Raw genomic sequence first — 144,179 nt, forward strand, 5'->3', positions numbered from 1 at the left:
CAGAGTCGGTCGCAAGCTGCCACTCGGTCGTGCGCATCCGATGTTTCCAAACAACGCATGCGTACGGTTAGCTGTGAGCATGTGCGTACGAGACCTTGCGATCCAAAATGCTGTCGATCGTACGGCTTACGAGCAGGAAGTGGCTCCCGAAAGTGGATTGACATGAAAGGCCGTTTGTGGGTGTTGACGGGGGTGGTGGTCTAAAAATGCAGGCGTTCCTCACCATTTTCAGGGCGTTTTAGGGGCGTATATAAATTTCCTGCTACAACCGACATAGAAGGCCGGAAGTAGTAAAACGTCACTCTGCGAGCAGGTTAGAGGCCTGGCTGATCATACAGCTTGAGGTTGGGTATGTGCTCTCTCAAGCACCAGAAACCAATCGATACTATCGAATGTGACTGATGTTATGTTTGATGTTTCTATTTTGTGCCACACAATGTAAGCAGCTAATAATCGTTTGTTGTTGCTAATAACACTGCTAATTGGCTTGTAATTGATTCAGTTGCATTTGCATTAGAGAATAATAAGAATAAATATATTTCATGGGGATGGCTTATTCTATGTGTTTTTTTGTTAATTTTTTATGTAATTTGCACACAACACAAGCGGCCAGAACCATCAGAAGAAAATTAACATACAGCGACTGGCACGACTGACAACGATCGACTCGATCGCTAGCTGCTATCACTCGTTAGCTAGAGGAGGTGCTTTGTTCATGTATGGGTGTCACTTTGGTTGCGATTGCCCGGCCGCGCGATTGTTTTTTTGTCTGATTCTCGATCGTTAGATGTACGACCGAGCGGCCGCTTATGACCGACTCTGAATGAGGTCCTGTGTCTCTACTTACAAACAAATCCTGAGATGGTGCAATCACTTCTGCAGCCTCCTGGTCTCCCTCTCGCTCAGCCATCAGGACCACTGACTGGCATTGTGGCTCTTGTTCACTTATAAAACTTATATGCATTGCAATCAGTTTTTTTTCCAGGAATGTACTGTGTTTTTATATGTATTTTAATCTGTTTTTTTTCCCCAGGAATGTTCTGTTTTTTATATGTATTGTAATCAGTTTTTTTTCCAGGAATGTTATGTGTTTTTATATGTTTTTTAATATGTTGTATTTTTGTTGTTGCAATGTATTTGTTTATGTTGTTGACATACATTTGTTTATGGTGGTATATTCAAACATCATAAGCTAATGTACGACAGCAATAAAAACAAATTTTATATATGTATCGGTGTTGTTGTAATTGGTTAATAATTGTTGTTAAACTACATTTTTTTTTAATCAATTTATAAAACTTTTGAGTGATTTTTTAAGGTGAGGTTATTTTATAGGTGTCACGTGACATTGGTGGGTAGGTGGGTGGGACACATTGGTGGGCAGTGGGAGGTTAATGCATGACCCAGCCACCGCCCACCTCATTCCGGTGGGCGGTGGCTGGGCCATGCATTTACAAATGGTTGGCACATATTGGTGGGCAGTGGGAGGTAAATGCATGGCCCAGCCACATCCCGCCTCATTCCGGCGGGCGGTGGCTGGGCCATGTATTTATAAATGGATGGTGCACATTGGTGGGTGGGTGGCACACATTGGTGGGCAGTAGGAGGTTAATGCATGGCCCAGCGACCGCCCACCTCATTCCGGCGGGCGGTGGCTGGGTCATGCATTTATAAGTGGCTGGCACACATTGGTGGGTAGGTGGCTGGTACACATTGGTGGGTAGATGGGTGGCACACATTGGTGGGCAGTGGGAGGATAATGCGTGGCCCAGACACCGCCCGCCTCATTCCGGCAGGCGGTGGCTGAGTCATGCATTTAGAAGTGGCTGGCACACATTGGCGGTCAGTGGGGTTGCATTAAAATACAGTACCAATACTCCCCAAACTGCGGTAATCCTGCAGGCTCTATCGTGCTTTCCTTTTCCACTCTCCACGATGCTGCACAAGATGGTGATTGGGTGTGTACAGGGTCCTGTCAGTCAAATTCCCCAAAGTACGATGAATCGTGAGTTTTGGATCAAATCGTGTCCCAGATTGGCAAATCTGGCCTACAGCATGCTAGATTTGAAGATGCGAGGTGCGACGAGCGGGGACGCGCTTCGGGATCGTGATCATGAGTAGAACTTCACGATTTGGCCATATTTTTTAAACGAATTGTCCTCATGATTCGTCGAAATAATCCAAATCGGGTAAAAAATTGCCATGTGTGTGGCCAGCTTTATAGGGATGCCTCAGGTTGGTGGTCCGGCACCAAATCAAATTATTTATGGACAATGTAATGTGGACAAACAGCAGCTCAAACCTGTCCACCACCACATAACCGAGCCTAAGGATGACAGGTAAGCAAAATTTACTTCACTTTACTACTTTACTACATTTTTTTCAGAATTTCTCAATAACAAATGTTTGGCTTAGGGGGGCCGTGAAAATAATGCTGATACTCTAGGGCGCCACGATTCAAAAAAGTTTGGGAACCACTGACCTAAACTATGAATCTAAATATATTATAAACAGTACCTGTTGGATCTGTACCTGCCTATGCCTTCCCTTCCGTGCCTGCTCACTCTGCCTCTGTAACCTATATGAAATTAATGAGTACTGAAATATGTGTTCTCAAGCCGTGCTGCCTCAGAGCTAGTTAGCTCTCATAATGCTAATGTACAGATACATCATAGTACCTTTTGTGATGATTTCATAGATAAATTAAAGGTCAGGCGTCTGCAGGCATATTTGCCTCAACTCTATTAGTATTCTTATAAGGCATATAGCTGAGCCCGATTTCACCCATTTTTATTTACCTAGATGATAGCTCGTAAAGCGCACATCCACTAGGCAATGGGGTAACGACAGTACGATTACAACATTGTAATCGTACAGTCGTTCCCCATCCTCTGTAGTGCCTACACAGAACAATTTGTCGTTCAGTGCAGGCACATTCCCTCATCCCTGAACATGGCCAATCTGTCGTTATCGGCAGATTGACCGGTATGTTCGGGGGATGACTGATGTCGGAAATGACAAGTGAGAGCGAACATCGCTGGTCGTTTCCGACATTATAGTGCAGGATTTCTGCATGATTAATGAGCGATTGAACGATTACGATGTCATAATAGTTCAATCACTCATTAAAATTGCCTAGTGGATGTGCCCCTTTAGATCTCTGATAACATAAAAGTATTTTCCTGTCACTTAACTGAACTTCCTTCAACTCTTGGGCCTGATACAGTACTGGATGGAATTGCAAAGCTGCAAGCAAGCATGTTATAATTCTGAGCAATAGATTAGGGATCTACAGTAAAGCTTAAATACATAGATCAATTCATGAACCAAAACCCCAGTGTGCATTATAATTATTAGTTATTATGGTGAGTGAGAGCCTTTGTGATTTCTATTTAAACGTGGTTACATGCCATGTTGCACCCCAAATCTAGGAAGGGTGAGGGCCGTGGACTAGTGATTATATATATATATATATATATATATATTATATATATATATATATATTAGGGTTTAGATTTCTGAAATCCCAACGCCCCCGAGCCCCCCTGATCCGAGTCGGATCCGAGTCAGGCTCGAGTTTTCCCACCTAACTCGGATCTGAAATCGAGGCAAAACATCATCATCCCACTGTCGATCTCGCGGGTTTTGGATTCTATAAAAAGATCCCCGCGTCGGCACCATTTTTCACTCCGGCTGTGGACAGTGAAGAGGGAGGGTGGGAGTTAGGGCTTGCTGGGCTGTGTTGTGTTGTGCTGTGCTGCTGTTGTCCATAGGGGCTGTGTCCACTCCTCCAAAGTCCATAGGGGCTGGCTGGGCTGTGTTGTCCTGCTGTTGTCCATATGGGCTGGCTGGGCTGTGTTGTGCTGCTGTTGTCCATAGGGGCTGGCTGGGCTGTGTTGTGCAGTCAGTTGTCCATAGGGGCTGTGTCCACTCCAAAGTCTATAGGGGCTGGCTGGGCTGTGTTGTGCAGTGTCCCATAAAGGCTGTAGTCCTAAAGGGGTGCTGTAGTGTTGTCCAGGGGGTGATCTATCCATCAGGGGTGCTCCCCCAAGTGCAAAAAAAACAATTATTTTTTTCTATGTTTGTGAATTGTGTGCGCTGTAGCCGCCAATCGTGCGCCTGTGTCATAAATCAAGGGCCAGCTGGCTCGTCTGTAAAGGGTGCTATAACCCCCAAAGTGCACTCAAAAAAAAATAAAAAAATATTTTTTTCTGTGTTTGTGAATTGTGTGCGCTGTAGCCGCACGTGCATCAACAAAGTAGCGCCAAGCGTGTGTCTGTGTCATAAATCAAGGGCCGGCTGGCTCGTCTGTTAAAGGGTGCTGTAACCCCCAAAGTGCACTCCAAAAAAAAAAAATATTTTATGTGTTTGTTAATTGTGTGCGCAGTAGCCGCATGTGCATCAACAAAGAGCAGCGCCAAGTAAAGGGCCGGCTGGCTCATCTCTTAAAGGGTGGTGTAACCCCCAAAGTGCACTCCAAATTAAAATGAAAAATTCTTCTTTTCTGTGTTTGTGAATTGTTTCAATCAGGCTCTGGGGGGAGACAATTGTTGTCCGTGGATGAAAAAGCCCATCACGGTCATGCAGGCAGAAGACCAAACATTCCACTTCTTTGGTCTGGCAATATTTCTATCTAAATCCGGACAACAACTGTCTTGCCATATGTACCATATGTAAAGGTGAAATAAGTAGGGGTAGGGACGTTAACCACCTAGGAACATCCTCCCTTATACGTCAGCTACAGCACGTTCATAAAAAGTTACTGTCAAGTTCAGAAACTTTGGCTAAGACCGTAAGCAGTCCAGGGACACCTAAATCCCTTTGTCCTGTTATATCCAAGTGCCTGCAAACCACACAGTCAACTCCCTCCTCGCCAATTTCTTCCTTAGTCAGGATTGGAAGTAGTCCTGCAGGCCATGTCACTGGCATGACTGACTCTCCTATCCGGAGGATCCTGCATTGCTACGCCAGCTGCTGCTGCTGCTGTTGCTGCTGGGAGTCATTCATCATCCCAGAGAGGAAGTAGGAACACCACTACTTTTAATAAACAATTGACCCTCCAACAGTCCTTAACGAGGAGGATGAAGTACCACAGCAGTCATCCTGAAGCAAAACGGATAACTGAGGCCTTGACTGCTATGTTGGTGTTAGACGTGCATCTGGTATCCGCCATTGGTGCAGTGGGATTTAGACAATTGATGGAGGTAGTGTGTCCCCGTTACCAAATCCCGTCTAGATTCCACTTCACTAGGCAGGTGATTCTGAGACTGCACAGAGACGTCAGAAAAAGTGTCCTCAGTGTCCTAAAAAATGCGGTTGTACCCACTGTCCACTTAACGGACTTATGGACAAGTGGAACAGGGCAGACTAAGGACTGTATGACTGTGACAGCCCACTGGGTAGATGTATCACCTTATGCAGCAACAACAGCAGCGTCACCACTAGCAGCAGCTCAGAAACGCCAGCTCGTTCCAAGGCAGGCTACGCTGTGTATCACCGGTTTCAGTAAGAGGCACACCGCCGACAACCTCTAAGAGAAACTGAGGGAAATCATCGCCCAGTGGCTTACCCCACTTAGACTCTCCTTGGGATTTGTGATATCTGACAATGCCACAAATATTGTGCGGGAATTACATCTCAGCAAATTCCAGCACATCCCATGTTTTGCTCACACAATAAATTTGGTGGTGCAAAATTTTCTGAAAGACGACAGGGGCGTGCAGGAGACGCTTCGGGTGGCCCGAAAAATTTCTGCCCACTTTCGCCATTCAGTGACTGCGTGCCGAAGACTGGAGCGCCAGCAAACACTCTTGAACCTGCCCCACCATCACCTGAAGCAAGAGGTTGTGGAACTCAACCCTCTATATGCTTCAGAGGCTGGAGGAGCAGCAAAAGGCCATTCAAGCCTATACATCCACCTATGACATAGGCAAAGGAGGGCGTATGCACCTGACTCAAGCGCAGTGGAGAATGATTTCCGTGTTGTGCAAGGTTCTCCAGCCCTTCAAACTTGCCACACGTGAAGTCAGTTCAGACACTGCCAGCTTGAGTCAGGTCGTTCCCCTCATCAGGCTTTTGCAGAAGCAGCTGGAGAAATTGAAGGAGGAGCTAAGATGGAGCGATTCTGCGCTGCATGTGGGACTTCTGGATGAAGCCCTTCATTCGCTTTGCGAGGATTCCAGGGTGGTCAATCTGTTGAAATCAGACCACTACATTTTGGCCACCGTGCTCAATCCTAGGTTTAAAGCCTATGTGGTGTCTCTCTTTCTGGCCGACACAAGCCTGCAGAGGTGCAAAGACCTGCTGGTGAAAACACTGTCAGCTGAAGCGGAACGTGACACGTCAACAGCTCCTTCTTCGTTTTCTCTCGCAACTGGGGCTGCCAGGAAACAACTTAGGTATCCTAAGCAACCCGCTGGCGGTGATGCATGGCAGGCAGGACCAAGTTTGGACATCTGGTCCGGACTGAAGGACCTGTCAACAATTTCTGACATGTCTACTGTCACTGCATATTATGCTGTCACCATTGACAGAATGGTGGAGGATTACATCGGTGACAGCATCCAAGTAGGCATGTCAGACAGTCCGTACCTGTACTGGCAGGAAAAAGAGGCAATTTGGAGGCCCCTGTACAAACTGGCTCTATTATACCTGAGTTGCCCCCCCCCCAGTGTGTACTCCGAAAGAGTGTTTAGTGCAGCCGGGAACTTGTCAGAAAGGCGTAGTAGGCTGCTTCCACAAAATGTGGAGAAGATGATGTTCATCAAAATTAATTATCAATTCTTCCAGGGAGACCAGCCTCCAGAACGTACAGAGGGACCTGTGGTGGTGGATTCCAGCGGGGACAAATTAATACTCTGTGAGGATGAGGATGTACACAACACTGAAGAGGGTGAGGAATCGGTGATGAGGACGACATCTTGCCTCCGTAGAGCCAGTTTGTGCAGCGACAGATTAATTGCCAGCTTGTTTTGTGGGGGCCCAAACGAACCAATCATTTCAGCCACAGTCGTGTGGCAGATCCTGGCATTGAAATGATTGGTTTGTTAAAGTGTGCATGTCCTGTTTATACAACATAAGGGTGGGTGGGAGGGCCCAAGGACAATTCCATCTTGCACCTCTTTTTTTCTTTGCATTTGCATTATGCACATTTTGGGGCCTAGTTTTTCAAACTGCCATCCTGTCTGCCACTGCAGTGTCTCTCCTAGATGGGTCACGTGTTTGTGCCGCCCACTTGTGTCGCTTAGCATAGTCATCCAGCTACCTCGGTGCAACCTTCTGGCCTAAAAACACTATTGTGAGGTGTAAGGTGTTAAGAATAGACTGGAAATGAGTGGAAATTGATATTATTGAGGTTAATAATAGCTTAGGAGCAGAAAAACACAAAACACAAAACCAAGAACCCAAAACACGGAAGGGTGCTTTTGGCAAAACCAATCCAGATCCAAAACACGAAGAAAGATCCAAAACCAAAGCACAAAACACGAAAAGTGGCCAGTGCACACCCCTAATAAATATATATATATATATATATATTACAGTTTCAAAGCAATAGGACCTGGTGCCTTCTTTGATTCATTAATAATTATAATTGATAACAAAGAAGAAAAAGGTTCACTACTGTCTTACTTTTTTTTTTCACTGAGTCTCTGTGAAGATGACCCCCCTATGATAGTGATAGTGACACAGAAGAGAAGCTGCAGCCTGCATGCCAGCCAGTTACTGAGAGCAACTTCTTATCCCACTGGACAGCTGCTGGTTGCCTACAGCGCCGTCAGCAGGGGTTAAATTGGGCCAGAATGGGGCGGAACTGCGTTCCATCACTTCTATTTGGATACGAAACCGACACACCTCAGCCCGGCGCCGCAGAGGTTCCATTTGCCCGGCACCCGCTGAGATTTGTTAACAGCGGGCCCCCGACTCCCTCCCTGCAGCGCCAGAGGCAGCCGGAGGCTGGAGCTCTCTCTTCAGCTCCGGCTCCTGCAGTGTGTAGTGCACTATGGGAGAGATGTCATGAGGTCTCTCCCATTGTTTAGAGGAGCAGCCAGGTGGACCAGACGGCACTGGACGCAGGAGCGGGGCTTAAGGTAAGTATTAGGTTTTTTTTTGTGTTAGCAGCTTCACTATATGGGGCACTACTACAGGGGGCACTATTACTGGGAGCATTACTCGGGGGCATTACTATTGGGAGCATTACTCAGGGGACATTACGCAGGGGGTACTGCTACTGGGGGCATTACTCAGGGGACATTACTATTGGAGGCATTACTCAGGGGGCACTACTACTGGGGCATTACTATTGGGGCCACTACTGGGGGCAGTACTATTGGGGGCATTACTCAGGCAGCACTACTACTGAGGGCATTGCTATTGGTGGCATTACTATTGGGGGCAGTACTATTGGGGGCATTACTCAGACAGCACTACTACTGAGGGCATTGCTATTGGTGGCATTACTATTGGGGGCACTCCTATTGGAAGCACTACTACAGGGGCATTATTACTAGGGGCACTACTATTGGGGGCACTATTACAGGTGGATTACTAATGGGGGCATTGCATAGGGGGCACTGCACAAGGGGCACCACTCCTTGGGGCACTGCACAAGGGGGGCTCTGCATAAGGGGTACCACTACTGTGGGCTTTGCATAAGGGGCACTACCACTGTGGGCATGGCATAAGGGGCACTACCACTACTGGGGGAACTGCATAAGGGGCACCACTACAGTGGGCATTTTGTGTAAGGTGTAATTTGAATTAGAAATACTATTGTGTGACCACGACCCCTTCTCCTGGGACCACGCCCCCTTTCCGACGCATGTCTGTGTGCACGTTGTCCCTTTATTGAGAAACCACTGAGGGGGCGCGGTGAGTTCCACCACTTCTCTAGGACCACTCACAGAGGGGTGCCTGAGGCACTTGCCTCTGGTGGCCCCCTTTCTTTAACCGAGCCCTGGCTATGTCAGTGAAAGCCCAGCTGGCTTCAGTCACATTCCATGCAACCAGGAGCAGAACTATGGGAGACAATGGAGGCGCCTGCCGCCGGGCTCCAGCACTGAAGGGGCATCTCCTCCATTGCCCACAATATATTCACCACACTTAAAACTATTTCATATAAGTGTTTTTGGGCATATGTGCTAGATATGTACCATATATATTTTCTCTATTTTTTAGGGGGGGGGTCACCAAATTATAACTTGCCTCCGGGCGTCTCGGATGAACTTACACCACTGCATGCAACCACACCAGGTTAGTAGTTAAAAAGTACAGTAGTTTCCATGACAGTCCGTTAGAAACTAACATCTTTAGGACAGTGTTTGACTGGAATCTGATGCAGGTGAGAAACTGATCTGTAAGTAATTTGTGCAGCTATGAATAGTTTGAAAGTTTGCCAGTCATTCTCTGTTTACTTAGAGAAGCATCTCCCTCGAATCACGGCAACTAGTGGTAGACGAATAAATGGAATAATGTATAAACACCAGGGGTTTATTTACTAAAGGTCGATTTAAATAGAATTGAATAGAAGGAATCCTTTAAAAAAAATAATACAATAAAAACAAATGTCATTGTTGAATTATGTTTAATTTTGCACAACATATAAAAAAAGCATATTTTGGTAATAAGTATCCATTGGGGCATTTCAAGAGAGGAGGGGGCCCGTGTGCAGACTCTGTCTTGGGTTCTCTCCTTTCTCTCCGGCAGCCAGCAGCGCACTGAGCGCAGCGCTGCAGCGGTAGACTCTGGGTACTAGTCTGTGCCTACAGTCTACAGCACATGCACAGATCACCAGGAAAATGGCATGGCAGCCATTTTCCCTGTGTTTTCCCTACTGCGCATGCACAAAACACATTTCTGATACCGGCTCTGACGTGGGACACCGGAGGCGGAGTGGTAAGTATTAAAAATATGGGTGTAAGGTATGCGGTGAAGGCCTCCCCGGCCCAGGGGCCTGTGTGCCCCGCACACCATACACCCATTATAGATACGCCACTGGTATTCATATAATCTTTGGTAAACCGTTTTCTCCATATCTAATGTCATAAAGTGATTATAAAGAATAATTAACTTATTCATAGAAGAACATATTTTAATTTTATTACATACTGTATGTCTACAAACATGTTTTTCTCAGTATCACCAGGAGAAGCATTTTATGACAGCTCAGGAGATAGGTCACTGAACATAAAAGTAACAAGAGAAGAGTCTGAGCACTACATGAATAAAGCTGAATGATGTGTGTACCCAGCGATGCAACAGACACCCACCCCCCTCCAGCCAGTGGGCAGACATATCGGTCAGCCAGTACACACTGGACAATCTGGGGCCCGACCACCCGATATGTCGACCCCTGCCACGTCCAGCTGCATAAAAAATAAAGTCAGATCATTAATTTTTTTTTTTCTTAAAAAATGGTCTGAGTGGAGTCTGCAATCAACTACATGCAAGTTTAAAACACATATCAGGGCCAAGTTATACAGTAGTGAATTAGTCTTCCAATATTATTATTTGGCACGTGGAAGAAAAAAAGATCACCTGGAGAAAACCCATAGATAAATAGGATCTTGGTCTCAGTTGAACTGAAGGCCCCAGCCCTGCAACCATTAAGCTACCGTAACATCAAATACAGTGATAATGTGGATTACTGAAAAATACTTGGCTCAGCACAAAATAACATAATCATCAATTTTTCAAAATTCATGATCAAAGAACTCATCGAATGTAGGGATTTTCTCAGTTCGTGTCCGGATTAAGGCTGGTCGCCGGCTTTTGGCATCTTTTCTGATCCAGCTGTCTAGTGAGTCACAGCTTGAGCTGTCATAATTTGACTCACTTCTATCTTGTTGGGGTTGAAACCACATCTTCAACTTGCTCTCCTGCAGGTGACAATCTGGGGTAGAACCAGTGTCACTAATTATCCAATTCCATGTTTTGCCTTAAACACAAGAAAATGTAAAAAGTAAGGAAACGTGTACAACATTTAGGAATATGGCCAAACACCATGACATACTTTCTCAATTGGTTGGGCTGGTTGCTAATCAAACCACAAATTGCTCATCATGTTTGGGATAGTTATTTGGGCTAACTCAAGAGGAAGGTAAGTAAAGGCCCCCATACACCCACCGATAGGTTGTGCGATCCTGCAATCGGAATGGAACACTAAGCTGCCAGCGGAAATGCAGACTGCCAGCCATCGATGTTCCGCGATCCTTCGTAGGATCGGTGAAATTCTCCATGGTAAATTTCACCAATTTGCAAATCACGATCATATTTTGATCGTGAACGGCAAATCAGTGAAATCCAACATGCTGGATTTCACTGATCCTGAGATGCCAGGTTGCAGGATCGCCGGAACTTACTATATAAAGAGTTCACAATATAAAGTAGGTGGAGCAGGGGGAGAAAAAAAGCTAAATTCAGCAGCAGTAGAAATCTGACTTTGATAGCTTTCTCGAAAGTAAATTGCATTTTACATCATTTATCTGTCCGTCATTACATTGTATGCATTAATTTATCCCTCCCCTTTATATTCTCCAAAGGTTCTGGGTTCTTCTCACATCTTCTAAAAGCCAGGCCTTGAGAAACTTCAGAGGAGTTTTCTGAGTGTGTAGACTAATCAGAAGTCATAATTACTGACACTGAGGCTTCTTATTGGTCCTCCTGCATGCCCTCTTTTTCCATTTTAAAGTGTCTATGTAAATGTACTACCAATTCGATAATAGGTTCCCTTTAAGAATAAATACTGTATAAGAGAAATAAATGGGGGTGAGAGAGAGATATGAGGGGGCAGAGCCGTAACTAGACTTTTTGGTGCCCTGTGCCAGAAAGAGCATTGGCGCCCCCCTCATTTTTCAAGGGACATTTTACACCCAAAAAAGGGCCCTTGGCCTCATGGGGAAGTGCCAGTGAAGAGTTAGGGGAGGCCAGGAGATGCTGGGGATGAAATAAGAGGAAGCTACAAGCAAGAATGATAATAAACAGAAATTTGACAGGCCCAAACAGCGCCCCCTGACCTGTGGTGCCCTGTGCGATGGCACCGACTGCACTACCCTAGCTACGGCCCTGTGAGGGGGAGAGAGAAATAAAAAAGTGGGGGATAGACCAAAGGGGAGATGTTCTAAACTCTGGAAAGTGATAAATTGGAAAATGATAAACTACCAGCCACTCAGCTCCTAACTGTCATCTTACAGGCTGTGTTTGAAAAATGACAGTTAGGATCTGATTGGTTGGTAGATTATAATTTTAAAATGTATCACTTTCCAAAGCTTAATATATCTGCCCCCATGGGCGGGATGTACTAAGCATCGCATCCGAGATGCAGTACACCCCGCCTCTCTTCTGGTACATACTGCATGCTTGCCTACCCTCCCTATTTCTGCGGGAGCCTCCCGAATTAAGATGGGAACTCCCGCTACCCCGCAATGTATATGCAATCCCCCGCTTTCCCCACTGCCCTGCTGGAAATCCTACCTGCGCATGCGCGATGGGGCTCAGGCTTGTATACAGGAAGACGCAGGGGCAGGGAGTCTGTCTGCTATGGAGCCCAGAGATGCCTCCCAGGTCCGCCCCCTGCACAGCTGACAGTCACATGGACCACACACTGACTGCTGGGAGAGACTGATGCTCCCAGCATTCCCTGGCCAGCCCAGACTTCCCAGCCATAACGAAGGACAGACAGCTGGGGGAGGAGCCTACGCTGAACTGACTGAGGAGCTGTGTGACTGATCAGAGCTCACTGTAGCTTGAGCAAGAACCATGAATGTCAGTGGTGCTGCAGGAGAGGACAGGTGAGGGGATGAGAGAGAGAGAGTGTGGGTGTGGGTGTCTATTACTGTGTGTGTGTGTGTGTGTGTGTGTGTGTGTGTGTGTGTGTGTGTGTGTGTGTGTGTGTGTGTGTGTGTGTGTGTGTGTGTGTCAGTGGGGGGACCATTAATGTGAGTCTGTGTGGTGGGGTCCTATTACTGTGTGTGTCAGTGGGGGGCTCATTAATGTGAGCCCGTGTGGGGGGTCCTATTACTGTGTGTGTGTCAGTGGGGGGACCATTAACATGAGTCTGTGTGGGGGGGTCCTATTACTGTGTGTGTGTGTGTCAGTGGGGGGACCATTAATGTGAGTCTGTGTGGGGGGGTCCTATTACTGTGTGTGTGTGTGTGTGGGGGGGGGTCCTATTACTGTGTGTGTGTGGGGGGGGGGGTCCTATATTGTGTGTGTGTGTGGGGGGGGGTCCTATTACTGTGTGTGTGTGTGTGGGGTCCTATTACTGTGTGTGTGTGTGTGGGGGGGGGGGTCCTATTACTGTGTGTGTGTGTGTGTCAGTGGGGGGACCCAGTGGCGGAACTCCCGGAGACAATGGAGTCATTTGCCGCCGGGCTCCAGCCCTTAAGGGGGCACCTGGCTCCATTGTCCCCCGGGCCGTTCCGGTCACTACCATGGAGATGGAGCGCCGCTGATCGGCGCTCCACCTCCAGCGGCATCAATACGGGGGTGCAGTCGCACCCCCTATTTGCCGGGCGCCCGCTGAGTGTATTACCGGGCGCTGGACCGGGCGCCCGGTTCCTTCGTTCTCCACTGCGGTAGCCGGAGGAACGGAGCTCAGTGTGAGCTCCGCTTCCGGGTCCCGCAATGCACTATGGGAGTGACGTCATGACGTCACTCCCATAGTTCCGAGGAGCGGGCGCCGGGGACGGAAGGTAGCAGGACTGGAGCGAGGTTCAAGGTAAGTATTTTTTTTTTTTTGTATGTGTGTGCGCTCGCGGGGGGGGGCTCACTACAGGGGGCATTGTTGGGGGCTCACTACAGGGGGCATTACTGGGGGCTCACTACAGGGGGCATTACTGGAGGCTCACTACAGGGGGCATTACGGGGGTGTACTACACGGGGCATTACAGGGGGCTTACTACAGGGGGCATTACTGGGGGCTTACTGCAGGGGGCATTACTGGGGGCTTTCTACAGGGGGCTTACTACAGGGGGCATTACGGGGGCTTACTACTGGGGGCTTTCTACAGGGGGCATTACTGGGGGCTTACTACTGGGGCACTACAGGGAGTTTACTACTGGGGGTTTACTACAGGGGGCTTACTACTGGGAGCACTACAGGGGCCCTTAGTACTGGGGCACTGCAAAGGGGGACCACTACTGGAGGTACTGCATAGGGGGACCATTACTGGGGGGCACTACATAGGCGTCACTGCATAGGGGGACCTCTACAGAGGGCACTGCACAGGGGGACCACTACTGGGGGAACTGCATAGGGGGGCGGCAGCTGGGGCTGGCATAGGTGCTGGGGGGGTGGTACATTTTAATTTGGGGGGGGGGGGCACCAACATTTATCTTGCCTCCGGGCACCTGGGATGAAGTTACGCCACTGGGGGGACCATTAATTTGAGTCTGTGTGGGGGGGTCCTATTATTGTGTGTGTGTGGGGGGTCCTATTACTGTGTGTGTGTGTGTGTGTGGGGGGGTCCTATTACTGTGTGTGTGTGTGTATGTGTGTGTGTGGGGGGTCCTATTACTGTGTGTGTGGGGGTCCTATTACTGTGTGTGTGTGTGTGGGGTCCTATTACTGTGTGTGTGTGTGTGGGGGGTCCTATTACTGTGTGTGTGTGTGTGTGTGTGTGGGCGCGTGGTAATAGATACACCAATAGATGGATCTAGACATGCCTTTTGGGCGGTGCTGGCCACGCCCTCCAACACCGCGTGTGCCGTTTGCTACTTCCGTAAATGATCTCCCTCAAACTACTTTTCAAAAGTAGGCAAGTATGACATACTGTGGTTGATTACTGCGGTTTGTACTTAGAAGATCACAAAGGACACCTCTCCCGATAAGAGCTGTCCTTTACAATGTCCCCGGCTAGAGGTACTCCCGTGTTTAATACCCAGAAGTCCCTCTGGCATCCCTCTAAGGGGGAGCATCCCGAATAGAAGCCCATAGACTTCTATTGGGTAACGCAACTTGAAGATGGTATTACCCATCGGGACGAAGCGATGCATTCCAATGCTTAGTACATATGAGGTAAAAACCGCATTTTCGGGGGTTTTACCACATTTTCCCCTTTACTACATCTTAAAGAGAGAAAAAGAAAAAGTAAAAGGATGGGAGGGATGTGGGAGGGTAGGAGAAAACCCCAGTAATCCCGAGCACGAAAGCTGGTGACCCAGCAAATGACAGGTCTAAAATACTTGAATGCTTATAATATGGTTATACCTAATATTGGACATTGCCATAAAATCATAATATGATGCAGGCAGCTGCAGCCCACAGACAGAGCAGAAGTCAAAGGCCTTGAGGATACTAAGCTTAAAGCACAGTACAGATATTAAGGGGCCTATATATCAAATAGTATTTGTGGCATACCCCCCCGCTCCCCACATCTAAAGATGGCATTAGCCGCTGTAACCTATGGGATATAATTTGCCAAATTACTGGGAGAGGGTTCCTCACCGCGCAAGCTCAGTAGTGTGCAGGGGGTCCCGATATAGTAGTGAAGTGACGGTTAATGCGATCACTTCACTACTAACACACTGCGAGGATGGGTTCCTTTCAGAGTCATTTGGGCGGTAAATAATTTCTTATTATCGCAAATAGCGGCGATAAGAAATGACAATTATCGGGTCTAAAGCCCGATAATTGATAAATATGCCCCTAAATATTCTCAGCGCTAATGTAAGTGTTAAGATGTGTTGTTGAATAAAGTAAAGCGATTTGTTTCAAAAATATATATTGTCAAGATATAGGGGTCCATTCATCATCGGGGGACGGCCCCTGATGGTTAAGCATCAACCTCGTTGCAGGGGATACTTAACAATTCAGCATTGCTCCTGTGTGTGGACAGCTGCTCTGCTCTTATTGCAGCTGTCCCTGCAATAAGTAACACTGCTACTTTACTATCAGCGTTACTTACCTCCCCCGTGTCTGGCTTCTGCGCATGTGTGACCTGAGCTCACACATGCGCAGGGCCGCTGGTCACACAGTGAGGAGGCAGCAGAAGGATCCACTGGGATCCCTCTTCGCATCTCCAGAACTCCTTCCCATAGGAAGGAGTGGGGTTCCGAGAACAAGCATCATCTGAAGATGGCGTTTATTCTCACAAGTTTTCAGAATTGACTGAATATGAGGTGGTCCGATCAGACCCCTGATGATGAATGGTCCGTTGCCTAAAATATTTCCGTTATATGTATTGGGCCATTAAGTGATGATGAGTGGACCCTTAAACATGTATAATAACAAATAAATATTTCTCAGCATTTGTTCCAAATGGATGTACATAATAATATCAACAATAAATACAGCAGAATTGCATATAAGAATTCTCAATTGCCTGCTTGGAATCACAAATCAAGAGTTTTGACATGCACTAAATAGCAAAACAGCCCAAAATTATACATTGCGTCGTCAATTCTAATTTCAATAATAATTTCAATGAGTAGGAAGAATATGAAAATGGAATATTTGTATGTGCCAGGCAGGTCTTAAATGTTTCCTTAGTCCCCAGCTCTGCCTGCGTCTATCCTGTTCCTTCCGCCTTCTTCGGGCTCCACCCACCCGCGTCCTATGATGTTGCTGCACGGTATAATTTATTGAAGATGCGCACAGTAGTCAAACACACAAGTCAGGAACTTCAAGCGCTTCAGAGACATCATCGACTGCCGCTGATTCTGTGCTCTGTTTAGCACAAATGCATACTTTGTGGGCAGCGGGCGTGTGGGCAGCGTTGGCAACCTGGGCTCTGAAATAGTGGGGCCCACCGGGGGTCACCCCAGCCCCCAACTGTGCCAGTATGTGTGTGCATGTATATCTATCTATCTAGTTATATACACACATACATATATATAATTATATATATATATATATATATATATAATCACAGCAGGAACGGGATGGCACTCAGTGAGACTCCAATAAAAATAAAGAACGCAGCACTACTTTGCTTTAAGTCGTCAACGTTTCAGTGTTTGCACACTTTTATCAAGACATACAAACCAACAAAAGTACATACCTTATAAAGACTTCACCCCATGCTCCACCACCATGTCACTTCCCATCGGGAGTTCGATGACGTCACATGTGGCGCCCTGACGCCGGCGTCACCGTCATCCCAGGTTTGTCATTTGTGCCCTCGCACACGTCACATACATTTAAAAATAAAGTAGATTTATACAAATTCACTAGAAAAGTGAGACTCCGTGAACACTACGGGGATCAGGACTTCTTGTCAACCTCAGTGCCTGCGTATTTAAAAAAAACTAAATTTGACCCAATATCTAATAATTCGGCTATCAAATATTTCCATAACATCATGGAACAGTACATAGAAGAGAATTCAGTGATGGACTACAAAATTCCACATGGTAACGGCACCTCTAATTTATCGGGTGCTGAAAGAAAAGCGCTTAAAAACCTCAGTACATATAAAGACATCGTGATACGCTCGGCAGACAAAGGAGGAGGGATCGTCGTGCAGGATATAGGTGACTATAAACAGGAGATTTACAACCAACTTTCAGATCCTCTTGTATATCAACAACTTAAAGGTGACCCGACATCCATCTTCAAGAAGGAGCAGGATGACATCTTGACAGAAGCCCTTACAAGTGGTGTTATTTCAAAGAAAATTTTTGACAGTTTGATATATGACTGGCCTAAGGTTCCTATCTTATATACTATCTCCAAGCTGCATAAGGATGCTGTTAAACCTCCTGGTAGGCCAATCATTGCAGCCAGGGAGTCCCTTTTCTATGCAGTATCACAATATCTGGATTTTATCCTACAGCCTATTGTACAGGCACAATCTACAGTATTGCGAGACACTACTTCCTTTATTTTACATATGCAACAATGTTCACCACTACCGACCAAACAGCTAATGTGTGTAGTGGATGTAGTCAGCCTATATACCTCTATACCACATCAAAGGGGCCTTGAAGCTGTGAAACGTATTCTTACTGGCCACCCAGCATATTCGGGACCTGACCTTAAGTTCGTTTTGACATTGTTGGAGCTGACACTCACAAGGAACTATTTCCTGTTTGACAGTAAATTTTATTTACAGAGGTCTGGCTGTGCAATGGGGTCCTGTGTAGCCCAGAGCTTTGCCAATTTATTTATGTGTGAGGTGGAGAAGGATTTGTTTTTCACCAATGAGGCTACACAGGGCTCCATTGCATCTTACCACAGATACATAGATGATATATTCATCTTATGGAGGGGCACCGAACAATCATTCATTGAAACTATGGCGGAGATTAATTGTATGGATCCAGCTATCAAGTTCACAATTGAATGTAGCTTTAGTTCAACTCATATTCTAGATGTGGCGCTTAAAATAGACGCACAACTTAACATCAATACTTCAGTGTTTTTCCAAACCACTGACCAGAACACTTTTTTGAGAGCTGAGAGCTTTCATCCACCTGCCCTCACCAGGGGTCTGCCGTATTCGCAGTTTCTCAGGATCATACGTATCTGTAGTGATCCTGAGGATGCCTGTACACAGATAGACAACATGATCTTGAAGTTCTTAGCAAGGGGGTACAACCCTAAAACACTAAGGAAAGCCAAGAATAAGGCACTTACAGTGTCTAGAGAAGTGGCTTTGAGTTCAAAACGTAAAGACCAGGACACTAAAAATCAAATACTGTGGTCCCTGGAATTTTCTGATACATCAAAGGACATTGTTACAAAAGCTAAGCAATTGTGGCCCATTGTGGCAGATGATTATGCTTTAAAAATGCTCAAAGGGTCTAGAATCATACCTGCCTATAAGAGGGGCCGGAACATAAAGGACTGGATAGCACATAATGATGTATCACTCCATAAAGAATTAGCACCAATACATTTTCTAACAAAAAGACCGGGTAATTACAGGTGTACAGGCTGTATTACGTGCAGCCACCTTGAGGTTGTAGATGGTTTTGTACATCCTCATTCAGGCCAGAAATTCTCTATAAAGCATGCATTAACTTGCACTAGTCGCTATGTAGTGTACTATATTAGGTGTCCTTGCGGACTCCTATATATAGGCAAAACGACACGCCAGCTGAAAGAGCGGATGGCGCTTCATCGCTCCAGCATTAGGGCTGCCCTTGATGGTAAACCCGTGGACCAGCCGGTGGCCAAACATTTTCGGGATTTGAAACATGGTTTAGCTACCTTACGATGCAAAATGATAGACTGGATCCCCCCCAGCAGTAGGGGTGGAGATAGGGGTCGGATCTTGCTCCAACATGAAGCTAGATGGATCCATAACTTGCGGACACTCAAACCCTTTGGATTGAATGAAATGAACTAATTTTCTTGTTTCTTATGATACTAATACAGACACATGCGTGCTTTTATGTATAGTTGGTCTTCGACTGTATAATAGTATTTAGGGCTTTGGCATTTGTACCGCTGACGCACTTTAGTTAGTAGATGTTATATGTATCTTTGCATTTTGATAGTTCTTTTGATATACTTGTTGTCATGCTTTACAGTCTATGCTATGGCCGTGTATTTGGTTGCCATGGTGATGGTTCAATGCACTGGGTGGACACACCCCCTGTGATGACGGTGACGCCGGCGTCAGGGCGCCACATGTGACGTCATCGAACTCCCGATGGGACGTGACATGGTGGTGGAGCACGGGGTGAAGTCTTTATAAGATATGTACTTTTTGTTGGTTTGTATGTCTTGATAAAAGTGTGCAAACACTGAAACATTGACGACTTAAAGCGAAGTAGTGCACCAGAGCAATCTAACTGGAGAGAGAGTGCCGGCCCCTCGTGCATTTGTGTGTATATATATATATATATATATATATAATACATATATATATATATATATATATACACACATACACATTAGGGGTGTGCACCGGCCACTTTTCGTGTTTTGGTTTTGGATCTGGATCTTTCTTCGTGTTTTGGATCTGGATTGGTTTTGCCAAAACCACCCTTCGGTGTTTTGGGTTCTGGATTTTGTGTTTTGGATCTGTATTTTTTTTTAAAAAAGCATAAAAACAGCTAAATCGCAGAATGTGTTGATTTTCCTGCTCCTATGGTATTATTAACCTCAAAAACCTTAATTTCCACTCATTTCCAGTCTATTCTGAACACCTCACACCTCACAATAGTGTTTTTATGTCCAAAAGGTTGCACCGAGGTAGCTGGATGACTATGCTAAGCGACACGAGTGGGCGGTACAAACACGTGGCCCATCTAGGAGTGACACTGCAGTGGCAGACAGGATGGCAGTTTGAAAAACTAGGCCCCAAACAGTACATAATGCAAAGAAAAAAAAGAGATGCAAGATGGAATTGTCCTTGGGCCCTCCCACCCACCCTTATGTTGTATAAACAGGACATGCACACTTTAACAAACCAATCATTTCCACGCCAGGGTCTGCCACACGACTGTGGCTGAAATGATTGGTTCGTTTGGACCCCACAAAACAAGCTGGCAATTAATCTGGCCCTGCACAAACTGGCTCTACGGAGGCAAGATGTCGTCTTCATCCTCCTCATCCACCGATTCCTCACCCTCTTCAGTGTTGTGCACATCCTCATCCTCACAGAGTATTAATTTGTCCCCACTGGAATCCACCACCACAGGTCCCTCTGTACGTTCTGGAGGCTGGTCTCCCTGGAAGAGTTGATAATTCATTTTTATGAACATCATCTTCTCCACATTTTGTGGAAGCAACCTCCTACGCCTTTTGCTGACAAGGTTCCCGGCTGCACTAAACACTCTTTCGGAGTACACACTGGAGGGGGGGCAACTCAGGTAAAATAGAGCCAGTTTGTACAGGGGCCTCCAAATTGCCTCTTTTTCCTGCCAGTACATGTACGGACTGTCTGACATGCGTACTTGGATGCTGTCACCGATGTAATCCTTTAACAGACAGACGCACGCTTGTCGCTGCTGCTTTGAGGATGCAGGTGCGGCTACAGCCCACACAATTCACAAAGACAGGAAAAAAAAGAATTTTTTATTTTTTGTGGAGCGCACTTTGAGGGTTACACCACCCTTTAACAGACAGACTGTCAAAACCGGATAATTGGCGAAGACAGAATCTGTTTGCAATTGGAATCTGCGCAATGCTATCTTGTAAAGGGCGACAAGACTCCATCTTAGAAATAAAATCTCACAGCACTATTTTTTTTAAAAAAGGTACATAGTCAGCCTTCCTCAAACACAGGCAGACAGTGTTTAACACAAACACTAACTTATTAGCATTTGGAACCCTATACAAAGCCCATATTCAACCCAAAACAGGCAGAATAAACAGGGAGGCTCCGACAGCACAGCTGGAAGCCTCCTTCCTGTATGAGAATTAAATTCACTGTATAAACACATTTTGCAATTGCAGTTTAAAAACATCACAAAAATACATGTGTGCTTATGTATATATATATATATATATATTAGGGGTGTGCATCGGCCACTTTTCGTGTTTTGGTTTTGGATCTGGATCTTTCTTCGTGTTTTGGATCTGGATTGGTTTTGCCAAAACCACCCTTCTGTGTTTTGGGTTCTGGGTTTTGTGTTTTGGATCTGTATTTTTTTGAAAAAAAGCATAAAAACAGCTAAAATCACAGAATTTGTGGGTTTTTCTGCTCCTATGCTATTATTAACCTCAATAACCTTAATTTCCACTCATTTCCAGTCTATTCTGAACACCTCACACCTCACAATAGTGTTTTTATGTCCAAAAGGTTGCACCGAGGTAGCTGGATGACTATGCTAAGAGATACGAGTGGGCGGCACAAACACGTGGTCCATCTAGGAGTGACACTGCAGTGGCAGACAGGATGGCAGTTTGAAAAACTAGGCCCCAAACTATACATAATGCAAAGAAAAAAAAGAGGTGCAAGATGGAATTGTCCTTGGGCCCTCCCACCCACCCTTATGTTGTATAAACAGGACATGCACACTTTAACAAACCAAACATTTCAGCGCCAGGGTCTGCCACACGACTGTGGCTGAAATGATTGGTTCGTTTGGGCCCCCACAAAACAAGCTGGCAATTAATCTGTCCCTGCACAAACTGGCTCTACGGAGGCAAGATGTCGTCCTCATCCTCCTCATCCACCGATTCCTCACCCTCTTCTGTGTTGTGTACATTCTCATCCTCACAGAGTATTAATTCGTCCCCGCTGGAATCCACAACCACAGGTCCCTCTGTACGTTCTGGAGGCTGGTCTCCCTGGAAGAGTTGATAATTCATTTTATGAACATCATCTTCTCCACATTTTGTGGAAGCAACCTCCTACGCCTTTCGCTGACAAGGTTCCCGGCTGCACTAAACACTCTTTCGGAGTACACACTGGAGGGGGGGCAACTCAGGTAAAATAGAGCCAGTTTGTACAGGGACCTCCAAATTGCTTCTTTTTCCTGCCAGTACAGGTACGGACTGTCTGACATGCCTACTTGGATGCTGTCACCGATGTAATCCTTTAACAGACAGACGCACGCTTGTCGCTGCTGCTTTGAGGATGCAAGTGCGGCTACAGCCCACACAATTCACAAAGACAGAAAAAAAAAGAAGAATATTTTTATTGTTTGTGTAGCACACTTTGAGGGTGTCACCACCCTTTAACAGACAGACGCACGCTTGTCGCTGCTGCTTTGAGGACAGTATCATATGCAGTGACAGTAGACTTGTCAGAAATTGTTGGCACGTCCTTCAGTCTGCACCAGATGTCCAAACCAGCCCTTGACTTATGACACAGGCGCACGCTTGGCGCTGCTACTATGTTGATGCACGTGCGGCTACATCGCACACAAGTCACAAACACATAAAAAAATTAGTTTTTTATTTTTTGGAGCACTTTGAGGGTTACACCACCCTTTAACAGACAGACGCACGCTTGTCGCTGCTGCTTTGAGGATGCAGGTGCGGCTACAGCCCACACAATTCACAAAGACAGGAAAAAAAAGAATTTTTTATTTTTTGTGGAGCGCACTTTGAGGGTTACACCACCCTTTAACAGACAGACTGTCAAAACCGGATAATTGGCGAAGACAGAATCTGTTTGCAATTGGAATCTGCGCAATGCTATCTTGTAAAGGGCGACAAGACTCCATCTTAGAAATAAAATCTCACAGCACTATTTTTTTTAAAAAAGGTACATAGTCAGCCTTCCTCAAACACAGGCAGACAGTGTTTAACACAAACACTAACTTATTAGCATTTGGAACCCTATACAAAGCCCATATTCAACCCAAAACAGGCAGAATAAACAGGGAGGCTCCGACAGCACAGCTGGAAGCCTCCTTCCTGTATGAGAATTAAATTCACTGTATAAACACATTTTGCAATTGCAGTTTAAAAACATCACAAAAATACATGTGTGCTTATGTATATATATATATATATATATTAGGGGTGTGCATCGGCCACTTTTCGTGTTTTGGTTTTGGATCTGGATCTTTCTTCGTGTTTTGGATCTGGATTGGTTTTGCCAAAACCACCCTTCTGTGTTTTGGGTTCTGGGTTTTGTGTTTTGGATCTGTATTTTTTTGAAAAAAAGCATAAAAACAGCTAAAATCACAGAATTTGTGGGTTTTTCTGCTCCTATGCTATTATTAACCTCAATAACCTTAATTTCCACTCATTTCCAGTCTATTCTGAACACCTCACACCTCACAATAGTGTTTTTATGTCCAAAAGGTTGCACCGAGGTAGCTGGATGACTATGCTAAGAGATACGAGTGGGCGGCACAAACACGTGGTCCATCTAGGAGTGACACTGCAGTGGCAGACAGGATGGCAGTTTGAAAAACTAGGCCCCAAACTATACATAATGCAAAGAAAAAAAAGAGGTGCAAGATGGAATTGTCCTTGGGCCCTCCCACCCACCCTTATGTTGTATAAACAGGACATGCACACTTTAACAAACCAAACATTTCAGCGCCAGGGTCTGCCACACGACTGTGGCTGAAATGATTGGTTCGTTTGGGCCCCCACAAAACAAGCTGGCAATTAATCTGTCCCTGCACAAACTGGCTCTACGGAGGCAAGATGTCGTCCTCATCCTCCTCATCCACCGATTCCTCACCCTCTTCTGTGTTGTGTACATTCTCATCCTCACAGAGTATTAATTCGTCCCCGCTGGAATCCACAACCACAGGTCCCTCTGTACGTTCTGGAGGCTGGTCTCCCTGGAAGAGTTGATAATTCATTTTATGAACATCATCTTCTCCACATTTTGTGGAAGCAACCTCCTACGCCTTTCGCTGACAAGGTTCCCGGCTGCACTAAACACTCTTTCGGAGTACACACTGGAGGGGGGGCAACTCAGGTAAAATAGAGCCAGTTTGTACAGGGACCTCCAAATTGCTTCTTTTTCCTGCCAGTACAGGTACGGACTGTCTGACATGCCTACTTGGATGCTGTCACCGATGTAATCCTTTAACAGACAGACGCACGCTTGTCGCTGCTGCTTTGAGGATGCAAGTGCGGCTACAGCCCACACAATTCACAAAGACAGAAAAAAAAAGAAGAATATTTTTATTGTTTGTGTAGCACACTTTGAGGGTGTCACCACCCTTTAACAGACAGACGCACGCTTGTCGCTGCTGCTTTGAGGACAGTATCATATGCAGTGACAGTAGACTTGTCAGAAATTGTTGGCACGTCCTTCAGTCTGCACCAGATGTCCAAACCAGCCCTTGACTTATGACACAGGCGCACGCTTGGCGCTGCTACTATGTTGATGCACGTGCGGCTACATCGCACACAAGTCACAAACACATAAAAAAATTAGTTTTTTATTTTTTGGAGCACTTTGAGGGTTACACCACCCTTTAACAGACAGACGCACGCTTGTCGCTGCTGCTTTGAGGATGCAAGTGCGGCTACAGCCCACACAATTCACAAAGACAGAAAAAAAAGAATATTTTTATTGTTTGTGGAGCGCACTTTGAGGGTTACACCACCCTTTAACAGACAGACGCACGCTTGTCGCTGCTGCTTTAAGGATGCAGGTGTGGCTACAGCCCACACATTTCACAAAGACAGAAAAAAGAAGAAGAATATTTTTATTGTTTGTGTAGCACACTTTGAGGGTGTCACCACCCTTTAACAGACAGACGCACGCTTGTCGCTGCTGCTTTGAGGATGCAGGTGGAATCTAGACGGGATTTGGAACCGGGGACACACTACCTCCATCAATTGTCTAAATCCCACTGCACTAATGGCGGATACCGGACCCACGTCTAACACCAACATAGCAGTCAAGACCTCAGTTATACGTTTTGCTTCAGGATGACTGCTGTCGTACTTCATCCTCATCGCTAGGGACTGTTGGAGGGTCAATTGTTTAGTAAAAGTAGTGATGTTCCTACTTCCTCTCTGGGATGATGAACAACTCCCAGCAGCAGCAACAGCACTAGGAGGAAGTGGTTCTTGATCTTTCCCTATTTTATTTTTATCTGAGAAAGTTTGGTCCTCCATTTATGTTATATTGATATATACGTGCTGCTAAAGCGCACACAAACACAGAAAATATTTTTTTATTTTTGCTGGAGAGTAGTGCACTTTGTGGGTTACACCACCCTTTAAGAAATGAGCCAGCCGGCTCTTTACTTATGGGACACAGGCGCACGCTTGGCGCTGCTCCTTTGTTGATGCACGTGCAGCCACAGTGCACACAAGTCACAAACACAGAAAATATTTTTTTTTTTGGTTTGGACTGGAGTGTACTTTGGGGGTTACAGCACCCTTTAACGGTCAAGCCAGCCGGCCCTTTACTTATGACACAGGCGCACGCTTGGCACTACTTTGTTGATGCACGTGCGGCTACTGCGCACACAATTCATAAACACAGAAAATTATTTTTTTTTTGGTTTGGAGTGTACTTTGGGGGTTACAGCACCCTTTAACGGTCAAGCCAGCCGGCCCTTTACTTATGACACAGGCGCACGCTTGGCACTACTTTGTTGATGCACGTGCAGCTACTGCGCACACAATTCACACACACAGAAAATATTTTTTTTGGTTTGGAGTGTACTTTGGGGGTTACAGCACCCTTTAATGGTCAAGCCAGCCGGCCCTTTACTTATGACACAGGCGCACGCTTGGCACTACTTTGTTGATGCACGTGCGGCTACTGCGCACACAATTCACAAACACAGAAAATATTTTTATTTGGTTTGGACTGGAGTGTACTTTGGGGGTTACAGCACCCTTTAACGGTCAAGCCAGCCGGCCCTTTACTTATGACACAGGCGCACGCTTGGCACTACTTTGTTGATGCATGTGCGGCTACTGCGCACACAATTCACAAACACAGAAAATATTTTTTTATTTTGTTTGGAGTGTACTTTGGGGGTTACAGCACCCTTTAACGGTCAAGCCAGCCGGCCCTTTACTTATGACACAGGCGCATGCTTGGCACTACTTTGTTGATGCACGTGCGGCTACTGCGCACACAATTCACAAACACACAAAAAATATAATTTTTTTAGCACTTGGGGGGAGCACCCCTGATGGACAGAGCACCCCCTGGACAACACTACAGCACCCCTTTAGGACTGGGACACTGCTCAGGACTTTGGAGTGGACACAGCCCCTATGGAGAACTGACTGCACAACACAGTCCAGCCAGCCCCTATGGACTTTGAAGTAGTGGACACAGCCCCTATTAACAACAGCAGCACAGCACAACACAGCCAGCCCATATGGACTTTGAAGTAGTGGACAACAGCAGCACAGCGCAGCACAGCACAGCACAACACTACTCTGCACTACACTACACTACACTACACAGCCCAGCCAGCCCTAACTCCCACCCTCCTGTCACGACCAGCCGGCCGATTCTCCAGATACCTCAATCTGAGAATCGCCAACTGTGACTTATGGTTACCTCAGCACGTGCGGTTACTCTAACACTGTTCTGCCACCACCAACGAAGTTAACGGGAGTCGTTAGGTTCTCCCCTTAAATCTCAATATGCACACTCACTTACATATAGGTACGTAGCTTTGACCTCACAGGCTCGTGAATTCGACAAGAACACGGAGAATACACTGGATTAAGAATGTTTAATCCGAAAAATATTTCCAAGGTTATTGATTACAGAAAAAGGTAGTACAAATATGGACAATACAAATATATCACAAATAGGTTTCAGAAAGTAAAAGGAATTAAAAATTAAAAAGAACCCAGAGTCTTTACATCTAGACTCAGTCGTGAAGGAGACACAGGAGCATTGGATTCTGGCCAGTCGTCAGCACTCTCCTTGGGCACAAGAACACTTATCACTGAGGGAGATGCATAGTTATACCCTCACAGCTGCACTAGCCCCCACCTTTGGGTTTTTCACTCTTTCATTGCTGTACACTGGGCATTAAGAAATCGGCCACACCCTTCCATATTGTCTATAGGAAGTAGGGGGTCTTGAAACAGTGTGAAGGGGTCTTTAGAAACCAATAATCAGGTAACATACCCTACATTCTTGTCATCTCCCTTCTAAAGGATTTTATATCCCATGACTTGGCTTGACCAGGTCTGACCATCTGCATTAAGGATGTATCTCTCCCCAAACTTTATGGCCTGTTGAGAGAAGAGATGGTTATCTAGATGCCTGGTTCCAGGAAGACAAATCTCCTCCAAGCTTTGTATTCCTACAGGTCAAATACAGGACACTGCCTAGAAACCATGTTGATACACACATTTATATATATATACATTTACATGACATCATTCCTGGCGATTATTCTTGAGATAAACGCCACACCTCCCCCTGAAGATGGGCACAGGAGGGACTGAGACACACGTCACAGCCTTACCTGTGTACCACTGTCTGCCTCTTCACTCTGCCGGGAGAGTCCATCAGCATTGCTGTGCTCTGCACCCTTTCTGTGCTGGATGGTGAAGGTGTATTGTTGCAGGGTAAGGCTCCATCGGAGAAGTTTACCATTATCCCCAGAGACTCTATTAAGCCATACGAGTGGGTTGTGGTCTTTATTATGGTAAAGTCTCTCCCATACAGATATGGCTGCAGTTTTTGGAGAGACCATACAATCGCCAAACACTCTTTTTCAATGGTGGCATAGGCCACTTCACGGGGCAGCAGTTTTTTACTTAGGAAAATGACAGGATGCTCTTCCCCTTGCTCATTGACCTGACTGAGCACAGCACCTAAACCATAATTAGAGGCATCAGTCTGTACAATGAACCTCTTTTTGAAATCTGGGGCCTGCAGCACAGGGGACTGAGCTAAAGCAGACTTTAGGGCTAGAAAGGCCCTCTCACAGTCCTCAGTCCAATTGACCACCTGTGGCAACTTCTTTTTTGTCAAGTTTGTTAAGGGCTTGGCTAGGGTGCTGTAGTGGGGTACAAATTTTCGGTAGTACCCTGCAGTTCCTAGAAAGGACATCACCTGTTTTTTAGTCTTAGGGGTAGGCCATGCAGCAATAGCCTCCACATTGTCTGGTTCTGGGCGGAGAGTACCTCCCCCTACACGGTGCCCTAGATATTGTACCTCTCCCATGCCAAGCTGGCACTTCTCGGGTTTGATCGTCAAACCTGCCCCAGTGATTCGGCCTAACACACTATTCAGATGGATCAGGTGTTCCTCCCAGGTCTGGCTGAACACTGCGATGTCATCCAGGTAGGCAACTGCATATCCCTCCTGGCCTTCCAGCAGGTCATTAACCAGGCGCTGAAAGGACGCAGGGGCATTCTTCATCCCAAAGGGCATGACCAGAAATTCGAACAGCCCAAATGGGGTGATGAATGCGGACCGCTCACGGGCCTCGGGTGACAGTGGGATCTGCCAGTACCCCCTACTGAGATCCATGATAGTGATGTAACGTGCCGGGGCAAGCTTATCTAGTAGTTCATCTATCCTGGGCATGGGATAGGCATCAAATACAGTGGCATCATTTAACCTCCTGTAGTCCACACAAAATCTTGTACCTCCACATTTTTTTGGGACCAGTACCACTGGGGCAGCCCATGAACTGTGAGACCTTTGTATCACCCCTAGCTGCAGCATCTCATCAATTTCCCTTTTCATTGCCTCCAGCACTTCTTGGGAAGTACGATATGCTGGCTGTCTGAGGGGGGTCTGATTACCTGTGTTTACGTGATGTGTAACCAAGTGTGTCTTTCCTGGCTTTCCTGTGAAATGGGACTGAAAGGGCTGTACGGTGTTAGCTAGCTGTTCTAGCTGCATCTCAGACAGCTCAGTGCTGTAGTGGGCATCTGCAAGTGACCCCCCCTCTTTTGCAGCAGCTGCCAGATCTAGTAAGGGGTCGGGTTCCTGATCACTCTCAGGCAAGCTACACACAGCTAACACACATGTCCCTCTGTCATGGTACTTTTTGAGCATATTGATGTGGTACATCTTCTGTCTCTTACGTCCATCCCCCTTTTCTACTACATAATTAACATCCTGGATGCGCTGCACTATGGTGTAGGGGCCTTCCCAGGCAGCCTGTAGCTTGTTCTGCCTCATAGGGATCAGAACTAGGACCTTATCCCCCACCTCAAATATGCGTTCCCTAGCGCTGCGGTCATACCAGAGTTTTTGTTTTGCTTGTGCAGCCTTCAGTTTGCTCTGTGCCATTCCCATTAAAGACTGCATCTTCTCCCTGAACTGTACTACATAGTGTACCACAGACTGTTCAGGAGTGACCAGCTTACCTTCCCATTCTTCCCTGATCAAATCTAGAGGGCCTCGCACGCGACGCCCATATAGGAGTTCAAAGGGTGAGAATCCAGTGGACTCCTGCGGCACCTCGCGGTATGCAAAGAGGAGGTGCGGCAGGAACCTCTCCCAGTCTCTTCCCTGGGACTCCACAAAAGTCCTCAACATTTGTTTCAGGGTGCTATTAAAACGTTCGACCAACCCATTGGTAGCCGGATGGTATGGGGATGTAATCAGATGATTCACCTGCATCCTCTGACAGAGACTCTGCATGAGGCGGGACATGAACTGGGTACCCTGATCAGTTAACATCTCCTTGGGAAACCCCACCCAAGAAAAAATGGTGATAAGCGCATCTGCTACCTTGTCTGTGCGAATGGATGAAAGCGCTACAGCTTCTGGGTACCTTGTAGCATAATCCACTACAGTCAGAATGTACTGTTTTCCTGAGCTGCTGGGGATGGCTAGGGGCCCCACAATATCAACCGCAACCCTCTCAAAGGGCTCAGATATGATGGGAAGGGAAATGAGAGGAGCGCGCCCCACATCACCGGACTTCCCAACTATCTGGCACGCATGGCATGAGCGACAGTAATCGTCTGCCTCCTTTCCCATGCCAGGCCAGTAGAACTTATGTTTCAACCGGTCTCTGGTTCGTTTCACCCCCAAATGTCCTGCTAAGGGGATCTCGTGTGCTATTTTCAGGAGCTCAGTTCTGTAGATCTGAGGGATTACAAGCTGCCTTTCAGCACCCTCAGCTGTGACCCATTCTCTATATAAGAGTCCATTTTCCATAAAAATTCTCTCTGATTTATCCTCCAGACCTGCATCGCTGATTCTACCCCGCAGAGGTTCCAAACTGGGGTCTGTCTGCTGTTCTGCTTTGAAAGCAGCACTTCTCATTAGTTGATCAGGGTGAGGAGACAAAATGTGATTTCTGTCCTCCCCTATCCCAGACTCTGTGCTGACAGCTTCAGCAGGAGAGGAGAAGGGGGGCTGAGGGGGATGAATCTCTAGTGACACACTCTCCCCAGGTGCAGGGGTTACCTCACAGTTACTCTGGGCTGTGGCTGTCCTGGTCATTACTGCTAATACAGGGATGGCATCGTTACCTACAGTATTCACTCCAAACCCTGATGATGGTACATTTGCAATATCATCTGCTAACAGTACATTACACAGTTTTTCATTAGGGTACACTGTTAGACCCATTTCTGACTGACCAGACTCTGGCCTGTGGAACTGCAAAGGGTTATCTGCTAGAACAGCACTTTGTACATCACTGATACAATCACATTCATTTGTACTGTTGCTGGGTCGGTCAGCAGGGGTCACCTGGGGAAAAACTGGGTTAGATTGTACCTTTGCATCATTTACAACATAATTCTCAGTTACATATTTCGTTTGCATTTTCCCCAAATCACACCCCAACAGTACTGTAGCAGGTAAATTGTCCAGCACCCCAACATCCCGGATACCTCTCCCAACTCCCCAGTCCAGATACACACGAGCCATAGGCACCTCTGGGTGCACCCCACCCACTCCCCGCACTGTAATTGTCTTCCCTGGAATAATATCCTCGGGACCCACTAAGGCTGGGTGGATGAGAGTCAGGTCTGAGCCAGAGTCTAATAGCCCAAGTGCAACTTGGTGTCCTACCTGGACCGCTTGTAGATTGTCCCAGTGGTGTCCTTGGGGCCCTTCCACACACAGGATGGCTGGCACAGGTTTCCCTGCCGGGCCACTCACAGGAGAGGGTGTTGATCTTTTCTTCTTGGGGCAATCAACACTGATGTGCCCCAGCTCATTGCATGTAAAACACCTGCGGCCAGTTGCCAAAACAGGTTTTCCCCCCGCCCCCCCAAAAGGTGCAGCAACAGCTGGCTTTGCAGGGTACCGCGGGGGTGATCCTCCAGGTCGTCTCTCTCTCCATGCTGCTTGTCCTGGCATCCCCCAGCTCTTCTTCACCACAGAAGCCCGAGTGCTGGTGTACTTGTCTGCCAGGCTGGCAGCCTCCTGAGACATTTTGGGATCCCGATCCAGGACCCACTCTTTGACCTCCGCTGGACACAGTGTGAGGAACTGTTCCTGGAGAATAAGGTCCTTTAGTTTGTCAAAGTCCGTCACCTGCAATCCATCAACCCACTGATGCAACAGGGTTGACAATTGCGCTAACAGTCCCGCATAGGTATCAGAGGGACTGCGCTTTGAGTCTCTGAACTTTTGTCGATAAGCCTCAGGGGTGATGTTGAAACGCTGTAACAAGGCTTTTTTAATCGCAGCATAATCACCATCCAGTTCCTGGGGGAGATCTGCAAACGCCTCCAAAGCTTTTCCTCTTAGCCCAGGGGTTAAATAACTCGCCCATTCACTGTGGTCCAGTGCAAACTGTCGGCAAGTCTTTTCAAACCCCCTCAGGAACGTATCGAGGTCACCATCCTTCTCCAATACAGGAAATTGATTGTGCCGGGGCTTTTTCCTACCCGGTTCACAGGTAGCATTCTGTCCGCGGAGTCTGGCCATCTCCAGCTGGAACACGCGCTCAGCCTGGCGCTCCTCAGCTGCAGCCTGGCGCTCTGCAGCCTCAGCCTCTCGGACTGCCTTCCGCTCGGCAGCTTCTGCTTCCTGGTCAGCTCGGCGTCCAGCAGCTTCCCTGTCCGCAGACGTTTGGAACTGCTGCATCAGCTGCAGAGTTGTGGCAGCAGAGTCCCTGTCCTTCATATGCCTGGCAGCAGTTTGAAGGAAACTCTCTAGTGCAGACTCACTTGACCCAGCAGAGGTGTCCGACCCCCGCTGTGCATCTGTTGTAAGGTCCAGTACAGACTGCGCCTCTGCAGCAGGGTTGTCCATTGTCTGGCCACCTTCAGCAACAAGATTCTGATCCGCCACTTGGAGTAATTGGGCCAGTTGATCCTTGTTCTGGCCCTTCCAGGCAATGTTTCTCTCCATACACATGGCCACAAGGTCATCTCTTTTCTGTTGCAGGTACTCTGTGGTCATTCTGGACCTCAAACTAATTGCCAAATAAAATAGAAAAGAAAAACAAGAGAGGGGGGGGGGACAGAAACTATTTGCTATGTATGTCCGTTTAAAATCTAAACCTTGAGCGTAATTCTCCGGTGAATTTATGATGTAGTTTCTCTCAAGAATCACACACCATTAATTCACTTAAGTTCTTGTGATAAAAACAACAATTATCATCATCCCACCGCTTGCCACCAATTTGTCACGACCAGCCGGCCGATTCTCCAGATACCTCAATCTGATAATCGCCAACTGTGACTTATGGTTACCTCAGCACGTGCGGTTACTCTAACACTGTTCTGCCACCACCAACGAAGTTAACGGGAGTCGTTAGGTTCTCCCCTTAAATCTCAATATGCACACTCACTTACATATAGGTACGTAGCTTTGACCTCACAGGCTCGTGAATTCGACAAGAACACGGAGAATACACTGGATTAAGAATGTTTAATCCGAAAAATATTTCCAAGGTTATTGATTACAGAAAAAGGTAGTACAAATATGGACAATACAAATATATCACAAATAGGTTTCAGAAAGTAAAAGGAATTAAAAATTAAAAAGAACCCAGAGTCTTTACATCTAGACTCAGTCGTGAAGGAGACACAGGAGCATTGGATTCTGGCCAGTCGTCAGCACTCTCCTTGGGCACAAGAACACTTATCACTGAGGGAGATGCATAGTTATACCCTCACAGCTGCACTAGCCCCCACCTTTGGGTTTTTCACTCTTTCATTGCTGTACACTGGGCATTAAGAAATCGGCCACACCCTTCCATATTGTCTATAGGAAGTAGGGGGTCTTGAAACAGTGTGAAGGGGTCTTTAGAAACCAATAATCAGGTAACATACCCTACATTCTTGTCATCTCCCTTCTAAAGGATTTTATATCCCATGACCTGGCTTGACCAGGTCTGACCATCTGCATTAAGGATGTATCTCTCCCCAAACTTTATGGCCTGTTGAGAGAAGAGATGGTTATCTAGATGCCTGGTTCCAAGAAGACAAATCTCCTCCAAGCTTTGTATTCCTACAGGTCAAATACAGGACACTGCCTAGAAACCATGTTGATACACACATTTATATATATATACATTTACATGACATCATTCCTGGCGATTATTCTTGAGATAAACGCCACACCTCCCTCTTCACTGTCCACAGCCGAGTGAGAAAATGGCGCCGACGCGGGTACCTTATATAGGATCCAAAACCCGCGAGACTCGGAAGGCGGGATGATGACGTTTTGCCTCGATTTCAGATCCGAGTCAGGCGGGAAAAGTCGAGCCTGACTCGGATCGGCCTCGGATCGGGGGGGTTCGGATTTCAGAAATCCGAACCCGCTCACCCCTAATATATATATATATATATATATATATGTATGTATGTATGTGTGTACATGTGGCCCATCATGCATGGACATATGTGTATAATATCACACACAGACTTATATTTGAAAAGTAGCAAAATTCCCTGCAACTCATACACACAATGTTAAACAGAACACAGTCAGCTTTTTAGTGATCCTTCCCAAAATCATACTGGCATGGCCACATACACACATAGATGCCCTTCCAGCTTAGTGCTGCTCGCTGAGTGCCCCACCGACCCTCAGACGCACAACGCAATTCAGTGCTGTTTCTCCCCGCATACATACATTTAAAAGCAATGGTCCCGTAACGCAAAAAGGATAATTATTACTTGGTTTAAACGCAATGTCAGTATATAAAGAAATGAATGGTTTCTGTAACAATGGCTTAGTAAATGACAATTGGACTGTGTTTGGTACCGTACTGATCTACTCTGTTCCCACAGCGTTCCGGTGGCATCGGTAAGAAGATCAGAACATGCGGCTATGAAATATGAATGTTAGAGAGAATAACTTCTTGAAATGTTGTATGCCATAGTTTAGACTAGATTTATTATGCAGCGGGAAAGTGGACACAATCAGGTTGTTGGAGGCTGGGTTGTGTCTTTGCTCTGACCTATGCATTGTACCGTAACGGAAGAAGCAAGAAGAGGAACCAATGAGAACCTGCCAATGTATTCTATTGTATTGCTTATCCCAGTACGGGTATATATGTGAGTGCTCTGAAACAAGATGCCAGTCTGCAGTGTTCCTGTTATGCTGTTTGACGGAGGTCTCATTATTGATGCCGATAAGAGGTCCCAGAGCGCACGCGTATGTATTGACTGTACCTTATGACCTAATGTTTGTACAATTTATTTTGCGCTCAATGTTAGATCATAGCGTGGTAACATCTGTACTTTTACCTGAATGATAATCTTTAGCACGTTGGACCGCTATTCGACTGTCTTAGGGTTTTATTAATGGTATAATCAAACACAGCGCTAATTAGCGACATCTTGTGGTTTTAGAAGGTATAGGCAGGTTTTGTCTTAGAGGTTCTAGGCAGGTGAATCTTAGAGGTTTATAGGCAGGAATGTACTAAAGGTTTATTTACGATTCAACAAGACGCACGCTTGTCGCTGCTGCTTTGAGAATGCAGGTGCGGCTACTGCGCATACATTTCACACAAACACAGAAAAAAAGAAGATTATTTTATTTTTTGTGGAGCGCACTTTGGGGGTTACTCCACCCTTTGACAGACAGACGCACGCTTGTCGCTGCTGCTTTGTTGATGCACATGTGGCTACTGCGCACACAATTCACAAACAGAAAATTATTTTTTTTTTGGTTTGGACCGGAGTGTACTTTGGGGGTTACAGCACCCTTTAACGGTCAAGCCAGCCGGCCCTTTACTTATGACACAGGCGCACGCTTGGCACTACTTTGTTGATGCATGTGCGGCTACTGCGCACACAATTCACAAACACAGAAAATATATTTTTTTTTGGTTTGGAGTGTACTTTGGGGGTTACAGCACCCTTTAACGGTCAAGCCAGCCGGCCCTTTACTTATGACACAGGCGCACGCTTGGCACTACTTTGTTGATGCACGTGCGGCTACTGCGCACACAATTCACAAACACACAAAAAATATTATTTTTTTAGCACTTGGGGGGAGCACCCCTGATGGACAGAGCACCCCCTGGACAACACTACAGCACCCCTTTAGGACTGGGACACTGCACAGGACTTTGGAGTGGACACAGCCCCTATGGACAACTGACTGCACAACACAGTCCAGCCAGCCCCTATGGACTTTGAAGTAGTGGACACAGCCCCTATTAACAACAGCAGCACAGCACAACACAGCCAGCCCCTATGGACTTTGAAGTAGTGGACAACAGCAGCACAGCGCAGCACAGCACAACACTACTCTGCACTATACTACACTACACAGCCCAGCCAGCCCTAACTCCCACCCTCCCTCTTCACTGTCCACAGCCGAGTGAGAAAATGGCGCCGACGCGGGTACCTTATATAGGATCCAAAACCCGCGAGACTCGGAAGGCGGGATGATGACGTTTTGCCTCGATTTCAGATCCGAGTCAGGCGGGAAAAGTCGAGCCTGACTCGGATCGGCCTCGGATCGGGGGGGTTCGGATTTCAGAAATCCGAACCCGCTCACCCCTAATATATATATATATATATATATATATATATATGTATGTATGTGTGTACATGTGGCCCATCATGCATGGACATATGTGTATAATATCACACACAGACTTATATTTGAAAAGTAGCAAAATTCCCTGCAACTCATACACACAATGTTAAACAGAACACAGTCAGCTTTTTAGTGATCCTTCCCAAAATCATACTGGCATGGCCACACACACACATAGATGCCCTTCCAGCTTAGTGCTGCTCGCTGAGTGCCCCACCGACCCTCAGACGCACAACGCAATTCAGTGCTGTTTCTCCCCGCATACATACATTTAAAAGCAATGGTCCCGTAACGCAAAAAGGATAATTATTACTTGGTTTAAACGCAATGTTAGTATATAAAGAAATGAATGGTTTCTGTAACAATGGCTTAGTAAATGACAATTGGACTGTGTTTGGTACCGTACTGATCTACTCTGTTCCCACAGCGTTCCGGTGGCATCGGTAAGAAGATCAGAACATGCAGCTATGAAATATGAATGTTAGAGAGAATAACTTCTTGAAATGTTGTATGCCATAGTTTAGACTAGATTTATTATGCAGCGGGAAAGTGGACACAATCAGGTTGTTGGAGGCTGGGTTGTGTCTTTGCACTGACCTATGCATTGTACCGTAACGGAAGAAGCAAGAAGAGGAACCAATGAGAACCTGCCAATGTATTCTATTGTATTGTTTATCCCAGTACGGGTATATATGTGAGTGCTCTGAAACAAGATGCCAGTCTGCAGTGTTCCTGTTATGCTGTTTGACGGAGGTCTCATTATTGATGCCGATAAGAGGTCCCAGAGCGCACGCGTATGTATTGACTGTACCTTATGACCTAATGTTTGTACAATTTATTTTGCGCTCAATGTTAGATCATAGCGTGGTAACATCTGTACTTTTACCTGAATGATAATCTTTAGCACGTTGGACCGCTATTCGACTGTCTTAGGGTTTTATTAATGGTATAATCAAACACAGCGCTAATTAGCGACATCTTGTGGTTTTAGAAGGTATAGGCAGGTTTTGTCTTAGAGGTTCTAGGCAGGTGAATCTTAGAGGTTTATAGGCAGGAATGTACTAAAGGTTTATTTACGATTCAACAAGATGCACGCTTGTCGCTGCTGCTTTGAGAATGCAGGTGCGGCTACTGCGCATACATTTCACACAAACACAGAAAAAAAGATTATTTTATTTTTTGTGGAGCGCACTTTGGGGGTTACTCCACCCTTTGACAGACAGACGCACGCTAGTCGCTGCTGCTTTGAGGATGCTGGTGCGGCTACAGCCCACACAATTCACAAAGACAGAAAAAAAAAAGAAGAATTTTTTTATTGTTTGTGGACCGCACTTTGAGGGTTACACCACCCTTTAACAGACAGACGCACGCTTGTCGCTGCTGCTTTAAGGATGCAGGTGCGGCTACAGCCCACACAATTCACAAAGACAGAAAAAAAAGAAGAATTTTTTTATTGTTTGTGGAGCGCACTTTGAGGGTTACCCCACCCTTTAACAGACAGACGCACGCTTGTCGCTGCTGCTTTGAGGATGCAGGTGGAATCTAGACGGGATTTGGAACCGGGGACACACTACCTCCATCAATTGTCTAAATCCCACTGCACTAATGGTGGATACCGGACGCACGTCTAACACCAACATAGCAGTCAAGGCCTCAGTTATACATTTTGCTTCAGGATGACTGCTGTCGTACTTCATCCTCCTCGCTAGGGACTGTTGGAGGGTCAATTGTTTAGTAAAAGTAGTGGTGTTCCTACTTCCTCTCTGGGATGATGAACAACTCCCAGCAGCAGCAACAGCACTAGGAGGAAGTGATTCTTGATCTTTCCCTATTTTATTTTTATCGGAGAAAGTTTGGTCCTCCATTTATGTTATATTGATATATACGTGCGGCTAAGGCGCACACAAACACAGAAAATATTTTTTTATTTTTGCTGGAGAGTAGTGCACTTTGTGGGTTACACCACCCTTTAAGAAATGAGCCAGCCGGCTCTTTACTTATGGGACACAGGCGCACGGTTGGCGCTGCTCCTTTGTTGATGCACGTGCAGCCACAGTGCACACAATTCACAAACACAGAAAATATTTTTTTTATTTTGTTTGGAGGATACTTTGGGGGTTACAGCACCCTTTAACGGACAAGCCAGCCGGCCCTTTACTAATGGGACACAGGTGCACGCTTGGTGCTGCTCCTTTGTTCATGCACGTGCAGCCACAGTGCGCACAATTCACAAACACAGAAAATATTTTTTTATTTTGTTTGGAGTGTACTTTGGGGGTTACAGCACCCTTTAACAGTCAAGCCAGCCGGCCCTTTACTTACGACACAGGCGCACGCTTGGCACTACTTTGTTGATGCACGTGCAGCCACAGTGCACACAATTCACAAACACAGAAAAAAAAAAATTTTTTTGCACTTGGGGGGAGCACCCCTGATGGACAGACCACCCCCTGGACAACACTACAGCACCCCTTTAGGACTGGGACACTGCACAGGACTTTGGAGTGTGCCCCTATGGACAACTGACTGCACAACACAGTCCAGCCAGCCCCTATGGACTTTGAAGGAGTGGACACAGCCCCTATGGACAACAGCAGCACAGCACAACACTGCACTACACTACACAGCCCAGCCAGCCCTAACTCCCACCCTCCCTCTTCACTGTCCACAGCCGAGTGAGAAAATGGTGCCGACGCGGGTACCTTATATAGGTTCCAAAACCCGAGAGACCCGGAAGGCGGGATGATGACGCTTTGCCTCGATTTCAGATCCGAGTCAGGCGGGAAAAGTTGAGCCTGACTCGGATCAGCCTCGGATCGGGGGGGGGTTCGGATTTCAGAAATCCGAACCCGCTCACCCCTAATACACATGCATGTATGTGTAAATATATCACACTCACACAGAGCTTCACCAGATATTACACTGATCTGTGGGATGCTTGCACTGACGGTGACAGCTGCCCTGCATCCATATAATCCTCTGCTCGGTATTTCCTCTGCCATACTTCTGTAGGCAGCTTAGCCTCTGTGACTCCACTTAATTATAGTGCCTACTCCACTCTCCAACTGCTAGCTCATTTGCTGATGGAGGATTGTGAGGGGTGAATGGTCCTTACTTTGGCTACCTGCTAGTGGGCAGAGCTTCAGCTAACCGCGAGTCAGCAGATACCTACGAGTGGGTGGAGCTTTGGCCGACCATTGGTGGGTGGAGCTTCATTAGCTACGGACGGGCTTCAGACGGCCAGGGGTTGAATGGGCAGGGGTAAGGAGTCAGGACAAACGGTGGGCAGGGCTTTGGATGTCCAAAGGCAAATAGATGGGGCTTCACAATACCGCTGGTGGTGGTGACAGGATTTTATTTTTCAACACTGTCTAGATAGATTACAGACAGTGGGTCCTGTGGGTCTATTTTTATTGGGGGCCTGGAGCTGCAGGTCCAAATGCCCCATTGTTAATCCGGCCCATTTTATACACAGGAGAGACCCTGCATATTCTACTTTGTCACCACCGCTATATGTCAGTGGGTGCATACTCCACTGTCACCTCTATTTGTGCATGAACAGGTGTGTGCTTCCCATTATATGCACACCATCTGCATTACCTCTAACGTTCCTGGCTGGACCTATTGCATTCATTACAGACTGTCATTCACCGTGTACCTGCTGTACATACCAGTATTACACCTGTGCTTTCCTGCAACCTATTCTGCCTGGTTAAATAAACCAAAGACCTGGTTAAATTATTAATGATGTGGACTGACTTCCATCACGCACCACTTCCAATAAAGACTCCCCCTATTTCTATGAGAGAATATACTCAGGTAACACCTTGCCCCACTGTCCTGACACTGAAGTCTTTTATACAGTATCTTCTACAGTTAGGACGTATGTCCTGATCAGCACTGTTCTGAGTACCAGGGCAGTGGTGATTGGGTGCCATGTGATTTGCCACTGGTACGTGGGTGTTCTATTTCTCCTGCAGCCGGGTCATTTACCGATTCTGCCAGCATTCTCTGTCACTAATTCCTGGCCTGCTATACTACATACAACATCAGAGCCTGCTCCTGCTCTAGAGTATTGCAATGACAAGTTTCGATCACTTGGCTGTAGCGGCCAATTGAGTGACAGTTTGAACCTTCCCATACCACCTGACTCTGCTCAGGGGTACATCTCCCAGCTGCTGGCTCTACCAAATCACCAGTACAATGTCTAACCTCAGTCTCTACTGAGTAAGCTATGCTGTGTTCCTATTGCATTCCTGGATTTCTGTTGCTGCAGTTTTGTTCCTGTTTGCTGCACGGATTCCTGCAAGTGTTCTACACCTGTGGCAGCTATTCCACTGGCTGCACAGGTAATCTCAGCCTGTTCCAGTTACCTGAACCAGTACCACAACTGTGTTATATATCATCTATGCTGCACAGTGAGTTTCTGCCTGCTCCATTGGTGCCGTCCTTGTTTCACTATCCACTACCCATTCCGGTGTCTGGTCTGCATCCGGTCCTGCTACCATCTGAGTGCTCCTGGATCCTGGACTACAGCGACAACCCAGTTCAAGCCTGGTAAATAAGTTGCCAAGATCTACCACTCCAGCATTCCGGTTTACAGATATGTAAGTAAGAAAAGTGTTATTATATATTATCTATAGTAACAACCTGGTACCAGCCTGGTCAATCTACTGCTACACTCTTCTCTGCTATACATACCAACATGTCTCCAACACCGAAGTCCCCGGTGGTCTAATGGGTACGATCTGGCACCTCTCCGTCGATACCCGGGTTTGAATCCCGGTCAGGGAAGTGTTCTCTACCTCATGAGGAGGTCTCCTCAGGCCTGCCAGCTTTCTCTACACACCTCCAGACACCCATACAGACTTTTCTCAGACACCGGGTCCACAGACAAATACAAGTCTGCCAGTGGGACAATGTGGGTGTTTTTAGGGGAGAGGAGCTTGGCTAGGGACAGTGTAGTGCTTTAGAAGTGCTAATCATGCTCCTGGGGACATGGAACACCCTAATGTGACATGGCCATTCCCCCACTGTAACCCTCTCACTTCCCGCAGGGATGACAGTAAAATACTGGGAGGTCTATCTATTTGCTTCTTATAATACAGGTTTTGTAGCTTTCCTTCACTTACTACTAAATACTAAACAACATCATAATATCACATCTAGCCACTTATTGCTAATAAGATCACTGGTTCTGGTTTATAACAATATGAGTTACACTGCTAGATCATTAAATCAGCATAGATATTACTCATGTACTGTTCGCATTACACCGGAGCTATAAGAATTGGGAACAGTATATATGTCTCTCTTTTCTGTGCTGATCTAAAACTGTTCTTAATCTTACTTTTCCAATATATTTAGGTCGTAAATCTCACTATGATCCATATTAAAGGTTTCATCATGTTCCACAGGCAGGAAATCTCCATCTTCATGACATCTCATTGCATTTCCTCTCACTCTCTTAGCCTTGATTTCCCTCATTTTCTGTTTATTGATCTTGGCCTCCCTGTGGATGTTCCTCTTTGTTTCTGCCTGTGAGCACAAAGGATTAATATGTGCAAGTCGCAGAAACTAATGGATGTTTTTACATGAGACACTGCAGCACAAGTTAGAGCTGGCATCTGTGGCACATGGATGTATAGTGTGGAGCAGGGCCGGACTGGCCATCGGGCACTTCTGGCAAATGCCAGAAGGGCCGATGGGCCGATGTGGCTGATGCTGAGCGCAGGCTTACCCGGCCAGCACCTCAGTGATCAGCATTTCCCCTGTTAATGCCATGCGCGGCGGCTGCATCATTGCGTAATGATGTCATGACACGATAGCGTCATGACGTCATTACGCGGACGGCGGACGTGTGAATGTGGGTAGATTTAGCAGCTCCTGAGAGCTGGCAACTAGCTGGGATGCGGGCGGCGTTATGTGCTGTGGGTGATGCGCGACGGGGGCGTGGCCCAGGGCAAACAGCTCCATTAGCTCCTGCCTCCTGTGAGCTAACTGTAAGGGGGCCGACTGGTGCGCGAGCAGCTCAACACCCACTGGAGTGTCACGTGCGGCCGCCGCCGCGGTGTTGTCATGACGCGGCTGGCCCAGCTCAGGGATAAAAAAGCGCGGCGTGGGCGTGAACCTGAGGGGACTGGACGCCATCTTTAGACCTCATGAGCTGCTGACACAGACGCCAGCTGAGACTGCAGTGGCCAGTACTATATAAGTAAGTCAGTTGGTGTGGTGGGTGCCTAGTAATGTGGTGTGGGGAGGTAGTAAGTATATGATGTAGTGTTGGGAGATAGTATAGTGATATTGTGTGGGGAGATAGTATAGTGATGTATTGTGGGGAGGTAGTAAGTATATGATGTAGTGTTGGGAGATAGTATAGTGATATTGTGTGGGGAGATAGTATAGTGATGTAGTGTGGGGAGGTAGTAAGTATATGATGTAGTGTTGGGAGATAGTATAGTGATATTGTGTGGGGAGATAGTATAGTGATGTAGTGTGGGGAGGTAGTAAGTATATGATGTAGTGTTGGGAGATAGTATAGTGATATTGTGTGGGGAGATAGTATAGTGATGTAGTAAGTGTATGAGGTAGTGTGGGGAGGTAGTGAGTGTATGATGTAGTGTGGAGAGGTAGTGGAGATGTTCTGTGTGACGGCATTGTAGTTATATTATAAATTTCAGCTTCAAAACCATGTGGACCTTAATCTGGCACTGCCCCTCAGTGTCCTCGTCCTCACCCTCCCTGTAACCCCCTCTCAGTGTTCCAGCCCTCACCCTCCCTGTAACAGCCCTCAGTGACCCAGCCCTCACCCTCCCTGTAACAGCCCTCAGTGACCCAGCCCTCATCCACCCTGTAACTCCCCCTTTGTGTCCTCATCCTCACCTACCCAGTAACCCCCATTCACCCTCCCCGTAACTCCCCTTCCGGCATGTCTGACCAATCGATATTTTCTGATCAGCCGCGTGCAAACACTGTACAATTATCTGGCCAATCAGTTGATACTGAGTGGATCGGCCAGATAATTGTATAGTAAATGCTCAGCGTAAGTAACACCATCACCCTCAGTTTTCTCCATCACACAAACAAATAAGAAAGATGGGCAGAATGGAAACTAAAACTTAGACTTAGAAGGACGGTAGGCTGTATTTCCCCTTCGTGCTAGGGACCTGGAAGTGACGTGAGTGAGGGCGGAAGTGCATTTCCTGCCCATGACAGCCAGCTAAAGAAGTACTTTGTCCCCACTTAAAGAAGTTTGTTATCCCTTCGCGGGCTCGCTGCGCTCGCCACGCTTCAGGCACGGTGGCTCACTACGCTCGCCACATGGTTATATTCCCCCTCTATGCCCACTTGGATGGTAGTGAATGACGCTGGACACTGGCTGATGACGTCAGGGTCCTCTCCGTGAAGGGGATTTAGACATTACCTTAGAAGGACAGGAGAGTGACAGGAAAAAAAAGCAAGACAAGGGGTGTAAGAGGCAAAGAAGCGGGATCAGAGAAAGAGGGTGAAGAATATCTTTGGGTGTGATCTACACCAATGTAGTGCCAGCTTTACCTAACAGAATCAACCGAATATCAAATGTTTGACTATGGCACATGTATGAATACCCTGCAGGATGTGCTCTTTTGTGTGTATTTTAATACAGAGTATAATGTACACTTTTATGTTGTTCTAATATTAATTATATGTGTAAGAGCATAGACTAAGCAGTGGGAGGAGTTGGGGATAGTAAAGGGAGCAGTCTGTGCCAGGAAACAAATGCTGACACGGAGGTGGGCCTGTGTGCTTTAAAATGCCAGGGCCTATTTTTAGTCCCAGTCCGGCCCTGGTGTGGAGTGTGGCCACAATGACGAGATCATGCAGCTACACCCCCCCCCCTGCACAGTCCACCTATGCCGCACCCCCACTCCCCCTTGCTGTGCAGACCTGGTTGCCCTCTCCCGGTGAGGGCAGCCAGAATGTCGGCAAGTATGTCTATAGCTGGATTTTGCAGCCTAATGTCAAGAGCAACAAGCCAAACCCAATTCTTAGCAGCAAGTAACAAGTATCCTCTAATTGTTTAATGTGAAGATTATATTTGGTTTGCAGATCATCTGGGACATCAAAAGCATCTTGACCACAGACACTTAAGCTAGGTACACACTAGAAGACTTACAAACAATGCAATGTCGTCAACGATTCCCTTGAACTTTCGGACTGTAGTGCATACACACTGTGAAATCGACCAAACGACCAAACGATATATCTTGCATCGTTTGGTAGTTAGATCGTTAACTATATAATGTAACCATATCGCCCCGGTCGTCCGCTAGTGTGTACACACTGCACGATCTGAGGGGAATCATTTATCGAGATTGACAGATCTTCCTGCATGTAGAGAAGATGCAACGGATGACGCCACGGGAGTGCGCATAGAGCATACACACTTGACAATTTAATGATTTGTTGTTCCGATGTGTTGGAATCGGCCATACCGTTCAAAATACCATGTAGTGTATGGGGGCCTTTAGGATACAAACCTCTCTGGTGACTGAAGGGTAAAATGAAACAGGGCTACCAATTCTTCTGCAGGTAGTTTTGTCAGCTAGTATAATAGTAAATTTATGCAAAGACATATAAACTACTATTGGAAATAAATATAATATTTCACTTTCACTTATTGTTTCTCACCTCGTCTTGCTTGCATTTTATTTCCTGCATTTGCATCTTGTGAATATGCTGACTCCTTGCTGAAGAGTGTTTGGCTGCAGCCACTTTATTTTCCAACTCCTGTTGTAGAGAGGAAAGAATGTTACTATATTTAATCTACAATAAAGCTGTCATCAATGATCATGCATCCCACCATTCAGAAGCAAAACTACCTATGCAGGTATGGCAGATGCAAAATGTGCAGAGAGATTTAAGGCCCCCATACACCTACTGATCGGTCATGTGATCATGTGATCAGATCGGAAACACTGCTCCGCTGGTCAGAAATGCCGACCGGCGACCACGATGTTCCATGATCCGTCGATAGTAGACAAAACCAGACATATAAATGAGATGGTTTAGAAACCAATGAAAAAATGCAGACAAAACCGGACAAATAAATGAGGTTTGACAGGTGATATGGCTCTAAAAGCATTCTATTGAAGCTGGTCAACCATAAGCAGAGGAATCACAATTCACTTATAATGAAGGCAATTATTATATATTAAATAAAGAGGCAAATACTGTTTTACAGTGATAATTCTTTTATAGGGAAATATTTGATTAATATATTAGTGGGAAAATTATAGTTTAATTTTAATGAGTGCAATATTATTTATTAATTATATTAAATGGATAAAATTAATTAATTGTTAATCATTGTTTAAAAAAGATTTAATGGCAATAGTAGCATTTAATATTTTATGATGTGGGTACCCTTTATAAAGCCATAAAATATTAAATGATTACCTTGTCATTAAAATCTTTTTTTAAACACCAATTAAGAATTAATTCATTTTGCCCCCTTTATATAATTAATAATTAATATTGCTCTCTTAATTAAACTAAACGGTAACACTAGTATATTAATAAAATAGTATTTCTCTATAAGATAATTACACTGGGGAACAGTCAATCTGTTGCCAGGGATTTAGGAGTCGATTTCGATTAATTTTGTGCTCCTGATTATGAATATGCCATGCTTATTTTTCTATTGGCTCTAGGTTTTGAGATATGCATGTCTTTAATATTAATTAAAATTTTAATTAAACAATGTTAAAAATAGTTCAAAATATATTTTTTTATTATTCTGATTAAATTTGATTCGTAAAATGCTACAAAAACGCACAGGATAATTACATACATAAGTGATAGAAAGCTATGAGAACCGTTTTTTTGTAGGATTTTCTTTTGCATTCTTGTTGCGGGCAGTCCCTCTCTAGAAGACTCCAAGGGTAATCGGCCATCCCACCTTCCTTGATATCTTTCTTCCATTACCTGAATATTCTGGTGGAACCGTTCACCCTGTTCTTCGCTTAAATCTCCTAGATTGGATGGGAATTGAGCTAAATGGCTGTACAAAAAATGTACTTTAATACTCATGTTGGCACCTACTTTCTCAAAACATTTTAGCATGTTGTGGACTAATTCATGATAGTTGTCTGCCTTGTGATTGCCTAAAAAATTTTGAATAACAGACACATAACTCAGCCATGCTTCAGATTCGGTTTCAGTCACAGATGTGGTAAAATTTGGATCCTTCAACAGTTTTCGTATCTGTGGGCTGTCAAAAATTCCTGCCTTTACTTTTGCAATACTAAGAGATGGAAATGTACGTGAAACAATCGCCTGACTTGTCCAATGCTTTTACAAATTGTTTCATTAAACCCAGTTTGATATGGAGAGGCGGCAGTATGATTTTTTTCCTATCAATTAAGGGCTCATGAATGATGTTGGCTTCTCCTACAGTTATAACTTCTCTTGGAGGCCATACGGTTTGCTGCCAGTGCTTTTGTTTTGCACGACTATCCCATAAGCATATGTGACAAGGATACTTAGTATATCCACTTTGCTGCCCAAGAAGAAAATTTACCATTTTTAAATCAACACAAACAGACCACTGATACTGAGAATAAAATTTTTTTCTAAGACTAACTTGATATTTTCATACTGTTCTTTAAGTTTTGTTGAATGACCGATAGGAATCGACGCAAATTTATTCCCATTGTGCAGTAATACGCATTTTAAGCTCCTTTTATAACTATCCAAAAAGAGCCGCCAGTCTTCTGCTCGATATTCTGGTAAACCCATCATCTGGAGAAGTTCCGGAATATTGTTGCAATACACAAGATTGTTATCTTGGCTAAAGAACGGCAGTATGGCTTGCTCTCTGTTTCAATACGACGTTATAGTAACATACTGTTCAAGACAGTGCTTTTCTTTAAGTCTGGATGCTAAAAGCTCAGCTCCTTTTTTTGATAAATTCAAGTCACAAATTAAATTGTTTAGTTCCTTTTGAGAAAATTTGTTTGGAGTAGAGGAATTTTCATCCATGTTGTCACTTGCACTGGATGAAATTAACATTTCCACATCCTCATATTCAACTTCGCACAAAGGCCCTGATTCAGACCCACTCGCAAGTGGGCGTACGTACGTTCGGCGTACGTAAAAAAATATTTCAATTCAAGCACTCGCTCGTATTTTCGTACGCAGCAAAAAATCCGCCCAAAACTCAGGCGACCCCTCCTCTAACTAACGAGCGTGCCAAATAGCGAGCGTACATCCCCGAAATGGCTTGAAGGGAACGCACGCACAAGTACAAACCGGAAGTGGGCCTGTCAGATTCCGATTACCTGCTCGTTTTTTCTGCCTACCTCCCTCAATCGTATCATGCCAATCAATGTATCAATTAGCTTAATTGTTTTTTTTTTTCAACACAATGCAATAAACTTTAATCTTGTCCGTGTTTGTGTTTACTCGCAGAATACGTACGGCTGAAACCTTCGCTTTTATTGTTCAAAAGACATGTTAGCCCCAATTAAACAATTGTTCTATTTGTTTGTATCCCCACAAATTTTCTGTGGTTCATTTCTTTATTTAAATTTGCTTACGCATGTCACTGCATCAAGCCTATCATAACTCTCAAGAGATTTGTGGCCCTGTCGAACACATGACTCATACACTAACCAATAGAATTTGTCCTGTTAATTTCCCAAATACATTAGCCAATCAAATTTTATGCAAACAAACAGAAGATGGTGCAAGAATTAATATCAAAAAAGATGAACGGCAAAAAACCGTAACACACTGGGTATACACACTGTTGTTTGGTCAATAATTACCTAAAATATCGGGCCACCACATCATCGCGTATGGCCCCCCCACATACTGACCTCCGACCAACCTCGGGGGGGCCATCCTCAGGTAAGGCATCCTCTGGCTGCATTGGAACACCACTCCTTATGGCGATGTTGTGAAAGATCCCACACAGGACCACAATTTTCGAAACCATATCCGGCAAATACATGAGCTCGCCACCAGAGCGGTGGAGGCATCTGAATCGGCCTTTTAAAAGGCCGATACAGCACTCCACCACTTGCCTGGTGGCTGTAAGTGCGGTATTAAACTCACTTTGTGGGCCTGGTGTGGGAGCCAAATAAGGAGTGAGCAGCCAGGGCATGCAAGGTTATCCACTGTCTCCTGTGAAAAAGAATAGACAACATCAGGATCACTGTGTATCAAGCTTAACATTGTTATGTACTAAAGGTCTCCACTTACCCAGAAGCCACACATCACCAGCTTGTAGGTTGTTTAATTTGTGCCATATCCCTGATTGCCGGATGACGAAGGAGTCATGTGCACTTCCTGGTAATTTTGCATTCAGGGACAGGATCTGGAGGGAGGCATCACATACCACCATTACATTCAGGGAGTGATAGTGTTTACGGTTGCGAAATATGGCCTCCAGCCGTGCTGGAGGCTGAAGTGGTATGTGAGTACCATCCACAACCCCTATGATGTGTGGGAAGCCAGCTATTTGGTAAAAATTGGCCTTGGCCACACTAAGGGCACCCATATCCAAAGGCATTTTAATAAAATGGAGGTGCTTGAAAAGTGCCTCCATCACTGCCCTCAGGATCCTTGTTTGAAACGATCCTGAGGCACAGAAATGTAACACCTCCATAAATTGCGTAAGTGGTGGTATTGCTGTTGGACTCAATTTGCCGCTCAAGATCACTCTCTATTAATGAGAGAGTGTCTATGATGATTTTGGGAGGAAGACGGTAGCGTCTTAAAACCTCATCATCGGGCATTCCAAAAAGGGTGACACGTGTTCGAAATATCTGGGGCCTTGCACGCCTACGATGCCTACGCCTGGGACGAGATTGAGGTTGGTCGGCTTCCGGGAGCATGGCCAGAACAATCCGCCCAAGATCAACCTGAAATGGCAAGATTTGAATGTAAGGCTTTGGACCCACCCCAAAAGAAAATTAAGAACAACTTAGCTTGATGATACCATCCATTGCTGCTTACATGCCGGGGTATTGTCATGATACGTCCAAACTGAAAATAATCCCAATATTAATTTGTAAAAGTTTAGTCTGTGCATTTATGTTTCTAAATTTTGTGCTAGACAAAACAAAAAATAGGCGAAACACATTTGGGCAAAGAGCAAAACGACATTGCACACAGTACATCAAAATGGGTTGAAATGTAAGGCAAAAATGCTAAAGGGCAACCACAAACAATTTTACAGGATTAATAAGCATTTAAAAATGCGCTAATTAGTTCGCCAATACAAGTTAATAAACAAACAGAGAAAATTGCGCTAATTAGTTCGCAAATACAAGTCACTATACAAACAGAGAAAAATGCGCTAATTAGTTCGCAAATACAAGTTAATAAACAAACAGAAAAATGCGCAAATTAGTTCGCAAATACAAGTCACTATACAAACATAGAAAAATGCGCTAATTAGTTCGCAAATACAAGTTAATAAACAAACATAGAAAAATGCGCAAATTAGTTCGCAAATACAAGTCACTATACAAACAGAGAAAAATGCGCTAATTAGTTCGCAAATACAAGTTAAAAAATGGACTTACCAAGAGCAAATATCTAAGATTCCCAATCAAAAGGTCTTTGGGTCCGAAATAAAAAAAAACCTAAAAGAGATGAAATTATGGATCAAAAAATTAAAAACAAGAAGAAACACAATGAGACACCAATTGAACCAAAGTTAGACTTCACAAAACTTACCAAATCAAGAAACGAGCCCAAAAAAAAAACCAAAAAAAAGCGAACGGAAAAAAAAAACGCTAATCTAGCAAACAAAATAAACTCCAAACGCCAACTCCTGAATCCGCAAACAAGAAACTCCAACCAAAGTAACCTCCAACAATCCAAAAACGCCACCTCGACTCGAGACACACCAAGCCATAAATAGTGTTTCGTTTCCCGCACAAATTAAGGAGGGATCATAGGAACGCACAATCAATGATCCGGCCGCAAAATAAGGACGCATGTATAAATACGTCACGAAACAACATTTAAATTCTGGTGTATTTCTTGTTTGGACCTCAGACATGGCTACAGACCAGGGAAACAATGGACAAGAGTCAGGCGGTAAGTCTTTCATGCATTTTGTCTCAATGATTAATTAGAAACATAAGAAACATAAGATTGGGCAAGTTGTGAATTTGAGAAATCTGAATATTTACACAAATAGGTGAGGAGGATGACATGGAAGAGGCTGCTGGGCCCAGTATTCCGGCCAAAGCTGCCAAAAAAAAAAGGCAGCTACATTTCACAAGAAAGGAGTTGGAGGTTTTGATTCAGAAGTGTGTGGACATCCTGCCACAGGCAGACAGGAATATGAGTACAAGCCAGAAGTGGAGAATGTGGGAAGAGGTAGCCGTTGCTGTCAATAGGGTGGGTGATTATGTCCGTCTAGCCCGGGATGTCAAATGGCGGTAAGTAAACACTTGCCCCCCCTATAAACAAACCCCATTTTAAACAAAAGGATAATGCTCCCCATTTTATCCCACAGATGGGGCGACTTCAAATATCGCCTAAAGCAAAAACTCGCGGACAGGGCTAGGCATGCAAGGGGGACAGGTGGGGGTCCCACCCCTGTGTCATTGGAGTTGACGGATTTAGAAGAGCTGGCACAGGGGTGTGTGCAGCCTGTGGAGGTGTTTGGCGCGTCCAACATGGATACGGACATGCCAGACTTTGCGGCTCCTCATGTTGTCCCTGGTAAATCTTGTGATGTCACCAACTCTGAAATGTTATTGGGCCAATATGTAGATTCTAATGTGAGTCTTTTCTCATTTTTCCTAACAGAGACACAGGCGGATGAGTCTGCTCCAGAGGGGAGCCTTGGCCGCCGAATTTCTGCTGGCTCTGCAGGGGAGGAACCAGTACATCCGGCTGAGGACCCTGCAGAAGCCAGTCCAGGGCAATCCCCCTAGCAGGCAGTGGCCCTCCTCACAGAACTCAATTTCAAATCGGATTCCCATACGGAGATTCTGCAGAGGATGGACGCCAGTCTGCTACGGGTGGCTGAGGCCCTGGAGCAAAATGCTGCAGCCAACGTGACCATTGGTCAGGCCCTGGCGGAAAATACCAGGGCCAACATCCGCATCGCCAATGCCCTGGAGCAGCTCGTTCGCCAGCACATGGTGGAGCCGACCTCCCTTCCTGCCGGAACATCAGGATCCTCCACCTCTGGCACAACATCAGCCAATCCTCCAAATGTGCCTAGCCCTGTGCCTAGTCCAGAGGCCACAACATCTGCCTCTGGACAGGCAAGCCCGATGATATCCCGGACCCGGTCTGGCGCCCTCCGTCCCCCAGCCAAACGGGTGAAAAAACGGTGACAGCAATGGCGACTTTTCCCACACTCCTTCTGTGCTTGGCTCATATTCCTTTCTGGTCAAACCTTCCCTCTCCTTTCTTGTGAATTGTTTTTAATTTTGTGTTCTACATTTCATAAATCTTTTATGTTGGCCCAATTATTGTAACTTTGGGAATGAACCCTGCAAAAAAACTTTGCCACAAATTGTTTTTTTTTTTAATTTTTTGTTTGAGCAATAAAAAAAATGTAAAAAACTGACATGGTATTCTCACATTATTGTCAAAATGGATTACATTTAATCCTGGGCCAAAAGGCACAAACTGGCAAAAACCACATTTTACATGGCCAAAAAAAAAAAGGGCTCTTTAAGGAACGTTTCAAATTTAACATAACGATGCAAATTCAACAGGCCAAAAGAAAAAGGTAAAAATAAAAAAAACATGATGACATTATTGTTACAATAGGCCCTAACCAACAAATTGAGGCCAAAAGAAACAACCACAAATGTACGTAAATTGATTGTGTAATCATCACATTAGCAGCTATGATTTCCACCTGCGTACGCTTTTGTGCAAACACAAAAAACTACTTTCAAAACACATACCAAGCCGGTTTTCAATCCACCACTAATTGCTGTTCAGACCACCCGCGATTAATCGCAGCAACATCGAGGAGTGCCGGGATGGAGGAGAAGGCCATCGCCAATGTGGTCGAGTAATCCAGACCCTAAGCTGTGCGAGCATTTTGAAGGGAAAGAGGATCATCCAGTGACGTATGAGTCGGTCCGTACACATTTTACGCTCGCATCTGCTAATGTATGTACGCCCCAAAAACGCCTCGCCACGCCTGCGTTTTTCCATCTCCACCCCCGTCAACACCCAAAAACGCCCTGTTCTGTCAATCACATTTGACATGTCACTTCCTGTACGCTATTTGACGAACGAGACCAAAAAAACTCGCAATCTGCCGTACGCACATGCGCAGTGTGACACCGACGCAGGCGCGGTTAGTCAACATCGGAACGCAACGAGCGTACTGCTGTTTGCGTACGGCTCTGAATGAGGGCCAAAGAACTGAAAGATGGTAGAAGTAAATCTTTGCTATGTGGTATCGGTTGTTTTGCAGAATTCATACTTGGGTATTCCCATTTGCGTTTCTTAAATCGATTCATACCCTTCACATTTACAGCACAAAAATAGCAGTCACTAAAGTGATCTTTTGGTTCACACCACATGAAATGAAGTCCTTTTCGATCACCGAAATTAAGCCCTTTTCGATCACCAATTGCGGAGCGATTCCACGCTGGTTTTACAAACTTTGTGAGGCATCCAAATCTTGTCTTGCTGGCTTATGTGACGTCCAAAATAAGCCTGATACGCTTGTTTTGCGAATACAGTTATATTTTTTTCTTTCTATTGCAACACTATATTTGCCACAAATATAACAAAAAACATCATGGTTGTTAGTGCACCGTCTCTGAGAAGAACTCAATTTTACGGCAAAAAACATTTTGTTTCACACATTCAGTGCTAACTGCCAACAAAAGCCGAACACGTACTGAACAAAACAAGCGCAGATGGCGGGAATTTGGTTGTGGTGGGACAGAGAGAGGGACGAACAAAGGAACAGGAGGTGTGCCAACTATGTCAGGGCCGTAGCTAGGGTAGTGCTGCTGGTGCCATCGCACAGGGCAGCACAGGTCAGGGGGCGCTGTTTGGGCCTATCAAATTTCTGTTTATTGTCATTCTTGCTTGCAGCTTCCTCTTATTTAATTCCCAACATCTCCTGGCCTCTCCTATCTCTTCCCTGGCCCTTCCCCATGAAGCCACGGCCCTTTTTTTGCTCTTTCTGGCACAGGGCACCAAAAAGTCTAGTTACGGCTCTGAACTGTGTCACTTTGTTCTCTCCATTGCTCCTCTCTGTATGCTGGGAGGAGGCGTGGCTGTGGTCTGAGGATGTCCCAGCAGGCTCAGCGGTGCACTGCCACGCCTCCTCCCAGCGTTAGTGAGGGGATTTGAATCTGTTATGTGTCTTAAACGTGACTACCAGCTACGTTATCACAAATAAAACAAATTTTTGTTATTACTGAAAGAGGGTAGTTGTTAAAAAGCAAAACTAAGTCAATTCTGTTAAGTAAAGCAGGCCTAGACTAGTAGGGTACTTCAAATGGAGAAAATAATTGAATTTTTTCCATTAATTTGAAAACTGGGACCAACTCAGCTATAGCGAAGATCTAATGCGAAAATAGGACCTGCGAGTACTCTCAAACCGATCTTAAATCCTTGGCAAGGAAAAAAAAAATTTTATTCCCCAGTGTTATCTATGTAAAACATTAACTGCCACTATTTCTATACATATTAATTGCCTTCATTATAAGGCTTGGTACACATAGGAACGATGTGTTCCCGGACGATCTGCCGACCTAGTGGCCGACATATGGCACCATGCGTACACACTGCACGATGCAGCGGTACGACGGCCATGTACAATGACATGCTGCATTTAGCAGTATGGCATTGTATGCAATATCTTCTAATTGACTGTGCAGCACCGCCAACGTCCCACGGGAGCTCACAATTGCTCGTACACACCACACTGAACAATCTTCACGATTTGTCATTCCAATTTGCCTGGAAACGACAAATCGTGATGATATCGCTCTAGTGTGTACCCGGCCTAAGTGTAACAAGGTTTTCTGTGGCGTTGGAGTGGTAATTTAAAGCTATAGGGGTGATTCAGAAGTGGATGTAGGTAAAGCAACAGGTGCAAGCGCCCAATGTTTTACAGTGTGACCACTGTGTATGGGTCCCAATGTTTGCGCTGGGAGACACAGATCGAAATTGCATGGGGATCCTTTCAATTTCAATGAGTGTTCTTGGAAAATAACTGGGTGAGAGAGTGGCTAATATTCGCGGGCATGTCGGTGTCTAAAGACATAGTTGCTGTGACACTGGCAGTCATGGTCACTTGGACATTCTGTGCCTGCCAGCTGATGGCGAGTCTTTGTATGCACATCGGCGGATTTGCGCCGGAACCGGTGAGCAGCTTATCGGCCGTGGATTTGAATTGAAGACATGGGGTCTATTTACTAAGCAGTGTTAGGAGACAGAGTGAAAAGTGATAAGGTGCCAGCCAATCAGCTCCTAACTGTCATCTCACAGGCTGTGTTTGAAAAATTACAGTTGGGAGCTGATTGGCTGGCACCTAATCACTTTTCTTTTTTTTTTATTAACTCTTTTTATTGAGCAAATCACATAAGAACAGTACATTCCCAAAAACAAAAATAAAATACAGCACATAACATATATATATATATAATAGGAACTGTACTATTTCAGAACAATAATATAATATAATAGTAGATTTTCTCAGTATAGTAAAAGTAGGAATATAGAAGCAAGAAAAGTATCGTGCTGCAACGGTGTGGCAATCCGTTTAAAAATAGAAGAGAAACAAAAAAGAATAAAGAGATAAAAGGAAAAGAAAAAACTTTAAGAAAGACAAAGGAGAATAAGAGGAGAGAAGGATGGGTGGACTCTATATAGGATTACTCTCTTTTAATCTAGTTATAGTAGAAAAAAAAAAGAAAACCATAAATGGAAAATTTAATTGTTGAATGGAGAGGAATTATTTTGGTATGTCAGCCAAGGGGACCATGTTTTATCTAAAGTTTTGGATGTATTATGTAATAAAGCGGTCATGTATTCCATCCTGTATATATACCAAATACTTGATAATATTGCCTGCATTGGAGAGGGATGAGGGTTTTTCCAGTCCGCTGCAATTTGGCAGGTCATAGCAGATACTATATGTCGGAATAGCTTATTCTGAAATCGGGATAGAGAGGGTAAATTTAAGGGAAGTAGAAAATGCTGAGGATCAGAGGGGATCGTGATCTCAAAGAGGCGCGAGAGGAGATCGAAAACCTCCTGCCATATACTAGCCAGTTTGGGACAAGTCCACCAGATGTGCAAAAAATTGCCCTGGCCACCACAACCCCTTCAGCATCTATCTGAAGCATCGGGAAACAATACTTGTAGCCGCGATGGTACATAGTACCATCTATATAGCAATTTATAGATATTTTCCTTGATTTTGACGCAAATAGAACTGGCGGCAGCGTTGTCCCAGATCTCCGTCCAATCCTCAGCATCTATAGAGTGCCCCAAATCTCGTTCCCACGCCAACTCATGAGAATCCCGATTGGAGCTTACTTCATCCCCTAGTAAGGAATAAATAGTAGAAATAAGACCCTTAGTGGAGGGTCGTCTCCAACATATAGACTCAAAAGAAGTCAAAGGTCTGCTAATCAAAATCGAGCTAATTTTGGAGTGGAAGTGCCTAATTTGTAAGAACCGGAAAAAATCTTTGGGTGGAATTGCTACTCTATCCCGGATTTCAGAAAATTGTGGGAAATTAGTATCTATAGTTATATCATTTACATAATAGATATTACCCGATGCCCAGGCAGTAAAAGATGATTTGCATAAACCAGGAGGAAAAGATGGATTGTGAAGTAATGGTATCAAAGGGGACGGGGCTGGAGCTAATTTAAAACATCTATTGGTTAAATCCCAAATTGCTAAAGAACGGGAAATTACAGGGTGGGAAGAAACTGTCCGGGGGCAATGAAAATTCGGTAACCATAAGAGGGGGGATACAGTAGCCAGTCCCAGCTCCTCGGCCTCGATAGCAACCCAGACCTTCCCCGCATTGAAGTTACACCACTGAGCACAATCAGAGAGCTGCGCAGCATAGTAATATTTTTTAAACTCAGGAATACCCAAACCCCCACCCCTGGAGGGCCGCTGAAGCAACTTTAGTCTGGTCTGCGGGCGTTTCCGGTTCCATAAGAAATATGAGGTTTGGTACTGAAGAAATTTGAACACGTATGGAGGGATGTAAATCGGAAGGGTCTGAAATAGATACAAGAGCCGAGGGAGAACGCTCATCTTAACTGAATGTATTCTACCTATCCAAGAAATAAAATAATTGGACCATTCATGCAAATCAGACCTAATACAATCTAGAAGGCGGGGAAAATTTGCCTGAAACAGCTGATGATGATGATGATGAGTTAAAAAAACACCAAGATATTTGATCTTTTTTTTATGCCAAGTACAAGGAAGCATGGTCTCTAGGGTTTGCTTTAGGGTAGCAGGGATATAGAAATCGAGAACTTCAGTCTTGGTAACATTAATTTTTTAACCCGAGTGTTGGGAATATGAATTTATTTCCTCTAAAAGTGAATTTAGGGATTGGGCTGGATCAGTGAGGGAAACTAAAATATCGTCGGCATATAATGCGATTTTATATTCAGAGGGGCCAGTGGATACTCCCGAGATAGCTCTATTACAACGGATCCTTGCCGCCAGGGGCTCCATAATAAGAGCAAATATTAAGGGGGAGAGGGGACAACCCTGCCGAGTACCGTTAGTGATCCCAAAACTGGAGGAGTAAACACCATTAACCGAAACCCGTGCTGTGGGGGAACGGTAAAGTGCCACAACGCCATCTAAATATTTGCCTGAAAATCCCATTTTGTCTAGGACAGCAAATATAAAGGGCCAGGAAATACGGTCGAAGGCTTTCTCCGCGTCTAGAGCTAAAATCAGGGAAGGAAGTTTCCTTTTATGAATAGAATGTATCAGATCAATGGCGCGTCTGGTGTTGTCCGATGCCTGACGTCCAGGTATAAACCCGACCTGATCCGGATGTATCAAATAAGAAAGCAAAGGAGCTAACCGAGTCGCTAGGATTTTAGCATAAATTTTCAGGTCGATGTTTAATAATGAAATCGGTCTATAGTTAATACAATGAGTAGAATCACGATCAGGTGTAGAGATCACCACAATGTCGGCCCGAGTTGTATCAGGAACAAAAGAAGCGCCTTCCAAGATATCATTAAATAAAGATGTAAGATGTGGGGCAAGTTCTTTTGTAAACAGTTTATAATATTGGGCTGTAAACCCATCGGGGCCCGGGGCGGCAGAGGAACACATTGATCTAATAGCAGCTATTGTCTCTTCATCTGAAATACGGTCATTGAGAGTAGATAATTGGGATTCTGAGAGACTGGGTAGGGAAGTAGAGGACAAATATGAGCGCACTCCCTCGGCTCCAGCAGAAGTGGGGTAGGAAGAGTCTGATAAATTATAAAGGGAACTATAAAAGGTCCGAAATTCCTCAGCCATAACTGCAGGGTCATAGGTAAGAGAACCAGAGGACGGAGAGTGTAATTTGTCTATCGCACCTGATGCTTGTCTGTGACGCAGTTTATTGGCTAATAAAGAATCGATTTTGTCAGATTTATCATAAAAGCGTTGACTAAGTTTTTGCAAGATAAGTGCAGCGCGGCGAGACAGAAGGGCATTAAGCTGACCTCGTAGTTTCTCAATTTGGGTTAGCACAGAGACGCTAGGGGATGCCTTATGTTGAATCAATAGCACTGAAATTTGTGACTCAAGGGAATGGATTTCCTGTGCAGCCGCTTTCCTAACCGCTGAGGTTTTAGAAATGAGAAAACCCCGTATCGTAGCCTTATAGGCTTCCCAGAGGATACCAGAGGTAATATCAGGAGAGGTATTCTCCTCAAAGTAGCGGGTCACCGCTAATTTTATTTCTAGCAGAGCGGAGGGATGTTGTAAAAGGGAGTCATCAAGACGCCAGTTACGCTTCCCACGAGGAGAACTCTGTACATCTAAAAGAATATAGACACCTGCATGATCTGTCCATGTAAAGGGGGAAATACCTGCTTCCGTAACCATAGAGGTGATAGCGGAGGAAATGTGGATCATATCTATCCTGGAATAATGTTGGTGTGGAGCTGAAAAATGAGTAAAGTCCTTAATGTGAGGATGTTTAAGATGCCAGGAATCACAAAGGCCATAGTGTTTAAGGGAAGCCAGGAGAGTACGAGAAGCTCTAGGAAGAGACATCCCGGAGGAGTGTGAAGGTGTGTTAGATCTATCTAACAGGGGGTCAATAATGGTATTGAAATCCCCACACAAAATAATATGGCCCTGCGCAACTCTGCTGATACGCCTGAACAAAGAATCAAAAAATTGGGGCTGGTCTTGATTAGGAGCGTACACAGACACCAGAGTGAAAATCTCAGTACGGAAGGTACCGATCACTATAAGAAATCGACCCTCTGGGTCTGTCACAGTTTTAATGTGGACAAAAGGGATATTACGCCTAATTAAAATGGCTACCCCACGTTTTTTACAATTCGCTGAAGCAAAGAAGGTCTGGGCAAACCACCTACCTCGAAGCTGGGAATGCGGGCCCGTAAGATGAGTCTCTTGTACAAATGCAACATCGGCTTTCTCCCTCCTGCAAGCCCCCAAGAAAACGGTACGTTTCTTAGGAGAGTTAAGACCGTTTACATTAATGGATAACAATTTAAGAGACATGGAAAAATATATAGTACTACAGACATAACACACAAATATAATAATTCAAAAATTTGGCCCAAGTAGAGCCACCCATGGGGACAGAAAGGAAAGAAATGGGGAAGAAAAGCATAATAGAGCCACAGAGAAAGAAAAGCACACGAAAAAAAGAAAGAAACAGAGAACCCATTTGGGTAACAAACCTGGTAAGTTGGGTCCCAAACAAGGACCGCAATAATATCAATCAGCATAACATTATTCAAATATATTAAAGGGAGCATGGGGGGTAGTGGAATGACCGTCCAATAGAATCAGGACTGCCTGGACCCTTAAATACAAGATCGGCTATAACCAAATCAAACAAAAATCCCTGTAGTACAGGGATCATAAACCTGTGTCAATATATAGAAACAAAACAAACAAAAAGGGGGGGGAGGGAGGGGGGAGAATGGGAAAGACAAGGGACAGAGAGAAATACTATCTAAACATCGTAATATTCATGAAAATAATAACTATATATGTCGCAAAGAACCAAGAGGGGAGGACTGTTCCTCCTAGCAAACTTCAAAAAGAACATTGTAGGGAGCTTTAAACCCTATTATAAAGAGAATAAACATCAGGGAGTGACCGAACAGTTCAAGTGGGGTCACCGTCCTTAACATGGTGACGGGACACCCTGGTCCAGTCCGGTGAAGGAGGTTGGGAGCGTTGAGGTTTGGGAGAGGCTGCAGCAGTCACCGGATCAGAAGTCGGCGTCGGAAGAAGATTAAGCTTGGCTAATAAATCTTGACCTTGAGTGAGAGTCTTGACACTATGCACAGTGTTGTTTGCTGAAACATGAAGCATAAAGGGGAATCCCCAGCGATATCGGATTTGATGCTGCCGTAGAATCTTAGTGACTGGCTGAAGATCCCGCCGTTTCTGAATAGTAGAAGGGGCCAGGTCCTGGAAGATTTGTAACTGCATATCTTGGAATGGTATCACTGGAGAATCCCGAGTAGCTAACAAAATCTGTTCCTTTGAACGAAAATAGTGCAGGCGAACTATAACGTCCCTAGGAGGTTGAGTAGGAGAAGGCTTCGATCGGAGTGCTCTATGGGCTCTATCACATAAACAATCTTCATTGGTAAGAGCTGGAACTAAGTGTTGAAAAAAGTCTTTTAGAAATGACGGTAAGGAGGAGCTAAGGACTGATTCTGCTATATTACAGATGCGTAAGTTGTTGCGACGAGAGCGATTCTCTTGGTCCTCTTGTCTTTCTTTGAGTGCCTCCACCTCGTCACGAAGTCTAGAGAGTTCTTTATCAAGACGATTTTGGGAACGGCATAAGTCGTCCGATTTAGATTCCAGTGCGTCCGTTCTGTTGCCGAGAGTTGTCAATTCTGATTTAAATTCTGTTATAGCTTTTGACAGTTCTTGCTTGAATGCGGATTGAACTCCCTCCAACAAACCAGTCATAACCGCTTGAATTTGGGGATCAATGCCAGCTTCAGATAAGCAAGGGGAGGGGGGGATTCTGGGAGTAATGACGACCTCTGAGAGCCCTTGGATTTAGATCCGAAGAAATTTGCAAAAGATGGTGGAGGTTTCTTACCTCTCTGCGACATAGTGAAATGATAAAAATAGAGAGAAAAACAAAACAAAAAAATACCACGGTATAAAAAGTGAGACACAGGGCTCTACAATAATAATCCAGGCAAGCTGGGTGATAATATTAAGCGAACATCTTTAATTCCAGAGATGCACCATCTAGGAGATACTTATATGCTTGATGCAATTTTCACAAAAGACCACAAGAGGGGGCCAGTGCTGAGTAAATGGCAAATATCCACCAGCACAAAAGTAAAAAATGTCAGGGCAAGAGTAAGCAAAGTAGCTGGGAAAAGTTAATCCTGTTAGGCTAGTGAAAGAAAAACTGGGTATGTGCAGATTGTTACACAGGAATTCCAGACACAGAGAAAAGGGCCAACAGGTCACGTGACAGTGGAGCAGGTAAAGCAGTGGTATGTGGAGATGCAGTATAATCTCCCCTCAGGGACTCACCACCCTCCACTTACTCCAGGGAGTCACATGCGGCCGATGTTCCTGTCAGCAAGCGGGGCTCACAGCTAACAGCCCGGCTGAGATGATCAGCAGCAGCGTGTGGGCAGATTTAAAGATGGCCGCCGGAGGCTTCAGGACGCTGGGGCTTCCGCCCAGAGTTGTCTCCCGGGAGTCCCCAGGAGCAGGAACACCATCCCTGACACAGCAGCGGGGCAGCCGAAGCTAGAGGGCCGGAGAGAGGTCACGCGGAGTGCGGCAGGGAGGACTCCGTCGGGCGCCCACCATGGAGATGTCGCCGCCTGAAGTCCGCGGCCGCCAGTCCGAGCACTCCACCAGTCCGAGCAAAGGGCAGCAGGCCAGCTGCAACCTGCGGAAGCGCCTATTTCGCTTCCCGATTCCGCAGCTCTCACCCGCTGGACCGGAGGCAAGCAAGGGGGGGTAAGTAGGTGTCTGGAGGTCTCTGCTGCCCGGGATGGGGCTATAGAGGCTGGTTTCACGCTAAGCTGGCCCGGAGCTCCGATGAGACACAGCTTCCTCCATTAGCGGTCAGGCCCTGCCCCCTACCTTATCACTTTTCATTCTGTCTCCTAACACTGCTTAGTAAATAGACCCCAAAGTAGCGACTGTATAGTATGTTAGAACCTAACAACTACTATCTTTGTGCTTGCTTTGACCACCTGTGTTGTTGCAAGTCCAATGGGTCAGTACCAGCTGACCCCAAGACAGGAAAACTCACAAATATAGTATATGCAATGGGCTGCGCTACTGGTGTGAAAAATTGTATAACTATAATTATAGATATATTATAGTATTATTTGACTGAGAATGAATAGCCAAACAAGGCTTCTCTCAATAAAAATAAATATTTAATATCAACTCATATCACACTAACAACTCACTAAACATTACAATAGTATGAATGTAAAAGTTATCCTGATAAAAACAATTGTAAATAAGTATTAATACCACTTGTGATTCAATGTTTTCTATATGGAATATTAGTCCTATTGGTCCAAGGAACCTTAAATGTTTGTTTATAATAGAACAGAAGTGTCTCACAACCAGAGATATAGATGTACAAATATTTCCATACTATTGTAATGTTTGGTGCGCTGTAAGTGTGATATGTGTTGATATTAAATATTTATTTTTTATTGAGAGAAGCCTTGCTATGGATATATCAAATAATACATCTATAATTATATTTATACAATTTTTCACACCGGTAGCGCAGTCCAATACATATACTATATAATAGCGGCTGTGATTAAATTCACAGCTGCTACTACAACTGCGTCCACCTCTGAGAAATTGTGTCTGTGATACATATGTGAATGGTGGAACAGAGGGCCTGATTCAGAGCTGGACGCTCTGACCAGAGCGCTCGCTCTGAATCAGGGCCCTCCTACATGAAAATGGAGCGGCCTTATGGACGCTCGCATAGCTGTGGGTTACCACCCACAGCTTATGCGAGCATCCATGATGATGGTCACGATGGTCAAGACCATCGCGACCATCGGGCTTGCGGCGGAGACCCTGCGGTAGGGTCTCGCTGCCGCAAGCCCTGGAGTGATTTTGGCTCTATCAGAGCCAAAATCACTCCCACTGACATCACTACTGATGTCAGTGGGGCCGGCTTCAGACGGTAGGTGTTCCCATGGGAACGCCTCCGTCTGGCAGCCACGCCCCCGACACGCCCACCAAAGGGGGCGTGCTGTCAATCAACATCGACAGCACGCCCCCTTTGGTGCGAGACCCGGAGTGACGGAGAGCCCGTCGCTATCCGGGTCTCGCGCATGTGTACGACGGAGCTCCCTCCGTCGTGCGCATGCGCAGTGGGGCAACATCGACCCGCTTGCGAGCGTCCTGCGCTCGCGAGCGGGTCTGAATGACCCCCAGATTTTTTACTCACCAATTTGATGAGCTATATAACTGAGGACTGGTTGACACTGACCAATAAATAGTCTACAGATGAATGTGTGGTGGAACCAATACCATTAGTCACCAGTAAGGTGAGCTATATATAAACAGGAAATGGCCAACAACAATTTATGTTAACAAATAAATGATTATTTGTAGTATAGTGCAATTTCAAAGATACAAAACCATGATATAATGGAGAGATAAATTAAAAGGCCTAAAACTGTTCCCACTCTTATTGACATGGAAATACATATAAAAGCAATTACATGAAATAAAATTTAATAAAAGATAAAAGTTAATAAAAAATATTTTTAAATCACAGTATCACATGAAAAATAAACCATAGAGTCAATAAAAAGGTAGCACGGTATTTCTACAATGCATTTCATGACTCCTGGCCGTTTCTTCAAGCAGGAAATCGTTCAATTTAAATTACCCTTCCAAATTTAACCTAAGATTTAAATTACTCTTCCAGCACCAGATAAAACCTTGTTCTTATAGTATCCCCCTCAGGGGTCAATTTGGGAAACCTCTATTCACCTTTAGCTGCAGGTTTGGGTATTCCTTTGGCGCCATCCATAAATTGCAATTTGACTAGTTCATTATAAATAGGCTTACCATATCATCACTTTAAACCGGGAAAATCATGGATTACTTCTGTGGCTCATTAAAAGCAGGTGAAATCCAGGCTTGAAGTCAGCCATTGTGGATATCCCCAAAGGGATAGTATGCTAAGCCTAATTATAAGTATATTGTAATGCCTCTGCCTCTGACTGGCCAGATAGATGAATTGGTTTTTCATCGGTTTTATAGCGGTTTGGTCAAAATCCCTTTATAAAAACCCCTACAAAACCGACCTAAAACATATGTACATTGATAGTGGTTTACAAAACCGCAGCAAAACTGAAGCTTAGTAAATGTACCCCTAGGTGTCTGCATTGTAACTGCAACAGAGATTTGTGGATCTGCTGTATAACATCAGCAGAGACATGTGTTTATATTGCCAACAAAGTTTTGAGGGATTGTATAGCCACCAAAGATTTGGAGGTGTGCATTAAATTAGGCATCCTCAGGAAAGCCCAAGATACATCAGTATTTATATTTGTAAGAATACCCACATATATAAAATTTAAACTTAACCAATCAGAAAGAAGCACACAGCGTACAATATTATATCTTATCATCATACTCAGCTGTCTGCATATTTTGCTGCCCTTGATGTGCTTCATATATTGTTATGCTGCACTGTTTGCACTGTGCGTAGGTTGATAATGTTGTATAAATAGAGACATACATATAACCTTGATACATAGTTATGTGCATAATTATACTATGACTGTCAAGTTTATTAAAAGAGGCAAATCCATTAAGCATAGCGTTTCATACATTACACACTGTTCACTGAGAGGAATCTAAGCAGTAAATATTCATTTATTAATGCAATTTACAGCCATGTGTTTGTGTGCATAGGTGTCTGTGTTTGCCTTCGGGTGTATATAAGAAAGATTGCAGAGAGTAGGTGAGATGCGTTCTTGCACCCTTAGCTGAGGTAACATGTAATAAGTGTAATATACTGTAATATGAAAATGGAGGTCAGTGTGTATTAATAATTTGTTTGTTGTATAAAATGTGGTCTGTAATCCAATAAAATGGCAACTTCCCATCTTGCAGAGACGTATTGTTAGTTTGGAGCAGTATGTACTGTATGAATGTATAATACCTACTTTTACGTTTCTTGTGGCTGCAGCGTCTTGCATGCTCAAAATCCTCTCAGCAGACAATATTGATGGCAGCACCACCGGTTCTAATTTCTGCAGATTAATAATTTGGGATTAAAAAAAAATCGACGGGACAGATTTTAACTAATTAAAGATTACATTTCTATAATATTTCAATATAGCTAAAGGGCATTAACACTAAAAGCACAGTGGGTTATTCAGTAACACTGAACACAGAAAAAAGAAAACTGCCCCCCAGCACACTGCAGATAAATCAAAAATACTTGAATCCTACATAATAATAGAAATTCAGAGGTATTGGTTTACATACATTTGCAAATATATGAATAAGCGCTGGGCCAACGTCAAGGCTCCTCTATACCAGCGTCCCTAACATTAAAGGGTTCACGTCCGAGAAGCAAGGCACCCCAAAAAATTCCAGCCAAGGTCCATCCCCAGGGCATCACACGAAAAGGGGAAAAAAGGTGATAGTGAAGTGTAAAAAGGATAGATGTGTAAAGATAAATCAATAAGTGTAAATGAAATGTAAAATAATTAAAATTACATAAATAATACACAAACGTATAGAGAAGTGAAAAAATATTCTATGTGAATTAAGTGGTGATGCCATGAGCAAGGTCCAGCCAGAACAGCCCCGGGGGCCCCACTCCCAAACGCTCACCCCAAAATAATTATTGCTACATAATAGTAGCACCCACTCTGGGTCATATATTTACAAATTGATGTACTGCATGATAACAGTACATGTATGAGCTGAGAGCTAACTTACCTTGGAGGTACCCCAAAAAACCTCCACATGGCACTATAAGGATCAGCACCTCCTCCTAATGCTGCCTCCTTTCATGCCTCCAGACTGCAAGCAAAAAATATGGTAGTTGCTCAATCAGCTTAATAATATACTACAGGTGCTTGTAAAGGGTGGGGTTTACACTGAACACAGAAAAAAGAAAACTGCCCCCCAGCACACTGCAGATAAATCAAAAATACTTGAATCCTACATAATAGAAATTCAGAGGTATTGGTTTACATACATTTGCAAATATATGAATAAGCGCTGGGCCAACGTCAAGGCTTCTCTATACCAGCGTCCCTAACAGCAATAGCAATAATTATTTTGGGGTGAGCGTTTGGGAGTGGGGCCGCCGGGGCTGTTCTGGCTGGACCTTGCTCATGGCATCACCACTTAATTCACATAGAATATTTTTTCACTTTTCTATTCGTTTGTGTATTATTTATGTCATTTTAATTATTTTACATTTCATTTACACTTATTGATTTATCTTTACACATCTATCCTTTTTACACTTCACTATCACCTTTTTCCCCCTTTTCGTGTGATGCCCTGAGGATGGTCCTTGGCTGGAATTTTTTGGGGTGCCTTGCTTCTCGGATGTGAACCCCTTAATGTTAGGGACGCTGGTATAGAGGAGCCTTGACGTTGGCCCAGCGCTTATTCATATATTTGCAAATGTATGTAAACCAATACCTCTGAATTTATATTATTATGTAGGATTCAAGTATTTTTGATTTATCTGCAGTGTGCTGGGGGGCAGTTTTCTGTTTTTTTTTTCTGTGTTCAGTGTAAACCCCGCCATTTACAAGCACCTGTAGTATATTATTAAGCTGATTGAGCAACTACCATATTTTTGTATTCAGTAACACTGTTATTTTTTATATTTTGAATACTATTTTAGTATAAAATGTAAATCAAATGATTGAACTACAAACAAAATGTTTTTTGTTTTTTTTTACCAGAAAGAGGCACAGTGCACTGCTGGGCAATAATTTTGTTTTGGTTCTATGTCATCATCGTGTTTTTGTTTTGGCAAAAACACGATGATGACAGAGATTTCTTTGAAAATTTATAAAAACAGATAAAATCATATAACTTGGACCTGATTTGAATGCAATCCAAAATATGCGAGATCCGGTTTTTAGATCTGAGTTCTTGGCAAGAAAACCTGAGTTGGGAGTTGGTACTCTGTTCTACTTGGAACTCCAAAGTGATCCAAGCCGGGACTCGGTTCAACTCAGAACCCCATAGTCAGTGGCATATCTATAATGGGTGCAGTGTGCGCGGGGCACACGGGCCCCCGGGTCCAGGGCGGCCCCGCACCGCACACACTGCACCCATATTTTTTTTAAACTTACCTGTCCGAGGTCCCGCGTCGGGTGTCACTGCTGCTCAGAACACTGGAAAAATGGCCACACTCTAGTGCCCGGAGTCTACTAATGCTCTGGTGGCTAGCCAGCCACGTCAGCGGCTGCCAGCCACCCGGGAGAGAGGAGGGGGCCCCGCACGAGGAGTGCACATGGGCCCCCTCCTCTCTTAAAATGTCCCTGCCCATAGTTCAGGTGTGTTCAGCGAAATCGAAACGCACATCTCTAGCAGTTATATTACAATATCAGGCAAAGTGTGTGGTTTAGGGATTTGTTGATAAAATTAATGCTAATGTGACAGCTAGCTTGTCTAAACGTTGCTGAAATGGATAACATATCTGGGAACCAAACACAAGGGGAGCTATGAAGCATGATTTGGAAAGGCCTCAGGGAGAGTCACACAGGATCAAAAGATAACAGTCTTCAATCAAGGTTCTGAACATACTCCTACTATAATGGATTCCACACTCTCACAAACTTCACATATATAGCCTAAGATATGCTAATCAACCTCTCATTCACTATGCATTCATTCATTCATTCAATCTACCTTTCGTCTCTGAGAGGGCTTTAAGTATGGTTTGCTTAGCTGTCTCAAAAGTAAAGCTTAGGGACCAAAAACCTTCCACCTATTTATACATACTGGGCTCTTTTGGGTCTTTTTTGTGGTTCCTATAAAATCGAAAAACAAGATTTGATAGACTCAAGACAAGAATCTCCACACCTTTCTGCAGGTCCATCATATGTGCATCACATTGCCCCCGCCAATGCAAACGCTAAAACAGAGCACTGGTGTTACATGGGATAAAATATTCTTCCCATGAGGGATGGCCATTGACCATGGATGGTTTGCAACCATTAATAGTCTGTGGTCCCAATGATGCACATAGGTGCCGAAGGACTAATTTTGGAGGTGTGCGCATGCATGGCTGTGTTCTGTGCATGCACAATACCCAAACATCAGTGGTTTCCTACTGATGGCTTTAAACCAGCGATGGCATATATCTTGATGGACAACCCTAGGTGCCACAGATTAAGACATTGGGCCTGATTCTGAGTCAGATGCTAAGCCAAGATTCATGCTAATGGTCAATGTTTTTCATCTGTGCATGTGTCTAAGTCACTAAAATGTCACACAGTGCATGCATGCCATGGTGTTAGTGTTCACTGTCACAGGACCGATTGAGACACATGGTCTCAGAAATGTACTGGGGGCATTCCTGGGTGGTGATTGGAAGGTGGCTAGTCAGGCGTACAGAAATGTACCGTCTTATGGGGCCATTATGGGAGTGTCATAGGTGAGTCACTGAAGTGATTGCGCACACAGCCGCTCAATGGCTCACATTGCAGGCCATACTCTGACAGAGAATCTGCACCTAACATAGAGCTGATGCAAGTTTTGATTGCTGCATCTCAAGATGCTCTAAGTGGTGGTTTCAGTCCTTGCACAATCAGACGCACCAGGGCTTGTAGCGGTATTAGCACAAAGTACCAGATGTGACTTTAGCAGAAGATGCACACATGGACACCGCCATGCCCAACTCAAATTCAGACCCTTAATTTGGTGACTCAGAGACAATAAATGCTAAGTGATCTTTTGGCAACAGCTTATGATATAACCGCTTAGCATCAGGGGCATCAGTTCATACCAGGAGCCCGTAGGCGAGATAGTTGTTGATGTCCCCTTTCTTTGCTCACATTCACTACCAACACCCTAGTACCAGCAGCTCTTACACATACTTCCCCTAAACCACATTCACTACCAACACCCCAGCAGCACCCAGTCACACACTCTTCTTCCCCTGCATTCACTACCAACACCCCAGCAGCACTCAGACACACACTCTCGCCCCCTCTGCCCTCCACATTCACTTCGAACACCCCAGCAGCACACAAACACACATCCTCCCCTCTGCATTCACTGCCAGCACTCCAGTAGCACCCAGATACACACTTATCTCCCCCTGTATTCACTGCCAACACCCAGACACACATTCTCCTCCCCCCTGCATTCACTCCTAACACCCTAGCAGCACCAAGACACACTCTCTCCCCCTACATTTACTGCAAACACCCCAGCAGAACTCATACACTTTCCCTTCTTGCACTTACTGCTGTAATGACAACACCCCAGCAACACCCAGACACACACACTCCTCCCCCAATTAACTACAAACACCCCAGCGCACAAATACTACCTGGTGCTGATCAGGGTTTACTGTTCTGCTTCCACAGCAACAGTAGAGGAAGTAGGTCCCAATTGTATGAATAATCAATAAAGGAGGGATGGGCCATGCACTCCAGGCTCTGCTCTGGTCCTTTTATGTACATTGGTGTGGTTTCTTTGCTGGGGATCTGTCTCTAGAGACCGTACTCTAGATGGAAGCCCTGGTAGTGGGAGGATAGCGGCACATGACCCCTGGGATCCCTGCTTATTCCTGCTCTGGGATGTATAAAGCAGAACCTGGAACAGCTTAGGGGGTCAGAGTGCTGCCTTCAGGGCTGGTGCCCAGAGGTTAACAACTACCATTATCTCCTGTATTAACGCCCCTGTTTAGCATAGAGCCCGTTATTCACATTTAGCAAAATAAAGGAGAGCACAAACCCTGTTACCATACATTTATAGATGTGCTAAACTGCACCGCATGTGACAGAACAAAATTTTTTATCACTTATACAAATACACCTGTTTATATCAAAATTACACAGGGCCCTGAAGACCACAAACACATATTAATTTTATTTAAAATCATACTGTGGTAAATTACATTATTTTCCTTTTAAGTAACTCCCAAAGTGAGTGATTGGTTTTGATTACTGAATCTTTATAGTAGGGTACCAATGTCAAATAGAATATTTCATATAATTGACTCCATGTAGTCTTGTGCATCATGCAGGATTCTCAATGATCTCAAAAATCTGCCCAGTTATAACTGAATTAATGAAACGTTTTATGTTGTATGTTTATGCTGCTAGTGGGACTTTAATGCACACTTCATACATCACTATATAAAACTCAGGGCATTACACCACTGAGCTGAAGAGTGATTTAAACTTCCACAAGGGCATTCAAATTAACAACAGTTAATCTCAGGCTTCAGTACACCTCACTAAATATCCCTCTGGCTTCTAATGACAGTTCCACATATTTCCACTAGATGGCAGTAGCTAGCATCTCAAGGAATACAAATTTGTAAAATTGTTATTTAAGGGCCTGATTCACTACGGATTGCAATACAGCATACGCACGCAGTTCAACTGCGATAGTATGCTAATCCATAGTGATCGCTATGTCACCGCAGCACTACATAAGGACGCCCACTTCACCTACACGCACATCCGTATGGTTAGCAAGACTGCGATAACATCGGTACAATAGAGTACCATCGGACCCGTATGCACAGTTAAGGCAGGTCAGACCTCACTCAGGAATTGCTAACTTCAGCGCACACTATGAGGCCTCAGGCGGCGTATGGTATCGCAGGGGATAATTAGCCCATGCAACGGCATTGAAACACACTGGCACGCCTGCGTTTGCCCAAACACGCCCCCCATCACTCCCCACAAATGGCGCTTCCTGTCAATCACTCTACATGGCCTCTGCGATCGTAGTCCTGATCGCAATTGCTAGTTTGCGCACGCGCACTGCGATGCATGCACAGAACACAACAATCGGCCAATTGCGTGCATATTAGCAACTGCGGTCCAAGTTGAATCAGACCCCAAGTTCTGATAGGACTACAGTCATACTAAATAAACATTAGACATAATAGGACTACAGTCATACTAAATAAACGGTATACAATCGGGAAACCGGCTGCCTTAATACCGGCAGCCGGCTTCCCGACTGTCATATCCCGGCGAGGGTGAAATGCCGGGCGTCTAGATGTAGACGCCTGACATTTCCCCGATGCCAGGAGACCGGCGCCCAGCATCCCGATCGAAGACATGCTGGGCGCCGCGAGCAGACAGCCGCGGGGGGGGGGGGGGAGAGAGTTAGTTTTAGGGCACCCGGGGGGGACTTAGGGTTAGGCACTCCCCCCGGGAGGGTTAGGGTTAGGCTAGGGGGAGGGAGGGTTAGGGTTAGGCACCCCTGGGGGGGACTTAGGTTAGGCACCCCCCGGGGGACTTAGGTTTAGGCAGCGGGGAAGGGGGGGTTAGGGTTAGGCACTTAGACGGGGGATTAGGGTTAGGCACTTGGGGGGGAGGTTAGGGTTAGGCACCCCTAAGGAGGGTTAGGGGTTTAGGTTAGGTTAGTTTATACTTACCTTAGGACCGATCGGGATTTCCAGCACTGTCGGGCTTCCGCTGCCGGGCTCTGCTCATCTGTCGGCCAGGCGCTGCCGGGAATCGATTCCAAATAAACATTAGACATAACAAAAAAGGGTCATATAAAATGCTATTAAACTTGGCAAATATTAAAGTTAATTTGCATTGTAAAAGACAAATATGCAAACACAAATAAAGACCTTAATGGTCATTAACAAACTGCAAAACATGTTGCAATGCTTCTTCATGTGCACAATATGATGCATTTTAAGATGCCTTGTCAAGTGATATCAGTCTGCATTTAGCTTTGTGGGTTTGCAGATAAATCTGATGGCGCGCATGACAGGAACATTGAAAATGCCACTGCAATGTCTAACCCAGGGATGGCCAGACTTTTGGACTTTCTGATCTACTGTAAAGGACAAAGGTCTTTCGCGCTACCATAGCACAGTGTACGAATGGTAATATAATGCACCAACTTCAAGTTATGCCACACAGTGCCCAAAATTCACATGCCATACAATTCATATTATGTGATACAATATTGCCAATTCACATTATGTCACTGTAGAGCCCCTTATTAACATTATGCCACTGTAGAGCCTCTTATTTACATTATGCCACACAATATTGCCAATTCACATTATGCCACACAGTAGTGCCCCTCATTCACATTATGCAACACAGTAGAGTCCCCTTTCACATTAAGCAACACAGTAGTGGACCCTTTCACATTATGCAACAAAGTAGTGACCCCTTTCACATTATACAACACAGTAGTATTCCCCCGTTTCACATTATGCAACACAGTAAAGTCCCCTTTCACATTATAAAACACAGTAGTGCCCCCTTTCACATTATGCAACACAGTAGAACCCCCTTTCACATTATGAAACACAGTAGTGCCCCCTTTCACATTATACATCACAAAAGTGCCCCCTTTCACATTTTACATTGACATTAGGATGATGTCAAATGTGAACTGCTTGGAGAGCGCATTGCAACACCGGCTGAAAACTGAGATTTCCGCATGCCGCAGTGTCCACTGAGCTGTCATTCAGTGTGCCTTGTGGTCTGTCACACACTATGAAGGACAAGGCATTATATTCTCAGCATATTCTGCCAGTACACAATGAGTTTTTCTCTACCCCCCTCCCAAAAGTCTGGTAAAAAGGCAGGGTAGTCCATACAGGCATCTATGTGTAAAGTTTCCCCCGTATAAACACAGGCATCCTAGCTATTTAAACATTTTGTCTTCCCAAACTACTTTGGGGCATATTCAATTGGGTGCGAGAGTAGCAAAAAAACAGCACCTGCAAGGTTTTTCCTACAGGTGTGGGTTTTTTGCTATTCAATTAGGTGTGTGGTTTCTTTTATTGCACGCCGGGAGGTTTTAATTCTCGCACCTCCAGAGCAAGTGTGATTTTTCCTAAAATTGTTAATTTTAGGAAAAATCAGTGGGACTTGCTCTGGCACCCCGGCGGCACCTCCCCCTTTGGGCATTTGGAGGTTTCCAATTAGCTTAATTAGTCCTTAATTACTTACCTTCTGCAGCGCTGTCTTCTGCATCCAGCATCAGAAGCCGGCTCTTCTGCAGCAGGGTGAGTATGTCAGTGTGTGTGGTGTTTGTGAGTGTGTATGAGTGTGTGTGTGTGTGACCCCCACTGCCGGTGTGCCCCCCCCCCAGTGTACCTGTGGCCCTCGGTATGGGCGCTGGGAGAACTACATCTCCCAGCAGCCCTTTCCCCTCCCACCAGCCCCTGGAGCCTCCCAGGAGCCCCCAGTAAGAAGAGAGAGGGGAAGCCACTGGGAGCCACGGAGACTACCAGAGACCCCCGGCCAGGTAGGTGAAGAATTTTTTTTTTTCTATTTACGCGGCGAAGGGTTTTTAGAACTATTTTTGGAATTGAACACTGCGGGTATCGGGAGTGTGCATACCCATGGTATCCTAAATTGGGCGTGAGGGGTGCAAGTTTTTTTCCTCGCTAAACCTCACGCCCAATTGTATATGCCCCTTTTTGTGCCTGTAAGGAACATCTTATATCCTGATTGAAAGGGATAATCATTTATAGACAGAGCTTGGTACCAAGTGGTAGTGGGTGTTATCCATCTAAGAATATCACTGTGGAGGATATTAAAAAAAGAATAGCTATGCTGCAGAATTGGGGTGATGTAAGTGTACTCCAGCTCCCAACATTGGCCCTGATGCCAAGTTGGACAGAAATCAAAGGTATTTTCTTAAAAAAAAAAAAAAAAACATGCAGGGAAAATATATGTATATTCACCTGTATGCTGAGTTTGACCTATCTTGTTAAGCGACTGCATCTGGAGTGAGCCTGGTTTGCTGCAGGTTATCATTATCAGTGCACATTTGCACCTGCCCTATATTAAGTGCAAAATATACACATCCAAACAGACAATATTATATACTTAGGTCCATGAGCCTGATTCAAAATTAGATGTAAGTGCAATGCTGAACGCAGATTCCCGATGGTTGGGAATCTGCACAGTCAATGGACCTGTACTGAGCATGTGCAGTATGGGTCTGCGTGATCGCACACAGTCTGGCAGGAGACTGTCAGTGATTGACAGTCTGCTGCCATTTCTGAGCGAGGAGGGGAAGGTGATGACCTTTGTTTCCCAAAACAGAGGCGGATCGCCGCCGTTGTGGGGGTGGGAAGAGGCCAGGATCTCCATCGGACGCAACTTGGATGTCAAGAGGAGTGACGCCTCCTGCTGTATTAAAATATTAGCAAGGACAGAATGCAAAGCTGATTATGTTTCGGCTATGCAAATCCGTCCTACGCTGAATCACCCCCTATGTCTGCATAGGATGCTCTTTCTTGAACACGCCCTCACTGAACTCTACCCACATGAAGGCAGCCCTTTACAACCCAATACTCCCTAATGCAACTGAAACGTGTACGACTATGCATTATCTGTAATTACGTACGGGCACCTATTTTCAGCAAATTTAGTGTGAATTCTCACAAAATACACTCCACACACTGCCATAGATTCAATTGTGCATCCTGTCTCTAAAGCCCAGAGGTTCTGCATCAGCTCCTGTCTCTAAAGCCCAGAGGTTCTGCATCAGCTCCTGTCTCTAAAGCCCAGAGGTTCTTCAGTTAAAGGACGATATTCAGGCTGGCATCTACATGGAAGCATTGTTACTTTCTATGTTTGCCATCAAGTTGGCATTGTGTTACTTGTGTCAGGTGCCCAGAGATCATTTTAAGCTGTCAGTCAGAACAATGTGCTCTGTGCACAGATCTGCCCAACTCCAATGCAACATGGGTTTGCTGAGGTACAAATTTGCTCCTCTTTTAGCTTTTATTTGCTGTGCCCCAGTATGTGCTGGCCATTTGGAGTAAGGGAGTAGAAAAATGGCAAAGTATACATTTCTTACATTGTCTCATTTATTACTCTAGGTAACTGTATCAATATTTTCTCAAGTTCTGTAGCAGAGAGAAAGGGGTCCCCACTCATAAAGTCATTAGAGCAAATTGTTTTCTTGTGTGGATACAGGTGATGTTACATGGTGGATATGCAGTGCAATTACAATAAGATGGCACCAGTCCATCTCTATTCCCATATAGGTCTTCTTTATTAAAGGCCTCCTCCCACACATTACTTGGTGGCAAAATGATACACATTAGGTTACAACATTGACAATGATCTATATATATATATATATATATCTCTCTCTCTCTCTCTCTCTCTCTCTCTCTCTCTCTCTCTCTCTCTCTCTCTCCTTTGTCATAGCTCTGCAGCTCTTTATAATAGCTGTGCATCTCTTTATTTATCAAAGCTCTGCATCTCTTTATCACATCTCTGCATTTCTTTACTATCACAGCTCTACATTTCTTTAATAAAGAAATGCAGAGCTGTAATAATAATATTAATAATAATAATAATAAATTAATTATCACAGCCCTGCACCTCTTTACTTATCACATCACTGCATTTCTTTATTTTTTTTATTACAGCTTTGCATCTCTCTATAATAGCTGTGCAACTCTTTATTTATTAAAGCTCTGCATCTCTGTATCACAGCTCTGCTTGTCTTTACTTATCACAGCTCTGCATCTTTCTTTCTTTCTTTCTTTCTTTCTTTCTTTCTTTCTTTCTTTCTTTCTTTCTCCTCTGCATTTCTTTATCACTCCTCTGCATCTCTTTATTTATCACACTCTGCTTCTCTCTATCACAGCTCTGCATCTCTTTATAATAGCTCTGCATCTCTTTATAATAGCTCTGCATCTTTATTTATCACAGCTCTGCATCTTTATTTATCACAGCTCTGCATCTCTTTATAATAGCTCAGCATCTTTATTTATCACAGCTCTGCATCTCTTTATAATAGCTCTGCATCTTTATTTATCACAGCTCTGCATCTCTTTATTTATTATAGCTCTGGATCTCTATCTATGCTTTGTATCTTTCTATCACTGTACTCACAACCGTTACAGCTCTGGTGCAGTTCCCCTTTGGGGCTCTTTTGCTGCCTCAGCTCTCTTGCACTTATTGCTACACCCCTCTTCTCCTAAATTATTGAGCTTCCAAGGTCCTATTTAGTTTAGACACTCTGGGGTATATTTACTAAAGGGTGATTTTAATCGGTTTTGATCGATTAACATTGATGTTGTGTTTCTGAAGCTAAATAAAAAATTGTCTGTTAGTAAATGTGTGATTAAGCCCCAGAAACCCAACATCGATTTTAAAATTGACCTTTAGTAAATATACCCCTCTGCCTCTGCAGTGACCCCTCACATTACTGGTTGCTGGGGGCCTTTGTATTTGGGGACTCTCCTGCTCTTATCATGGGTGATTCTTGACTCTTCATATATGGGCTCTTTGCTCCCTGCTTTGTGTCGAATTTCTCTCGCACAACATTTCAGGTTGACTCCCTCTCTCTTCAAACAAAATGTAGGGGTGCCAAGAGACCCCAGAAACTCCTCCCCTCTTCCCTGAGGCTCCAGCTAGGATGTCTCCCTGACAGGAATCAATAAAGCTAATAGCACCCTGTGCCAGATGAGTGCTCTGTGCTCCTTATCGCGCGCCCCCGAAATTGGAGGCGTGTCCTAATTACCATAGGCCACGCCTCCTTAAGTGACATTATCTGAGGGGTGTGCCATGCAGGCACGCCTCCAAATAACGTCAGGCTGGGGGGCAGCATCACTAGCTGGGCTTCCCCCAGCCCTCTCACGGCACTGAATGGATGCCACATGCATGCGCGCAGCATCCATTCAGACTCCGGGATTTGACCACTCACGGGCCACTTCGACAGTACTGTCCCGCTGAAATCGGGATGCTGGGTAAGGGTGCACCTTCTATGGGTGGCGCCCCTGTTCGACTGCTCAGGTCGAACACCCCTAGAGCCGGCCCTGATGTACAGTACATCATACATGGTACCATACCACCCAACTTTTGTACTCTTCGAAGAGGGACATTGCGCGCATCCAAAAAGGACGTGGAGCTTTCCTGGAAGGGGTGTGGCCTCTTGGAAATGGGGCGGAGCCTCGTGGCAACCCCAGTTTATGTCACTATAGGGGGTGTGCCCAGCACTCTCTGAGATGCTGGGCAGCCCCCAGGCTCTCCTTACACAGGTGAACAGATTCCATACGCATGTGCACGGCATCTGTTCAACTATGCAGAGCAGAGGTATGTGCTCTCCCCAACTTCCCCCCCACCACGGGGCACTGCGGCCCGGGGGTGGGACAGTGGGACAATCCCAGGAAAACGGGACTGTCCCGCTGAATGCGGGACAGTTGGGAGGTATGTGGTACAAATGCAGAATATGAAATAAAGGAGGAGTACACTAAACTACACTGCACACCGGCATTTGGTACAACCATCCACTTTCCTTCCACTTGTTAATCTACCTAATAAGCCTCCTCCCTGGAGACAGTAGAGTGCGCAGCCACCCCAGGCAAGCTGAGATACCAGCACTGTGAGATCTCACGATAGCACGTTCCTGGCAGCCTCGCGGACACCTGAGCTATACGGGAGGGTAGAGGGATAGACTGAGACAATGGACACACACTGTTTTTTACAACGTGGAGTTCCAGCAGTCTCACCCCCCCCCTATTGTATCTAAGCGTTAAAGCTGCGGTGTCCATCGAGCCTCCTCCACCCGGTGTTGAGCACACAAACAGCGGGTGCAGTCAGGGATACTAAGTGTGTAGTACACACTCGGTAATCCCGCAGACAACTGGTTGACCTAGTGGGGACCCCTGGAACACCAGGGTTGGTGAGCGCAACAGGACTTTTCTTGAATAAGTTGTGCACCTGGGGGACACAGGACGCCGCTCTGCCAGACACAGCCCCTGGACCTTACTATACACCAACTTTATGGACAACATACATCATTCATAGGATGATATTTATTATGGTGCATACACATGGTCAGATTTTCTTTCAGATATGAACAATAACGATTGTAAAAATCGCTCAATTCATATCTTTGACATGTGAGGCATGCATCGATGAACGATACGCATTCCCGCATGTCAGATAACGATCACTGAAATCTGATGTGTTTGCAGTCAGATTTTAACGATTTCAATCATTTTAATACTGTCAGAAATCGTTCAATCATTCATCCAGTGGTGTATCTATAATGGGTGCAGTGTGTACGGGGCACACGGGCCCCCGGTTCCAGGGGGGCCCCGCACCGCACACACTGCACCCATATTATTTTAGACTTACCTGTCCGTGGTCCCACGTCGGGTGTCTGCACTGCTCAGAACACTGGAAAATGGCCGCAGCGGCCATTTTTCCGGTTTTCTGCACATGCGCAGTAGACTCCGGGCACTAGAGTGGGCACCGTGGCCATTTTCTGGCGTTCTGTGCATGCGCAGTAGACTCCGGGCACACTCTAGTGCCTGGAGTCTACTAAGGCTCCGGTGGCTAGCTAACCATGTCAATCGGCTGCCGGCCACCGGGGAGAGAGGAGGGGGCCCCGCACGGGGAGTGCACACGGCCCCTTCCTCTCTTAAGATGCCCCTGCGTTCATTGTTCAATCGTTCATCATGAAATCATTCATCAAATCTGACCATGTGTATGCACCATCACAGTTTGGAACTTATACCACATTCACTTATGGTTTCTTACATTAATAGCCTATTCAACCGAGCCGGAGCACTGTGTCTCCCAATAGGACAGTACAATAATAAATAGATTTAGATACAATATTCGATCTACTCCTCCCTTTATTTCATATTCTGCACATAGATTTTAATGTTCTCATATTCTGCATATGTACCACGTACATTATGATGTACATTTACCCATAATATACGATACTCTACAAATGGAATAGTAGCACGGACCTCTTATATCTGATTTGTTGAGTACTACTCCTTCAGGGACGGAACTCCCTATAGAGGTCCTGCAGCTGATCAACACCAACCCCAATATTCTTCAGTGAGGGCAGGTTCCCACCTCAAGCATTACTACTGTAGTGATGCATTACATTTATTTGGAAATGCTGTTTCATAATTATATAAAGACTGTAACTGAATGCACATCTTCATTCAGCTCTGTGATTGAAGACTGCAGAAAGGTAAGTATAAATTAAATATGGGTGCAGGGTGTGTGATGTGGACCCCCCTGGACTCAGGGGCCCGTGTGCACCGCACACCCTGCACTCATTTTAAATATGCCCCTGGGCAGCTGGATGCAGTCGGCCGTGTGCAACAGTAAGGCACCGAGCTGGAGAGGTGCCGCCACCTTCTCTATTTGCCGGGCGCTGCCTTCCGGCTCCCACAGTGTGTGTAGGGAGAGACATCATGACGTCACTCCCATAGTATGGAGAGGTGCCGCCACCTTCTCTATTTGCCGGGCGCTGCCTTCCGGCTCCCACAGTGTGTGTAGGGAGAGACATCATGACGTCACTCCCATAGTACCGAGCGTGGGGAGCTGTCGGACCGCGGTGGGGGCAATAACAGGGCTTCAGGTAAGTACAGTGTTATGTGTGTGACTGTGCGTCATTAAGTATAAGGGGCATTACTACTGTGGTCATTGTGTAAGGGGCACTACTACAGAAGGCATTGTATAAGGGCCACTACTACTGTGGGCATTAATGGGGACTACTACTGTGGGCATTGCATAAGAGGCACTACTGTGGGCATTGTGTATAAGGGGCACTACTGTGTGTCATAACGCATATAAGGGACACTATTATGTGGTGTAATGTGAATCAGGGGCACTATGTGAAGTGTAATGTGAATAAGATTGTTCTACTGTGTGCTGTAATTTGAATTGGGGATACTATTGCGAGACAATGCTCTTTTTGTCCCTTTATAGACAATGGGAAGGACGGTGCAAACTTATATTTTGCAGAGGGGGGGCGCCGAATACCCTAGCACCGGCCCTGTCCACAAGTATAGGGAAAGCATATTGGCCCTCATTCAGAGGCGGTCGTAAGAAGCGATCGCTCTCTCTGAATGAGGGCGGCCGTTTCATTTTTGAAGTGCGGCCTCCTGCTCGTTAGTTAAGCTGTGGGTTACCAGTACCACCCACAGCTTAACGACCAACCAGGTTGATGGTCGCGATGGTGATCACCATCGCGACCATCGGGGCTTACGACCAGACCCTAAGGTTGGGTCTGGGCACTCGTAAGCCCCAGGGAGCTTTCTGCTCTGATGGATCCCCACTGACATCACTGATGATGTCAGTGCGGCCGCCCACAAAACGGCAAGCGTTCCATCAGGAACACCTTCGTTTTGGAAACCACCCCTTGGCCCGCCTACCAAACGGGGCAAGCTGTCGATCAACATCGGCAGCCACCCCTTTGGTAGCGAGCTCCGGAGTGACAGTTTCTCTGTCGCTCCGGGGCTTGCGCATGCGCAGCAGTGCGGCCGCTGCGCGTGCGCAGGACTAACCATCGAGTCGGTTACGAGCCCATCGGGGCTTGCAACCAACTCTGAATAAGGTCCCTTATGCCTGATTATATATTTCACCCAGCATCTAACCATAGATCAAAATATTGACATTTAAGATTTGCTGTTACCATGAAGCCAGGCAACTTCTTATGATGCCTGTTAAATTCAACTTACTTTGAGTCTTCGAGGAGGATGCTTCTGAATGATGCTACTTGTGTCTCCATTATCCAGTGGCACGTTGAACGATATGGGTCTGGATACTTAAAGCAAACAGAAAAATAAATGTTTTCTAATTAGCAAACTTAAATACACCACAATCCTCCCCACACATGTGTACAGTTCCCTGCCACATAAGCTTCTGTTAATTATATCAGTGTCATCTTAGTTCCTTTGCGTGTAAATTTTTCCAGGCCAGGTTTTCCAATTGCAGGTAATACGTAGTTTTCTAGATGACGCATAAGATAAAAGGGGTGATTCAGAGGTTGACACTGTAGCGCAGCTGCTGCGTCTTTTTAATGCAGCGGCTGCGCGGAATTATGTTAAAGCCACAGGAGGTATCTTAATAAAAATAAGCCTACTGCCGACTTCTCTGATTCGCTGCTGTGTCCGAAGATGTCGGCGCCCCCAAACACCAGCAGTATGTCAATCATGCTATGGCTTTTGGGGCACTGCGAGCGGCATTGCATCCCCAGATTTGTGGCTCCTGCCCATGCACAGATGCACAACAATCAGCCAACTGCACAAATAATCAAAATAGCGTCCACCTCTGAATTAGCCCCCCAGACAGTACTGATATCCCCTTATTTCAGGTGTTTAATGCCTAAATTGACAGTGTTTTGTGTACATTAAACAGGGACTGGAATTGCAATGGCAACCCAGCGCAGATTTAACATGGACACTAAGGTGTTGTGCGATGGCGGTTTCGGATTCCAAGGAGTCTATGGCATAGGAGACTGGGTACTGATTCAGAGATGGACGTAATACCAATATTTACGTAGATTGAGTAATTTATTATAGCGTATGCGTGTACAGGGGCAAATGCAGGATTTTTATAGGGGGGGTTCACACTCACACACATACTGTGTGTGTGTGTGTGTATATATATATATATTAGGGGTGTGCACCGGCCACTTTTCGTGTTTTGGTTTTGGATCTGGATCTTTCTTCGTGTTTTGGATCTGGATTGGTTTTGCCAAAACCACCCTTCCGTGTTTTGGGTTCTGGGTTTTGTGTTTTGGATCTGTATTTTTTTTTTAAAAAGCATAAAAACAGCTAAAATCACAGAATTTGTTGGTTTCTCTGCTCCTATGCTATTATTAACCTCAATAACCTTAATTTCCACTCATTTCCAGTCTATTCTGAACACCTCACACCTCACAATAGTGTTTTCATGTCCAAAAGGTTGCACCGAGGTAGCTGGATGACTATGCTAAGCGACACGAGTGGGCGGCACAAACACGTGACCCATCTAGGAGTGACACTGCAGTGGCAGACAGGATGGCACTTAGAAAAACTAGGCCCCAAACTGTACATAATGCAAAGAAAAAAAAGAAGTGCAAGATGGAATTGTCCTTGGGCCCTCCCACCCACCCTTATGTTGTATAAACAGGACATGCACACTTTAACAAATCAATCATTTCAGCGCCAGGGTCTGCCACACAACTGTGGCTGAAATGATTGGTTCGTTTGGGCCCCCACAAAACAAGCTGGCAATTAATGTGTCCCTGCACAAACTGGCTCTACGGAGGCAAGATGTCATCCTCATCCTCCTCATCCACCGATTCCTCACCCTCTTCAGTGTGTACATCCTCATCCTCACAAAGTATTAACTCGTCCCCACTTGAATCCACCACCACAGGTCCCTCTGTACCTTCTGGAGGCTGGTCTCCCTGGAAGAGCTGATAATTCATTTTGATGAACATCATCTTCTCCACATTCTGTGGAAGCAACCTCCTACGCCTTTCGCTGACAAGGTTCCCGGCTGCACTAAACACTCTTTCGGAGTACACACTGGAGGGGGGGCAACTCAGGTAAAATAGAGCCAGCTTGTACAGGGGCCTCCAAATTGCCTCTTTTTCCTGCCAGTACAGGTATGGACTGTCTGACATGCCTACTTGGATGCTGTCACCGATGTAATCCTCCACCATTCTGTCAATGGTGACAGTATCATATGCAGTGACAGTAGACATGTCAGAAATTGTTGCCAGGTCCTTCAGTCCGGACCAGATGTCCAAACTTGGTCCTGCCTGCCCTGCATCACCGCCAGCGGGTTGCTTAGGATACCTAAGTTTTTTCCTGGCAGCCCCAGTTGCGGGAGAAAATGAAGAAGGAGCCGTTGACGTGTCACGTTCCGCTTCAGCTGACAGTGTGTTCACCAGCAGGTCTTTGCACCTCTGCAGGCTTGTGTCGGCCGGAAAGAGAGACACCACATAGGCTTTAAACCTAGGATCAAGCACGGTGGCCAAAATGTAGTGGTCTGATTTCAACAGATTGACCACCCTGGAATCCTGGCAAAGCGAATGAAGGGCTTCATCCACAAGTCCCACATGCCGAGCGGAATCGCTCCGTCTTAGCTCCTCCTTCACTTTCTCCAGCTGCTTCTGCAAAAGCCTGATGAGGGGAATGACCTGACTCAAGCTGGCTGTGTCTGAACTGACTTCACGTGTGGCAAGTTCGAAGGGCTGGAGAACCTTGCACAACACGGAAATCATTCTCCACTGCGCTTGAGTCAGGTGCATACCCCCTCCTTTGCCTATGTCATAGGTGGATGTATAGGCTTGTATGGCCTTTTGCTGCTCCTCCATCCTCTGAAGCATATAGAGGGTTGAGTTCCACCGCGTCACAACCTCTTGCTTCAGGTGATGGCGGGGCAGGTTCAAGAGTGTTTGCTGGCGCTCCAGTCTTCGGCACGCAGTCGCTGAATGGCGAAAGTGGCCAGAAATTTTTCGGGCCACCCAAAGCGTCTCCTGCACGCCCCTGTCGCTTTTCAGAAAATTCTGCACCACCAAGTTTATTGTGTGAGCAAAACATGGGACGTGCTGGAATTTGCCCAGATGTAATGCCCGCACAATATTGGTGGCGTTGTCAGATATCACAAATCCCCAGGAGAGTCTAAGTGGGGTAAGCCACTGGGCGATGATTTCCCTCAGTTTCTCTAAGAGGTTGTCGGCGGTGTGCCTCTTACTGAAACCGGTGATACACAGCGTAGCCTGCCTTGTAACGAGCTGGCGTTTCTGAGATGCTGCTACTGGTGACGCTGCTGCTGTTGCTGCGTAAGGTGATACATCTACCCAGTGGGCTGTCACAGTCATATAGTCCTTAGTCTGCCCTGTTCCACTTGTCCACATGTCCGTGGTTAAGTGGACATTGTGTACAACGGCATTTTTCAGGACACTGAGGACACTTTTTCTGACGTTTCTGTACAGTCTCGGTATCGCCTGCCTAGTGAAGTGGAATCTAGACGGGATTTGGAACCGGGGACACACTACCTCCATCAATTGTCTAAATCCCACTGCACTAATGGCGGATACCGGACGCACGTCTAACACCAACATAGCAGTCAACGCCTCAGTTATACGTTTTGCTTCAGGATGACTGCTGTCGTACTTCATCCTCCTCGCTAAGGACTGTTGGAGGGTCAATTGTTTAGTAAAAGTAGTGGTGTTCCTACTTCCTCTCTGGGATGATGAACGACTCCCAGCAGCAGCAACAGCAGCAGCGGCAGCAGTAGGCGTAGCAATGCAGGATCCTCCAGAGGAATCCCGGATAGGAGAGTCAGTCATGCCAGTGACATGGCCTGCAGGACTACTTCCGATCCTGACTAAGGAGGAAATTGACGAGGAGGGAGTTGACGGTGTGGTTTGCAGGCGCTTGGATACAACAGGACAACGGGATTTAGGTGTCCCTGGACTGCTTACGGTCTTAGCCAAAGTTTCTGAACTTGACAGTAACTTTTTATGAACGCGCTGCAGGTGCCGTATAAGGGAGGATGTTCCTAGGTGGTTGACGTCCCTACCCCTACTTATTTCACCTTTACATATGGTACATATGGCAAGACAGTTGTTGTCCGGATTTGGATAGAAATATTGCCAGACCAAAGAGGTGGAATGTTTGGTCTTCTGCCCAGGCATGACCGTGATGGGCTTTTTCATCCCACGGACAACAACTGTCTCCCCCGGAGCCTGATTTAAACAAACCACATCACCATCAGAATCCTCCTCGCCAACTTCCTCCTCAGCGCCAGCTACACCAGTATCCTCATCCTGTTGTACTTCAACAGTGACATCTTCAATTTGCATATCAGCAAGTGGACTGTGGGTGCTCCTTTCAGCACTTGCAGGGGGCGTGCAAATGGTGGAAAGAGCCACCTCTTCCCGTCCAGTGCTGGGAAGGTCAGGCATCGCAACCACCACCACACTTGGACTCTCCTTGGGGATTTGTGATATCTTCTTAGAAAGCACAGTTCTTCGCTGTGCTTTTGCCAGCTTAACTCTTTTGATTTTTTTAGTGGGAGGAGGGCTTCCATCGTCATGTGAAGCTGAACCACTAGTCATGAACATACTAGGGATCGACCTTAGCCGTTCCTTGCCACTCCGTGTCGTAAATGGCATATTGGCAAGTTTACGTTTCTCTTCAGCTGATTTAAATGTCTTTTTCAAGGTCATTTTCCTGAACTTTGCCATTTGGGATTGTATGTGCCCTCTACTATGACATTGGGCATCGGCCTTGGCAGACGACGTTGATGGCATGTTATCGTCTATGTCATGACTAGTGGCAGCAGCTTCAGCACTAGGAGGAAGTGGTTCTTGATCTTTCTCTATTTTATTTTTATCGGAGAAAGTTTGGTCCTCCATTTATGTTATATCGATTTGATATATACGTGCGGCTAAACACAGAAAAAAATTTTTTTTTTGGTTTGGACTGCAGTGTACTTTGTGGGTTACAGCACCCTTTAACGGTCAAGCCAGCCGGCCCTTTACTTATGACACAGGCGCACGCTTGGCACTACTTTGTTGATGCACGTGCGGCTACTGCGCACACAATTCACAAACACAGAAAATAATTTTTTTTTGGTTTGGACTGGAGTGTACTTTCGGGGGTTACAGCACCCTTTAACGGTCAAGCCAGCCAGCCCTTTACTTATGACACAGGCGCACGCTTGGCACTACTTTGTTGATGCACGTGCGGCTACTGCGCACACAATTCACAAACACAGAAAATAATTTTTTTTTGCTTTGGACTGGAGTGTACTTTCGGGGGTTACAGCACCCTTTAACGGTCAAGCCAGCCGGCCCTTTACTTATGACACAGGCGCACGCTTGGCACTACTTTGTTGATGCACGTGCGGCTACTGCGCACACAATTCACAAACACAGAAAATAATTTTTTTTTGGTTTGGACTGGAGTGTACTTTCGGGGGTTACAGCACCCTTTAACGGTCAAGCCAGCCAGCCCTTTACTTATGACACAGGCGCACGCTTGGCACTACTTTGTTGATGCACGTGCGGCTACTGCGCACACAATTCACAAACACAGAAAATAATTTTTTTTTGCTTTGGACTGGAGTGTACTTTCGGGGGTTACAGCACCCTTTAACGGTCAAGCCAGCCGGCCCTTTACTTATGACACAGGCGCACGCTTGGCACTACTTTGTTGATGCACGTGCGGCTACTGCGCACACAATTCACAAACACAGAAAATAATTTTTTTTTTGGTTTGGACTGGAGTGTACTTTGGGGGTTACAGCACCCTTTAACGGTCAAGCCAGCCGGCCCTTTACTTATGACACAGGCGCACGCTTGGCACTACTTTGTTGATGCACGTGCGGCTACTGCGCACACAATTCACAAACACAGAAAATAATTTTTTTTTTGGTTTGGACTGGAGTGTACTTTCGGGGGTTACAGCACCCTTAACGGTCAAGCCAGCCGGCCCTTTACTTATGACACAGGTGCACGCTTGGCACTACTTTGTTGATGCACGTGCGGCTACTGCGCACACAATTCACAAACACAGAAAATAATTTTTTTTTTGGTTTGGACTGGAGTGTACTCTCGGGGGTTACAGCACCCTTAACGGTCAAGCCAGCCGGCCCTTTACTTATGACACAGGCGCACGCTTGGCACTACTTTGTTGATGCACGTGCGGCTACTGCGCACACAATTCACAAACACAGAAAATAATTTTTTTTTTGGTTTGGACTGGAGTGTACTTTCGGGGGTTACAGCACCCTTAACGGTCAAGCCAGCCGGCCCTTTACTTATGACACAGGCGCACGTTTGGCACTACTTTGTTGATGCACGTGCGGCTACTGCGCACACAATTCACAAACACAGAAAATAATTTTTTTTTGGTTTGGACTGGAGTGTACTTTCGGGGGTTACAGCACCCTTTAACGGTCAAGCCAGCCGGCCCTTTACTTATGACACAGGCGCACGCTTGGCACTACTTTGTTGATGCACGTGCGGCTACTGCGCACACAATTCACAAACACAGAAAATAATTTTTTTTTTGGTTTGGACTGGAGTGTACTTTCGGGGGTTACAGCACCCTTAACGGTCAAGCCAGCCGGCCCTTTACTTATGACACAGGTGCACGCTTGGCACTACTTTGTTGATGCACGTGCGGCTACTGCGCACACAATTCACAAACACAGAAAAAAATTTTTTTTTTGGTTTGGACTGGAGTGTACTCTCGGGGGTTACAGCACCCTTAACGGTCAAGCCAGCCGGCCCTTTACTTATGACACAGGCGCACGCTTGGCACTACTTTGTTGATGCACGTGCGGCTACTGCGCACACAATTCACAAACACAGAAAATAATTTTTTTTTTGGTTTGGACTGGAGTGTACTTTCGGGGGTTACAGCACCCTTAACGGTCAAGCCAGCCGGCCCTTTACTTATGACACAGGCGCACGTTTGGCACTACTTTGTTGATGCACGTGCGGCTACTGCGCACACAATTCACAAACACAGAAAATAATTTTTTTTTGGTTTGGACTGGAGTGTACTTTCGGGGGTTACAGCACCCTTTAACGGTCAAGCCAGCCGGCCCTTTACTTATGACACAGGCGCACGCTTGGCACTACTTTGTTGATGCACGTGCGGCTACTGCGCACACAATTCACAAACACAGAAAATATATTATTTTTTTAGCACTTGGGGGGAGCACCCCTGATGGACAGAGCACCCCCTGGACAACACTACAGCACCCCTTTAGGACTGGGACACTGCACAGGACTTTGGAGTGGACACAGCCCCTATGGAGAACTGACTGCACAACACAGTCCAGCCAGCCCCTATGGACTTTGAAGTAGTGGACACAGCCCCTATTAACAACAGCAGCACAGCACAACACAGCCAGCCCCTATGGACTTTGAAGTAGTGGACAACAGCAGCACTACACTACACTACACTACACAGCACTAACTCCCACCCTCCCTCTTCACTGTCCACAGCCGAGTGAGAAAATGGCGCCGACGCGGGTACCTTATATAGGATCCAAAACCCGCGAGACTCGGAAGGCGGGATGATGACGTTTTGCCTCGATGTCAGATCCGAGTCAGGCGGGAAAAGTCGAGCCTGACTCGGATCGGACTCGGATCGGGGGGGCTCGGGGGGGTTCGGATTTCAGAAATCCGAACCCGCTCACCCCTAATATATATATATATATATATATATATATACATACACACACATAGATGTGCACACACATATACGGTATCCTGTGGAACCCTATGGACTTCGTAGAAATAGAGATAACAAGGGTAAGTTCTTACCATATCTCATATTATATATATATATATATATATATATATATACACACACACACATATATATATATATATATATATATATATATACACACACAGTCAGGTCCATAAATATTGGGACATTGACAGAATTTTCATATTTTGGCCTCTATTCACCACCACAATGGCTTTGAAATGAAGCAAACAAGATGTGATTTAAATGCAGACTTTCAGATTTAATTTGAGGGTAATTACATCCAAATCAGGTGAACGGTGTAGGAATTACAATGGTTTCTATATGTGCCTCCCACTTTTTAAGGGGCCAAAAGTAATGGGACAAACTAAACAATCCTAAATCTAACTTTCACTTTTTAATACTTTGTTGCAAATCCTTTGCAGGCAATTACAGCCTGAAGTCTGGAATGCATAGACATCACCAGACGCTGGGTTTCATTCCTGGTGATGCTCTGCCAGGCCTCTACATGCTGCATATAGGAGAGGGGTTGGGGTGAGAGAGAGGGAGTAGGAGCAGATATTTTCAGTGTCCTGTCCCTCTGCCACTTTCCCCATCTGTCCCTCTGCACCTTACCGTCCACTTTAATAAAACTGTGAAAAACTGTGTAAAACAATGAAAAACCCGGCTTGTGTCTGAAAGGGGTCGACCCGGGAATTTCCCGAGTCTTTTGTGTAGTGTGAAAGGGGGGGTCTCAACCAAATACCTGGGATTTTGCACAGGAGAAATTCCCGGGTCTGAGCAGGAAATTTCTTGGGTTGTATGTCTGAAAGGGCTATTAGAAAGCTTCTAGATGGCCTGGTGACAAGGATGTCAGTGAACAACCCAGAAAGATCAGAGTGTGAACGTTGCTCGAATGGTATGCAAACATGATGCCCCTTTCCAAAATCAGCATCCAGAGCGAGAGCACCATTGGAACTAGTGCTCACAGCCGTGTGTGTACCGATCAGTGAGTGGTAGCCGTTACTTAATGACGCTCACAGATGATGAATATCACAAACACATATACTTCAGTAAAGCCAAGAGTGAAATAACCAGTAAAGTTGCATAATAGAAAAGTCTACTGGAAACTCAAACAGGCCTAAAAATAAAAGTGATGAAGTCTGACAACTGTGGAGAATATCAAAACAAAGATCTTGCTATCTTTCTATAGAGGAATAACATCCAACATAAACTAATGATTGCCTACACATCTGAGCAACACGGCATGAGTGAGAGGGCAAATAGTACAATTGCATATCTCCCAACATTTTAGTATTGGTAGGAGGGAAAGGCGTGTCCAAAAATAGGGGACGTGGCCTATCGGTAAGGGGCATGGCCTTGCAGGAAATGCATCGCCCTCAAGCCACGCCCCCATTTTCATCATGCCAGGGGCTTGCCCAGCGCTATGGGAGCTGCTGGACAGGTCTCCAGCCTCTTCAAGACCCGGCACTGTGTATATGGATGACGCACGAAGGCGTGCGTCATCCATTCACCGCTGCTCAGCTATGCAGAGCAGCGGTGTTAGTGGGTCCTCCCAAACTTCCTCCCTGCCCATGGGTACACTGCAGACCATGGGTGGGACAGCGGGACAGTGCCTCTAAAACTCTGAAATAGGGACAGTTGGGAGGTATGCAATTATTGAAAGAGCATGGACTATGTTAAGTGATGCAGGTTGGGATAAGAGATTTTGGGCAGGAGTAGTCCTAACTGCGGTGTACCGTAAGAATCGAGCACGTACAGTAACAGTTATATGTAAAACACCGTTGGAGGCGTGGTCCAGTAAAAAGCCAAGTGTCAGTCATCTCCTAGTTTTTTATGTAAAGCATATGCCCATATCCCAATAGAAAGGACTCGCTAGCTGGATCCCACATCCATCTCCTGTATTATGCTTGGATATTGTCAACAGAGCAAAAGATACAGAAGATGTAGTGTTTCATGCAGCTGCTTCAGCCAAGCTGGATATTGCAACACCACAGGGACTTGTGATGCTGGACATGCCAACACTTGTATCAGAAATTGAGATGACAGTTATAAGTGATCACTTACATAATAGGAGCTCTTTGACAAACAACAAAAGTAGGACCACCTAAAAGATAAAGGGGCCTATTCATCATCGGAAGCCGTATCCCCCCCGATGATTCAATATTGATGCAATACTAACCGAGGGGACAGCTACTTTTCAGAGCACACCATCAATGATGAATTGCTCTGGTGTAAACTATCCCCCGCTGTGAGTTGGATACTATAGTAAGTGTCCCTCGCAGCAGGGGATAGTTTACACCAGAGCAATTCATCATTGCTCCTGTGCGGGGACAGCTGCTATGAGAGCAAGCGCTGTCTGAAGATGGAACTTGTTCTCATGAGCAAACCCTGAAACCTTTCAGTTTTCGGAGTTTGCTGAATATCAGCGGGTCCTTTCAGACCCCTGATGATGAATGGCACGGTAACTAATATGTGCAGAAACTAGTGTTTCTGCATGGTTACCGGGCCATTTATCGATGATGAATAGGCCGCATTGTGAGAAATTTGTCTGATGTGAACATCAATTTATACAAGCAAAGTCAAACAGCAGCTGAGAAATGGAAATCAGCCATAGACAAAGAGCTTACAGTTCTAAACAAAATTGACACATGGACTGGCCGAGCAACTGCAAAACAGTCAAAAACAAGTGAGTCTTCTCCAAAAAGCTAAACACCAATGAGAGTATTTCTTGTTACAAACCCTGACTTGTTGCCAAGGGTTACACTGAGAAATCAGGCATTGAATATGAGGAAATATTCTCACCTGTACCTGCTTCAGTTCATTATGTATGGTAATTTCTATATCTGCTATGTATCATTTACTGCTGTACCAACTGGACTTTTATTCAGCCTTCTAAACAGTGAGCTTAGTGGAGAAGATTTACATGGAGCCATGCATTCCCAAAAGGAAAAGTATGTCTACTAAAGAAATCATTGTATGGCTTTTGCTGGTACATCAAACTTGACAGTGCCTGAGACCTGATAGCATGCGTGGAAGTTACCCATTTCTGAGTAAGGTCAGGGCTTGTGCAAGTGTGCGTGAGGCTGCGATGATACTCGATTGTACCGATGGTTTAGCAGTCTTGCTAAATATTATGGATATGTGTTATGGTAAAGTGGGCGTACTTATATAATGCAGCATTGGCATTGCAATTGCAGTGAATTAGCATACTATCGCAGTTGAACTGTGCGCGCAGTTCGCAGTTGCCTTCCATAGTGAATCTGGCCCTTTGTACATTCTAAAACTGAACACTGCTTGCACTACAAGTTGAAAGAGAAAAGCTTCTTCATCGTTCTTATGTACGTAGATGATCTATTGCTTGCAGGTCATGAAAGTCAGATAGCCAAAGTTAAAATGTTGCTACATAACAAGTTCAGACTAAAAGATCTTGGGCATACTAACTACTGGGTCTGAGGATCATACAAAATTTGAATGCTGGAACTGTTACTATTGACCAACAAGGATATATTGAGGCAATGCTCAACAAGTTTGGAAGGGCAGATAGTAAACCTGTCAGCACACCAACTGACAGAAGTTCAAAAATAACAAAAGCTACCTGTCCAACTTCAGAGGCAGAGATAGAGAAAATGACAGGAGTTCCTAATCAAAGTGCCATTGGAACTTTAATGTATGCAAGTATTGGCACAAGTTAAGACCTTACACATGCTTTGAGTCGTGTTCACCAATTTGCAATTAATCCTAGAAGGGAGCCGTGGATTGCTGTTAAACATACTCTGGGATACCTGAAGGGAACATGTTCCTTGAAACTAAACTTTGAAAAAACTGGAAGTTCGGATTTACAAGTGTTACAAGAATTCTGTGATGCTGATTGGGGATCAGATGGGGAAATGAGGCATTCCTAGACTGGATACTGGTTCGCATTAGCGGGTGCAGCCGTCAGCTGAGCTATCAGGAAACTCCCAAAGTGTTGGGGCTGAAGGAGACTTTGTGTGAGTTAAGTCTTTTTAGTTTAGATGATACCATCAGCATTGCGTGTGACAGTAAAGGTGAAATTGGTATATGACAACATTTCTTAAGAGAGCTGGTAGAGAGCACTTTTGTCAGAGTGAATTATGTGTCTAGTGAGAAAAACCTTGCTGATATGGTATTTGGTCAACGGTAACCATGTTGACATTGAAAATGTCGACCCCACCATGTCAACATTCGAATGTGGACATTGTCAAACTGTAGACAGCACCATGTAAACATCCTCAGAATGGCCACATGGTCGACAGTTGACATATGAAATGTCAACATTCTGAGAATTCTGATGTTTAGGGTTAGGCGCCGCCAGGAGGGTTAGGGTTAGGCTGCGGAGGGAGGTCAGGGTGAGGCTGCAGGTGGGGGAGGTTAGGGTTAGACACTATAGGGATGGTTAGGGATTAGGGTTTGGGATAGAGGGGAAGCATTTACAAAAACCTCTGGTCCAGAAATGACAGTCACATGACCACCGGGTCCCAGAAGCCATGCTGGAGCCACTGGGAGAAGCTAAGAGGCCACTAGACCACCAGGGATGGTTTGTTGACAGTTGATCATGTTGACACATCATCCAGGTACACACGATGAATGTCGACATAGTCGCTGCCAACATGCCGCGTGTTGAAATGCTACATGACGACAGTTCGGCCATGCCAACATTCTCATATTGACCTGATCACTGTCGTCAAATCATACCTCACCCGCTGGTATTGTATGCTAAACAATGGTTTGCCGTCACAGTTGCTGAATGCCGAAAATGTGGACTGGAATGCATCTGAAATGTTGATGTGTTACGCTATGTTTGTTTACGCCATCCCGTGTTTTTTGGATATAGATGAAGCTTCCAAACTGAGGAATGTCTTGTAGTTAATGTAACCAGAGACAAGGGGGGGTTGTGTGTTAGAGGAGAGCGCCCTGTGCTGTCTCCCGCTAGGGCCACATAGTACTGTGCATCTTCAGCTACATTCTCCATAGAGGAAGGACGTGCCCCTGAGAATCTCCCAGTAATACGGCCTTACATAGGAGTGTAGAACAAGCAGCAATACTTACCTTTGAGTATTGAGACAGTAGAGCTTGCTTGCTGCATTCAAAAGTGAAGACATCCCAAAACCACAAAATAAATGCCGCAGGCCCTGGCACATTAAACTGCTGTATCCAAGCAAACCAAGGGTGACTCCTATATACCATGGGGGGTGGGGCACCGAGCTGAGTCTTTGCCCTAGCTTCTCCCTTGCATCCTGCCCTCACCTTAGTGTCTGTTTTGACTTAGATTTTTCACCAGCTAGATTTCCCTCACTTTTGTCCATTTGTGTATGACTTGGGCTGTCTGTCCTCACTGAGCCTCTTGTGATTGGTTCATAGGGTAACAAACACTAGAGTTAGGCTCTTCATATTAATAAAGAAACCTTTCAGGGTCCATATTCATTGTCATATTCATTGTCCCCATCATGAAAACTAAAGTTACAGTACTTGCAAAAAGAAATTACTAACGGCAATATATTAAACATTAACAAAATTCCTATAATTATACTGGACCGCTCATGTGCTCTGACTGGAATTCTCTTCATGCCTAAAAGTTAATAATTGTGATTAACCACTGTTAATAATTTAACAAGAATCAGACTATAAGCAACTGAGAAATACACAAGCACTTCAGAAATAGTATCTCACTCAGGGCCTGATTCAGAGCTGCACGCAATGCAGATATTTATGCAGCTGGCCAATGTTGGAAGCTCTGCACATGTGTCCCGTTCATAGGCAAATGCGCGGGGGGGGGGGGTTCTGGTTGCCTGGAAACCCCCCCCAGACAACACCATGACCACAATAGAAATAGTAATATAATAGAATGTTGCTAGTGCTGCATATTCTTCTCAATGTCACAAATTAAATAATTAGCACCACCTGTGGAGCTTTTAACATGTGTCAGCCAGTAATATATACACTTGGGCACCAAATAGGAGATCTGGCAAATATGCACTATTAGGGGTACACTGCTATAGACCCTCAATAGGGTTAATTATTAATACCATATAATTATACACTATCCAGTGCATAGCGAAACCAATATGTACATATATGTCCAGGTCAGTGCTAGGTACTTCTGCTGCTCCCCCAGACTCCCAGACTTGCTCCCATACTCTGGAATGGTGCCCATATTAGAAATAAAATCATTCAGCTCAGGCAGGATGGCCCTACTGCCACATCTAATGGCTTACTGTGATCACTGGTCCTGTATATGCTGGAATTATGACACACAATACACATTATATGACGCATATTAAAGCTGGATAAGTGCTAATTATGGGCTCTTCATGGACTGGCCACACTCACTTTAAAATCAAGCATTTTGAGCCCCCCCTCTAGAAATCCTGCATTTGCCGCTGCCGATGGTTATTGCCGGGAGATGCAGAGCAAATTTGGGCACTGAGAATTTTGGTGGACATTTCCGGGTGGTAGCAGGGGGGCAACTAGCCAGACGCAGATGTGTCGCAGTCAGCAACTGTGTCTAAAGACACATTTGCACTGACAGAGGTGGCCACATTTAGACAAAGAATCTGTGGCTCTGTAAGGCTGCAGCAAAAGACTCGTCCACCTCTGAAGCAGGCCTTCAGTCATTTCTTTTTTTGTGTGTTATGATTTGTAAGAGGTACATGGTACAATAATCTTTCTAGGTGTGTGCCCTACATACAGATTCAACCATTACTTCAGCATGGGATGCTGTTGATATCCCGACCTCAGGGATTGCCGGGGCCGGAATCCGGACACTTGTCAGAATCCTGGCGGCATCCCGACCGCCGGAACCTCAAAGGTAAGTAGCGGGGATGGGGGGAGTGTTAGGGGTTAGAGTTAAGCACTAGGGAGATAGATAGGGTTAGCCCCTAAGGAGGGAGGGTTAGGATTAGTGTGGGGAGTTGGAGGTTACGTTTAGGCACTAGGGGGAAGCTTAGGGTCAGGCACCGGGGAGGAAAGGTTAGGTTAGGTAGAGGGGGAGGGTAAGGATACCTACAGACAGGTGTCAGTATTCTAACCCTGTCGGAATGCCAGCATTGGGATTCTGACCGCCGGGATCCTGTACACATCCCCTTCAGCAGTGATTAGAATAAAGTGCATATTCATGGTTCACCTAGAAAAAGTCATTCAAATAGCGAATTTTAGCTTATAGCGCATGCACAGATATAAATGTATGCATTTTTTTGTATCTATGTCCTATTCTTAGTTGGGAGGAAATTGGTCAGATCTGTCTTTCCGTGAAATTAGTGTTTCAGGGTGGGAACTGTGTGGCAAAAATGTGATCATACAGAGCTGATCTATCTTGTGGAAGTGTCATGTGTTGAAAGTAGAGATGAGCGGTTCGGATTCTGTGGAATCCGAACCGCTCCGAACATAGGGGATCCGAGTCCACCCGAACCCTGTTCAGGTGTTCCCCGCCTGACTCGGATCCCCATTCTGGGCCGAACGGCAGCCGCCTGATGTCGGATTCTCCAACATCTGGGCTTCTCGAGTGTAGGGCAGACCGCTGTGATAGCGGTCTGCTCTACACAGAACAAACACACAGCCGCCAGCGGCAGCTGTGTGTTTGTAATAGCAGCCAATGAGAGTCACACAGACTCTCATTGGCTGCTGCACGGAGGGAGCTGGCTGGAGCTCACTCATGAGCTCCGTCTTCCGGGTCCCTCCTCGTCGCGTGGCAGCAGAGTGGACGGCGGCTGGAGCGAATAAATACAGGTAATTTTTTTTTTAAAGTGTGTATGGGGACCTGCTAATGGAGGGGCCTACTACTGGGGGGGCATACTACAGGGGGCCTGCTACTGGGGGGGCATACTACTGGGGGCCTGCTAATGGGGGGGCATACTACTGGGGGGGCCTGCTACTGGGGGGCATACTACTGGGCATACTACTGGGGGGGCATACTACTGGGGGCCTGCTTATGGGGGCATACTACTGGGGGGGCATACTACTGGGGGCCAGCTAATGGGGGGCATACTACTGGGGGGGCATACTACTGGGGGCCTGCTTATGGGGGCATACTACTAGGGGCCAGCTAATGGGGGGCATACTACTGGGGGCCTGCTTATGGGGGAATACTACTGGGGGCCTGCTAATGGGGGGCATACTACTGGGGGGGCCTACTAATGGGGGGTATACTACTGGGGGGGCCCTACTACTAAGGGGACTGCATAGGGGGCACCACTACTGGGGGCATTGTGTAGGGACACCACTGCTGGGGGCATTGTGTAAGGGACACTATTGCTGTGGGCATTGTATAAGTGGCACTACTACTGTGGGCATTGTATAAGGGGCATTACTACTGTGGGCATTGTGTATAAGGGTCACTACTGTGGGCATTGTGTAAAAGGGGCACTACTGTGGGCATTGTGTAAAAGGGGCACTACTGTGTGTCGTAACATAAATAAGAGACACTACTTTATGGTGTAATGTGAATCAGGGGCACTATGGGCCTGATTCAGAGCCGGACGCTATTTGCGCTCGCTAGTTCAGAAAAAGGGGCCGGATATTTAAATAGAGCGCTCGCTCTTTGCGGTCTGTTGACGCCTCTATGTCTGAACGAGCGAACAAAACATGCGCTCGCTATTTTTTTTAAAACGCCCCCTGGCCGCTCGCATCATACGTCATCTCCGCTATTTATTAGATTAATCGAGTACATCGAAACTGCTCGCAGTGCTTGTGGTAGCATTTTCCTAATGCAATCATGCGAGCAGTTCAGACTAAAAGACAACCAAGTGACGTGGTCGATGACGCTGTTTTGTTAATTATGCAACCCTTAAAATGCCCGTTTTGACCGTTTGGCACACCTGCGTTCGGATCTCCACTCCCCGTTTTCAAGCACCTTCCCCTGTTACCACCCACAAACGCCTCATTCTGTCACTCAAATTAGCAGGCATTCGCTATATTGCGAGCACACAATTTTCGACCGCAATGACTGGTTGGCGCATGCGCATTACAACCCATACACATGCGCAGTTGTGCAATCATCGCTCGGTGCGAACGAGCGGCCGCTTACGAGCAGCTCTGAATCAGGCCCTATGTGTGGTGTAATGTGAATAAGATTGTGCACTGTGGGCCGTAGCCCACTTTGTAAACAAGTACTGTGACTCTGCTGGCCGTAACCCACTGCGTGGGTGCACTACTTTTCATTTCTGCCACTGCTGTGTGGCAATGTGTCATAGATGTGCTTTATACTGTGGTGTCTGTGTCGTTGTGCCGCTGCTTTGTCGCTTAGTAACCAGTCAGCTCACTGCAACCTTTGGCCAATAATGTTGAAAACAATATTATAAGCTGTGAGGTGTTCTAAATTGACTGGAAATTAATGTTATTGAAGTTAATAATACTCTAGGAAGAAAAAAACGACCAATTAGTGTGATTTTAGCTTTTTTTGTAAATTTTTATAAAAAAATCCAAATCCAAAGCCAGTCACTGCAGTTTGGCAAATCCAAATCCAAAGTCGGACGACGAATTAGAACCAAATCCAAATCCAAATCCGGCAAAAATGTTCTGGCGCACATCCCTAGTTGAAAGAGGAGTGCGCTACTGCGCAGGCCCAAGGGCTCTAATTACTAAGCTATGTCAGGAGATAAAGTGAACGGTGATAAGGTACCAGCCAATCAGCTCCTAACTGCCATGTCACAGGCTGTGTTTGAAAAATGGCAGTTAGAAGCTGATTAACTGGCACCTTATCACCGTTCACTTTATCGTCTAACACAGCTTAGTAAATAGACCCCAAACTTCCTGTCTCTGCAGGGAGGCTTCATGTCCTGTACCAAGATGGCCACCATAATTACTACTGAACATGTGCAGGGGCGATGTTATTCTTTACTTTGTAGAGTGACATGGTGGGAGACAGTAGTCTCCTACTTAGGAGACCTGGTTAATACCCACATATTAACAAACATTGATCAAACATCCTAAATGAATACCTGCAAGCAGCAAATACTCACCGGCTGGTGACATGTATAGAACCCTGCTTCATGCAAGCTCTGCTCCAGCACCAATGTGCATGTAACAGTGAGTACAGCTTTACCTGTTATCTATCAATAAACCAATACCACTGGTTAAGTAAATGGGCTGTTCATAGTTTGAGTTATCTGCAGTTGTATGCCTATATAACTCTGCAATATCAACACCTGCACACACATCAGTTCCAACAACATGGGCATCTTGCTTGAGTTCTGTGCTAGTCGTGTATGGGGAAGGGAAGTCTGTTTCAGACAGATCTCTTGCACCTTGCATGAGGCTAGTGCAAGTGCTGTAACTATTGATGAAGATGGCTTAATTTTGGAGTTTAATTAATGAAGCTCCCCATAGTAGTGTATGGGGACTGCAAGTGCAAACAACATCTGGGCTGCAATGTAAGCAACAGATCATATCAGTGATATTACCTATGTATAAATGGCCCCGTACTTTAGTCCCACAAAAGTTGGGGGGAAATGTTTTATTCTCTTACTTTAAGTAATGATGAATGGGCCCCATGCTGGCAACATTTGAGATGCTAAAAACTGCATGTCTTCTATTGTCTTTACCATGTGCCATTTAAAGGCTGACAGTCTCCATCGGAGAGTCCTTTAATAGACTCACAGGAAGTCTGGTGTGCACTGGCAAAACACTTCCTCCATTCTTCCATATATATCTGATATATTTTTTGCATGAAAAGTTCCTGTGAACTTTATATAAACCTATTGATATCACTCTGGTACTATATTTGTATTTTAAATGTGTATTCTTTCACTCTGTAAATCAGTTCAAAGGTGTCCGAAAATGAAATAAAAAAATGTAATTAATTTGCCCTATGGGCTATGCTACATTTGTCGTTGCACTGTGTGAAACAGATTAATCTGGTTATAGTGATGGCTTTTCTGTAACTGTTCCCAATGAGCTATGCAACACAAGTGACTGGTAATTGCTGTGCACTGGAGAAACTGTTTCAATTACTCAGTTTTTCAATTTAAAGTCATGTTTTCAGCTACATGAAATAATTCTCGTCCATTGATTTCAGTGGGACAGATGATTTATCGCTGATCTCAAGAGATATTAGGCAGCTCTGGGCAGGAAATGCTCATATACAATATAGAATGCAGGAAGTTATGCTGTCTCAACATGGCCTCTGTGGCTGCGGCTGTGCATCTAAGAACGTAGCCGCTGTCTGTGATACGCCCATGACACTCCAATCTCACGCCCATGAGACAGACATTTTTTGCCATCATTTTAGGCAACCTCCCAGTCACCCATCACTTTTATTATTATTCTTACAAGTTATTTATATAGCGCACACATATTCCGCAGCGCTTTACAGAGAATATCTTACCATTCACATCAGTCCCTGCCCCAGTGGAGCTTACACTCTATGGCCCTGATTCAGACCCACTCGCGAGCGGCTGTCCGCTCGCAAGTGGGTCGATGTTCTGCACTGAGCATGCGCACGACGGAGGGAGCTCCGTCGTGCGCATGCGCCAGACGCGACGAGCGAAGGAAAGTCCTTCGCTCGTTGTGTCTGATCAAAGGGGGCGTGCTGTCGATGTTGATTGACAGCACGCCCCCTTTGGTGGGCGTGCCGGGGGCGTGCCTCCCTGACGGGGGCGTTCCCACGGGAACGCCTCCCGTCAGAAGCCGGCCCACTGACATCACTAGTGATGTCAGTGGGAGTGATTTTGGCCCCGGCTCGCAGTTTCGATGGTCGCGACCATCGCGGCCATCAAACTGCACGCTCGTATAGGCTGTGGGTGGTGACCCACAGCTATACGAGCGTCCAGGAGGACGCTCCATTTTTATGGAGGGCGGCCCTCATTCAGAGCGTGCTCTCTGCTCAGAGCGTACGGCTCTGAATGAGGGCCTATGTTCCCTATCATATGCTCACATACACACACACACACACTAGGGTTAATTTGTGTTGGGAGCCAATTAACCTACCTGTATATTTTTGGAGTGTGGGAGGAAACCGGAGTACCCAGAGGAAACCCACGCAAGCACAGGGAGAATATACAAACTCCACACAGGTAGGGCCGTGGTGGGAATCGAACCCATGACCTCAGTGCTGTGAGGCAGTAATGCTAACCATTACACCATCTGTGCTGCCCTCCCCATTTCTGTTACCATCTGTCCCAATCGCAACAGCATCTTTGTGCGTGCACCCTTGCGCCGTAGGGGTTTTCAGGACTTATAGTGCATGTGTAGTTGCAAATAATCGCTCACTTACATGAACATCGGTATCGACTGCGGATTGCATGCACCTCTGACCCGGGCCATCTCAGGTTTATGTATCAAGCAGTGAAAAGCGCGGACAAATGGACCAGTGGAGAAGTTGCCCATCGCAACCAATCAACTTCTACCTATTATTTTATAGACTGTACTTGATAAATGCTACTTCAAAGCTGATTGGGCAACTTCTCCAATGGTCCACTTCTCCTCGCTTTTCACTGCTTGATACATAAACCTACTGTTTTACTTAAAGAAGATAGGACATTGGATTAAACTGTACAACTGCACATCACTTGTGTAGACTGGACTCTGAGCTAGTAGTGACAAACTGGCACTTTATGCACCCACATATAAAGCTTGTGTCCATGCAATCTGTTATCCGGTATAACACAAGTGTTAGAGTTCTTGACATATATGAATTCCGCAGGCAGTGATCACAAAGTTACTCAATGCTAGACAATAGTGTTTCAGGAACCCAGTATTGACACTGCCTGCTATGTACAGGCATCTACACTCATACCTTGATCAGTGGCAAACGCAGGATTTCTAGAGGGGGGGTTCCAAATGCTTGATTTTAGAGTGAGTGTGGCCAGTCCATGAAGATGGCTTAATTAGAACTTATCCAACTTTAATATGCGTCATACAAAGTGTATTGTGTGTCATAATTCCAGCATATACAGGACCAGCGATCACAGTATGCCATTATATGCATCATACAAAGTGTATTGTGTGCCATAATTCCAGCATATACAGGACCAGCGATCACAGTAAGCCATTAGATGTGGCAGTAGGGCCATCCTGCCTGAATGTTTTTATTTCAGATGTGGGCACCATTACAGAGCATTGGAGCAAGTCCGGGAGTCTGGGGTAGCAGCAGAAGAAACTAGCACTCCCCTGGACATATATGCAGGGCTGCCAAGAGAAATCCTGGGCCCCGGTACAGTAACTTCCCAGGGCCCCAGGGGGGTGTGGTCATATAATATATATATATATATATATATATATATAGATATATAGCAAAATAGGCGGCTGAGTGCTGCCTATTTTGCTATTTATATTCGTGTGTCCATCCCAACATTGGGCTGGTAATTCAGAAGGGCACCGGCGCACGTTTTCAAGGAGCATATGAGTGCTGGCTATTTCTTTTCTTATATATATATATCTCAATACAGTAGGATGGCGGCACTCCATATTAGAAATAGACTCGTTGCAGCATTACAGTATATGTTTCAGGCCTTTATTGTGCCTTTATGAGAAACAGCATTACTAATCTGTGCCGCCATCCCACTGTATTTATCTATTTCAGCAGCATGCACTGGACCTTGCATATATATATATATATATTTATATATGTGTGTGTGTGTGTGTGTGTGTGTGTGTGTGTGTGTGTGTGTGTGTGTAATATATATTATACACATTTTACACACATTTAGATAAATACTTGTTATATAAAAGTGATATATTCTAGATATGTATATGTGATATATCATTTATACTTATATAAATATACTCGTATGTCTCATATTTATATAAGTATATATGTAATGTGTGTAAAATATATATATTTAATTTATATATATATATATATATATATATATATATATTTCTACTTCAGGGTCCATAGGGTATCCACAGGATACCTTGGGGTATAGGTGTGACGTCAGTCGCCGGGCACCATAGAGTTAAGCTTTTCAGCCTCCCAGGATGCACTAGGGTCCCCCTCCTATACCCCGCCCCCGAGCCAAGGCACCTCAGTTTAGTTTGGTGCCCGGCCGGAGTCGGGTGCACCTGTCGGAGTGGGGGCTAGAAGAGCCCCTGAAGCTTTCTTCTATGCAGCTGTGGCTGCACATCTGGATGTACAGCATGGACAGTCAGTCCTGACGTCCATGCTGTCTTCCCTACACCCCCGCCGGTACCAGAACGCCGGTACTGATTCGGGGATGCTGGTGAGCATCTGGGGTCACAGCTAGCGGTGACCCCAGATGTTCCGGACCATGGCCAGATTCAAGGGGGACTAAGGTAAGCAGCGGGGTCCCGCGGTGGGTCCCCGCTGGTCACATGGTCCTAAGTCCCCAAGCAGGGGGCTCCCTGGGGACTGGCTGCAGCGTGGAGCCAGGCGACCAACCTGCGCTTCCACTACCCCCTGGGACAGCGGACCGCAGCAGAGCGGTAGTGCTGCGGCGTCCCAGGGGTTAAATGCATGCCAGGGGAGCGCGCCTTCCCTGTCTCACAGCCGGCGCCTCCCCCGCTGCACACAGCCCTCTCTGCACGCTGCCGACTGGCCCTATGGCAGCGCTCCTCCCCCAGGCCAGCCTCCTCTCTGCTCCTCGGCGGCCATCTTCTTCTAAACGCATGGTGAACGCTGCTGGAAGCCTGGAAGGAAGTATCGTGGTCTGGGTCCCCCTGCATACCTCTCCTCCGCTGTGGTCAGGTCTGTGTATGCAGCGCTGTGTCCTACCAGGCCCTGTGTCTGCGTAGTTGAGTGATCAGCGCTGTTAGTGCAGGAATTGATTTTCTTTGCATTGTATGTGACTGTGCTAGCGCTGCTGCCTGTAACTTTTCTTCTAAACTGTCAGCTTTATTCTGTCCCTGTTCTTTCTGCTAAGCCCTTGCGGTGCGGTGCTGCAGGGTGGTCTCTCGCCTATTTACTATATAATTGGTGAGAGGGGTCACATACCTGGTGCCATCATGTCTGAAAGTGATTTTCCTCTCCGGCTACAGTGTACTACGTGTAAAGTACCGTTAGCGGAGGGGGAGGGTAGCGCGGAGGGCCTTTGCCGGCAGTGTTTGTCCATGGCGCGGCCGCTTACGGTTACAGCACCGGTACAGGAGCCGCCCTGGGCTTGTTTCGCTCAGGCGCTTACAGCCTTAGTGGGCCAGTTAGCTCCGCAGCCCGCGTTTACACCGATGGGTTTGTCCCAGCAGTCAGTGGTGTCGTCACCCATGCAGGGTTTCCCACGACAATTGGTGGTACCCCACTGTCTCCCTATTTCCCCGCTCCCAGTTTCTCAGGAGCCAGCGTGGGTTAACTCCCTGACGAGTTCTGTACAGCACTTGTCGGATGTGTTGCAAGGGGAGTCTGTGATGCGGCCGCATAAACGGCCGGTGGCGTCTCTGTCGGCTCCTTATGAGGATGACGAGGGGACGTCTGATGATGGGGAGATTCTGGATCCTTACGATCAGGAACCTCTCCACACTAAGGACGCTGATGCTAAGTCCAAAGTATATATTCCTGGACTTATTCGGGCGGTCCGCACAGCCTTGGTGATTGAGGACGAAGTTCCCCCAGCGGCTAAATCTAAGTATGCCTTTTTCAAAGATGTGAAGGGCGATGCCACAGTCTTTCCTCTTTCGGGTCAGTTAGTGGACCATTTAGAGGAGGCGTGGAAACAGCCTGGCAAAAGATACCAGCCGCAGAGACGCCTGGCGGTGGCTTATCCGTTCGCGGATAATTATTTAGCAAAGTGGGAATCCCCTCCACAGGTGGATTCTCACGTGACCCGTCTTGTCCGTAGTGCCACATTGCCGATGCCATCCATGTCCTCCCTTAAGGATGCTACGGACCGCAAGGTGGAGATCTGCCTGAAGTCCGCTTATTCCCTTGCGGGGGGGGCAGCACGGCCGGCTATGGCCATTTGCTGGGTTGCCAGAGCGATGGAGCGCTGGGCGGATTCATTGGAGGCTTCTTTTGATTCCGACTGTCCGGCCGAACAGGCAGAGTTGATTGGTAATCTCCGTGATTCAGCCACTTATATCAACGAGGCGGCCCTAGACATTAGTACTCTGGTGTCTAGAATTTCTTCAGCAGCGGTGGCTGCTCGTAGCACCTTGTGGCTTCGATCCTGGAAGGCGGACGCAGATTCCAAAAAGGGTCTGGAGGCGTTGCCGTTTACCGGAGAAGTTCTCTTCGGTCCGGATCTGGATAAGATTGTGGCCATGCTGGCGGCAGCCAAATCGGCTTGACTCCCGTTGGCCGCTGCTCCTTCTGGTTCTGGACCATCGTCCTTTCGGTCATCTAGGGCCCAGGGCAGGCCCAAACCACAGTCGTTTCCTCGACAGGCTGGCCCTAAGAAATTGGCCAAGCCCCGGAAGCAGGCATGGAGTACCAGACGTCCGGCGCCCAAGCCAGATGACAAGCCTGCGGCCTGACGGTCCGGGCCTCCCTTTGGGGGATCCCAGGGTGGGAGGCCGCCTGCTGCAGTTCGCCCAGTGTTGGTCGGCCACTACGACAGACACTTGGGTTCTCGAGGTGGTCTCCAATGGGTACACCCTCTCCTTCCGGCACAGACCCCCGGCGCGGTTCTTCACCACGGGTATACCATCAGACCGGAACAAGGCTACGGAGCTGCGGAAGGTATTGCACACTATGCTCCAGGCTGGAGTTATAGTGCCTGTTCCATTCTCCCAGAGGGGCCAGGGTTTCTATTCAAATCTTTTTTTGGTACAGAAACCCAATGGGTCGTATCGTCCGATTCTCAACCTCAAAGCACTCAACAAGTCTTTGCGGGTTCCGAAGTTTCGGATGGAGACCCTACGGTCCATCATTCTGGCGCTGGAACCTGGGGACTACATGGTGTCATTGGACATACAGGACGCTTACCTGCATGTTCCAATTCTTTTGCGCCATCAACAGTTCCTCAGGTTTGCAATCCGCATCGACCACTTCCAGTTTCGGGCGTTACCTTTTGGCCTGGCGACAGCACCACGTGTTTTCACCAAGGTGATGGCGGTCATGGCGGCTTCTCTGCGGCTGCAGGGAGTCCGCATGTTGCCGTACTTGGACGACCTGTTATTCGTGGCAGGATCTCCAGAGCTCCTGTTACGCCACTTGGACCTGACCATTGCACTGCTGCAACGGCACGGCTGGCTAATCAACTGGCAGAAGTCCACTCTAATCCCGTCTCGGAGGATTCTGCATCTGGGAGCCTTATTGGACTCGGGACAGCAAAGGATCTTCGTGACGGAGGACAAGATCTCTGCTTTACAGTCAAGGGTGCGCAGTTGTCTGCACAGCCGCCGGGTGTCCCTACACTCGGCGATGAGGTTACTGGGCTCCATGGTGTCGGTGTTCGACATGGTGGAATTCGCCCAGTTTCACTCCAGACCTCTGCAGCACCTGATCCTGTCCAAGTGGAACGGGCTGCCTCAGTCTCTGAAGTCCCAGACGATTGTGATCACCCCGGAGGTTCGCCTGTCCCTTGCTTGGTGGTTACAGACGACCCACCTCAACAAGGGACATCCGTTCTGGGTTCCAAATTGGGTCCTGTTGACAACGGATGCCAGTCTTCGGGGCTGGGGAGCAGTTTCGGGTCCACACTTTTTCCAGGGCAGGTGGACGCCGACAGAAGCGGAGCTTCCAATAAATATCTTGGAACTCCGTGCGGTCTTCAATGCTCTCCAGCAGGCACATCGGTTTCTCCAGGGTCACCCGGTGCAGGTCCAGTCGGACAACGCTACCACCGTGGCCTACATAAACAGGCAAGGGGGAACTCGCAGTCGGGCGGCTCTCGTAGAGGTCTCTCAGATCCTGGTTTGGGCGGAGCGCAATCTTCCAGCCATATCAGCGGTCTTCATCCCGGGAGTGCTAAATTGGGAGGCGGACTTTCTAAGTCGCCAGGACGTTCATCCGGGGGAATGGTCCCTGCACCCGGAAGTTTTTCAACTGCTGGTGGACAGGTGGGGTCTTCCAGAGATCGACCTCATAGCGTCCCGGCACAACAACAAGTTGCCGGTGTACGGGTCTCGCACAAGAGTTGAAGGGGCGTCTCTGGTGGATGCTCTGTCCGTCTGGTGGATGTTCCGGTTCGCATACCTGTTCCCTCCGGTCTCCCTTCTTCCACGGGTAATCCGGAAATTCAAACAGGAAGGAGGGACGCTCCTGTTGATAGTTCCCGCGTGGCCCAGACGGCACTGGTTTTCAGACCTTCAGGGTCTGTCCGTGGACAGTCCTCTGCGGTTGCCGCTATGACCGGACCTTCTGTCTCAGGGTCCTTGTCTTCACCCGGACCTGACTCGGCTGTCTTTGACGGCGTGGCTGTTGAGACGGCCATGCTGAGGTCCCGGGGGTTTTCCAGCTCTGTGGTGCGTACCATGTTGCAAGCTCGGAAACCGTCTTCTGCGAGGATATACCATCGCGTGTGGCATACGTTCTTCCAGTGGTGTCGACCGAGAGGTTATGCACTGCGGGAGTTTCGTCTGTCTCGGATTCTCGCCTTCCTGCAAGCGGGACTAGATCATGGGCTTCGCCTTACTTCTTTGAAGGTACAGGTTTCGGCCCTATCTGTCTGGTTTCACCGTAGGATTGCTACAATCCCGGATGTGCGCACCTTTATGCAAGGTGTTCTCCGCATTCAGCCGCCCTTTGTTCCACCTGTGGCGCCTTGGGATTTGGCTGTGGTCCTGAGGGCTCTCCAAGGACCGCCGTTTGAACCACTGAGCTCAGTGGATCTTAAATGGCTAACAGCTAAGACTGTTTTCCTTCTGGCTATTGCTTCGGCCAGACGTGTTTCTGATTTAGGGGCTCTTTCTTGTAGACCCCCTTTCTTGGTTTTTCATGGGAACAGGGCAGTGCTCCGCACTCGGCCCGAGTTTCTTCCCAAAGTTGTTTCCCAGTTTCATGTTAACGAGGAAATCGTTGTTCCGGCCTTTAACTCACCGGGTCTTTCCGTGGGTGAGGCCTCTTTGGATGTTGTGCGGGCCTTAAGGACTTATGTTGACCGCACTTCTTCGTTTAGGAAGTCGGGCGCCTTGTTTGTCCTCTATGGCTTCCGTAAAAAGGGTTGGCCTGCTTCAAAGCAAACTTTGGCAGCCTGGATCCGTATGGCTATTTCTGAAGCTTATATTCATGAAGGCCTACCGGTTCCTCCTTCTCTGAAGGCTCATTCCACTAGGTCGGTGGGTCCTTCGTGGGCAGCTCGACGTGGTGCCTCTGCAGTCCAGATCTGCAAGGCTGCTACGTGGTCCTCTGTCCATACCTTCGTGAGGTATTACAGGTTTGACACCTTCGCCTCTCAGGATGCTTCCTTCGGGCGGCGGATTCTCCTATCTGCACAGGAGCAGAAAAGGATACTGCTTTGGGACATCCCCAAGGCATCCTGTGGATACCCTATGGACCCTGAAGTAGAAAATATGAGATATGGTAAGAACTTACCCTTGTTATCTCTATTTCCACGAAGTCCATAGGGTTCCACAGGACTCCCGCCCTGTCGCACCTGTGCTGCAGATGGGCTTTGCTCTGGTCACCGGTTTTCCGTCTCCCTCTGGTGAGAATGTGATTCTTGTATGTGTCCAGATCTTTTTTCTCTCTCTTCCTTCTCCTCCTCCGGCCTATGGCTTGATAACTAACTGAGGTGCCTTGGCTCGGGGGCGGGGTATAGGAGGGGGACCCTAGTGCATCCTGGGAGGCTGAAAAGCTTAACTCTATGGTGCCTGGCGACTGACGTCACACCTATACCCCAAGGTATCCTGTGGAACCCTATGGACTTCGTAGAAATAGAGATAACAAGGGTAAGTTCTTACCATATCTCATATTATATATATATATACACACACACACACACACACACACACACACACACACATATATATATATATATACACACATATACAGTCAGGTCCATAAATATTGGGACATTGACAGAATTTTCATATTTTGGCCTCTATTCACCACCACAATGGCTTTGAAATGAAACAAACAAGATGTGCATTAACTGCAGACTTTCAGATTTAATTTGAGGGTAATTACATCCAAATCAGGTGAACGGTGTAGGAATTACAACGGTTTCTATATGTGCCTCCCACTTTTTAAGGGGCCAAAAGTAATGGGACAAACTAAACAATCCTAAATCTAACTTTCACTTTTTAATACTTTGTTGCAAATCCTTTGCAGGCAATTACAGCCTGAAGTCTGGAACGCATAGACATCACCAGACGCTGGGTTTCATCCCTGGTGATGCTCTGGCAGGCCTCTACTGCAAATGTCTTCAGTTCCTGCTTGTTCTTGGGGCATTTTCCCTTCAGTTTTGTCTTCATCAAGTGAAATGCATGCTCAATTGGATTCAGGTCAGGGGATTGACTTGGTCATTGCATAACATTCCACTTTTTAGCCTTAAAAAACTCTTTGGTTGCTTTTGCAGTATGCTTCGGGTCATTGTCCATCTGCACTGTGAAGAGCTGTCCAATGAGTTCTGAAGCATTTGACTGAATATGAGCATATAATATTGCCCGAAACACTTTAGAATTCATTCTGCTGCTTTTGTCAGCAGTCACATCATCAATAAATACAAGGGAACCAGTTCCATTGGCAGCCATACATGCCCACGCCATGACACTACCACCACCATGATTCACTGATGAGGTGGTATGTTTTGGATCATGAGCAGTTCCTTTCCTTCTCTTCTCTTCCCATCACTCTGGTACAAGTTGATCTTTGTCTCATCTGTCCATAGGATGTTGTTCCAGAACTGTAATGGCTTTTTTAGATGTTGTTTGGCAAACTCTAATCTAGTCTTCCTGTTTTTGTGGCTCACCAATGGTTTGCATCTTGTGGTGAACCCTCTATATTCACTCTTCTCTTGATTGTTGACTTTGACACATATACATCTACCTCCTGGAGACTGTTCTTGATTTGGCCAACTGTTGTGAAGGGGTTTTTCTTCACCAGGGAAATAATTCTTTTGTCATCCACCACAGTTGTTTTCCGTGGTCTTCCTGGTCTTTTGGTGTTGCTGAGCTCTCCGGTGCGTTCTTTCTTTTTAAGAATGTTCCAAACAGTTGATTTGGCCACACCTAATATTTTTGCTATCTCTCTGATGGGTTTGTTTTGATTTTTCAGCCTAATCATGGCTTGCTTCACTGATAGTGACAGCTCTTTGGATCTCATACTGAGAGTTGACAGCAACTGATTCCAAATGCAAATGTCACACCTAGAATCAACTCCAGACCTTTTACCTGCTTAATTGATAATGAAATAACGAGGGAATAGCCCACACCTGTCCATGAAATAGCTTTTGAGTTGATAGTCCCATTACTTTTGGCCCCTTAAAAAGTGAGAGGCACATATTGAAACTGTTGTAATTCCTACACCGTTCACCCGATTTGGATGTAATTACCCTCAAATTAAATCTGAAAGTCTTCAGTTAAAGCACAACTTGTTTGTTTCATTTCAAAACCATTGTGGTGGTGAATAGAGGCCAAAATCTGAAAATTCTGTCAATGTCCCAATATTTATGGACCTGACTGTGTATATATGTATATATATATATATATATATATATATATATACACACACTGTATACATATATTAAATATATACATATATATTCAATATGCAATTGATGGACAGTCACAGACTGTGGCTTTGAGACTCACACACAGGCTCACAGCACAGCAGAGACAGTCAGTGGCGGCGGCGCCCTCAGGCTCTTCCCTTCAGTGCAGCCAGTCTCACACCAGTCACCCTCTCCCTTGTCAGTTCAGTGCTGCCTCCCTGCGCCACACAAACATGGATGCTCACACCACGCCCCATGCTCACCTCTTCTATCTGTGTAATCCCCTCAGGCCCCGCCCGCTGCTGCCGCACAGAGCCGCGCTGTCTTCTGGTGATGAGAGCCTCGCGAGATGATGACATCATCATCTCGCGAGTGCTCCGCAGCGGCGCTGCTGGAGCGTGTAAGCAGTGACACACTGTCTGTGTACAATTGACACAGACAGTGTGCGATCATGGCCGTGACAACCATCGCTGTCAGCGGGCGCCGGACAGGACCCCAGCCGCCGCTCGGCGCCCTCTGACAGTGATGGTTGGTTTGAGAAGGGACTATTAAAAAAAAAAAGTTGAAAAAAATGGCAGTGTGCTTCCAGCGGCCCGTGCCCCCTGCCATGCCCCGGGTAGTCTGTACCCGCTCCCCCCCCCTCTCGGCGCCCCTGCATATATGTACATACTGGTCCCCTTATGCACTGGATAGTGTATTATTATATGGTATTAATAATTAACCCTATTGATGGTCTATAGCAGCGCACCCCTAACAGTGCATGTTTCCCAGATCTCCTAGTTGGTGCACAGGTGTATTTATTACTGGCTGACACATGTTAAAAGAGCCACAGGTTGTGCTAATTATTTAATTTGTGATACTGAGAAGAACATGGAGCACTAGTAAAATTCTATATTACTATTTATATTGTGGTCATGGTGTGGGCTGGGGGAGGGGGGTTTTCAGGCAACTGGAACACCCCCCTTGCATTTGCCTATGTTGATTGATATGCGTTTCCTGCATTCATCAAAATGATGCTAGTCTTAAGGTGCGTACACACACAACGATATAAGTAATGAGCGATTTTCGTTCAGTTTTCCCTTGAAAAAGTGAACGAAAATCATTTTACAAAGTAGTTTGTTTTACTTTACTTAATAAACGATTTTCTGTGTGTTGAAGGTAAAATTTTGCAACTTCTATTGAAAATCGTTCAGTTGGCCAGTCTGACTGATCTACAAACTACAATCGTCAAACGTGAACGCGCATGAACGATAATCGTTCATCGTTTATCGTTTACACTGAACGATTTTTTGAACGATTGAATGATAACGATGTTGTTATTGTTAAATCGTTCAAAAAAATCGTGTGTGCACGCACCTTTAGGGGTATATTTACTAAAGTGAGCATTTTTAAAAGTGGAGATGTTGCCCATAGCAACCAATCAGATTCTATGTATTATCTTCTAGATGGTGCTAGTTAAATGTTTTTATCTCAGATGTGGGCACCATTACAGAGCATTGGAGCAAGTCTGGGAGTCTGGAGGAGCAGCAGAAGAAACTAGCACTCTCCTGGACATATATGTACATACTGGTCCCCTTATACACTGGATAGTGTATTATTATATGGTATTAAAAATTAACCCTATTGATGGTCCATAGCAGCCCACCCCTAACAGTGCATGTTTCCCAGATCTCCTAGTTGGTGCACAGGTGTATTTATTACTGGCTGATACATGTTAAAAGATCCACAGGTTATGCTAATTATTTAATTTGTGATACAGAGAAGAACATGGAGCACTAGTAAAATTCTATATTACTATTTATATTGTGGTCATGGTGTGGACTGGGGGAGGGGGGGCTTCTAGGTAACTGGAACCACCCCTGCATTTGCCTATGTTGATTGATATGCGTTTCCTGCGTTCATCAAAATGACGCTAGTCTTAGGAGTATATTTACTAAAGTGAGAGTTTTTAGAAGTGTAGATGTTGTCCATAGCAACCAATCAGATTCTATCTATTATCTTATAGAAGGTGCTAGTTAAATGTTACGTAGAATCTGATTGGTTGCTATGGGCAACATCTCCACTTCTAAAAACTCTCACTTTAGGTAAATTTACCCCTTAAGCTGCATACACACACAACGATTGAGTTAATGAACGAATTTAGTAAACGATTTTCTACCTTGAAAAAATGAACTAAAATCGTTTACTAAAGTTGTTCATTTACTATGTTCATTTAAATGTAATGAACGATTTTTATGAACTACAAATGATTTTTGCATATTAACTTAATGAAAATCGTTGAGTTGACAAGTCTGACTGAACTACAAACTACAAACGTAAACGCGCATGAACAATAATCGTTCATTGTTTGACTCAGAAAGTGAACGATTTTTTCAAAGGATTATCGTTAAACGATATAGTTTAACGATAATCGATCAAAAAATCGTTGTGTGTGTATGCACCTTTAGTGTTACTGAGCTACAACATTTCAGCTGGTCACTTAACTGTTAGAGGATAATAAGAATTCAACAGTTGCAGAGACAAACATTGCAGTGACCTAATGCGGTTATGCATGCACCCATCACCCTCACCCTTTACCTATTGAACCTCTTCCATACAGGGTCTCTCTCAATGGTGGAAGTTGTCGCTCACATGTTGGACTCCTCGGATCCATACTCCCAAACTGACAGATGCTGTGCAGCCCATAAACTCCTGATGCTGATGGGGATACAAAAACGTCCTTGCTATCAAGAGGCACCACCTTTCTGACCTTGTGGTTGAACTTAGAACTATTCAGCCCCATTTTAGGAAAAAATCTGAGTAAAATATAAGTAGCTCATTAGGGGTATTAAAATAATCATTCCATGTTAATATATATTTTGACCTTCACTTTCTCTGTCCTCAGACATAGAGCGGAAGTTCCCTGATGCCTGAATACCCTAACCTGCTAGAAAAACTATTCTCCATTAGAGTTAAACATTTACATGACACAGTGACTCAGTGAGGGGAGAGGAGCAGACATTGAATATTAAACTGTATGTCAGCAGCCTAGGAGGCAGTCCCTATAGCTAGACAGTGGATTGTGTGTGTAGAATATCATTCATCAATCTACTGGTAGAACATACTGTTATGTCTGTATCTATTGTGAGCTCACTGCATTAACGTAATGCGATCTAAAGTCTCTCCATTATAATTATAAATTAACCATTTTATACATATTGTACAAATGTTATAGGAAAAATGTGTAGTCTGTGTATAGCTTATCAGTTCTAAAGTTTACTTTGTGTGTAATTTCTTCTGTCAGCAAATAATTTAAACCCCCTGTTTGTACCACTGGTATTGCAATATGGTTTGTCCAGGTGCTAAGTTACTAGGGGCTCTATTTATTAACATTATTTTTACTAAAATAAAGTGAAAAGGGGTGTTTTCACACCCTTTTCACATTATTTTAGTATCACCTATAGTTACTATAGGGCAATTGGAGTAGAGGCCCTGATTCAGAGCCGGACGCTTTGAATCAGGGCGTCTTTTTTTTTTTTTATGGAGCGGATTCCTGGCCGCTTGCATTGCTGTGGGTGACCACCCACAGCTAATGCGAGCGGCCAGGATAATGGTTGCGATGGTCAAGACCATCGCGACCATCGGGCTTGCGATGAGACCCTTGTGATAGGGTCTCGTGGCCGCAAGCCCCAGAGAGCTTTCGGCCCCACTGACAAGTGATGTCAGTGGGGCCGCCCCAAACGGTAGGCGTTCTCATGGGAATGTTTCCGTCTGGGCAGCCATCCCCCGACCCGCCCACCAAAGGGGGCGTGCTGTCACTCAACATCGACAGCACGCCCCTTTGGTGCGAGACCCGGAGCGACGGATTGTCCGTCACTATCCAGGTCTCGCGCATGCTCATGACGGAGCCGGCTCCGTTGTGCACATGCGCTCTGGGCCACCATCGACCTAGTTGCGAGCGCTCAGTGCTTGCGACCGGGTCTGAATCAGGCCCAGAATTCGTAAAATTCTGCTCCAATCCCTAAGTATCACTTATTTTTAGTAAGCAGATCGCATTTCCCATAATTGTAATGGGAAATGTGATCCGACCATCTAAAAATAGATTGTAAAAAAATACAGGGGAAAGCCCTGTGATAATAACACCTGGAGGTGGCGTTATCCAGGGTCTCCCCCGGTTACCGGGCTCCTACTCTGCTCTAACGGGGAGAGCAGAGCCGGGAGCCAGTCCCAGTAATCAGCTGTGTGGTCTAAACAGACCGCAAGCTGATTACTGTAAGAAAAAGAAAAAAAATTGTAAATTTTTTTTTTACTTACCTGACTCCAGGGACCGGTGGTTGGGGCTCCAGTGATGTCTCCCCTCCAGTCGGCTGGTCTCCCATACTGCACATCATCAGGTTATTGGGTCCCAGTGCAGTATGGGATATCACCTGACCGGACGGATGGAGGACATCACCAGAGGCCCGGACCATGCAGGTAAGTGCTATTAAGGGAGGGGGGGGGGAGGGGGGTCGCAGGGGGTGGAGCTTAGCGCCAGGGGGGGCTTAGCACTGGGGGGGAGCAGCGGTGACCGGTCGGCGCATGTGCGGGCACTTTGTCACAGTATTTTTTGCGAAAATACCGTGACTAGTGTGCAGATGGGATTCGCAGGGACAGAGCTTTATCGCAAGCTCTGTCCCTGCAAGGGATTTATAGTAAATCCCTCTGATATTGCCTGAATTTGCAATGCGAACTCAGTCGATAATCACACTACAATCTGCATTCAATATGCGGATTGTAGTAAATAGAGCCCTTGCTCTTTTTTGCTTTAGTCCCACCTTAGAATTAGCCCCAATGTGTGTTTCAGGTACATCCAGCAATAAGATACATTTACCAAAGAGCCAGTTGTTTCACGCTTTCTTGGTTACCTATTGTGTTTGAGCCCTTAGAACAAATACTGTACACTTACAAATATACAGCCATAATCTTTTACTTTGCCCAAATAGTTACTTAATAAGCAGTCTTAGAATAGAAATTAGGCAGCGATCCAATGTCAGGCTTCAAGTCTCAGTGATACCCCTTAGTTATATCTTTTTTTATTAATATAGTGATAAATACATTTTTAAATAGATGTTATGAACCCAATTTATTAAAAACATTTTCACCTACTTTTGTGGAAATTAAGGAGATATAGCGGAGGGTTGGGTACATAATGCTGGCGCTCAGGATCCCGGCACTCAGATTCCCGACACTAGCATTCTAATTGGGCTACAGGGCCGACACCTACCAATAAGTAGGCTAACCCTAACCCTAACTCTCCCTCACCGCAGCCTAAACCTAACCCTACTCCTCCCCCCCCGCAGCCTAACCCTAACCCCTAATCCTCCCCCTAACCCCAATACTTACTGTTGTGATGTCAGCGGTCGGGATGCTAGTGCCAGGATTCTGGGATTCTGACTAGTGTTGGGGTTCCGGCATCAACATTCTGAGCACAGGTATTTCTGATCACTGGGATTATAACTACCTCCCATCACAGATATCTCCTGCTTACAGTACCTCTTACTCCAGAATTGCCCCCCCCCGCACCCTAAAACTAACCATCCACCCTCCCCCGCAGCCTAACCATAACCTTCCCCCCCGCAGCCTAACCCTAACCTCTAATCCTCCCCCTAACCCCAATACTTACCGTTGTGATGTCAGCGCTCGGGTGCTAGTGCCAGGATTCTGACTAGTGTTGGGATTCCGGCATCGGCATTATGAGCACCGGCATCCCAATCGTTGGGATTATAACTACCTCCCATCACAGATATCTCCTGTTTACAGTACCTTTTACTCCAGAACTGGCCGGTGTCACCATACAATAGTATGGATATCTAAATTCATCAAGCTCCTAAATAACTACATTTTTAGAGCTTGAGAGTGGGAACCTTCACCATCTTCAGATGGCATTTGTTCCTGCACCCCTGCTCCTTCCTATGAAAGGAAATTTGGGGTTGTGAAGAAGGATCCATCCGATCAGATCCCTCCTCCCCTGTTCAGCTCCTTCTACCAGAAGCAGGGTTCTTGTGCACATGTGTGAACTCTAGTAAATGCATGCGCACTAGCACTGCCTAGACTAAAGTAGTGGTGAGGAATCGTTGGGACGACAACTGATTTTTGGATCAGCTGTCTCTGCATCGGAGCAATGTTGAATTGCTCCAGTGATTTTGTATTCATCACTGCCACTTTACCAGGAGTGAATGGCAAGCCTTGAGGGAACTGATTCGCAGAACTGACATTGTTATCAGGTCCACCAACAAAATGTGGGGTCATAGTGGTGCGAGATCTTTTTGATTATCCGAAGGTAAAATATCAGCAATTGAGTGACACTGACATGCAGTGGTGGCTCCAGGGGTGGGGCTTCAGCACAGTCCAAAATTCAAATAGGGGAGCCACACCAACTGCCAGTGAGTCCCAGCCATCTATGTATGGCAGCACTGGAAATGGCAGTTGGTGTGGTTCCCCTATTTGAATTTTGGACCGCGCTGCAGCCTCACCTCTGGAGCTGCCACTGCTAATATGTACCAAATCCTACCTGGTGATACAGTCATTGTGCACAGAGATGCATTAGACAGCATTTTGACTACTGCCTTCCAGAATGGCACTATTAGCATGTCACGACCAGGGTTTCTCGGCATGGTGGTCTGCGGGTGATTCCTGTGAGGACGCCATGGCGAGGGGCATCTGGCGGTGGCGCTGGTGCCTGGCGAGGAGCATTGGCTGTGCTTGGTTCTGTGTGGGCATACTGTCACTCTGGTCTGGTTAGGCCTGGTGGTGCTTCCGTTCCATTCTGGTATGGGCGCCGCCATCTTGCCTCCGGACATGTGACCTAGTTGCTCTATCCTGGTGTGTCACGTGCTCCTCTCTGACCAGTCACGGCTGAGCACTGGAGATTTAAGGGAGTTCAGTCCTCCCTTGCATTGCCAGTGCAACGTGTTTCTCAGCGAGAGCTGAGAGAGAGAGTTCCTGAGCTTTCACCTGTCTGTTGGATTCATTGCCTAAGCCTGCTTTACCTTACCTGCTCCAACCCTGCTGGATTCCCCTGCCTCCTCCAATTACCTTCCCTATTGCCTGAGCACCTGTGTCAGCTAGACTTACCCTGCACCCTCCATTTACCTTTTCCCCTGCCTGAGTACCTGAACCTGCTGTCTCCCTGCACCTGGCTTCCACTTACACCCAGCTGGACTTAATTACCCCTGCCTGCATTCTGTTACAGCTCACCATACTTGCATACTGGACTGTTCCTGCCTGTCACTATCTGGATATTCTCCCATTTACCCCACTACAGTTATCAAGTGCACTTTAGTGCTATACCTGGGCTTTTTCATTTGCCATTCCCATGTCCTCTAAGTCACTTATTAAAAACTCCACTTTTTCATTTAAATCTGCTTCTGTGTCTGCTTCTATCACCACCCCGGGTCCACAACAAAATCAGAACCTCACAAAGCAAATATGTTATGATAGCTTTGATAAGAATCTATCCTATTACACATTATCAAAGGTACACAAGGACCCTCTTTTCCCTCCTGGCAAGCCAATCATTTAGGCAAGAAGCTCAATATATGAACCCGTGTCCATTTATCTGCAGTCTGTTACAGCCATGTGTTTAGGAGATGAAAGAGCACATGCCTCAAGGATCTAACTACCTTTGTCCTTTAATCCCAAGAAGTAAAATATCATCATGTACCCTGACCATTTTATTTATTTATTGATGTAAAAGCATTTGTAGGAAACTCATTACAAACAATCCAACTAACAAAGAACAAGATGTGACTTTTTTCATTCAGTTACTTGAACTAACATTGAAAAGTAACTACTTCATGGTCAATGGTTCCCACTACCTTCAGATAAAAGGCTGTGCGATGGGGTCCAATGTGGCCCATCCTTCGCCAACTGTTCTATGTTTGAATTGGAGGAAGATCTTTTTACTGCCAACAGATCATAAGTGACAACATTCTATTATACACTTGTTATATAGATGAGTTATGTGTGATGAAGTTAGGCATTCGAGAAAGCATTACATCCCTCATATAACAGCAAATTCAGAGAAATCATACAGCAAAATTCACTTCTGTGTAAAATTAACTACTTGGATGTGGTTATTGAGATTATTGATCACTATGTTTTCACTTTCATCCTTATGGACTGACTGTAAGAAATGTTTAATGGCTAATAGCCATTATTCTGCTTACCTCAAAAGAGGACTTCTGTACTCTCAAATGCTAGGAGCATGACACATTACCAGTGATCCTACAAAATTAGATACAAAACTTGGAATGAAGGTTAATAAATGCTTGGCTCGTGGATATTCTAAAGAACTTCTGATGTAACTCAAAAACAAGCTGATGAATATTCAAGATGCAAATAAAACAAAATGAACCACAATGGCACTTTCCACTTAGAATATCAATAGGTTCAACATTGATCTTACTTTTATAAACAAATAGTGCATATATCAGTCTCTTCGCTTTTCCTTAAGAGTTTGGTACACCTTTTTATTCACTCCTTGGAAGCTTTGTTTGTAGTGTCCTCAAAGTAGAAGAAAAGCACATAGCATAATATTGTCTAATAATAAGAAAGGATTAGACCAATATATCTCACTCACATGTGAATGAACAAATTCAAGCACATCACAACCAGGGATTTTTCCTTTTATGGATAGTGGTGTCCACTCTTATTCCTCGGCCCTTAGCATCATATGGGGATAGACTGTGTTTTCCCTCATGCAAAAGAAACCAGGAAAAATACGTAGTGCAATATTGTCGAGTAAAAATCACAAAGGTATTTATTACAACATCTCACTCACATGTAAACAGATAAATAAAAGCATATCACAACCCACTGGTGTATCCACGTAGTCCATTACAACACGATTACCCTCCTTAGGATGGTGCAGGGAAAGGGAAGTCCAAAGCTCTGGATCAAAGGTCCTCCGTATCCCCACTGATAGATCCGGGTGAAAGGTTGCAAAGACAACAGTCCCCAAAATGGTGTCACTGGCTTAACGCGTTTCAGATCTTATTATCCTTCCTTAGAAGCCTATGTGACACTCCAAATGTAGCTCCCTATTTACCCAGCTTAATCAGCCCCTTTCCTCAGTTGGAATGCTTGATTTCCCGCACAAACTGCTCTGATCACCTGACCGGAAGTGACGCAACCGGAAGTGACACTACCGGAAGTCCGTTGTGTTCCACACGACCGGAAGTGACATCACTGGAAGTTGCATATGCGTTCCACACGGTCACAAAACAGGAAGTCTGATGCCTGTAGTCTTTTTCTATTAACAGAGACCTTCCTGTATATCGTAAAGTGCTTCTTGTGCAGCCATTTTATCCATATTGTCCATAGGAATAATATATAAAATAGAAGCAGAAATAGATAGGTATTTAAAATATAGATATTTTATACAATAGCTATTTAAAAAAATAGATATTTAAAAAAACGACATTTAATCAGACTTCATATATCTGCAATAGCATAAAAAATGAAAGACTTGAATAAAAAAAGAATATAAATGGAATATAAATAGAATATTGATAAAAATCATACATATAAAATCCTACATATAAAAATTCTAAAAACCATTTTATTTCAAAGTCACCATTTAAACCTCGCAGAACTAAAGTTTTTAAATAAAAAATCCACCTCCACCTGATATCTGTATTTTTACATCTCCAATTTGGGGTAATGGTTTCAATCCCCCAAAACCACTTCAAACAACAAGGATTACAATTATGTTTGGATTTAAAATGAGACGACACAGTATGGGTTTCTAACCCCTTTTTATGTTATATACATGTTCAGTTAGGCGGATTTTTAAGTTCCGAGAGGTTTTGCCTATATAAAATAACCCACAATTGCATTCCAGTGCGTAAATCACATTTTTTGTGTTGCAAGTAATGAAGTGTTTTATGGGATATTTCACCCCCCCTACTTCAAAATCTTTAATCTTGCTGCAACCTTTTACTGTTCTACAAATAAGGCAAATTCCACATCTGTGGAATCCTGCACTTCTACTACTGGCCCTGATAGTGGGTTCAATTGAATTTTTCACAAGTTGGTTTTTAATAGAAGCAGGTTTTCTATAAACTTTGGTTTTTCTGGGATCTCCCTTCCAATTATAGGGTCATTTTTTTTAATTTTTCAGTGCTTATTAATGATAGATTCAATATGTTTATGTTTCATATTATATTTTGTAATGAAAGCCCACTGGAGATTTTGATCCTTCAAATCATTCTTTTTATTTTTCTCCACAAGTAATTCCTTCCTATCAATATTCAGAATTCTATTTTTGGCTTTTTCTATTATTACTTCTTCATACCCTTTTGCTCTAAAATGATCTATCATCTCCTCTGTTTGAACTTTACAGATATCCTCCTCTGTACAGTTATGTTTTATGCATGTAAACTGACTGAACGGTATCCCATCTAGCCAGTTCTTATGATGCTGACTGTCCTTCATAATGTAATTATTGCAATCTGTTGGCTTTCTATGAGTTTTTGTCTGTATTTGGCCATCTTTAATATAAATACATAAATCTAAAAACACTATTTCCTCATTACTAATAGTATGAACAAGTTTGATGTTGGAATCATTGGTATTTAATTTTGACAGAATAAAAATAAATCCTCTTTGGTACCACTCCATATAAAAAATATATCATCTATGAAGCATTTCCATGAGACCAGGTTCGCCCCCAGCTGATCACCCTGCCAAATAACATGATCTTCCCAAAATGCCATGAATAACTTGACATAGCTGGGGCGAACCTGGTCCCCATAGCTGTTCCAACAACTTGCACATAAAAAACGCCATTATAGTTAAAATAATTGTTCATTAAAATAAACTTAATACCTTCTAAAATGAACTCTTTGAGTTCTAATGTATAGTCAGAAATATTCAGAAAATAGGAGACAGCCTGTAAACCCCTTTCCATATCAATAATGGTGATAGGGTGGAAACATCAGTACTTATCAATGTATAATTATCTTCCAATTTCATAGTGCCTAACCTTCTCAAAATATCACCTGTATCCTTTAAAAAGGCTTTAGTCTTAATCACCAATGGCTGCAAATTAAAATCTATGATGGCAGACAAATTAGAAGTATTGCTATTTGTCCCACTCACTATCGGTCTACCTGGAGGGTGTAGAGGGTCCTTATGGACTTTTGGCAGTATGTATATAGTGGTTACTGATGGAGATGTTATATTAATAAACTCATTCTGATTTTTAAGGACCCCTTTTTCTAAAGCTTTCTTTGAGAATTCCAAGAGCTCCTTAGATATCCTTTCTGTTGGGTCCTTTTTGAGTTTTTTATAAGTATCACCATCCTCTAATTGTCTAGTTATTTCTGCCAGATTATTGGATTTGTCCATAAGGACCACCGCTCCCCCCTTGTCAGCAGGTTTGATAACTAAATCCTCATCTTGTTTTAAGGATTTTAGGGCTACCCACTCCTTTCCCATTAGGTTACATTTTTTATTATTTTTATTTGTTGATAGGACTTGCTCTACCTCTTCATTCACCATTTTAGAAAAACAATCAATAAAACTCCCTTTACAATGGGCGGAATAAAAGGTCGACTTGAGCTTACACATAGAACTGGAGGGACCTCCAGTTTTTTCTACATCTTCCCCTTCTTTTGTCATAAAAAATGTGTTCACGGTTCATTTTCTTACATACTTCTGAAGATCTATGAAGAATTCAAAGGGATCCAAACCACTAGTTGGGGCATATTTTAAGCCCTTTTTCAACACCTTTTGTTCATCCTCAGTTAGGATTCTTTTACTTAAATTGAATATCTTCATTTCCTCATTTGTATTAGTAACTACCTTATCCTTAATCTTTTTGTTTCTCTTATATTTGTTTTCCTTCCCCTTTTACCTCTTTTTATTTTTATTTTCTTTATCTCATTCCTTTTTACATCCTTTTCTTGGATCTGGAATCCCTGTCTAAAAAAGATTCATAATTTCGGGCATCATCCTCAAAAATTTGAAACGTATTACTCCTCCTTGGGATCTTCTCTTCCCATTTTTGATTCATATTCTATATCGTTTTCTTTCCCAATTTGATATCAGATTATAGTTCCTAGAATTGGGGGGATCCCACTCATTTCTCCAATTAAATGGGGAGTTATTAAAGTGTCTTTTACTTTCTACAGTTCTCCATTCTGACTGGAATTGTCTCCCTTTTTCATTATCCCATTTTTGAATTCTAGGTTTAAAAACACTTCTATTTTCATCTATAACTTCTCTATTAGTTTCTCTTCCTATTGTTTCATTCTCACCACTAACACCTTTTTTGGGAAAATGTACCTGATTAGTATCCCTCTTATACTTTTTCTGCTTTTTATCTTTTAGTTCTCTTGTTTCTTTATTTAATTTTCTCAGAATTTCTATTTCTGCTTCTTTAAACTCCTCTAACTCAGTGAAAGGTTCTACTATCACTTGTAAATTACTAATTTCTTCATTTAAAACCTGTAAAGTATTCCTACGTTCCTTCAGGATTAACTCCATGAATTTAAATGAGCATTGATTTAAAATTAAGTCCCATTCTTTGGTGAAATCTTTTGGTGCATTATGGAACTAAGGATTTTTATAATTTTCAACCCTTTGGGAATCAACTGATCAGCTAGATATTTTTCCATGGTTATCACCTCCCACCATATCCGATTTTCCTTAAGTACCACATTTTCTAATTTATGCAGGACTGTACTAGGAGCTTAATCACTAAAATCATCATCTTTTAAATCTGAACCAAATAAATCTCCTATTAATTCCTTTTTATCTTCTCTAAATGAGAACATAATTGCAGCAATTCTAAATAGGGTGAAGAAAAATGGAACATAAATGTGGTAATTTAGAAATTTGCGCAATTAATGGATAGCAGCCTGTGGAAACAAGTGAGGAGTCTTCACAACCCCTCCCAATAAGCATACAAATAAAACAAAATGAACCACAATGGCGCTTTCCACTTAGAATATCAATAGGTTCAACATTGATCTTACTTTTATAAACAAATAGTGTATATATCAGTCTCTTCGCTTTTCCTTAAGAGTTTGGTACACCTTTTTATTCACTCCTTGGAAGCTTTGTTTGTAGTGTCCTCAAAGTAGAAGAAAAGCACATAGCATAATATTGTCTAATAATAAGAAAGGATTAGACCAATATATCTCACTCACATGTGAATGAACAAATTCAAGCACATCACAACCAGGGATTTTTCCTTTTATGGATAGTGATGTCCACTCTTATTCCTCGGCCCTTAGCATCATATGGGGAAAGACTGTGTTTCCCTCATGCAAAAAAACCAGGAAAAATACGTAGTGCAACATTGTCGAGTAAAAATCACAAAGGCATTTATTACAGCATCTCACTCAAGCTTGCAAAGACAACAGTCCCCAAGGTTGCAAAGACAACAGTCCCCAAAATGGCTTAACGCATTTCAGATCTTATCCTTCCTCAGAAGCCTATGTGACATTCCAAATGTAGCTCCCTATATACCCCCTTAATCAGCCCCTTTCCTCAATTGGAATGCTTGATTTCCCACACAAACGGCTCCGATCACCTGAACGGAAGTGACGCAACTAGAAGTGACACTACCGGAAGTTCGTTTGCGTTCCACATGACCGGAAGTGACATCACCGGAAGTTGCATATGCGTTCCACACGGTCACAAAACAGGAAGTCTGATGCCTGTAGTCTTTTTCTATTAACAGAGACCTTCCTGTATATTGTAAAGTTCTTCTTTTGCAGCCATTTTGTCCATATCCCGGTATAGAAGCATAAATAGATAGGTATTTAAAAAATAGATATTTTAAACAATAGATATTTAAAAAAATAGATATTTAAAAAAAACAATATTTAATCAGACTTCATATATTTGCAATAGCATAAAAATTAATACATGTATAAAAAATAATATAAATGGAAATGAAATAGAATATTGATAAAAATCATACCTATAAAATCCTATATATAAAAAATTATAAAAACCATTAGAACTCAAAGAGTTCATTTTAGAAGGTATTAAGTTTATTTTAATGAACAATTATTTTAACTATAATGGCAGTTTTTATGTGCAAGTTGTTGGAACAGCTATGAGGACCAGGTTCGCACCCAGCTATTCTTGGCGTTTTGGGAAGATCGTGTTATTTGGCAGGGTGATCAGCTGGGGGCGAACCTGGTCTCATGGAAACACTTCATAGATGATATATTTTTTATATGGAGTGGTACCAAAGAGGATTTATTTTTATTCTGTCAAAATTTAAATACCAATGATTCCGACATCAAACTTGTTTTTACTATTAGTAATGAGGAAATAGTGTTTTTAGATTTATGTATTTATATTAAAGATAGCCAAATACAGACAAAAACTCATAGAAAGCCAACAGATTGCAATAATTACATTATGAAGGACAGTCAGCATCATAAGAACTGGCTAGATGGGATACCGTTCAGTCAGTTTACATGCATAAAACATAACTGTACAGAGGAGGATATCTGTAAAGTTCAAACAGAGGAGATGATAGATCATTTTATAGTAAAAGGGTATGAAGAAGTAATAATAGAAAAAGCCAAAAATAGAATTCTGAATATTGATAGGAAGGAATTACTTGTGGAGAAAAATAAAAAGAATGATTTGAAGGATCAAAATCTCCAGTGGGCTTTCATTACAAAATATAATATGAAACATAAGCATATTGAATCTATCATTAATAAGCACTGGAAAATTTGAAAAAATTACCCTATAATTGGAAGGGAGATCACAGAAAAACCGAAGTTTATTTATAGAAAATCTGCTTCTATTACAAACCAACTTGTGAAAAGTTCAATTGAACCCACTATCAGGGCCAGTAGTAGAAGTGCAGGATTCCACAGATGTGGAATTTGCCTTATTTGTAGAACAGTAAAAGGTTGCAGCAAGATTAAAGATTTTGAAGTAGGGGGGGTGAAATATCCCATAAAACACTTCATTACTTGCAACACAAAAAATGTGATTTACGCACTGGGATGCAATTGTGGGTTATTTTATATAGGCAAAACCTCTCGGAACTTAAAAATCTGCCTAGCTGAACATGTATATAACATAAAAAGGGGTTACAAACCCATACTGTGTCGTCTCATTTTAAATCCAAACATAATTGTAATCCTTGTTGTTTGAAGTGGTTTTTGGGGATTGAAGCCATTACCCCAAATTGAAGATGTAAAAATACAGATATCAGACTTGCACAGGCGGAAATTAGGTGGATTTTTAATTTAAAAACTTTAGTTCTGCGAGGTTTAAATGGTGACTTTGAAATAAAATGGTTTTTATAATTTTTTATATATAGGATTTTATATGTTTGATTTTTATCAATATTCTATTTATATTCCATTTATTTTTTATTCATGTATTTCATTTTTTATGCTATTACAAATATATGAAGTCTGATTAAATATCGTTTTTTTAAATATCTTTTTTTAAATAGCTATTGTTTAAAATATCTATTTTTTAAATACCTATCAATTTCTGCTTCTATTTTATATATTATTCCTATGGACAATATGGACAAAATGGCTGCACAAGAAGCACTTTACGATATACAGGAAGGTCTCTGTTAATAGAAAAAGACTACAGGCATCAGACTTCCTGTTTTGTGACCGTGTGGAACGCATATGCAACTTCCGGTGACGTCATTTCCGGTCATGTGGAATGCAAACGGACTTCCAGTAGTGTCACTTCCAGTTGCGTCACTTCCGGTCAGGTGTTCGGAGCCGTTTGTGCGGGAAATCAAGCATTCCAATTGAGGAAAGGGGCTGATTAGGGGGGGGGGGTATATAGGGAGCTACATTTGGAGTGTCACATAGGCTTCTGAGGAAGGATAATAAGATCCGAAACGTGTTAAGCCAGTGACACCATTTTGGGGACTGTTGTCTTTGCAACCTTTCACCTGGACCTATCAGTGGGGATACGGAGGACCTTTGATCCGGAGCTTTGGACTTCCCTTTCCCTGCACCATCCTATGGAGGGTAATCGTTTTGTATGGGACTACGTGGATACATCAGTGGGGTGTGATATGCTTTTATTTATCTGTTTACATGTGAGTGAGATGTTGTAATAAATACCTTTGTGATTTTTACTCGACAATATTGCACTACGTATTTTTCCTGGTTTCTTTTGCATGAGGGAAACACAGTCTATCCCCATATGATGCTAAGGGCCGAGGAATAAGAGTGGACAACACTATCCATAAAAGGAAAAATCCCTGGTTGTGATGAGCTTGAATTTGTTCATTCACATGTGAGTGAGATATATTGGTCTAATCCTTTCTTATTAGTAGACAATATTATGCTGTATGCTTTTCTTCTACTTTGAGGACACTACAAACAAAGCTTCCAAGTAGTGAATAAAAAGGTGTACCAAACTCTTAAGGAAAAGTGAAGAGACTGATATATACACTATTTAATTATAAAAGTAAGATCAATGTTGAACCTATTGATATTCTAAGTGGAAAGCGCCATTGTGGTTCATTTTGTTTTAATTGTATGTTTATTGGGAGGGGTTGTGAAGACTCCTCACTTGTTTCCACAGGCTGCTATCCATTAATTGCGCAAATTTGTAAATGACCACATTTGAATATTCAAGATGACCAACAAATTTGTTTGGGTTGATGCATTTATTACAGAAACTACTGATATTCAAAGAGCTTCAAAATTCTTGTGGCCCATTATTAAAAGTGTCCAAGCTACTGTATATCTACGTTACACGACACTTGTTACAAGTCGCGGTCGTGACTTGTCTTCCACTAGCAGTTTACCTTCTCCTGATGCTGTTGTTCCAGTTCCCTCAGTTGCTAGGCGATCTGCACACCACAGGTCACATGTTATCCACAGCAGGGTGTGATTGGTTCCTTCTCCTATTTGTGCATGCTAGCCCTTTGTCGCCTCGCCGACTATAGCATTCCTTTTGGTTGTCTCGGCTCTGCTGCACAGTCAGTATTCTGTGTCTTCTCGCTATACTGTATCCTGGCTCTCCAGCTGTGTTGCCTAGCCACCAGTTATCGGCTTCTCAGCCGCACCAGCAGCTTCCATGCTGCCACCGACTCCCAAGCCACTCCCTTGGCTTCCCAGCCACACCAGCAGCTTCTGTGCTGCCACTGGCTCCAAAGCCACTCCATTGACTTCCCAGCTGCACCAGCAGCTTCCATGCTGCCACCAGCTCTCAAGCCGTATCATCAGCTTCCTAACAGCACCAGCAGCTTCCGTGCTGCCACCAACTCCTCAAGGCTGCATCATCAGATCCCAAACCGCACCATCAGCTCTCAAAGCCGCTACAACAGTTCATCAACTTCTGCTACCAGCTCTAAGCCGCACCATCGGATCTTAAGCCACACCATTGGCTCTCAAAGCTGCTACAACAGTCCATCAACTTCTGATACCAGCTCTAAGCCGCACCATCAGCTCTCAAAGCCACCCCAGAAGTTCATCAACTTCTGCTACTGGCTCCAAGCTGCACCATCGGCTCTTAAGCCGCACCATGGGCTCTCAAAGCCGCTCCAGTAGTTCATCAACTTCTGCTACTGGCTCGAAGTCATAGCATCTTCAGTTCACCAACTTGTGTACTGGCTCTCAAGCTACACCATCGGCTCTTAAGCTGCACCATCGGCTCTCAAAGCCGCATAGCCAGTTCACCAACTTGTGTACCGGCTCTCAAACCACACCATCGGCTCCTAAGCCACACCATCAGCTCTCAAGCCACACCATTGGTTCCTTTGCCGTGCCATTTACTTTTTGCTTCCAGTTCCTCACATCACCACTGGATCCCGTTGGTTATTCGCGCAAACTGCTACTACCCTGAGTATTAAGACCAGGCGGCCATCTAAGTACCGGTGAACGTGCCTAGTTCTAAGGGAACAACGGGTGGTGTTAGTGGTGGAAAACCTTGCTAGCCTGGGTTCTAGGGGGTTTGCATGGAGCAGCCTTTTCTGACTTATAGCAACATTTTAAAGATGTCAACTGACAAAAGGCAGCATTGCAATTGCGATCCTTGCTATTATGCAAATGTAGCAGGAGGTGTATGACACCCCCTGCTGCATTTGCGATCCCAGCACTGCGACGGAGGTCGCAGGCTGGGATCACCATTGCGAACATCGGTGGTCGATGGTCGCGATGGTGGACGTAGTTGGGCCTCCGATCATCTGAGTAAGCTTCATCTTATGCTTCAGCTTACTCAGACTGGCTGGCTTGTGAGCTCAGGACATTGCGTTGATCAACGCAGATCCTGGGAAGGCCACTCCCGGAAAACAGGCCAGACACACCCCCCATTCACGTAAAAGTTCGCTGACCCAGCCCCTTAAATGCCTTTGCCTGTCAATCAGGCAGAGGCATTCAAGGGTCTGCATGCGACTATGCAGGACCCATTCTGCACACTCGCAGAATGGGTCCTGCGCATGCGCAGATGCACGATAATCCGAAATCTGCGATCAGCAGTGCACTTGTGTGCACTGCTGAATCAGGCCCAATGTCTGCAAAACTTTAAAGAACTTTAAAGAACTTATGGCCACCTAACAAACTGCAATTAGAGCTGCGCTATCTTTTGGCAATAATGATCAACCTTTTGTCTGTCACTTCACAGAGGCTGCACATGGGCTGGCCACTTTACATTATCGAATTATCGACCACATACCTGTTCTATCCAGAGGAGGAGGTGATCACTCCCAGAGATTACTTCAACTTGAAAATAGATAGATCCATTGTTTGGACACTTTGGAGGCGATTCAATTGTTTTGTGGGTGTCCAAACGCAATGGGCGCCTGATGGAGCAATTCAATTCTTGCTCAGTTTGGGTGTCTGTGCCATGTGTGCGCACCCAAAAGCACAGGGTTTAGCTGCATATAGCATATAGCAGCTAACCCGATCTAAAGTCCGATTTATTGCACATTTCTGCTCGCCACTATAGGAGGCTTACTTCTAGGTAAGTGGACCTCTCTCCTTTGGTACTCACCAGATGCTCCATTATTTATCATCTTCTGGCAGAGAGGTAAAGGCTCCCAACCCTAGACACAAATAATGCACATCAGTAATAAATTAATTTATTTATTTAATCCAGCGATTACCCAAAAGTATTAGGGACCAATCTCTAAATTTAAATAAATTAAATGAGTACAACGTACTTGCCTTTCTGCTAACATACAGATAATATCATATTTACACGATATATGTACACCAACTGTGCACTGCACATTGCTACAGTTTTCAACAGTTACAAGTATTTTACTTTTTACACGAGTAATAAACTATAGAGATTCATGGAAACATTAAAGCACCTAATTTTAATAGCACTAAGCTTTGTTAAAACTACTGTATACAACCTTACTATGTATCTATTAGTTTTATATTATAATTATCACAAGAAAATGTGCAAGACAATCATTGGTACTTAGCTGTCTAAAGACTCATCTCTTAACTCAACTTAATGTTTTCAGTAGGGGTGTGCACCGGCCACTTTTCGTGTTTTGGTTTTGGATCTGGATCTTTCTTCGTGTTTTGGATCTGGATTGGTTTTGCCAAATCACCCTTCCGTGTTTTGGGTTCTGGGTTTTGTGTTTTGGATCTGTATTTTTTTGAAAAAAAGCATAAAAACAGCTAAAATCACAGAATTTGTAGGTTTTTCTGCTCCTATGCTATTATTAACCCCAATAACCTTAATTTCCACTCATTTCCAGTCTATTCTGAACACCTCACACCTCACAATAGTGTTTTTATGTCCAAAAGGTTGCACCGAGGTAGCTGGATGACTATGCTAAGCGACACGAGTGGGCGGCACAAACACGTGACCCATCTAGGCGTGATACTGCAGTGGCAGACAGGATGGCAGTTTGAAAAACTAGGCCCCAAACTGTACATAATGCAAAGAAAAAAAAGAGGTGCAAGATTGTATAAACAGGACATGCACACTTTAACAAACCAATCATTTCAGCGCCAGGGTCTGCCACACAACTGTGGCTGAAATGATTGGTTCGTTTGGGCCCCCACAAAACAAGCTGGCAATTAATCTGTCCCTGCACAAACTGGCTCTATGGAGGCAAGATGTCATCCTCATCCACCGATTCCTCACCCTCTTCAGTGCGTACATCCTCATCCTCACAGAGTATTAACTCGTCCCCACTGGAATCCACCACCACAGGTCCCTCTGTACGTTCTGGAGGCTGGTCTCCCTGGAAGAGCTGATAATTCATTTTGATGAACATCATCTTCTCCACATTCTGTGGAAGCAACCTCCTACGCCTTTCGCTGACAAGGTTCCCGGCTGCACTAAACACTTTTTCGGAGTACACACTGGAGGGGGGGCAACTCAGGTAAAATAGAGCCAGTTTGTACAGGGGCCTCCAAATTGCCTCTTTTTCCTGCCAGTACAGGTATGGACTGTCTGACATGCCTACTTGGATGCTGTCACCGATGTAATCCTCCACCATTCTGTCAATGGTGACAGTATCATATGCAGTGACAGTAGACATGTCAGAAATTGTTGCCAGGTCCTTCAGTCCGGACCAGATGTCCAAACTTGGTCCTGCCTGCCCTGCATCACCGCCAGCGGGTTGCTTAGGATACCTAAGTTTTTTCCTGGCAGCCCCAGTTGCGGGAGAAAATGAAGAAGGAGCTGTTGACGTGTCACGTTCCGCTTCAGCTGACAGTGTGTTCACCAGCAGGTCTTTGCACCTCTACAGGCTTGTGTCGGCCAGAAAGAGAGACACCACATAGGCTTTAAACCTAGGATCGAGCACGGTGGCCAAAATGTAGTGGTCTGATTTCAACAGATTGACCACCCTGGAATCCTGGCAAAGCGAATGAAGGGCTTCATCCACAATACCACATGCCGAGCGGAATCGCTCCATCTTAGCTCCTCCTTCACTTTCTCCAGCTGCTTCTGCAAAAGCCTGATGAGGGGAATGACCTGACTCAAGCTGGCAGTGTCTGAACTGACTTCACGTGTGGCAAGTTCGAAGGGCTGGAGAACCTTGCACAACACGGAAATCATTCTCCACTGCGCTTGAGTCAGGTGCATACCCCCTCCTTTGCCTATGTCATAGGTGGATGTATAGGCTTGTATGGCCTTTTGCTGCTCCTCCATCCTCTGAAGCATATAGAGGGTTGAGTTCCACCGCGTCACAACCTCTTGCTTCAGGTGATGGCGGGGCAGGTTCAAGAGTGTTTGCTGGCGCTCCAGTCTTCGGCACGCAGTCGCTGAATGGCGAAAGTGGCCAGAAATTTTTCGGGCCACCCAAAGCGTCTCCTGCACGCCCCTGTCGCTTTTCAGAAAATTCTGCACCACCAAGTTTATTGGGACGTGCTGGAATTTGCCCAGATGTAATGCCCGCACAATATTGGTGGCGTTGTCAGATATCACAAATCCCCAGGAGAGTCTAAGTGGGGTAAGCCACTGGGCGATGATTTCCCTCAGTTTCTCTAAGAGGTTGTCGGCGGTGTGCCTCTTACTGAAACCGGTGATACACAGCGTAGCCTGCCTTGGAACGAGCTGGCGTTTCTGAGATGCTGCTACTGGTGACGCTGCTGCTGTTGCTGCGTAAGGTGATACATCTACCCAGTGGGCTGTCACAGTCATATAGTCCTTAGTCTGCCCTGTTTCACTTGTCCACATGTCCGTGCTTAAGTGGACATTGTGTACAACGGCATTTTTCAGGACACTGAGGACACTTTTTCTGACGTTTCTGTACAGTCTCGGTATCGCCTGCCTAGTGAAGTGGAATCTAGACGGGATTTGGAACCGGGGACACACTACCTCCATCAATTGTCTAAATCCCACTGCACTAATGGCGGATACCGGACGCACGTCTAACACCAACATAGCAGTCAAGGCCTCAGTTATACGTTTTGCTTCAGGATGACTGCTGTCGTACTTCATCCTCCTCGCTAAGGACTGTTGGAGGGTCAATTGTTTAGTAAAAGTAGTGGTGTTCCTACTTCCTCTCTGGGATGATGAACGACTCCCAGCAGCAGCAACAGCAGCAGCGGCAGCAGTAGGCGTAGCAATGCAGGATCCTCCGGAGGAATCCCGGATAGGAGAGTCAGTCATGCCAGTGACATGGCCTGCAGGACTACTTCCGATCCTGACTAAGGAGGAAATTGACGAGGAGGGAGTTGACGGTGTGGTTTGCAGGCGCTTGGATACAACAGGACAACGGGATTTAGGTGTCCCTGGACTGCTTACGGTCTTAGCCAAAGTTTCTGAACTTGACAGTAACTTTTTATGAACGCGCTGCAGGTGCCGTATAAGGGAGGATGTTCCTAGGTGGTTGACGTCCCTACCCCTACTTATTTCACCTTTACATATGGTACATATGGCAAGACAGTTGTTGTCCGGATTTGGATAGAAATATTGCCAGACCAAAGAGGTGGAATGTTTGGTCTTCTGCCCAGGCATGACCGTGATGGGCTTTTTCATCCCACGGACAACAACTGTCTCCCCCGGAGCCTGATTTAAACAAACCACATCACCATCAGAATCCTCCTCGCCAACTTCCTCCTCAGCGCCAGCTACACCAGTATCCTCATCTTGTTGTACTTCAACAGTGACATCTTCAATTTGCATATCAGCAAGTGGACTGTGGGTGCTCCTTTCAGCACTTGCAGGGGGCGTGCAAATGGTGGAAAGAGCCACCTCTTCCCGTCCAGTGCTGGGAAGGTCAGGCATCGCAACCACCACCACACTTGGACTCTCCTTGGGGATTTGTGATATCTTCTTAGAAAGCACAGTTCTTCGCTGTGCTTTTGCCAGCTTAACTCTTTTGATTTTTTTAGTGGGAGGAGGGCTTCCATCGTCATGTGAAGCTGAACCACTAGTCATGAACATACTAGGGATCGACCTTAGCCGTTCCTTGCCACTCCGTGTCGTAAATGGCATATTGGCAAGTTTACGTTTCTCTTCAGCTGATTTAAATGTTTTTTTCAAGGTCATTTTCCTGAACTTTGTCATTTGGGATTGTATGTGCCCTCTATTATGACATTGGGCATCGGCCTTGGCAGATGACGTTGATGGCATGTTATCGTCTATGTCATGACTAGTGGCAGCAGCTTCAGCACTAGGAGGAAGTGGTTCTTGATCTTTCTCTATTTTATTTTTATCGGAGAAAGTTTGGTCCTCCATTTATGTTATATCGATTTGATATATACGTGCGGCTAAACACAGAAAATATTTTTTTATTTTTGCTGGAGAGTAGTGCACTTTGTGGGTTACACCACCCTTTAAGAAATGAGCCAGCCGGCTCTTTACTTATGGGACACAGGCGCACGCTTGGCGCTGCTCCTTTGTTGATGCACCTGCGGCTACTGCGCACACAATTCACAAACACAGAAAATATATATTTTTTTGGTTTGGAGTGTACTTTGGGGGTTACAGCACCCTTTAACGGTCAAGCCAGCCGGCCCTTTACTTATGACACAGGCGCACGCTTGGCACTACTTTGTTGATGCACGTGTGGCTACTGTGCACACAATTCACAAACACAAAAAATATTTTTTGTTAGTTGGTTTGTAGTGTACTTTGGGGGTTACAGCACCCTTTAACGGTCAAGCCAGCCGGCCCTTTACTTATGACACAGGCGCACGCTTGGCACTACTTTGTTGATGCACGTGCGGCTACTGCGCACACAATTCACAAACACAGAAAAAATATAATTTTTTTAGCACTTGGGGGGAGCACCCCTGATGGACAGAGCACCCCCTGGACAACACTACAGCACCCCTTTAGGACTGGGACACTGCACAGGACTTTGGAGTGGACACAGCCCCTATGGAGAACTGACTGCACAACACAGTCCAGCCAGCCCCTATGGACTTTGAAGTAGTGGACACAGCCCCTATTAACAGCAGCACAGCACAACACAGCCAGCCCCTATGGACTTTGAAGTAGTGGACACAGCCCCTATGGACAACAGCAGCACAGCGCAGCACAGCACAGCACAACACTACTCTGCACTACACTACACTACACAGCCCAGCCAGCCCTAACTCCCACCCTCCTTCTTCACTGTCCACTGCCGAGTGAGAAAATGGCGCCGACGCGGGTACCTTATATAGGATCCAAAACCCGCGAGACCCGGAAGGCGGGATGATGACGTTTTGCCTCGATTTCAGATCCGAGTCAGGCGGGAAAAGTCGAGCCTGACTCGGATCGGCCTCGGATCGGGGGGGCTCGGATTTCAGAAATCCGAACCCGCTCACCCCTAGTTTTCAGTGGTGCACAGGGAGAGTTTGTTTGATGTCAACAAATTAACTGATATTTACTTAAAGGTCTGTAGCTGTTAAATATACATTTGTATTAAAGCAGGACCCCTAGAAGACTTTTTTCAATATGTGCTCCTGGTAACAGGACTGCAGTTACTAGCTGTCTCTGCTGCATATGATGTTATTAGCTGTCTCTGCTGCATATGAGGGTTATTATTGTTAGCTGTCTCTACTGCATATGTGGTTACTAGCTGTCTCTGCTGCATATGTGGTTACTAGCTGTCTCTGCTGCATATGAGGTTATTATCTGTCTCTGCTGCATATGAGGTTATTATCTGTCTCACCTGCATATGAGGTTATTATCTGTCTCTGCTGCATATGAGGTTATTATCTGTCTCACCTGCATATGAGGCTATTATCTGTCTCACCTGCATATGAGGCTATTATCTGTCTCACCTGCATATGAGGCTATTATCTGTCTCTGCTGCATAAGAGGTAATTATTAGCTGTCTCTGCTGCATATGAGGTTATTATCTGTCTCTGCTGCATATGAGGTTATTAGCTGTCTCTGCTGCATATGAGGTTATTATTATTAGCTGTCTCTACTGCATATGTGGTTACATGCTGTCTCTGCTGCATATGACGTTATTATCTGTCTCTGCAACATATGAGGTTATTAGCTATTTCTGATGCATATGAGGTTATTACCTGTCTCTGCTGCATATGACGGTTATTATCTGTCTCTGCTGCATATGAGGTTATTATCTGTCTCACCTGCATATGAGGTTATTATCTGTCTCTGCTGCATATGAGGCTATTTGTCTCTGCTGCATATTAGGCTATTATCTGTCACTGCAGCATATGAGGTCATTAGCTGTCTCTGCTGCGTATGAGACTATTATCTGTCTCTGCTGCATATGAGGTTATTATCTGTCTCTGCTGCATATGAGGTTATTATCTGTCTCTGCTGCATCTGAGGTTATTAACTGTCTCTGTAGACTCTGCTGCATATGAGGTGATTATTACCTGTCTCTGCTGCATATGAGTTATGAAGTGATTATTATCTGTCTCTTCTGCATATGAGGTTATTATCTGTCTCTGTTGCATATGAGGCTATTTGTCTCTGCTGCATGTGAGGCTATTATCTGTCAGTGCAGCATATGAGGTCATTAGCTGTCTCTGCTGTGTATGAGACTATTATCTGTCTCTGCTGCATATGAGGTTATTATCTGTCTCTGCTGCATATGAGGTTATTAACTGTCTCTGCATACTCTGCTGCATATGAGGTGATTATTAGCTGTCTCTGCTGCATATGAGGTTATTATCTGCCTTTGCTGCATATGAGGTTATTAACTGTCTCTGCTGCATCTGAGGTTATTAACTGTTTCTGTAGACTCTGCTGCATATGAGGTGATTATTAGCTGTCTCTGCTGCATATGAGTTATGAAGTGATTATTAGCTGTCTCTGCTGCATATGAGGTCATTAACTGTCTCTGCTGCATATGAGGTCATGAGCTGTCTCTGCTGCATATGAGTTGATTATTAGCTGTCTCTGCTGCATATGAGGTTATTATCTGTCTCTGCTGCATATGAGGCTATTATCTGTCTCTGCTGCATATGAGGCTATTATCTGTCTCTGCTGCATAAGAGGTTATTATCAGTCTCTGGTGCATATGAGGTTATTATCTGTCTCTGGTGCATATGAGGTTATTATCTGTGTCTGCTGCATATGAAGTTATCTGTCTCTGCTGCTTATGAGGTCATGAGCTGTCTCTGCTGCATATGAGGTGATTATTAGCTGTCTCTGCTGCATATGAGGTTTTTATCTGTCTCTGCTGCATATGAGGTTATTAACTGTCTCTGTAGACTCTGCTGCATATGAGGTGATTATTAGCTGTCTCTGCTGCATATGAGGTCATGAGCTGTCTCTGCTGCATATGAGTTGATTATTAGCTGTCTCTGCTGCATAAGAGGTTATTATCAGTCTCTGCTGCATATGAGGTTATTATCTGTCTCTGCTGCATATGATGTTATTAGCTGTCTCTGCTGCATATGAGGTTATTATTATTAGCTGTCTCTACTGCATATGTGGTTACTAGCTGTCTCTGCTGCATATGAGTTGATTATTAGCTGTCTCTGCTGCATATGACTGTTATTATCAGTCTCTGCTGCATATGACGGTTATTATCTGTCTCTGCTGCATATGAGGTTATTATCCATCTCACCTGCATATGAGGTTATTATCTGTCTCTGCTGCATATGAGGTTATCTGTCTCTGCTGCATATGAGGTTATTATCTGTCTCACCTGCAGATGAGGTTATTATCAGTCTCTGCTGCATATGAGGTTATTATCTGTCTCTGCTGCATATGAGGTTATTATCTGTCTCTGCTGCATCTGAGGTTATTAACTGTCTCTGTAGACTCTGCTGCATATGAGGTGATTATTACCTGTCTCTGCTGCATATGAGGTTATTATCTGTCTCTGCTGCATCTGAGGTTATTAACTGTCTCTGTAGACTCTGCTGCATATGAAGTGATTATTATCTGTCTCTTCTGCATATGAGGTCATTAGCTGTCTCTGCTGCATATGAGGCTATTTGTCTCTGCTGCATATGAGGCTATTATCTGTCACTGCATCATTAGCTGTCTCTGCTGCGTATGAGACGATTATCTGTCTCTGCTGCATCTGAGGTTATTAACTGTCTCTGTAGACTCTGCTGCATATGGGGTGATTATTAGCTGTCTCTGCTGCATATGAGTTATGAAGTGATTATTATCTGTCTCTGCTGCATATGAGGTCATTAACTGTCTCTGCTGCATTTGAGGCTATTATTTGTCTCTGCTGCATATGAGGTCATGAGCTGTCTCTGCTGCATATGAGGTCTTTATTAGCTGTCTGCTGCATATGAGGTTATTATCTGTCTCTGCTGCATATGAGGTCTTTATTAGCTGTCTGCTGCATATGAGGTTATTATCTGTCTCTGCTGCATATGAGGCTATTATCTGTATCTGCTGCATATGACGTTATTATTAGCTATCTCTGCTGCATATGAGGTTATTATTAGTCTCTGCTGCATATGAGGTTATTATCAGTCTCTGCTGCATATGAGGTTATTATCTGTCTCTGGTGCATATGAGGTTATTATCAGTCTCTGGTGCATATGAGGTTATTATCAGTCTCTGGTGCATATGAGGTTATTATCAGTCTCTGCTGCATATGAGGTTATTATCAGTCTCTGCTGCATATGAGGTTATTATCTGTCTCTGGTGCATATGAGGTTATTATCTGTCTCTGCTGCATATGAGGTTATTATCTGTCTCTGGTGCATATGAGGTTATTATCAGTCTCTGCTGCATATGAGGTTATTATCAGTCTCTGCTGCATATGAGGTTATTATCTGTCTCTGGTGCATATGAGGTTATTATCAGTCTCTGCTGCATATGAGGTTATTATCAGTCTCTGCTGCATATGAGGTTATTATCTGTCTCTGGTGCATATGAGGTTATTATCTGTCTCTGCTGCATATGAGATTATTATCTGTCTCTGCTGCATATGAGGTTATTATCTGTCTCTGCTGCATATGAGGTTATTATCTGTCTCTGCTGCATATGAGGTTATTATCTGTCTCTGGTGCATATGAGGTTATTATCAGTCTCTGGTGCATATGAGGCTATTATTATCTGTCTCTGCTGCATATGAGGTGATTATTACCTGTCTCTGCTGCATATGAGGTTATTATCTGTCATCTCCAAGCGTCCACTTTCACTCCGCAAAAGCCGGGTCTATGCAGACCCGACTGCGGTGTGAGCGGCGCTGACTCGGGAATATCCCGAGTCAGCGCCGGCAAAATTCCGGGTCTGATCCGGATAGGAACTTTGTTCCAACTCCGGGTCAGACCCGGAATTTAGGTGGAAAAGGGGTATAACTGTCTCTGTAGACTCTGCTGCGTATGAGGTGATTATTAGCTGTCTCTGCTGCATAAGATAACCGAGGTTCGGATAGAACAGAGGGCACATAAACCCCTAGGCAGGGATGCGTGGGGTTAATAAAGTTAGGTAGGGGAGTGTTAGTTTTTATGGTCAGATTGACATTAGGTTAGGATTGGTGGAGTGTTATGTAAGGGGTGTGGTTATTAGGAGTGTGGGTAGGTCTGCACTGTTACTCTGCCTCTTGGGAATCTGATCTGCAAGCTGTACAGTTACAAGGTTGTAATACTCTGGTCTTTGTTTTTTGGTATTTTTCCCCCTGTTTCTTCTCATACATGTCTTTCTTGCTTTCTTCCTTATATCTTATTCTTCTAATTCTGATCTGTTCTTTCCTGCTTTGCTGTTTCTTTATCCTATACATTCCTCTCTACAGTATACCTTGCCCCTGGCACGCCCGTTTTTTCTCCCTGGATGATGCTGCAGATCTGGGTTTCATAGTTCCCCCCCCCCCCCCCCCCCCCCCCCTTCCCTCCTCACTGTGTGAGCTATAACTGCTTGATATATCTTTAGATGAGCTATTACTGCATGGGCTATCTCTGTGTGAGCTATTACTGCATGGGCTATCTCAGCTTGAGCTATCTCTGTGTGAGCTATGTTTATGTGAGCTATTACAGCCCTGTACCCCTCACAGCACAACAGTACAGCAAGGCATGATTGCTGCCATTGGTTTCCCATTGCCTTCAATTGTAATATAGTTCCAGCTGGTCGCGCTGGTGCTGCCGCACTGGATTCTGGGTCTATTGCCGGACAGCTGGTGGCAGTGGGGGTGCTCTGACACCCCTACGGTCTTTGCAGTCTGAGGGTGTGGGGGTAAGATTTAGCACCTTGGCTGCACCTGCGGCATACGTCACATGGGCTCAGCAGTTAAAAAATGTGTGCGGCCTCTCACTCCTCCTTTTCTTTTCTACAAAGCAAAATCTATTAGCAGTGCATGCATATTCAGTAATAACAGGCTGCATGATACGCCCAGTGGTAAGGGCGCTATTAAGTTGGTCCTTTCGGGCATTAGGTATATGGTTACGAATGTGGTAAGTTATGTATCGGTAAGCCAACAGTTTGATATATTAAAAAATGACTGTAGGGAGGCAGCTGTATTCATATCTGTTTGCAGGCAAAAAGCAGTTCTCCAGCGCTCATGTCAGCCGCAGCTCCTGGGCTGGGGGAATATGTAATATACAGGGCTGGGAGGTTCCCTCGCTGCTCCATGTCAGGAGACGGCGGTCTTATGCTCGCTTGTTGTTTGTGTTATTGTGAGGGCTCTTTTCATACATAACCCACGACTACAAGGCCGTGGCATATCTCGTTTCTCGGACATATGCTGTTTCCTCAGAAGCTTACCAGCCCACCCTCCGCACATCTTTTTATTTGGTCTATTCACAGCGGCTGGTCATTGTCAACAAACCAGTTTTTCTTCATCTAGTCATACAAAACAGTTTTATTAATCAATATATTGGTAGAGCACTTATTTTATACATAAATGCTGTGCATTTTTTATACATGTTAAATGCGTTACAGCACGTTATCATTATTACCAGTTATTATTATTACCAGTTATTTATATAGCGCACACATATTCCACAGCGCTTTACAGAGAATATTTGGCCATTCACATCAGTCCCTGCCCCAGTGGAGCTTACAATCTATGATCCCTACCACATGCTCACACACATACACACTAGTGTTAATTTATGTTTGGAGCCAATTAACCTACCAGTATGTTTTTGGAGTGTGGGAAGAAACCAGAGTGCCCGGAGTAGGCCCACACGGGCACAGGGAGATTGTTCGGGCTCCACACATGTAGGGCCGTAAGCCAGCATGTCAGAAACTACGGTGCCTTTGGCCCTTTGTTCTGCGGTTCTTCTGCACGGTTCCTTATTAGATTATTGCGTTAAGATTTTGTCATATGACCTTCATTTATTACAGCAAACATTCATGTTATAGTCATGCACATGGTTGACTTTCGAAAATAATAAGTCAGTACGCACAATGAAGTTATATTGATTTAATATTAATACAAGCAATTCATTACCTCAATCTTAATAAGACCGTATCGTCCATTAAACTCTTTTATTACAGCAAAACATTCATGTTTAGTCATGCACAGAGATAAGAAAATAAGTGCGGCAGAGAAGTGTGGATAAGGAAAATATGTATCATGGACTATTCATCAGCTAATCGATCACAAATGTGTTCTTGCACACTATTACTAATATCACGCTATTACATACTTTTTATTTCATAAATGTACTAAATTACATTACATGGGTATCCCTAAGTTTCATAGAGTTTGGGAGTGTCTTGGGACCCTATGACCATGTAGGGACTTGAAGCGTGTGCCGCTCCCCCTCCCACCATGCGCTCAAGTTGGAGTCAGCTTGTGAATGGTATCACTGGCTCATAGTCTAAAATCAAGTATTAGGAGCCTATCATCTCCTATTCTGTTATTCTTCACCTGTTTACTCTCTTTCTCTGTTATAAACTGTTTGGACCACCCCTTTTGGTCATAAGTGTGCATGCATAGGAACACCACGTGTCAGTGCGTTATTTTTCTTTTGCCCATATGATTTACCCTTATACTTTCTGTAGCTGAATTGTATTAATCCCTGTACAGTAATTTATGCTCTTTACCAGTAGCCGGTGCTCGTGCATGCATAGGACCACTTCGTTCTGGGGTAATTTTTCTTTTGTCCGTATAATTTTCCCTTATACTTTCGGTAGTTGATTGCATTTTATTCACATAGGGTTTTCTGGCCCTTTCCCTATAGCCGGCGCCTGCGGTTGGTTTTTCTTACCCATGAGTGGGTGCTTTTCCATACCATTTTAATTTGAGCGCTTTGTCTAATACATTGTGAGGTCATACACAAGGTACATTTATGCGATAACTGCTGGTGTGATTTCAATTATCCCCTCGGTGGTCCAGTTACTCCTCAGACTCAGTATCTGGCCTTTGGGAATATTTGTTTTATACTTTACATTTTGGTGTTGAAAATGTTTTTTATGCCAAATATGGTTCATAGGATTTAGGTGAGCTACACATTTTTGCATGGTAGTCTCATCCCTATTCCAATTGAGACCTAATCATATATATTTATTTTATATACAGGTTCGACCCGAGTCCACCCCCACATGCAACGCTCTTCAAAGTACACCATATCTTATACACGCACACCCCCCTTTTTATTTTACAAATACATGTTCATAGGATTTAGGTGAGCTACACAGCTTACATTGCATCTGATCCCCATTCATATATACCTAATCATATATTTATATATAAATCTTATATAGGGAAACAGGTTTGACCCGAGTCCACCACACCCACATACAACGTTCTTCTAAGCACACCAGGGGCCGAGTGTGATAGGGTGAGAGTTTGGAAAGTGTGAGAGTTTAGCAGTGAGCTCTCACATTGGTTGAGTTTTATCTTCAAAATGGGAAAACACCTGAATGAGATTTTAAATCGTGAGAGTTTTCTAAGTCTAAAAAAAAAAAACATGCAAGTTCACTCTGTTACTTTGTTTTTGGACTCTATTACATTGACAAAAAAGTTTCCCCGGGCCGTGGGTTGCGGTCTCCTAATGGCTTGTAGAAGCTCGGTCAGTGTTTATGTGGGGTTGCATATATCGGGGAATACTACATCCCTGGATTCAGGAGCCATCGCTGTGTTGCTGTGTCAGTGGGGGTGTTTTTGAGGCCCCTGCTGTTTACAACAAGGGTTGGCATTGTTTGCTCCCCCAGCATCCGATATGTCGGCGTGCTGAGTCCACTAATTAAGCAGCAGGGTATGATTTGAGGCTGTTGTTCCTTGTGTCTCGTTTGCTCTTTACACTGCTGCGCCTGCGCATACGCTTCATTGCCTAATGCAAAGGACCCTGAATTTCGATACTGCCCCTGTTTTCTTTTGTTTCAGGCATCGATGTGGCCGGATCCCCTCCTACCGCCACCCCAGGGATCGATATTGTCGCTTCTGTTGTTGCCAGGAATGGAGTCATCAGCGCAGATGATACCCTGTTCAATTCTCAAGCCGCCATGGAGAGTTTTCGCATGCTGGTCCTTGGGTCCTCAGTCCTTTGATTGCCTATCAGACTTTGTGGCAGCATTGAGAGTCTTTCTGGCAGTCTCAGCTCGGCAGGAGATACAGGCTCTATGATGATGGAAGTCCTATGCCTATGTTCATGTGGACTAATGATGTGTAATGTTTGTTTGTGGACTTGAGTGCTCCGGCCAACTTGCCACCTTTCCGGTGGGGGTCTCGAGGGATTTTGCCCTATTTTTTGCCCTGCTTAGGACAACGTTTGGCTAATACCAATAGTTAAACTGAATGACAAATAACAACATGAATATGACATTACTAATCAATTTAAAAAGATCCAGCAGGTTTTTTGTAGGTTTTTTACCTCGGGTCAAGTCCTCTTTCCCCCCCCTTTCCCTCCCCCCCCATCACCTCCCTCTGCAATATGCCATAGTCACGGTACTCTTGTGTATTTCATGTATTGCAGGTGGTTTACAGGATTATAGCTCATTTGTTTATCGGACACTTGTTTATATTTTGGGCAGGTCATCCCGCTTTACTAGTTTTGGGTTGGGAGTCATTAGTGCCCTGTATACGGATGTCAGGGGAGGACTTTGGTTTCTCCTTTGGTCTTAGCAATTCACCTGGGTGAGAATGATTTGTGCCCGTAATTTTCGATTTACTTGCGGCACGCTATTTGTCATGATTTGGGTGGGTTGCTTGGCTTTGGCCAGATGTCGTGATATTTTGTCCGATATTGTGCTAGCCTTTCCTGGTGATGTAGGTGCATGGTTTTAGATTTGTGGAGCATCACCCTTTAATGGGGTACAAGATGCCTAGCAGGGACAAATTTCATTTATAGAGTGTTTTTTGTTCGTTGTGGGGAGGTTTTAGAGAGTAGGTTGTATGTGGGCGGGCACGTTCCATCATTGGGAACATGCGTGGCGGGAAAGAACGGCAGTATCTATAAAGCGTCCACCTTGCTGCAGTATGAGCGGTGCGCCCCCTTCTATGCACTGGTTAGGCTGATTTTACCCTACTGGGGTCAGCGGCACCTCTCGTCGGAGAGGGCTAAAATAGTGCATTGGGATGGGGCTGGATACCGTCTCACTTGCCAGAGAGGGATATCGGCCCTTGCAAGTTTTATATCACTATTACACTTGAATTGGGATATTGGGCCGTTCAGTGAGTGTTTTTACATCCTTGCATAAGTCAAGTGTGGGGCGTCAGGTTACTGGCCGTTCTTTCTTATGCCACCATACTCTGATTGTAAAATAAATAAAGCTGACCATATATTTTTGATCGCATATATACTTGGTCTGTCTCTTTATTATATTTAAGCTTGGTTTAATAACTTTGTGGTTGCACGCATTATCTGCCGATAGGGAGTTTATGAGGTCATTTGCTGTCTCTGCTGCATATGAGGTCATTTGCTGTCTCTGCTGCATATGAGGTCATTTGCTGTCTCTGCTGCATATGAGGTCATTTGCTGTCTCTGCTGCATATGAGGTCATTTGCTGTCTCTGCTGCATATGAGGTCATGAGCTGTCTCTGCTGCATATGAGGTTATTAACTGTCTCTGCAGACTCTGCTGCATATGAAGTTATTATTAGCTGTCTCTGCTGCATATGAGGTTATTATCTGTCTCTGCTGCATCTGAGGTTATTAACTGTCTCTGTAGACTCTGCTGCATATGAGGTGATTATTACCTGTCTCTGCTGCATATGAGATATAAAGTGATTATTATTTGTCTCTGCTGCATATGAGGTCATGAGCTGTCTCTGCTGCATATGAGGTTATTATCTGTCTCTGCTGCATCTGAGGTTAACTGTCTCTGTAGCAGGCTTGCCTACCCTCCCGATTTGGTCGGAAGCCTCACGAATATCGGGTGCCGCTTCCGACCCCCCGGAAAGGCAGGCAAGCCTCCCGGCTGCCGCCTGCCCCCCCAGACTACTAGTAAAAACCCCCGCGGCGTGACCGCCCGATTCGTGTCATCGTGGCTCCGCCCCCTGCTTTACAATGCCTTTTTTCCGGCATTGTGAAGAGGGGCGGGGCCATGATGATGCGATCGGGCGGTCACGCACCCGGCCCCGCCCCCAAAACGGCATCATAGCCCGGCCACGCCCCCCACAGAATGCAGGCATTCAGCTCCCTCCCGGAAGGAGGGAGCTGAATGTCGGCAAGTATGCTCTGTAGACTCTGCTGCATATGAAGTGATTATTATCTGTCTCTGCTGCATATGAGGCTATTATCTGTCTCTGCTGCATATGAGGTCATGAGCTGTCTCTGCTGCATATGAGGTCATGAGCTGTCTCTGCTGCATATGAGGTTATTATCTGTCTCTGCTGCATATGAGGTTATTAATACCCCTTTTACACCGGAGCTAAATCCCGGGTTATTGCAGGGTTAACTCGGGCAGCTCCTTGGTGTAAAAGGGGTGAGGGTTGGATCGCCGAGTATAGTGACCCGGCAATCCAACCCAAATAAATAGCAGGTTTAACACGGGCGTAGCCTGTGAAACCCTGCTGTGTGCACGGCGCACTCCGGGTCTTGATGACCTGCAGTGTGCCGCAAGGCGGCCGATTGGTCCGGCTTCAGTGGCGCTTGGAGATGACATCATCCCCAAGCGTCCACTTTCACGCCGGAAAACCCGGGTCTATGCAGACCCGACTGCGGTGTGAGCGGCGCGGACTCAGGAATAACCCGAGTCGGCGCCGGCTAAATTCCGGGTATGATCCGGATAGGAACCCTGTTCCACCT

At 45.1% G+C, this 144,179-nt stretch overlaps 1 protein-coding gene across 2 annotated transcripts; it reads right to left on the bottom strand.

Annotated features, from left to right (window-relative positions):
• Positions 1-9,639: 9,639 nt before the first annotated feature.
• On the bottom strand, positions 9,640-112,033 carry CCDC198 (coiled-coil domain containing 198). 2 transcript variants are annotated; one of them, XM_088461598.1, is made up of 6 exons: positions 111,779-112,033; positions 80,151-80,236; positions 64,648-64,734; positions 44,906-45,004; positions 41,617-41,773; positions 9,640-10,933 (listed from the first exon to the last, which is right to left on the bottom strand). In XM_088461598.1, exons 1-6 carry the CDS (start codon positions 111,981-111,983, stop codon positions 10,689-10,691), a joined length of 879 nt encoding a protein of 292 aa, XP_088317724.1. In that variant the 5' UTR covers positions 111,984-112,033; the 3' UTR covers positions 9,640-10,688. The 2 variants fall into 2 exon arrangements, with proteins under 2 accessions (XP_088317724.1, XP_088317723.1); XM_088461597.1 differs by having other exon boundaries at positions 41,617-41,812.
• Positions 112,034-144,179: the final 32,146 nt, after the last annotated feature.

This window comes from Taudactylus pleione, unplaced genomic scaffold (assembly GCF_031769625.1).
Source record: "Taudactylus pleione unplaced genomic scaffold, aTauple2 ptg001075l, whole genome shotgun sequence".
Taxonomy (NCBI): Eukaryota; Metazoa; Chordata; class Amphibia; order Anura; family Myobatrachidae; genus Taudactylus; species Taudactylus pleione.

Bases quoted from the DNA above. Each gene is read 5' to 3' on its own strand.
- CCDC198 (XM_088461597.1), bottom strand. From the start codon at position 111,983: ATGGGGCTGAATAGTTCTAAGTTCAACCACAAGGTCAGAAAGGTGGTG. The intron at 80,237-111,778 runs GTAAAGGGTGAG...GTTTGCTTTAAG, and splicing joins GTATGGAAGAGGTTCAATAG to TATCCAGACCCATATCGTTC. The intron at 45,005-64,647 runs GTAGGTATTATA...TCTCTACAACAG, and splicing joins CAGCCACAAGAAACGTAAAA to GAGTTGGAAAATAAAGTGGC.